The following is a 138,879-nucleotide window of genomic DNA, read 5'->3' on the forward strand; positions in this document are numbered from 1 at the left end:
CGTTCTTACTGCAACTTAAGTCCTGTTCTTCCTGCGGCACTGCAGGCTTCTGAACAGCCCCAGGCCCGGAGGAGCAGCGACGGCGCCCCTTGGTTGAGGCAGGTCGCTGGAAGCCGAACACCCTACTTCGAGAAGTTGATTCAGGGAAGGAGACACAGGGTAACCTGTGTCTCTTTGGACTCGTTAGAGACCACAGGGGTGTACGCTGAGTGTGCCCATGGAAACGGGGGCCCGCTGGGAGTAGCCTTGCTTTCCCATTTGGAAGGCTGCGTGTGCACGCTGCCTTGAAGCTACCGGACGTTCCCTGCTCTTGACCGGCCTGCGAACCCTGTAGGAACGCTTCTGGGGAAAAAATGAGTTTGCTCTGTCTAAACCAGGTGCTTGCATGGCCGCGGCTGGTGGTCAGCCTGACGAGCTCTCGAGCTAAAAGGAGACTCAAGGTGGGAACTAGCCTCCCGTTTAGGTCCTGAGTAGCCGGGCAGAGAGGGAGGCGTGCAGCTGCTTCCATGAGCTCTTAGTCGCTGTTCTGCTTTGTTTTCAAGGAAGTACCCTTCTGAAGACGCCTAGGTCTCTCGGGAGGGCATCATTGTCCCTCCAGGGCCACTGAGTACCTCCGGACCCCTGTGGGCCGGCTGAGCAACATCGAGGCCCGTTGGTCTGTCCGGTGGAGGCCCTCTGCGTGTGCCGAGTGACGGGCAACACACGGCCCGTTCCTTGAGGGGAGCTGCATTTCCAGGGTCCTCGGACAGCCTCAGGACCCCATTGCTGGTGAGTCCGAAGTGCCCAGGAAGTCTTTTGTCGTGGCCCTTGTGTGAGCGGCCATGAGAAAACACTCTGCTCTGACCACTGCGAGGACCTCGCCCCTAAAGGCACCCTGCTCGAGGAGAAAGCCAGCAGCTTACCACGCTGTGGCGCCAAAGGGGCACCCAGCGTGAGCACGTGCCTGGAGGTAAGGCCCTGCTTTCCGTGCAGAAGCGGAGGCGTGCAGCAGTTTCCATGCGGCCGTGGCCCCTGCTCTGCATATCTCTAACTGCAGCACGGTTTTCTGGACACCTAGGAGGCCCGCGCGGGCACCCCGCTCCCGGCGGGAACACTGAGTACCCACAGGACCCCGTGGGTCTGCTGAGCAACCTCCAGGCCAGTAGCCCTGTGGAGGCACTCTGTGCATGCCGAGCGTCGGGAAAGGCGCTGCCCTCTCTTTTGGAGCAGCTTCGTTTCCCATAGCACTCGCCCTCGTTCGGGAGCACCGTTCTGGCACGTCCCACCTGGCGTGCAAGTCTTACGCATGGCCCTAGTCGAGCGGCACTCAGATTAACCCTCGGCTTCACATTCCACCTAGGACCTCCTGCCTGAAGTCACCGCGCCTCCTAGAGAGAAGGTCGGCTTGCGTGCCCACCGCAATCTCAGTTCTGTTCTTCCCGCGGCACTGCAGGCTTTTGGATAGCCACAGGCCCAGAGGCGTAGCCGCGGCGTTCCTTGGTGGAGGCAGTTTCCTTGATGCAGAACACCCGACTTCGAGGAGTTGATCCAGGGAAGGAACCACAGGGTAACCTGTGTCTCTTTGGACTTGTTAGAAACCACAGGGATGTATGCCGAGTGTGCCCATGCAAACGGGGGCCTGCCGGAACTAGGCTTGCTTTCCCGTTTTGAAGGCTGCTTTCACGCTGCCGTGAGGCTACCTGCCGTCCCCTGCTCTTGACAGGCCTGTAAACACTGTGAGACTGCTTCGGGGAAAATGATGACTTTGCTCTGTCTGAGCCAGGTGCTTCCACGGCCGCGGTGGCGGTCCGCCCGACCAGCTCTAGAGCTAAAGGGAACCTCAACGTGAAAACCTGCCTCCAGGTTAGGCCCTTAGCAGCCGTGCAGAAAGGGAGACGTGCAGCTGTTTCCACGCGTTCTTAGTCGCGTATACGCTTTACTTTAAAGGAAGTCCCCTTTTGAGGACTCCTAGGCCTCTCGGGTTATGCATCATTTTCCCTCCAAGTTCACTGAGCACCTGCAGACCCCTGTGGGCCGGCTGAGCAACTTCGAGGCCCACTGGTGGATCCCTCGGAGGCCCTCTGTGCCTGCCGAGTGATGGGCAGCACACTGCACGTCCCTTGAGGAGAGCTACATTTCCAGAGTCCTCGAACAGCCTCAGGACAATATTTCCGGTGAGTCCGAAGGGCCCGGAAGACCTTGTCGTGGCCCCTGTGTGAGCTGCCGTGAGAGAACGCCCTGCTCTGAATGCGTCGAGGCCCTCGTACCTGAAGTCACTCTGCTCGAGGAGAAAGTCAGCGTCTTACCATGCCGTGCCGCTACCGGCAACACCCAGCACGAACACACGCCTGGAGGTAAGGCCCGGATTTGCCGTGCAGAAGCGGAGGCGTGCTGCAGTTTCCGTGAGGCGGTGGCCTCTGCTCGGCGTACCTTGAACGGCCGCACAATTTTCTGGACACCTAGGACGCTAGCGGGGGCACCCTGCTCCCGGCAGGAGCACGGAGTACCCCCGGGCCCACCTGGGTCTGCTAAGCAACATCCAGGCCCGTAGCCCTTTGGGGGCCCCTGTGTGTATGCCGAGCGTAGGGAAACGCACTGCACTCCCGTGTGGAGCAGCTTCATTTCCCCAGCACTCGCCCACGTTCGGGAGCACCGTCCTGGCACGTCCCACCTGGCGTCGAAGCCTTCTTGCGCCTTGCCCTAGTCTGAGCCGCACTCAGAGAAACCCTGGGCCTCGCATTCCATCTAGGACCTCCTGCCTGAAGTCACCGTGCCTCCTAGAGAAAGCCGGCTCGCGTTCTTACTGCAACTTAAGTCCTGTTCTTCCTGCGGCACTGCAGGCTTCTGAACAGCCCCAGGCCCGGAGGAGCAGCGACGGCGCCCCTTGGTTGAGGCAGGTCGCTGGAAGCCGAACACCCTACTTCGAGAAGTTGATTCAGGGAAGGAGACACAGGGTAACCTGTGTCTCTTTGGACTCGTTAGAGACCACAGGGGTGTACGCTGAGTGTGCCCATGGAAACGGGGGCCCGCTGGGAGTAGCCTTGCTTTCCCATTTGGAAGGCTGCGTGTGCACGCTGCCTTGAAGCTACCGGACGTTCCCTGCTCTTGACCGGCCTGCGAACCCTGTAGGAACGCTTCTGGGGAAAAAATGAGTTTGCTCTGTCTAAACCAGGTGCTTCCATGGCCGCGGCTGGTGGTCAGCCTGACGAGCTCTCGAGCTAAAAGGAGACTCAAGGTGGGAACTAGCCTCCCGTTTAGGTCCTGAGTAGCCGGGCAGAGAGGGAGGCGTGCAGCTGCTTCCATGAGCTCTTAGTCGCTGTTCTGCTTTGTTTTCAAGGAAGTACCCTTCTGAAGACGCCTAGGTCTCTCGGGAGGGCATCATTGTCCCTCCAGGGCCACTGAGTACCTCCGGACCCCTGTGGGCCGGCTGAGCAACATCGAGGCCCGTTGGTCTGTCCGGTGGAGGCCCTCTGCGTGTGCCGAGTGACGGGCAACACACGGCCCGTTCCTTGAGGGGAGCTGCATTTCCAGGGTCCTCGGACAGCCTCAGGACCCCATTGCTGGTGAGTCCGAAGTGCCCAGGAAGTCTTTTGTCGTGGCCCTTGTGTGAGCGGCCATGAGAAAACACTCTGCTCTGACCACTGCGAGGACCTCGCCCCTAAAGGCACCCTGCTCGAGGAGAAAGCCAGCAGCTTACCACGCTGTGGCGCCAAAGGGGCACCCAGCGTGAGCACGTGCCTGGAGGTAAGGCCCTGCTTTCCGTGCAGAAGCGGAGGCGTGCAGCAGTTTCCATGCGGCCGTGGCCCCTGCTCTGCATATCTCTAACTGCAGCACGGTTTTCTGGACACCTAGGAGGCCCGCGCGGGCACCCCGCTCCCGGCGGGAACACTGAGTACCCACAGGACCCCGTGGGTCTGCTGAGCAACCTCCAGGCCAGTAGCCCTGTGGAGGCACTCTGTGCATGCCGAGCGTCGGGAAAGGCGCTGCCCTCTCTTTTGGAGCAGCTTCGTTTCCCATAGCACTCGCCCTCGTTCGGGAGCACCGTTCTGGCACGTCCCACCTGGCGTGCAAGTCTTACGCATGGCCCTAGTCGAGCGGCACTCAGATTAACCCTCGGCTTCACATTCCACCTAGGACCTCCTGCCTGAAGTCACCGCGCCTCCTAGAGAGAAGGTCGGCTTGCGTGCCCACCGCAATCTCAGTTCTGTTCTTCCCGCGGCACTGCAGGCTTTTGGATAGCCACAGGCCCAGAGGCGTAGCCGCGGCGTTCCTTGGTGGAGGCAGTTTCCTTGATGCAGAACACCCGACTTCGAGGAGTTGATCCAGGGAAGGAACCACAGGGTAACCTGTGTCTCTTTGGACTTGTTAGAAACCACAGGGATGTATGCCGAGTGTGCCCATGCAAACGGGGGCCTGCCGGAACTAGGCTTGCTTTCCCGTTTTGAAGGCTGCTTTCACGCTGCCGTGAGGCTACCTGCCGTCCCCTGCTCTTGACAGGCCTGTAAACACTGTGAGACTGCTTCGGGGAAAATGATGACTTTGCTCTGTCTGAGCCAGGTGCTTCCACGGCCGCGGTGGCGGTCCGCCCGACCAGCTCTAGAGCTAAAGGGAACCTCAACGTGAAAACCTGCCTCCAGGTTAGGCCCTTAGCAGCCGTGCAGAAAGGGAGACGTGCAGCTGTTTCCACGCGTTCTTAGTCGCGTATACGCTTTACTTTAAAGGAAGTCCCCTTTTGAGGACTCCTAGGCCTCTCGGGTTATGCATCATTTTCCCTCCAAGTTCACTGAGCACCTGCAGACCCCTGTGGGCCGGCTGAGCAACTTCGAGGCCCACTGGTGGATCCCTCGGAGGCCCTCTGTGCCTGCCGAGTGATGGGCAGCACACTGCACGTCCCTTGAGGAGAGCTACATTTCCAGAGTCCTCGAACAGCCTCAGGACAATATTTCCGGTGAGTCCGAAGGGCCCGGAAGACCTTGTCGTGGCCCCTGTGTGAGCTGCCGTGAGAGAACGCCCTGCTCTGAATGCGTCGAGGCCCTCGTACCTGAAGTCACTCTGCTCGAGGAGAAAGTCAGCGTCTTACCATGCCGTGCCGCTACCGGCAACACCCAGCACGAACACACGCCTGGAGGTAAGGCCCGGATTTGCCGTGCAGAAGCGGAGGCGTGCTGCAGTTTCCGTGAGGCGGTGGCCTCTGCTCGGCGTACCTTGAACGGCCGCACAATTTTCTGGACACCTAGGACGCTAGCGGGGGCACCCTGCTCCCGGCAGGAGCACGGAGTACCCCCGGGCCCACCTGGGTCTGCTAAGCAACATCCAGGCCCGTAGCCCTTTGGGGGCCCCTGTGTGTATGCCGAGCGTAGGGAAACGCACTGCACTCCCGTGTGGAGCAGCTTCATTTCCCCAGCACTCGCCCACGTTCGGGAGCACCGTCCTGGCACGTCCCACCTGGCGTCGAAGCCTTCTTGCGCCTTGCCCTAGTCTGAGCCGCACTCAGAGAAACCCTGGGCCTCGCATTCCATCTAGGACCTCCTGCCTGAAGTCACCGTGCCTCCTAGAGAAAGCCGGCTCGCGTTCTTACTGCAACTTAAGTCCTGTTCTTCCTGCGGCACTGCAGGCTTCTGAACAGCCCCAGGCCCGGAGGAGCAGCGACGGCGCCCCTTGGTTGAGGCAGGTCGCTGGAAGCCGAACACCCTACTTCGAGAAGTTGATTCAGGGAAGGAGACACAGGGTAACCTGTGTCTCTTTGGACTCGTTAGAGACCACAGGGGTGTACGCTGAGTGTGCCCATGGAAACGGGGGCCCGCTGGGAGTAGCCTTGCTTTCCCATTTGGAAGGCTGCGTGTGCACGCTGCCTTGAAGCTACCGGACGTTCCCTGCTCTTGACCGGCCTGCGAACCCTGTAGGAACGCTTCTGGGGAAAAAATGAGTTTGCTCTGTCTAAACCAGGTGCTTGCATGGCCGCGGCTGGTGGTCAGCCTGACGAGCTCTCGAGCTAAAAGGAGACTCAAGGTGGGAACTAGCCTCCCGTTTAGGTCCTGAGTAGCCGGGCAGAGAGGGAGGCGTGCAGCTGCTTCCATGAGCTCTTAGTCGCTGTTCTGCTTTGTTTTCAAGGAAGTACCCTTCTGAAGACGCCTAGGTCTCTCGGGAGGGCATCATTGTCCCTCCAGGGCCACTGAGTACCTCCGGACCCCTGTGGGCCGGCTGAGCAACATCGAGGCCCGTTGGTCTGTCCGGTGGAGGCCCTCTGCGTGTGCCGAGTGACGGGCAACACACGGCCCGTTCCTTGAGGGGAGCTGCATTTCCAGGGTCCTCGGACAGCCTCAGGACCCCATTGCTGGTGAGTCCGAAGTGCCCAGGAAGTCTTTTGTCGTGGCCCTTGTGTGAGCGGCCATGAGAAAACACTCTGCTCTGACTACTGCGAGGACCTCGCCCCTAAAGGCACCCTGCTCGAGGAGAAAGCCAGCAGCTTACCACGCTGTGGCGCCAAAGGGGCACCCAGCGTGAGCACGTGCCTGGAGGTAAGGCCCTGCTTTCCGTGCAGAAGCGGAGGCGTGCAGCAGTTTCCATGCGGCCGTGGCCCCTGCTCTGCATATCTCTAACTGCAGCACGGTTTTCTGGACACCTAGGAGGCCCGCGCGGGCACCCCGCTCCCGGCGGGAACACTGAGTACCCACAGGACCCCGTGGGTCTGCTGAGCAACCTCCAGGCCAGTAGCCCTGTGGAGGCACTCTGTGCATGCCGAGCGTCGGGAAAGGCGCTGCCCTCTCTTTTGGAGCAGCTTCGTTTCCCATAGCACTCGCCCTCGTTCGGGAGCACCGTTCTGGCACGTCCCACCTGGCGTGCAAGTCTTACGCATGGCCCTAGTCGAGCGGCACTCAGATTAACCCTCGGCTTCACATTCCACCTAGGACCTCCTGCCTGAAGTCACCGCGCCTCCTAGAGAGAAGGTCGGCTTGCGTGCCCACCGCAATCTCAGTTCTGTTCTTCCCGCGGCACTGCAGGCTTTTGGATAGCCACAGGCCCAGAGGCGTAGCCGCGGCGTTCCTTGGTGGAGGCAGTTTCCTTGATGCAGAACACCCGACTTCGAGGAGTTGATCCAGGGAAGGAACCACAGGGTAACCTGTGTCTCTTTGGACTTGTTAGAAACCACAGGGATGTATGCCGAGTGTGCCCATGCAAACGGGGGCCTGCCGGAACTAGGCTTGCTTTCCCGTTTTGAAGGCTGCTTTCACGCTGCCGTGAGGCTACCTGCCGTCCCCTGCTCTTGACAGGCCTGTAAACACTGTGAGACTGCTTCGGGGAAAATGATGACTTTGCTCTGTCTGAGCCAGGTGCTTCCACGGCCGCGGTGGCGGTCCGCCCGACCAGCTCTAGAGCTAAAGGGAACCTCAACGTGAAAACCTGCCTCCAGGTTAGGCCCTTAGCAGCCGTGCAGAAAGGGAGACGTGCAGCTGTTTCCACGCGTTCTTAGTCGCGTATACGCTTTACTTTAAAGGAAGTCCCCTTTTGAGGACTCCTAGGCCTCTCGGGTTATGCATCATTTTCCCTCCAAGTTCACTGAGCACCTGCAGACCCCTGTGGGCCGGCTGAGCAACTTCGAGGCCCACTGGTGGATCCCTCGGAGGCCCTCTGTGCCTGCCGAGTGATGGGCAGCACACTGCACGTCCCTTGAGGAGAGCTACATTTCCAGAGTCCTCGAACAGCCTCAGGACAATATTTCCGGTGAGTCCGAAGGGCCCGGAAGACCTTGTCGTGGCCCCTGTGTGAGCTGCCGTGAGAGAACGCCCTGCTCTGAATGCGTCGAGGCCCTCGTACCTGAAGTCACTCTGCTCGAGGAGAAAGTCAGCGTCTTACCATGCCGTGCCGCTACCGGCAACACCCAGCACGAACACACGCCTGGAGGTAAGGCCCGGATTTGCCGTGCAGAAGCGGAGGCGTGCTGCAGTTTCCGTGAGGCGGTGGCCTCTGCTCGGCGTACCTTGAACGGCCGCACAATTTTCTGGACACCTAGGACGCTAGCGGGGGCACCCTGCTCCCGGCAGGAGCACGGAGTACCCCCGGGCCCACCTGGGTCTGCTAAGCAACATCCAGGCCCGTAGCCCTTTGGGGCCCCTGTGTGTATGCCGAGCGTAGGGAAACGCACTGCACTCCCGTGTGGAGCAGCTTCATTTCCCCAGCACTCGCCCACGTTCGGGAGCACCGTCCTGGCACGTCCCACCTGGCGTCGAAGCCTTCTTGCGCCTTGCCCTAGTCTGAGCCGCACTCAGAGAAACCCTGGGCCTCGCATTCCATCTAGGACCTCCTGCCTGAAGTCACCGTGCCTCCTAGAGAAAGCCGGCTCGCGTTCTTACTGCAACTTAAGTCCTGTTCTTCCTGCGGCACTGCAGGCTTCTGAACAGCCCCAGGCCCGGAGGAGCAGCGACGGCGCCCCTTGGTTGAGGCAGGTCGCTGGAAGCCGAAAACCCTACTTCGAGAAGTTGATTCAGGGAAGGAGACACAGGGTAACCTGTGTCTCTTTGGACTCGTTAGAGACCACAGGGGTGTACGCTGAGTGTGCCCATGGAAACGGGGGCCCGCTGGGAGTAGCCTTGCTTTCCCATTTGGAAGGCTGCGTGTGCACGCTGCCTTGAAGCTACCGGACGTTCCCTGCTCTTGACCGGCCTGCGAACCCTGTAGGAACGCTTCTGGGGAAAAAATGAGTTTGCTCTGTCTAAACCAGGTGCTTGCATGGCCGCGGCTGGTGGTCAGCCTGACGAGCTCTCGAGCTAAAAGGAGACTCAAGGTGGGAACTAGCCTCCCGTTTAGGTCCTGAGTAGCCGGGCAGAGAGGGAGGCGTGCAGCTGCTTCCATGAGCTCTTAGTCGCTGTTCTGCTTTGTTTTCAAGGAAGTACCCTTCTGAAGACGCCTAGGTCTCTCGGGAGGGCATCATTGTCCCTCCAGGGCCACTGAGTACCTCCGGACCCCTGTGGGCCGGCTGAGCAACATCGAGGCCCGTTGGTCTGTCCGGTGGAGGCCCTCTGCGTGTGCCGAGTGACGGGCAACACACGGCCCGTTCCTTGAGGGGAGCTGCATTTCCAGGGTCCTCGGACAGCCTCAGGACCCCATTGCTGGTGAGTCCGAAGTGCCCAGGAAGTCTTTTGTCGTGGCCCTTGTGTGAGCGGCCATGAGAAAACACTCTGCTCTGACCACTGCGAGGACCTCGCCCCTAAAGGCACCCTGCTCGAGGAGAAAGCCAGCAGCTTACCACGCTGTGGCGCCAAAGGGGCACCCAGCGTGAGCACGTGCCTGGAGGTAAGGCCCTGCTTTCCGTGCAGAAGCGGAGGCGTGCAGCAGTTTCCATGCGGCCGTGGCCCCTGCTCTGCATATCTCTAACTGCAGCACGGTTTTCTGGACACCTAGGAGGCCCGCGCGGGCACCCCGCTCCCGGCGGGAACACTGAGTACCCACAGGACCCCGTGGGTCTGCTGAGCAACCTCCAGGCCAGTAGCCCTGTGGAGGCACTCTGTGCATGCCGAGCGTCGGGAAAGGCGCTGCCCTCTCTTTTGGAGCAGCTTCGTTTCCCATAGCACTCGCCCTCGTTCGGGAGCACCGTTCTGGCACGTCCCACCTGGCGTGCAAGTCTTACGCATGGCCCTAGTCGAGCGGCACTCAGATTAACCCTCGGCTTCACATTCCACCTAGGACCTCCTGCCTGAAGTCACCGCGCCTCCTAGAGAGAAGGTCGGCTTGCGTGCCCACCGCAATCTCAGTTCTGTTCTTCCCGCGGCACTGCAGGCTTTTGGATAGCCACAGGCCCAGAGGCGTAGCCGCGGCGTTCCTTGGTGGAGGCAGTTTCCTTGATGCAGAACACCCGACTTCGAGGAGTTGATCCAGGGAAGGAACCACAGGGTAACCTGTGTCTCTTTGGACTTGTTAGAAACCACAGGGATGTATGCCGAGTGTGCCCATGCAAACGGGGGCCTGCCGGAACTAGGCTTGCTTTCCCGTTTTGAAGGCTGCTTTCACGCTGCCGTGAGGCTACCTGCCGTCCCCTGCTCTTGACAGGCCTGTAAACACTGTGAGACTGCTTCGGGGAAAATGATGACTTTGCTCTGTCTGAGCCAGGTGCTTCCACGGCCGCGGTGGCGGTCCGCCCGACCAGCTCTAGAGCTAAAGGGAACCTCAACGTGAAAACCTGCCTCCAGGTTAGGCCCTTAGCAGCCGTGCAGAAAGGGAGACGTCCAGCTGTTTCCACGCGTTCTTAGTCGCGTATACGCTTTACTTTAAAGGAAGTCCCCTTTTGAGGACTCCTAGGCCTCTCGGGTTATGCATCATTTTCCCTCCAAGTTCACTGAGCACCTGCAGACCCCTGTGGGCCGGCTGAGCAACTTCGAGGCCCACTGGTGGATCCCTCGGAGGCCCTCTGTGCCTGCCGAGTGATGGGCAGCACACTGCACGTCCCTTGAGGAGAGCTACATTTCCAGAGTCCTCGAACAGCCTCAGGACAATATTTCCGGTGAGTCCGAAGGGCCCGGAAGACCTTGTCGTGGCCCCTGTGTGAGCTGCCGTGAGAGAACGCCCTGCTCTGAATGCGTCGAGGCCCTCGTACCTGAAGTCACTCTGCTCGAGGAGAAAGTCAGCGTCTTACCATGCCGTGCCGCTACCGGCAACACCCAGCACGAACACACGCCTGGAGGTAAGGCCCGGATTTGCCGTGCAGAAGCGGAGGCGTGCTGCAGTTTCCGTGAGGCGGTGGCCTCTGCTCGGCGTACCTTGAACGGCCGCACAATTTTCTGGACACCTAGGACGCTAGCGGGGGCACCCTGCTCCCGGCAGGAGCACGGAGTACCCCCGGGCCCACCTGGGTCTGCTAAGCAACATCCAGGCCCGTAGCCCTTTGGGGGCCCCTGTGTGTATGCCGAGCGTAGGGAAACGCACTGCACTCCCGTGTGGAGCAGCTTCATTTCCCCAGCACTCGCCCACGTTCGGGAGCACCGTCCTGGCACGTCCCACCTGGCGTCGAAGCCTTCTTGCGCCTTGCCCTAGTCTGAGCCGCACTCAGAGAAACCCTGGGCCTCGCATTCCATCTAGGACCTCCTGCCTGAAGTCACCGTGCCTCCTAGAGAAAGCCGGCTCGCGTTCTTACTGCAACTTAAGTCCTGTTCTTCCTGCGGCACTGCAGGCTTCTGAACAGCCCCAGGCCCGGAGGAGCAGCGACGGCGCCCCTTGGTTGAGGCAGGTCGCTGGAAGCCGAACACCCTACTTCGAGAAGTTGATTCAGGGAAGGAGACACAGGGTAACCTGTGTCTCTTTGGACTCGTTAGAGACCACAGGGGTGTACGCTGAGTGTGCCCATGGAAACGGGGGCCCGCTGGGAGTAGCCTTGCTTTCCCATTTGGAAGGCTGCGTGTGCACGCTGCCTTGAAGCTACCGGACGTTCCCTGCTCTTGACCGGCCTGCGAACCCTGTAGGAACGCTTCTGGGGAAAAAATGAGTTTGCTCTGTCTAAACCAGGTGCTTGCATGGCCGCGGCTGGTGGTCAGCCTGACGAGCTCTCGAGCTAAAAGGAGACTCAAGGTGGGAACTAGCCTCCCGTTTAGGTCCTGAGTAGCCGGGCAGAGAGGGAGGCGTGCAGCTGCTTCCATGAGCTCTTAGTCGCTGTTCTGCTTTGTTTTCAAGGAAGTACCCTTCTGAAGACGCCTAGGTCTCTCGGGAGGGCATCATTGTCCCTCCAGGGCCACTGAGTACCTCCGGACCCCTGTGGGCCGGCTGAGCAACATCGAGGCCCGTTGGTCTGTCCGGTGGAGGCCCTCTGCGTGTGCCGAGTGACGGGCAACACACGGCCCGTTCCTTGAGGGGAGCTGCATTTCCAGGGTCCTCGGACAGCCTCAGGACCCCATTGCTGGTGAGTCCGAAGTGCCCAGGAAGTCTTTTGTCGTGGCCCTTGTGTGAGCGGCCATGAGAAAACACTCTGCTCTGACCACTGCGAGGACCTCGCCCCTAAAGGCACCCTGCTCGAGGAGAAAGCCAGCAGCTTACCACGCTGTGGCGCCAAAGGGGCACCCAGCGTGAGCACGTGCCTGGAGGTAAGGCCCTGCTTTCCGTGCAGAAGCGGAGGCGTGCAGCAGTTTCCATGCGGCCGTGGCCCCTGCTCTGCATATCTCTAACTGCAGCACGGTTTTCTGGACACCTAGGAGGCCCGCGCGGGCACCCCGCTCCCGGCGGGAACACTGAGTACCCACAGGACCCCGTGGGTCTGCTGAGCAACCTCCAGGCCAGTAGCCCTGTGGAGGCACTCTGTGCATGCCGAGCGTCGGGAAAGGCGCTGCCCTCTCTTTTGGAGCAGCTTCGTTTCCCATAGCACTCGCCCTCGTTCGGGAGCACCGTTCTGGCACGTCCCACCTGGCGTGCAAGTCTTACGCATGGCCCTAGTCGAGCGGCACTCAGATTAACCCTCGGCTTCACATTCCACCTAGGACCTCCTGCCTGAAGTCACCGCGCCTCCTAGAGAGAAGGTCGGCTTGCGTGCCCACCGCAATCTCAGTTCTGTTCTTCCCGCGGCACTGCAGGCTTTTGGATAGCCACAGGCCCAGAGGCGTAGCCGCGGCGTTCCTTGGTGGAGGCAGTTTCCTTGATGCAGAACACCCGACTTCGAGGAGTTGATCCAGGGAAGGAACCACAGGGTAACCTGTGTCTCTTTGGACTTGTTAGAAACCACAGGGATGTATGCCGAGTGTGCCCATGCAAACGGGGGCCTGCCGGAACTAGGCTTGCTTTCCCGTTTTGAAGGCTGCTTTCACGCTGCCGTGAGGCTACCTGCCGTCCCCTGCTCTTGACAGGCCTGTAAACACTGTGAGACTGCTTCGGGGAAAATGATGACTTTGCTCTGTCTGAGCCAGGTGCTTCCACGGCCGCGGTGGCGGTCCGCCCGACCAGCTCTAGAGCTAAAGGGAACCTCAACGTGAAAACCTGCCTCCAGGTTAGGCCCTTAGCAGCCGTGCAGAAAGGGAGACGTCCAGCTGTTTCCACGCGTTCTTAGTCGCGTATACGCTTTACTTTAAAGGAAGTCCCCTTTTGAGGACTCCTAGGCCTCTCGGGTTATGCATCATTTTCCCTCCAAGTTCACTGAGCACCTGCAGACCCCTGTGGGCCGGCTGAGCAACTTCGAGGCCCACTGGTGGATCCCTCGGAGGCCCTCTGTGCCTGCCGAGTGATGGGCAGCACACTGCACGTCCCTTGAGGAGAGCTACATTTCCAGAGTCCTCGAACAGCCTCAGGACAATATTTCCGGTGAGTCCGAAGGGCCCGGAAGACCTTGTCGTGGCCCCTGTGTGAGCTGCCGTGAGAGAACGCCCTGCTCTGAATGCGTCGAGGCCCTCGTACCTGAAGTCACTCTGCTCGAGGAGAAAGTCAGCGTCTTACCATGCCGTGCCGCTACCGGCAACACCCAGCACGAACACACGCCTGGAGGTAAGGCCCGGATTTGCCGTGCAGAAGCGGAGGCGTGCTGCAGTTTCCGTGAGGCGGTGGCCTCTGCTCGGCGTACCTTGAACGGCCGCACAATTTTCTGGACACCTAGGACGCTAGCGGGGGCACCCTGCTCCCGGCAGGAGCACGGAGTACCCCCGGGCCCACCTGGGTCTGCTAAGCAACATCCAGGCCCGTAGCCCTTTGGGGGCCCCTGTGTGTATGCCGAGCGTAGGGAAACGCACTGCACTCCCGTGTGGAGCAGCTTCATTTCCCCAGCACTCGCCCACGTTCGGGAGCACCGTCCTGGCACGTCCCACCTGGCGTCGAAGCCTTCTTGCGCCTTGCCCTAGTCTGAGCCGCACTCAGAGAAACCCTGGGCCTCGCATTCCATCTAGGACCTCCTGCCTGAAGTCACCGTGCCTCCTAGAGAAAGCCGGCTCGCGTTCTTACTGCAACTTAAGTCCTGTTCTTCCTGCGGCACTGCAGGCTTCTGAACAGCCCCAGGCCCGGAGGAGCAGCGACGGCGCCCCTTGGTTGAGGCAGGTCGCTGGAAGCCGAACACCCTACTTCGAGAAGTTGATTCAGGGAAGGAGACACAGGGTAACCTGTGTCTCTTTGGACTCGTTAGAGACCACAGGGGTGTACGCTGAGTGTGCCCATGGAAACGGGGGCCCGCTGGGAGTAGCCTTGCTTTCCCATTTGGAAGGCTGCGTGTGCACGCTGCCTTGAAGCTACCGGACGTTCCCTGCTCTTGACCGGCCTGCGAACCCTGTAGGAACGCTTCTGGGGAAAAAATGAGTTTGCTCTGTCTAAACCAGGTGCTTGCATGGCCGCGGCTGGTGGTCAGCCTGACGAGCTCTCGAGCTAAAAGGAGACTCAAGGTGGGAACTAGCCTCCCGTTTAGGTCCTGAGTAGCCGGGCAGAGAGGGAGGCGTGCAGCTGCTTCCATGAGCTCTTAGTCGCTGTTCTGCTTTGTTTTCAAGGAAGTACCCTTCTGAAGACGCCTAGGTCTCTCGGGAGGGCATCATTGTCCCTCCAGGGCCACTGAGTACCTCCGGACCCCTGTGGGCCGGCTGAGCAACATCGAGGCCCGTTGGTCTGTCCGGTGGAGGCCCTCTGCGTGTGCCGAGTGACGGGCAACACACGGCCCGTTCCTTGAGGGGAGCTGCATTTCCAGGGTCCTCGGACAGCCTCAGGACCCCATTGCTGGTGAGTCCGAAGTGCCCAGGAAGTCTTTTGTCGTGGTCCTTGTGTGAGCGGCCATGAGAAAACACTCTGCTCTGACCACTGCGAGGACCTCGCCCCTAAAGGCACCCTGCTCGAGGAGAAAGCCAGCAGCTTACCACGCTGTGGCGCCAAAGGGGCACCCAGCGTGAGCACGTGCCTGGAGGTAAGGCCCTGCTTTCCGTGCAGAAGCGGAGGCGTGCAGCAGTTTCCATGCGGCCGTGGCCCCTGCTCTGCATATCTCTAACTGCAGCACGGTTTTCTGGACACCTAGGAGGCCCGCGCGGGCACCCCGCTCCCGGCGGGAACACTGAGTACCCACAGGACCCCGTGGGTCTGCTGAGCAACCTCCAGGCCAGTAGCCCTGTGGAGGCACTCTGTGCATGCCGAGCGTCGGGAAAGGCGCTGCCCTCTCTTTTGGAGCAGCTTCGTTTCCCATAGCACTCGCCCTCGTTCGGGAGCACCGTTCTGGCACGTCCCACCTGGCGTGCAAGTCTTACGCATGGCCCTAGTCGAGCGGCACTCAGATTAACCCTCGGCTTCACATTCCACCTAGGACCTCCTGCCTGAAGTCACCGCGCCTCCTAGAGAGAAGGTCGGCTTGCGTGCCCACCGCAATCTCAGTTCTGTTCTTCCCGCGGCACTGCAGGCTTTTGGATAGCCACAGGCCCAGAGGCGTAGCCGCGGCGTTCCTTGGTGGAGGCAGTTTCCTTGATGCAGAACACCCGACTTCGAGGAGTTGATCCAGGGAAGGAACCACAGGGTAACCTGTGTCTCTTTGGACTTGTTAGAAACCACAGGGATGTATGCCGAGTGTGCCCATGCAAACGGGGGCCTGCCGGAACTAGGCTTGCTTTCCCGTTTTGAAGGCTGCTTTCACGCTGCCGTGAGGCTACCTGCCGTCCCCTGCTCTTGACAGGCCTGTAAACACTGTGAGACTGCTTCGGGGAAAATGATGACTTTGCTCTGTCTGAGCCAGGTGCTTCCACGGCCGCGGTGGCGGTCCGCCCGACCAGCTCTAGAGCTAAAGGGAACCTCAACGTGAAAACCTGCCTCCAGGTTAGGCCCTTAGCAGCCGTGCAGAAAGGGAGACGTGCAGCTGTTTCCACGCGTTCTTAGTCGCGTATACGCTTTACTTTAAAGGAAGTCCCCTTTTGAGGACTCCTAGGCCTCTCGGGTTATGCATCATTTTCCCTCCAAGTTCACTGAGCACCTGCAGACCCCTGTGGGCCGGCTGAGCAACTTCGAGGCCCACTGGTGGATCCCTCGGAGGCCCTCTGTGCCTGCCGAGTGATGGGCAGCACACTGCACGTCCCTTGAGGAGAGCTACATTTCCAGAGTCCTCGAACAGCCTCAGGACAATATTTCCGGTGAGTCCGAAGGGCCCGGAAGACCTTGTCGTGGCCCCTGTGTGAGCTGCCGTGAGAGAACGCCCTGCTCTGAATGCGTCGAGGCCCTCGTACCTGAAGTCACTCTGCTCGAGGAGAAAGTCAGCGTCTTACCATGCCGTGCCGCTACCGGCAACACCCAGCACGAACACACGCCTGGAGGTAAGGCCCGGATTTGCCGTGCAGAAGCGGAGGCGTGCTGCAGTTTCCGTGAGGCGGTGGCCTCTGCTCGGCGTACCTTGAACGGCCGCACAATTTTCTGGACACCTAGGACGCTAGCGGGGGCACCCTGCTCCCGGCAGGAGCACGGAGTACCCCCGGGCCCACCTGGGTCTGCTAAGCAACATCCAGGCCCGTAGCCCTTTGGGGGCCCCTGTGTGTATGCCGAGCGTAGGGAAACGCACTGCACTCCCGTGTGGAGCAGCTTCATTTCCCCAGCACTCGCCCACGTTCGGGAGCACCGTCCTGGCACGTCCCACCTGGCGTCGAAGCCTTCTTGCGCCTTGCCCTAGTCTGAGCCGCACTCAGAGAAACCCTGGGCCTCGCATTCCATCTAGGACCTCCTGCCTGAAGTCACCGTGCCTCCTAGAGAAAGCCGGCTCGCGTTCTTACTGCAACTTAAGTCCTGTTCTTCCTGCGGCACTGCAGGCTTCTGAACAGCCCCAGGCCCGGAGGAGCAGCGACGGCGCCCCTTGGTTGAGGCAGGTCGCTGGAAGCCGAACACCCTACTTCGAGAAGTTGATTCAGGGAAGGAGACACAGGGTAACCTGTGTCTCTTTGGACTCGTTAGAGACCACAGGGGTGTACGCTGAGTGTGCCCATGGAAACGGGGGCCCGCTGGGAGTAGCCTTGCTTTCCCATTTGGAAGGCTGCGTGTGCACGCTGCCTTGAAGCTACCGGACGTTCCCTGCTCTTGACCGGCCTGCGAACCCTGTAGGAACGCTTCTGGGGAAAAAATGAGTTTGCTCTGTCTAAACCAGGTGCTTGCATGGCCGCGGCTGGTGGTCAGCCTGACGAGCTCTCGAGCTAAAAGGAGACTCAAGGTGGGAACTAGCCTCCCGTTTAGGTCCTGAGTAGCCGGGCAGAGAGGGAGGCGTGCAGCTGCTTCCATGAGCTCTTAGTCGCTGTTCTGCTTTGTTTTCAAGGAAGTACCCTTCTGAAGACGCCTAGGTCTCTCGGGAGGGCATCATTGTCCCTCCAGGGCCACTGAGTACCTCCGGACCCCTGTGGGCCGGCTGAGCAACATCGAGGCCCGTTGGTCTGTCCGGTGGAGGCCCTCTGCGTGTGCCGAGTGACGGGCAACACACGGCCCGTTCCTTGAGGGGAGCTGCATTTCCAGGGTCCTCGGACAGCCTCAGGACCCCATTGCTGGTGAGTCCGAAGTGCCCAGGAAGTCTTTTGTCGTGGCCCTTGTGTGAGCGGCCATGAGAAAACACTCTGCTCTGACCACTGCGAGGACCTCGCCCCTAAAGGCACCCTGCTCGAGGAGAAAGCCAGCAGCTTACCACGCTGTGGCGCCAAAGGGGCACCCAGCGTGAGCACGTGCCTGGAGGTAAGGCCCTGCTTTCCGTGCAGAAGCGGAGGCGTGCAGCAGTTTCCATGCGGCCGTGGCCCCTGCTCTGCATATCTCTAACTGCAGCACGGTTTTCTGGACACCTAGGAGGCCCGCGCGGGCACCCCGCTCCCGGCGGGAACACTGAGTACCCACAGGACCCCGTGGGTCTGCTGAGCAACCTCCAGGCCAGTAGCCCTGTGGAGGCACTCTGTGCATGCCGAGCGTCGGGAAAGGCGCTGCCCTCTCTTTTGGAGCAGCTTCGTTTCCCATAGCACTCGCCCTCGTTCGGGAGCACCGTTCTGGCACGTCCCACCTGGCGTGCAAGTCTTACGCATGGCCCTAGTCGAGCGGCACTCAGATTAACCCTCGGCTTCACATTCCACCTAGGACCTCCTGCCTGAAGTCACCGCGCCTCCTAGAGAGAAGGTCGGCTTGCGTGCCCACCGCAATCTCAGTTCTGTTCTTCCCGCGGCACTGCAGGCTTTTGGATAGCCACAGGCCCAGAGGCGTAGCCGCGGCGTTCCTTGGTGGAGGCAGTTTCCTTGATGCAGAACACCCGACTTCGAGGAGTTGATCCAGGGAAGGAACCACAGGGTAACCTGTGTCTCTTTGGACTTGTTAGAAACCACAGGGATGTATGCCGAGTGTGCCCATGCAAACGGGGGCCTGCCGGAACTAGGCTTGCTTTCCCGTTTTGAAGGCTGCTTTCACGCTGCCGTGAGGCTACCTGCCGTCCCCTGCTCTTGACAGGCCTGTAAACACTGTGAGACTGCTTCGGGGAAAATGATGACTTTGCTCTGTCTGAGCCAGGTGCTTCCACGGCCGCGGTGGCGGTCCGCCCGACCAGCTCTAGAGCTAAAGGGAACCTCAACGTGAAAACCTGCCTCCAGGTTAGGCCCTTAGCAGCCGTGCAGAAAGGGAGACGTGCAGCTGTTTCCACGCGTTCTTAGTCGCGTATACGCTTTACTTTAAAGGAAGTCCCCTTTTGAGGACTCCTAGGCCTCTCGGGTTATGCATCATTTTCCCTCCAAGTTCACTGAGCACCTGCAGACCCCTGTGGGCCGGCTGAGCAACTTCGAGGCCCACTGGTGGATCCCTCGGAGGCCCTCTGTGCCTGCCGAGTGATGGGCAGCACACTGCACGTCCCTTGAGGAGAGCTACATTTCCAGAGTCCTCGAACAGCCTCAGGACAATATTTCCGGTGAGTCCGAAGGGCCCGGAAGACCTTGTCGTGGCCCCTGTGTGAGCTGCCGTGAGAGAACGCCCTGCTCTGAATGCGTCGAGGCCCTCGTACCTGAAGTCACTCTGCTCGAGGAGAAAGTCAGCGTCTTACCATGCCGTGCCGCTACCGGCAACACCCAGCACGAACACACGCCTGGAGGTAAGGCCCGGATTTGCCGTGCAGAAGCGGAGGCGTGCTGCAGTTTCCGTGAGGCGGTGGCCTCTGCTCGGCGTACCTTGAACGGCCGCACAATTTTCTGGACACCTAGGACGCTAGCGGGGGCACCCTGCTCCCGGCAGGAGCACGGAGTACCCCCGGGCCCACCTGGGTCTGCTAAGCAACATCCAGGCCCGTAGCCCTTTGGGGGCCCCTGTGTGTATGCCGAGCGTAGGGAAACGCACTGCACTCCCGTGTGGAGCAGCTTCATTTCCCCAGCACTCGCCCACGTTCGGGAGCACCGTCCTGGCACGTCCCACCTGGCGTCGAAGCCTTCTTGCGCCTTGCCCTAGTCTGAGCCGCACTCAGAGAAACCCTGGGCCTCGCATTCCATCTAGGACCTCCTGCCTGAAGTCACCGTGCCTCCTAGAGAAAGCCGGCTCGCGTTCTTACTGCAACTTAAGTCCTGTTCTTCCTGCGGCACTGCAGGCTTCTGAACAGCCCCAGGCCCGGAGGAGCAGCGACGGCGCCCCTTGGTTGAGGCAGGTCGCTGGAAGCCGAACACCCTACTTCGAGAAGTTGATTCAGGGAAGGAGACACAGGGTAACCTGTGTCTCTTTGGACTCGTTAGAGACCACAGGGGTGTACGCTGAGTGTGCCCATGGAAACGGGGGCCCGCTGGGAGTAGCCTTGCTTTCCCATTTGGAAGGCTGCGTGTGCACGCTGCCTTGAAGCTACCGGACGTTCCCTGCTCTTGACCGGCCTGCGAACCCTGTAGGAACGCTTCTGGGGAAAAAATGAGTTTGCTCTGTCTAAACCAGGTGCTTGCATGGCCGCGGCTGGTGGTCAGCCTGACGAGCTCTCGAGCTAAAAGGAGACTCAAGGTGGGAACTAGCCTCCCGTTTAGGTCCTGAGTAGCCGGGCAGAGAGGGAGGCGTGCAGCTGCTTCCATGAGCTCTTAGTCGCTGTTCTGCTTTGTTTTCAAGGAAGTACCCTTCTGAAGACGCCTAGGTCTCTCGGGAGGGCATCATTGTCCCTCCAGGGCCACTGAGTACCTCCGGACCCCTGTGGGCCGGCTGAGCAACATCGAGGCCCGTTGGTCTGTCCGGTGGAGGCCCTCTGCGTGTGCCGAGTGACGGGCAACACACGGCCCGTTCCTTGAGGGGAGCTGCATTTCCAGGGTCCTCGGACAGCCTCAGGACCCCATTGCTGGTGAGTCCGAAGTGCCCAGGAAGTCTTTTGTCGTGGTCCTTGTGTGAGCGGCCATGAGAAAACACTCTGCTCTGACCACTGCGAGGACCTCGCCCCTAAAGGCACCCTGCTCGAGGAGAAAGCCAGCAGCTTACCACGCTGTGGCGCCAAAGGGGCACCCAGCGTGAGCACGTGCCTGGAGGTAAGGCCCTGCTTTCCGTGCAGAAGCGGAGGCGTGCAGCAGTTTCCATGCGGCCGTGGCCCCTGCTCTGCATATCTCTAACTGCAGCACGGTTTTCTGGACACCTAGGAGGCCCGCGCGGGCACCCCGCTCCCGGCGGGAACACTGAGTACCCACAGGACCCCGTGGGTCTGCTGAGCAACCTCCAGGCCAGTAGCCCTGTGGAGGCACTCTGTGCATGCCGAGCGTCGGGAAAGGCGCTGCCCTCTCTTTTGGAGCAGCTTCGTTTCCCATAGCACTCGCCCTCGTTCGGGAGCACCGTTCTGGCACGTCCCACCTGGCGTGCAAGTCTTACGCATGGCCCTAGTCGAGCGGCACTCAGATTAACCCTCGGCTTCACATTCCACCTAGGACCTCCTGCCTGAAGTCACCGCGCCTCCTAGAGAGAAGGTCGGCTTGCGTGCCCACCGCAATCTCAGTTCTGTTCTTCCCGCGGCACTGCAGGCTTTTGGATAGCCACAGGCCCAGAGGCGTAGCCGCGGCGTTCCTTGGTGGAGGCAGTTTCCTTGATGCAGAACACCCGACTTCGAGGAGTTGATCCAGGGAAGGAACCACAGGGTAACCTGTGTCTCTTTGGACTTGTTAGAAACCACAGGGATGTATGCCGAGTGTGCCCATGCAAACGGGGGCCTGCCGGAACTAGGCTTGCTTTCCCGTTTTGAAGGCTGCTTTCACGCTGCCGTGAGGCTACCTGCCGTCCCCTGCTCTTGACAGGCCTGTAAACACTGTGAGACTGCTTCGGGGAAAATGATGACTTTGCTCTGTCTGAGCCAGGTGCTTCCACGGCCGCGGTGGCGGTCCGCCCGACCAGCTCTAGAGCTAAAGGGAACCTCAACGTGAAAACCTGCCTCCAGGTTAGGCCCTTAGCAGCCGTGCAGAAAGGGAGACGTGCAGCTGTTTCCACGCGTTCTTAGTCGCGTATACGCTTTACTTTAAAGGAAGTCCCCTTTTGAGGACTCCTAGGCCTCTCGGGTTATGCATCATTTTCCCTCCAAGTTCACTGAGCACCTGCAGACCCCTGTGGGCCGGCTGAGCAACTTCGAGGCCCACTGGTGGATCCCTCGGAGGCCCTCTGTGCCTGCCGAGTGATGGGCAGCACACTGCACGTCCCTTGAGGAGAGCTACATTTCCAGAGTCCTCGAACAGCCTCAGGACAATATTTCCGGTGAGTCCGAAGGGCCCGGAAGACCTTGTCGTGGCCCCTGTGTGAGCTGCCGTGAGAGAACGCCCTGCTCTGAATGCGTCGAGGCCCTCGTACCTGAAGTCACTCTGCTCGAGGAGAAAGTCAGCGTCTTACCATGCCGTGCCGCTACCGGCAACACCCAGCACGAACACACGCCTGGAGGTAAGGCCCGGATTTGCCGTGCAGAAGCGGAGGCGTGCTGCAGTTTCCGTGAGGCGGTGGCCTCTGCTCGGCGTACCTTGAACGGCCGCACAATTTTCTGGACACCTAGGACGCTAGCGGGGGCACCCTGCTCCCGGCAGGAGCACGGAGTACCCCCGGGCCCACCTGGGTCTGCTAAGCAACATCCAGGCCCGTAGCCCTTTGGGGGCCCCTGTGTGTATGCCGAGCGTAGGGAAACGCACTGCACTCCCGTGTGGAGCAGCTTCATTTCCCCAGCACTCGCCCACGTTCGGGAGCACCGTCCTGGCACGTCCCACCTGGCGTCGAAGCCTTCTTGCGCCTTGCCCTAGTCTGAGCCGCACTCAGAGAAACCCTGGGCCTCGCATTCCATCTAGGACCTCCTGCCTGAAGTCACCGTGCCTCCTAGAGAAAGCCGGCTCGCGTTCTTACTGCAACTTAAGTCCTGTTCTTCCTGCGGCACTGCAGGCTTCTGAACAGCCCCAGGCCCGGAGGAGCAGCGACGGCGCCCCTTGGTTGAGGCAGGTCGCTGGAAGCCGAACACCCTACTTCGAGAAGTTGATTCAGGGAAGGAGACACAGGGTAACCTGTGTCTCTTTGGACTCGTTAGAGACCACAGGGGTGTACGCTGAGTGTGCCCATGGAAACGGGGGCCCGCTGGGAGTAGCCTTGCTTTCCCATTTGGAAGGCTGCGTGTGCACGCTGCCTTGAAGCTACCGGACGTTCCCTGCTCTTGACCGGCCTGCGAACCCTGTAGGAACGCTTCTGGGGAAAAAATGAGTTTGCTCTGTCTAAACCAGGTGCTTGCATGGCCGCGGCTGGTGGTCAGCCTGACGAGCTCTCGAGCTAAAAGGAGACTCAAGGTGGGAACTAGCCTCCCGTTTAGGTCCTGAGTAGCCGGGCAGAGAGGGAGGCGTGCAGCTGCTTCCATGAGCTCTTAGTCGCTGTTCTGCTTTGTTTTCAAGGAAGTACCCTTCTGAAGACGCCTAGGTCTCTCGGGAGGGCATCATTGTCCCTCCAGGGCCACTGAGTACCTCCGGACCCCTGTGGGCCGGCTGAGCAACATCGAGGCCCGTTGGTCTGTCCGGTGGAGGCCCTCTGCGTGTGCCGAGTGACGGGCAACACACGGCCCGTTCCTTGAGGGGAGCTGCATTTCCAGGGTCCTCGGACAGCCTCAGGACCCCATTGCTGGTGAGTCCGAAGTGCCCAGGAAGTCTTTTGTCGTGGTCCTTGTGTGAGCGGCCATGAGAAAACACTCTGCTCTGACCACTGCGAGGACCTCGCCCCTAAAGGCACCCTGCTCGAGGAGAAAGCCAGCAGCTTACCACGCTGTGGCGCCAAAGGGGCACCCAGCGTGAGCACGTGCCTGGAGGTAAGGCCCTGCTTTCCGTGCAGAAGCGGAGGCGTGCAGCAGTTTCCATGCGGCCGTGGCCCCTGCTCTGCATATCTCTAACTGCAGCACGGTTTTCTGGACACCTAGGAGGCCCGCGCGGGCACCCCGCTCCCGGCGGGAACACTGAGTACCCACAGGACCCCGTGGGTCTGCTGAGCAACCTCCAGGCCAGTAGCCCTGTGGAGGCACTCTGTGCATGCCGAGCGTCGGGAAAGGCGCTGCCCTCTCTTTTGGAGCAGCTTCGTTTCCCATAGCACTCGCCCTCGTTCGGGAGCACCGTTCTGGCACGTCCCACCTGGCGTGCAAGTCTTACGCATGGCCCTAGTCGAGCGGCACTCAGATTAACCCTCGGCTTCACATTCCACCTAGGACCTCCTGCCTGAAGTCACCGCGCCTCCTAGAGAGAAGGTCGGCTTGCGTGCCCACCGCAATCTCAGTTCTGTTCTTCCCGCGGCACTGCAGGCTTTTGGATAGCCACAGGCCCAGAGGCGTAGCCGCGGCGTTCCTTGGTGGAGGCAGTTTCCTTGATGCAGAACACCCGACTTCGAGGAGTTGATCCAGGGAAGGAACCACAGGGTAACCTGTGTCTCTTTGGACTTGTTAGAAACCACAGGGATGTATGCCGAGTGTGCCCATGCAAACGGGGGCCTGCCGGAACTAGGCTTGCTTTCCCGTTTTGAAGGCTGCTTTCACGCTGCCGTGAGGCTACCTGCCGTCCCCTGCTCTTGACAGGCCTGTAAACACTGTGAGACTGCTTCGGGGAAAATGATGACTTTGCTCTGTCTGAGCCAGGTGCTTCCACGGCCGCGGTGGCGGTCCGCCCGACCAGCTCTAGAGCTAAAGGGAACCTCAACGTGAAAACCTGCCTCCAGGTTAGGCCCTTAGCAGCCGTGCAGAAAGGGAGACGTGCAGCTGTTTCCACGCGTTCTTAGTCGCGTATACGCTTTACTTTAAAGGAAGTCCCCTTTTGAGGACTCCTAGGCCTCTCGGGTTATGCATCATTTTCCCTCCAAGTTCACTGAGCACCTGCAGACCCCTGTGGGCCGGCTGAGCAACTTCGAGGCCCACTGGTGGATCCCTCGGAGGCCCTCTGTGCCTGCCGAGTGATGGGCAGCACACTGCACGTCCCTTGAGGAGAGCTACATTTCCAGAGTCCTCGAACAGCCTCAGGACAATATTTCCGGTGAGTCCGAAGGGCCCGGAAGACCTTGTCGTGGCCCCTGTGTGAGCTGCCGTGAGAGAACGCCCTGCTCTGAATGCGTCGAGGCCCTCGTACCTGAAGTCACTCTGCTCGAGGAGAAAGTCAGCGTCTTACCATGCCGTGCCGCTACCGGCAACACCCAGCACGAACACACGCCTGGAGGTAAGGCCCGGATTTGCCGTGCAGAAGCGGAGGCGTGCTGCAGTTTCCGTGAGGCGGTGGCCTCTGCTCGGCGTACCTTGAACGGCCGCACAATTTTCTGGACACCTAGGACGCTAGCGGGGGCACCCTGCTCCCGGCAGGAGCACGGAGTACCCCCGGGCCCACCTGGGTCTGCTAAGCAACATCCAGGCCCGTAGCCCTTTGGGGGCCCCTGTGTGTATGCCGAGCGTAGGGAAACGCACTGCACTCCCGTGTGGAGCAGCTTCATTTCCCCAGCACTCGCCCACGTTCGGGAGCACCGTCCTGGCACGTCCCACCTGGCGTCGAAGCCTTCTTGCGCCTTGCCCTAGTCTGAGCCGCACTCAGAGAAACCCTGGGCCTCGCATTCCATCTAGGACCTCCTGCCTGAAGTCACCGTGCCTCCTAGAGAAAGCCGGCTCGCGTTCTTACTGCAACTTAAGTCCTGTTCTTCCTGCGGCACTGCAGGCTTCTGAACAGCCCCAGGCCCGGAGGAGCAGCGACGGCGCCCCTTGGTTGAGGCAGGTCGCTGGAAGCCGAACACCCTACTTCGAGAAGTTGATTCAGGGAAGGAGACACAGGGTAACCTGTGTCTCTTTGGACTCGTTAGAGACCACAGGGGTGTACGCTGAGTGTGCCCATGGAAACGGGGGCCCGCTGGGAGTAGCCTTGCTTTCCCATTTGGAAGGCTGCGTGTGCACGCTGCCTTGAAGCTACCGGACGTTCCCTGCTCTTGACCGGCCTGCGAACCCTGTAGGAACGCTTCTGGGGAAAAAATGAGTTTGCTCTGTCTAAACCAGGTGCTTGCATGGCCGCGGCTGGTGGTCAGCCTGACGAGCTCTCGAGCTAAAAGGAGACTCAAGGTGGGAACTAGCCTCCCGTTTAGGTCCTGAGTAGCCGGGCAGAGAGGGAGGCGTGCAGCTGCTTCCATGAGCTCTTAGTCGCTGTTCTGCTTTGTTTTCAAGGAAGTACCCTTCTGAAGACGCCTAGGTCTCTCGGGAGGGCATCATTGTCCCTCCAGGGCCACTGAGTACCTCCGGACCCCTGTGGGCCGGCTGAGCAACATCGAGGCCCGTTGGTCTGTCCGGTGGAGGCCCTCTGCGTGTGCCGAGTGACGGGCAACACACGGCCCGTTCCTTGAGGGGAGCTGCATTTCCAGGGTCCTCGGACAGCCTCAGGACCCCATTGCTGGTGAGTCCGAAGTGCCCAGGAAGTCTTTTGTCGTGGTCCTTGTGTGAGCGGCCATGAGAAAACACTCTGCTCTGACCACTGCGAGGACCTCGCCCCTAAAGGCACCCTGCTCGAGGAGAAAGCCAGCAGCTTACCACGCTGTGGCGCCAAAGGGGCACCCAGCGTGAGCACGTGCCTGGAGGTAAGGCCCTGCTTTCCGTGCAGAAGCGGAGGCGTGCAGCAGTTTCCATGCGGCCGTGGCCCCTGCTCTGCATATCTCTAACTGCAGCACGGTTTTCTGGACACCTAGGAGGCCCGCGCGGGCACCCCGCTCCCGGCGGGAACACTGAGTACCCACAGGACCCCGTGGGTCTGCTGAGCAACCTCCAGGCCAGTAGCCCTGTGGAGGCACTCTGTGCATGCCGAGCGTCGGGAAAGGCGCTGCCCTCTCTTTTGGAGCAGCTTCGTTTCCCATAGCACTCGCCCTCGTTCGGGAGCACCGTTCTGGCACGTCCCACCTGGCGTGCAAGTCTTACGCATGGCCCTAGTCGAGCGGCACTCAGATTAACCCTCGGCTTCACATTCCACCTAGGACCTCCTGCCTGAAGTCACCGCGCCTCCTAGAGAGAAGGTCGGCTTGCGTGCCCACCGCAATCTCAGTTCTGTTCTTCCCGCGGCACTGCAGGCTTTTGGATAGCCACAGGCCCAGAGGCGTAGCCGCGGCGTTCCTTGGTGGAGGCAGTTTCCTTGATGCAGAACACCCGACTTCGAGGAGTTGATCCAGGGAAGGAACCACAGGGTAACCTGTGTCTCTTTGGACTTGTTAGAAACCACAGGGATGTATGCCGAGTGTGCCCATGCAAACGGGGGCCTGCCGGAACTAGGCTTGCTTTCCCGTTTTGAAGGCTGCTTTCACGCTGCCGTGAGGCTACCTGCCGTCCCCTGCTCTTGACAGGCCTGTAAACACTGTGAGACTGCTTCGGGGAAAATGATGACTTTGCTCTGTCTGAGCCAGGTGCTTCCACGGCCGCGGTGGCGGTCCGCCCGACCAGCTCTAGAGCTAAAGGGAACCTCAACGTGAAAACCTGCCTCCAGGTTAGGCCCTTAGCAGCCGTGCAGAAAGGGAGACGTGCAGCTGTTTCCACGCGTTCTTAGTCGCGTATACGCTTTACTTTAAAGGAAGTCCCCTTTTGAGGACTCCTAGGCCTCTCGGGTTATGCATCATTTTCCCTCCAAGTTCACTGAGCACCTGCAGACCCCTGTGGGCCGGCTGAGCAACTTCGAGGCCCACTGGTGGATCCCTCGGAGGCCCTCTGTGCCTGCCGAGTGATGGGCAGCACACTGCACGTCCCTTGAGGAGAGCTACATTTCCAGAGTCCTCGAACAGCCTCAGGACAATATTTCCGGTGAGTCCGAAGGGCCCGGAAGACCTTGTCGTGGCCCCTGTGTGAGCTGCCGTGAGAGAACGCCCTGCTCTGAATGCGTCGAGGCCCTCGTACCTGAAGTCACTCTGCTCGAGGAGAAAGTCAGCGTCTTACCATGCCGTGCCGCTACCGGCAACACCCAGCACGAACACACGCCTGGAGGTAAGGCCCGGATTTGCCGTGCAGAAGCGGAGGCGTGCTGCAGTTTCCGTGAGGCGGTGGCCTCTGCTCGGCGTACCTTGAACGGCCGCACAATTTTCTGGACACCTAGGACGCTAGCGGGGGCACCCTGCTCCCGGCAGGAGCACGGAGTACCCCCGGGCCCACCTGGGTCTGCTAAGCAACATCCAGGCCCGTAGCCCTTTGGGGGCCCCTGTGTGTATGCCGAGCGTAGGGAAACGCACTGCACTCCCGTGTGGAGCAGCTTCATTTCCCCAGCACTCGCCCACGTTCGGGAGCACCGTCCTGGCACGTCCCACCTGGCGTCGAAGCCTTCTTGCGCCTTGCCCTAGTCTGAGCCGCACTCAGAGAAACCCTGGGCCTCGCATTCCATCTAGGACCTCCTGCCTGAAGTCACCGTGCCTCCTAGAGAAAGCCGGCTCGCGTTCTTACTGCAACTTAAGTCCTGTTCTTCCTGCGGCACTGCAGGCTTCTGAACAGCCCCAGGCCCGGAGGAGCAGCGACGGCACCCCTTGGTTGAGGCAGGTCGCTGGAAGCCGAACACCCTACTTCGAGAAGTTGATTCAGGGAAGGAGACACAGGGTAACCTGTGTCTCTTTGGACTCGTTAGAGACCACAGGGGTGTACGCTGAGTGTGCCCATGGAAACGGGGGCCCGCTGGGAGTAGCCTTGCTTTCCCATTTGGAAGGCTGCGTGTGCACGCTGCCTTGAAGCTACCGGACGTTCCCTGCTCTTGACCGGCCTGCGAACCCTGTAGGAACGCTTCTGGGGAAAAAATGAGTTTGCTCTGTCTAAACCAGGTGCTTCCATGGCCGCGGCTGGTGGTCAGCCTGACGAGCTCTCGAGCTAAAAGGAGACTCAAGGTGGGAACTAGCCTCCCGTTTAGGTCCTGAGTAGCCGGGCAGAGAGGGAGGCGTGCAGCTGCTTCCATGAGCTCTTAGTCGCTGTTCTGCTTTGTTTTCAAGGAAGTACCCTTCTGAAGACGCCTAGGTCTCTCGGGAGGGCATCATTGTCCCTCCAGGGCCACTGAGTACCTCCGGACCCCTGTGGGCCGGCTGAGCAACATCGAGGCCCGTTGGTCTGTCCGGTGGAGGCCCTCTGCGTGTGCCGAGTGACGGGCAACACACGGCCCGTTCCTTGAGGGGAGCTGCATTTCCAGGGTCCTCGGACAGCCTCAGGACCCCATTGCTGGTGAGTCCGAAGTGCCCAGGAAGTCTTTTGTCGTGGTCCTTGTGTGAGCGGCCATGAGAAAACACTCTGCTCTGACCACTGCGAGGACCTCGCCCCTAAAGGCACCCTGCTCGAGGAGAAAGCCAGCAGCTTACCACGCTGTGGCGCCAAAGGGGCACCCAGCGTGAGCACGTGCCTGGAGGTAAGGCCCTGCTTTCCGTGCAGAAGCGGAGGCGTGCAGCAGTTTCCATGCGGCCGTGGCCCCTGCTCTGCATATCTCTAACTGCAGCACGGTTTTCTGGACACCTAGGAGGCCCGCGCGGGCACCCCGCTCCCGGCGGGAACACTGAGTACCCACAGGACCCCGTGGGTCTGCTGAGCAACCTCCAGGCCAGTAGCCCTGTGGAGGCACTCTGTGCATGCCGAGCGTCGGGAAAGGCGCTGCCCTCTCTTTTGGAGCAGCTTCGTTTCCCATAGCACTCGCCCTCGTTCGGGAGCACCGTTCTGGCACGTCCCACCTGGCGTGCAAGTCTTACGCATGGCCCTAGTCGAGCGGCACTCAGATTAACCCTCGGCTTCACATTCCACCTAGGACCTCCTGCCTGAAGTCACCGCGCCTCCTAGAGAGAAGGTCGGCTTGCGTGCCCACCGCAATCTCAGTTCTGTTCTTCCCGCGGCACTGCAGGCTTTTGGATAGCCACAGGCCCAGAGGCGTAGCCGCGGCGTTCCTTGGTGGAGGCAGTTTCCTTGATGCAGAACACCCGACTTCGAGGAGTTGATCCAGGGAAGGAACCACAGGGTAACCTGTGTCTCTTTGGACTTGTTAGAAACCACAGGGATGTATGCCGAGTGTGCCCATGCAAACGGGGGCCTGCCGGAACTAGGCTTGCTTTCCCGTTTTGAAGGCTGCTTTCACGCTGCCGTGAGGCTACCTGCCGTCCCCTGCTCTTGACAGGCCTGTAAACACTGTGAGACTGCTTCGGGGAAAATGATGACTTTGCTCTGTCTGAGCCAGGTGCTTCCACGGCCGCGGTGGCGGTCCGCCCGACCAGCTCTAGAGCTAAAGGGAACCTCAACGTGAAAACCTGCCTCCAGGTTAGGCCCTTAGCAGCCGTGCAGAAAGGGAGACGTGCAGCTGTTTCCACGCGTTCTTAGTCGCGTATACGCTTTACTTTAAAGGAAGTCCCCTTTTGAGGACTCCTAGGCCTCTCGGGTTATGCATCATTTTCCCTCCAAGTTCACTGAGCACCTGCAGACCCCTGTGGGCCGGCTGAGCAACTTCGAGGCCCACTGGTGGATCCCTCGGAGGCCCTCCGTGCCTGCCGAGTGATGGGCAGCACACTGCACGTCCCTTGAGGAGAGCTACATTTCCAGAGTCCTCGAACAGCCTCAGGACAATATTTCCGGTGAGTCCGAAGGGCCCGGAAGACCTTGTCGTGGCCCCTGTGTGAGCTGCCGTGAGAGAACGCCCTGCTCTGAATGCGTCGAGGCCCTCGTACCTGAAGTCACTCTGCTCGAGGAGAAAGTCAGCGTCTTACCATGCCGTGCCGCTACCGGCAACACCCAGCACGAACACACGCCTGGAGGTAAGGCCCGGATTTGCCGTGCAGAAGCGGAGGCGTGCTGCAGTTTCCGTGAGGCGGTGGCCTCTGCTCGGCGTACCTTGAACGGCCGCACAATTTTCTGGACACCTAGGACGCTAGCGGGGGCACCCTGCTCCCGGCAGGAGCACGGAGTACCCCCGGGCCCACCTGGGTCTGCTAAGCAACATCCAGGCCCGTAGCCCTTTGGGGGCCCCTGTGTGTATGCCGAGCGTAGGGAAACGCACTGCACTCCCGTGTGGAGCAGCTTCATTTCCCCAGCACTCGCCCACGTTCGGGAGCACCGTCCTGGCACGTCCCACCTGGCGTCGAAGCCTTCTTGCGCCTTGCCCTAGTCTGAGCCGCACTCAGAGAAACCCTGGGCCTCGCATTCCATCTAGGACCTCCTGCCTGAAGTCACCGTGCCTCCTAGAGAAAGCCGGCTCGCGTTCTTACTGCAACTTAAGTCCTGTTCTTCCTGCGGCACTGCAGGCTTCTGAACAGCCCCAGGCCCGGAGGAGCAGCGACGGCGCCCCTTGGTTGAGGCAGGTCGCTGGAAGCCGAACACCCTACTTCGAGAAGTTGATTCAGGGAAGGAGACACAGGGTAACCTGTGTCTCTTTGGACTCGTTAGAGACCACAGGGGTGTACGCTGAGTGTGCCCATGGAAACGGGGGCCCGCTGGGAGTAGCCTTGCTTTCCCATTTGGAAGGCTGCGTGTGCACGCTGCCTTGAAGCTACCGGACGTTCCCTGCTCTTGACCGGCCTGCGAACCCTGTAGGAACGCTTCTGGGGAAAAAATGAGTTTGCTCTGTCTAAACCAGGTGCTTGCATGGCCGCGGCTGGTGGTCAGCCTGACGAGCTCTCGAGCTAAAAGGAGACTCAAGGTGGGAACTAGCCTCCCGTTTAGGTCCTGAGTAGCCGGGCAGAGAGGGAGGCGTGCAGCTGCTTCCATGAGCTCTTAGTCGCTGTTCTGCTTTGTTTTCAAGGAAGTACCCTTCTGAAGACGCCTAGGTCTCTCGGGAGGGCATCATTGTCCCTCCAGGGCCACTGAGTACCTCCGGACCCCTGTGGGCCGGCTGAGCAACATCGAGGCCCGTTGGTCTGTCCGGTGGAGGCCCTCTGCGTGTGCCGAGTGACGGGCAACACACGGCCCGTTCCTTGAGGGGAGCTGCATTTCCAGGGTCCTCGGACAGCCTCAGGACCCCATTGCTGGTGAGTCCGAAGTGCCCAGGAAGTCTTTTGTCGTGGCCCTTGTGTGAGCGGCCATGAGAAAACACTCTGCTCTGACCACTGCGAGGACCTCGCCCCTAAAGGCACCCTGCTCGAGGAGAAAGCCAGCAGCTTACCACGCTGTGGCGCCAAAGGGGCACCCAGCGTGAGCACGTGCCTGGAGGTAAGGCCCTGCTTTCCGTGCAGAAGCGGAGGCGTGCAGCAGTTTCCATGCGGCCGTGGCCCCTGCTCTGCATATCTCTAACTGCAGCACGGTTTTCTGGACACCTAGGAGGCCCGCGCGGGCACCCCGCTCCCGGCGGGAACACTGAGTACCCACAGGACCCCGTGGGTCTGCTGAGCAACCTCCAGGCCAGTAGCCCTGTGGAGGCACTCTGTGCATGCCGAGCGTCGGGAAAGGCGCTGCCCTCTCTTTTGGAGCAGCTTCGTTTCCCATAGCACTCGCCCTCGTTCGGGAGCACCGTTCTGGCACGTCCCACCTGGCGTGCAAGTCTTACGCATGGCCCTAGTCGAGCGGCACTCAGATTAACCCTCGGCTTCACATTCCACCTAGGACCTCCTGCCTGAAGTCACCGCGCCTCCTAGAGAGAAGGTCGGCTTGCGTGCCCACCGCAATCTCAGTTCTGTTCTTCCCGCGGCACTGCAGGCTTTTGGATAGCCACAGGCCCAGAGGCGTAGCCGCGGCGTTCCTTGGTGGAGGCAGTTTCCTTGATGCAGAACACCCGACTTCGAGGAGTTGATCCAGGGAAGGAACCACAGGGTAACCTGTGTCTCTTTGGACTTGTTAGAAACCACAGGGATGTATGCCGAGTGTGCCCATGCAAACGGGGGCCTGCCGGAACTAGGCTTGCTTTCCCGTTTTGAAGGCTGCTTTCACGCTGCCGTGAGGCTACCTGCCGTCCCCTGCTCTTGACAGGCCTGTAAACACTGTGAGACTGCTTCGGGGAAAATGATGACTTTGCTCTGTCTGAGCCAGGTGCTTCCACGGCCGCGGTGGCGGTCCGCCCGACCAGCTCTAGAGCTAAAGGGAACCTCAACGTGAAAACCTGCCTCCAGGTTAGGCCCTTAGCAGCCGTGCAGAAAGGGAGACGTGCAGCTGTTTCCACGCGTTCTTAGTCGCGTATACGCTTTACTTTAAAGGAAGTCCCCTTTTGAGGACTCCTAGGCCTCTCGGGTTATGCATCATTTTCCCTCCAAGTTCACTGAGCACCTGCAGACCCCTGTGGGCCGGCTGAGCAACTTCGAGGCCCACTGGTGGATCCCTCGGAGGCCCTCTGTGCCTGCCGAGTGATGGGCAGCACACTGCACGTCCCTTGAGGAGAGCTACATTTCCAGAGTCCTCGAACAGCCTCAGGACAATATTTCCGGTGAGTCCGAAGGGCCCGGAAGACCTTGTCGTGGCCCCTGTGTGAGCTGCCGTGAGAGAACGCCCTGCTCTGAATGCGTCGAGGCCCTCGTACCTGAAGTCACTCTGCTCGAGGAGAAAGTCAGCGTCTTACCATGCCGTGCCGCTACCGGCAACACCCAGCACGAACACACGCCTGGAGGTAAGGCCCGGATTTGCCGTGCAGAAGCGGAGGCGTGCTGCAGTTTCCGTGAGGCGGTGGCCTCTGCTCGGCGTACCTTGAACGGCCGCACAATTTTCTGGACACCTAGGACGCTAGCGGGGGCACCCTGCTCCCGGCAGGAGCACGGAGTACCCCCGGGCCCACCTGGGTCTGCTAAGCAACATCCAGGCCCGTAGCCCTTTGGGGGCCCCTGTGTGTATGCCGAGCGTAGGGAAACGCACTGCACTCCCGTGTGGAGCAGCTTCATTTCCCCAGCACTCGCCCACGTTCGGGAGCACCGTCCTGGCACGTCCCACCTGGCGTCGAAGCCTTCTTGCGCCTTGCCCTAGTCTGAGCCGCACTCAGAGAAACCCTGGGCCTCGCATTCCATCTAGGACCTCCTGCCTGAAGTCACCGTGCCTCCTAGAGAAAGCCGGCTCGCGTTCTTACTGCAACTTAAGTCCTGTTCTTCCTGCGGCACTGCATGCAGGCTTCTGAACAGCCCCAGGCCCGGAGGAGCAGCGACGGCGCCCCTTGGTTGAGGCAGGTCGCTGGAAGCCGAACACCCTACTTCGAGAAGTTGATTCAGGGAAGGAGACACAGGGTAACCTGTGTCTCTTTGGACTCGTTAGAGACCACAGGGGTGTACGCTGAGTGTGCCCATGGAAACGGGGGCCCGCTGGGAGTAGCCTTGCTTTCCCATTTGGAAGGCTGCGTGTGCACGCTGCCTTGAAGCTACCGGACGTTCCCTGCTCTTGACCGGCCTGCGAACCCTGTAGGAACGCTTCTGGGGAAAAAATGAGTTTGCTCTGTCTAAACCAGGTGCTTGCATGGCCGCGGCTGGTGGTCAGCCTGACGAGCTCTCGAGCTAAAAGGAGACTCAAGGTGGGAACTAGCCTCCCGTTTAGGTCCTGAGTAGCCGGGCAGAGAGGGAGGCGTGCAGCTGCTTCCATGAGCTCTTAGTCGCTGTTCTGCTTTGTTTTCAAGGAAGTACCCTTCTGAAGACGCCTAGGTCTCTCGGGAGGGCATCATTGTCCCTCCAGGGCCACTGAGTACCTCCGGACCCCTGTGGGCCGGCTGAGCAACATCGAGGCCCGTTGGTCTGTCCGGTGGAGGCCCTCTGCGTGTGCCGAGTGACGGGCAACACACGGCCCGTTCCTTGAGGGGAGCTGCATTTCCAGGGTCCTCGGACAGCCTCAGGACCCCATTGCTGGTGAGTCCGAAGTGCCCAGGAAGTCTTTTGTCGTGGCCCTTGTGTGAGCGGCCATGAGAAAACACTCTGCTCTGACCACTGCGAGGACCTCGCCCCTAAAGGCACCCTGCTCGAGGAGAAAGCCAGCAGCTTACCACGCTGTGGCGCCAAAGGGGCACCCAGCGTGAGCACGTGCCTGGAGGTAAGGCCCTGCTTTCCGTGCAGAAGCGGAGGCGTGCAGCAGTTTCCATGCGGCCGTGGCCCCTGCTCTGCATATCTCTAACTGCAGCACGGTTTTCTGGACACCTAGGAGGCCCGCGCGGGCACCCCGCTCCCGGCGGGAACACTGAGTACCCACAGGACCCCGTGGGTCTGCTGAGCAACCTCCAGGCCAGTAGCCCTGTGGAGGCACTCTGTGCATGCCGAGCGTCGGGAAAGGCGCTGCCCTCTCTTTTGGAGCAGCTTCGTTTCCCATAGCACTCGCCCTCGTTCGGGAGCACCGTTCTGGCACGTCCCACCTGGCGTGCAAGTCTTACGCATGGCCCTAGTCGAGCGGCACTCAGATTAACCCTCGGCTTCACATTCCACCTAGGACCTCCTGCCTGAAGTCACCGCGCCTCCTAGAGAGAAGGTCGGCTTGCGTGCCCACCGCAATCTCAGTTCTGTTCTTCCCGCGGCACTGCAGGCTTTTGGATAGCCACAGGCCCAGAGGCGTAGCCGCGGCGTTCCTTGGTGGAGGCAGTTTCCTTGATGCAGAACACCCGACTTCGAGGAGTTGATCCAGGGAAGGAACCACAGGGTAACCTGTGTCTCTTTGGACTTGTTAGAAACCACAGGGATGTATGCCGAGTGTGCCCATGCAAACGGGGGCCTGCCGGAACTAGGCTTGCTTTCCCGTTTTGAAGGCTGCTTTCACGCTGCCGTGAGGCTACCTGCCGTCCCCTGCTCTTGACAGGCCTGTAAACACTGTGAGACTGCTTCGGGGAAAATGATGACTTTGCTCTGTCTGAGCCAGGTGCTTCCACGGCCGCGGTGGCGGTCCGCCCGACCAGCTCTAGAGCTAAAGGGAACCTCAACGTGAAAACCTGCCTCCAGGTTAGGCCCTTAGCAGCCGTGCAGAAAGGGAGACGTGCAGCTGTTTCCACGCGTTCTTAGTCGCGTATACGCTTTACTTTAAAGGAAGTCCCCTTTTGAGGACTCCTAGGCCTCTCGGGTTATGCATCATTTTCCCTCCAAGTTCACTGAGCACCTGCAGACCCCTGTGGGCCGGCTTAGCAACTTCGAGGCCCACTGGTGGATCCCTCGGAGGCCCTCTGTGCCTGCCGAGTGATGGGCAGCACACTGCACGTCCCTTGAGGAGAGCTACATTTCCAGAGTCCTCGAACAGCCTCAGGACAATATTTCCGGTGAGTCCGAAGGGCCCGGAAGACCTTGTCGTGGCCCCTGTGTGAGCTGCCGTGAGAGAACGCCCTGCTCTGAATGCGTCGAGGCCCTCGTACCTGAAGTCACTCTGCTCGAGGAGAAAGTCAGCGTCTTACCATGCCGTGCCGCTACCGGCAACACCCAGCACGAACACACGCCTGGAGGTAAGGCCCGGATTTGCCGTGCAGAAGCGGAGGCGTGCTGCAGTTTCCGTGAGGCGGTGGCCTCTGCTCGGCGTACCTTGAACGGCCGCACAATTTTCTGGACACCTAGGACGCTAGCGGGGGCACCCTGCTCCCGGCAGGAGCACGGAGTACCCCCGGGCCCACCTGGGTCTGCTAAGCAACATCCAGGCCCGTAGCCCTTTGGGGGCCCCTGTGTGTATGCCGAGCGTAGGGAAACGCACTGCACTCCCGTGTGGAGCAGCTTCATTTCCCCAGCACTCGCCCACGTTCGGGAGCACCGTCCTGGCACGTCCCACCTGGCGTCGAAGCCTTCTTGCGCCTTGCCCTAGTCTGAGCCGCACTCAGAGAAACCCTGGGCCTCGCATTCCATCTAGGACCTCCTGCCTGAAGTCACCGTGCCTCCTAGAGAAAGCCGGCTCGCGTTCTTACTGCAACTTAAGTCCTGTTCTTCCTGCGGCACTGCATGCAGGCTTCTGAACAGCCCCAGGCCCGGAGGAGCAGCGACGGCGCCCCTTGGTTGAGGCAGGTCGCTGGAAGCCGAACACCCTACTTCGAGAAGTTGATTCAGGGAAGGAGACACAGGGTAACCTGTGTCTCTTTGGACTCGTTAGAGACCACAGGGGTGTACGCTGAGTGTGCCCATGGAAACGGGGGCCCGCTGGGAGTAGCCTTGCTTTCCCATTTGGAAGGCTGCGTGTGCACGCTGCCTTGAAGCTACCGGACGTTCCCTGCTCTTGACCGGCCTGCGAACCCTGTAGGAACGCTTCTGGGGAAAAAATGAGTTTGCTCTGTCTAAACCAGGTGCTTGCATGGCCGCGGCTGGTGGTCAGCCTGACGAGCTCTCGAGCTAAAAGGAGACTCAAGGTGGGAACTAGCCTCCCGTTTAGGTCCTGAGTAGCCGGGCAGAGAGGGAGGCGTGCAGCTGCTTCCATGAGCTCTTAGTCGCTGTTCTGCTTTGTTTTCAAGGAAGTACCCTTCTGAAGACGCCTAGGTCTCTCGGGAGGGCATCATTGTCCCTCCAGGGCCACTGAGTACCTCCGGACCCCTGTGGGCCGGCTGAGCAACATCGAGGCCCGTTGGTCTGTCCGGTGGAGGCCCTCTGCGTGTGCCGAGTGACGGGCAACACACGGCCCGTTCCTTGAGGGGAGCTGCATTTCCAGGGTCCTCGGACAGCCTCAGGACCCCATTGCTGGTGAGTCCGAAGTGCCCAGGAAGTCTTTTGTCGTGGCCCTTGTGTGAGCGGCCATGAGAAAACACTCTGCTCTGACCACTGCGAGGACCTCGCCCCTAAAGGCACCCTGCTCGAGGAGAAAGCCAGCAGCTTACCACGCTGTGGCGCCAAAGGGGCACCCAGCGTGAGCACGTGCCTGGAGGTAAGGCCCTGCTTTCCGTGCAGAAGCGGAGGCGTGCAGCAGTTTCCATGCGGCCGTGGCCCCTGCTCTGCATATCTCTAAATGCAGCACGGTTTTCTGGACACCTAGGAGGCCCGCGCGGGCACCCCGCTCCCGGCGGGAACACTGAGTACCCACAGGACCCCGTGGGTCTGCTGAGCAACCTCCAGGCCAGTAGCCCTGTGGAGGCACTCTGTGCATGCCGAGCGTCGGGAAAGGCGCTGCCCTCTCTTTTGGAGCAGCTTCGTTTCCCATAGCACTCGCCCTCGTTCGGGAGCACCGTTCTGGCACGTCCCACCTGGCGTGCAAGTCTAACGCATGGCCCTAGTCGAGCGGCACTCAGATTAACCCTCGGCTTCACATTCCACCTAGGACCTCCTGCCTGAAGTCACCGCGCCTCCTAGAGAGAAGGTCGGCTTGCGTGCCCACCGCAATCTCAGTTCTGTTCTTCCCGCGGCACTGCAGGCTTTTGGATAGCCACAGGCCCAGAGGCGTAGCCGCGGCGTTCCTTGGTGGAGGCAGTTTCCTTGATGCAGAACACCCGACTTCGAGGAGTTGATCCAGGGAAGGAACCACAGGGTAACCTGTGTCTCTTTGGACTTGTTAGAAACCACAGGGATGTATGCCGAGTGTGCCCATGCAAACGGGGGCCTGCCGGAACTAGGCTTGCTTTCCCGTTTTGAAGGCTGCTTTCACGCTGCCGTGAGGCTACCTGCCGTCCCCTGCTCTTGACAGGCCTGTAAACACTGTGAGACTGCTTCGGGGAAAATGATGACTTTGCTCTGTCTGAGCCAGGTGCTTCCACGGCCGCGGTGGCGGTCCGCCCGACCAGCTCTAGAGCTAAAGGGAACCTCAACGTGAAAACCTGCCTCCAGGTTAGGCCCTTAGCAGCCGTGCAGAAAGGGAGACGTGCAGCTGTTTCCACGCGTTCTTAGTCGCGTATACGCTTTACTTTAAAGGAAGTCCCCTTTTGAGGACTCCTAGGCCTCTCGGGTTATGCATCATTTTCCCTCCAAGTTCACTGAGCACCTGCAGACCCCTGTGGGCCGGCTGAGCAACTTCGAGGCCCACTGGTGGATCCCTCGGAGGCCCTCTGTGCCTGCCGAGTGATGGGCAGCACACTGCACGTCCCTTGAGGAGAGCTACATTTCCAGAGTCCTCGAACAGCCTCAGGACAATATTTCCGGTGAGTCCGAAGGGCCCGGAAGACCTTGTCGTGGCCCCTGTGTGAGCTGCCGTGAGAGAACGCCCTGCTCTGAATGCGTCGAGGCCCTCGTACCTGAAGTCACTCTGCTCGAGGAGAAAGTCAGCGTCTTACCATGCCGTGCCGCTACCGGCAACACCCAGCACGAACACACGCCTGGAGGTAAGGCCCGGATTTGCCGTGCAGAAGCGGAGGCGTGCTGCAGTTTCCGTGAGGCGGTGGCCTCTGCTCGGCGTACCTTGAACGGCCGCACAATTTTCTGGACACCTAGGACGCTAGCGGGGGCACCCTGCTCCCGGCAGGAGCACGGAGTACCCCCGGGCCCACCTGGGTCTGCTAAGCAACATCCAGGCCCGTAGCCCTTTGGGGGCCCCTGTGTGTATGCCGAGCGTAGGGAAACGCACTGCACTCCCGTGTGGAGCAGCTTCATTTCCCCAGCACTCGCCCACGTTCGGGAGCACCGTCCTGGCACGTCCCACCTGGCGTCGAAGCCTTCTTGCGCCTTGCCCTAGTCTGAGCCGCACTCAGAGAAACCCTGGGCCTCGCATTCCATCTAGGACCTCCTGCCTGAAGTCACCGTGCCTCCTAGAGAAAGCCGGCTCGCGTTCTTACTGCAACTTAAGTCCTGTTCTTCCTGCGGCACTGCATGCAGGCTTCTGAACAGCCCCAGGCCCGGAGGAGCAGCGACGGCGCCCCTTGGTTGAGGCAGGTCGCTGGAAGCCGAACACCCTACTTCGAGAAGTTGATTCAGGGAAGGAGACACAGGGTAACCTGTGTCTCTTTGGACTCGTTAGAGACCACAGGGGTGTACGCTGAGTGTGCCCATGGAAACGGGGGCCCGCTGGGAGTAGCCTTGCTTTCCCATTTGGAAGGCTGCGTGTGCACGCTGCCTTGAAGCTACCGGACGTTCCCTGCTCTTGACCGGCCTGCGAACCCTGTAGGAACGCTTCTGGGGAAAAAATGAGTTTGCTCTGTCTAAACCAGGTGCTTGCATGGCCGCGGCTGGTGGTCAGCCTGACGAGCTCTCGAGCTAAAAGGAGACTCAAGGTGGGAACTAGCCTCCCGTTTAGGTCCTGAGTAGCCGGGCAGAGAGGGAGGCGTGCAGCTGCTTCCATGAGCTCTTAGTCGCTGTTCTGCTTTGTTTTCAAGGAAGTACCCTTCTGAAGACGCCTAGGTCTCTCGGGAGGGCATCGTTGTCCCTCCAGGGCCACTGAGTACCTCCGGACCCCTGTGGGCCGGCTGAGCAACATCGAGGCCCGTTGGTCTGTCCGGTGGAGGCCCTCTGCGTGTGCCGAGTGACGGGCAACACACGGCCCGTTCCTTGAGGGGAGCTGCATTTCCAGGGTCCTCGGACAGCCTCAGGACCCCATTGCTGGTGAGTCCGAAGTGCCCAGGAAGTCTTTTGTCGTGGCCCTTGTGTGAGCGGCCATGAGAAAACACTCTGCTCTGACCACTGCGAGGACCTCGCCCCTAAAGGCACCCTGCTCGAGGAGAAAGCCAGCAGCTTACCACGCTGTGGCGCCAAAGGGGCACCCAGCGTGAGCACGTGCCTGGAGGTAAGGCCCTGCTTTCCGTGCAGAAGCGGAGGCGTGCAGCAGTTTCCATGCGGCCGTGGCCCCTGCTCTGCATATCTCTAACTGCAGCACGGTTTTCTGGACACCTAGGAGGCCCGCGCGGGCACCCCGCTCCCGGCGGGAACACTGAGTACCCACAGGACCCCGTGGGTCTGCTGAGCAACCTCCAGGCCAGTAGCCCTGTGGAGGCACTCTGTGCATGCCGAGCGTCGGGAAAGGCGCTGCCCTCTCTTTTGGAGCAGCTTCGTTTCCCATAGCACTCGCCCTCGTTCGGGAGCACCGTTCTGGCACGTCCCACCTGGCGTGCAAGTCTTACGCATGGCCCTAGTCGAGCGGCACTCAGATTAACCCTCGGCTTCACATTCCACCTAGGACCTCCTGCCTGAAGTCACCGCGCCTCCTAGAGAGAAGGTCGGCTTGCGTGCCCACCGCAATCTCAGTTCTGTTCTTCCCGCGGCACTGCAGGCTTTTGGATAGCCACAGGCCCAGAGGCGTAGCCGCGGCGTTCCTTGGTGGAGGCAGTTTCCTTGATGCAGAACACCCGACTTCGAGGAGTTGATCCAGGGAAGGAACCACAGGGTAACCTGTGTCTCTTTGGACTTGTTAGAAACCACAGGGATGTATGCCGAGTGTGCCCATGCAAACGGGGGCCTGCCGGAACTAGGCTTGCTTTCCCGTTTTGAAGGCTGCTTTCACGCTGCCGTGAGGCTACCTGCCGTCCCCTGCTCTTGACAGGCCTGTAAACACTGTGAGACTGCTTCGGGGAAAATGATGACTTTGCTCTGTCTGAGCCAGGTGCTTCCACGGCCGCGGTGGCGGTCCGCCCGACCAGCTCTAGAGCTAAAGGGAACCTCAACGTGAAAACCTGCCTCCAGGTTAGGCCCTTAGCAGCCGTGCAGAAAGGGAGACGTGCAGCTGTTTCCACGCGTTCTTAGTCGCGTATACGCTTTACTTTAAAGGAAGTCCCCTTTTGAGGACTCCTAGGCCTCTCGGGTTATGCATCATTTTCCCTCCAAGTTCACTGAGCACCTGCAGACCCCTGTGGGCCGGCTGAGCAACTTCGAGGCCCACTGGTGGATCCCTCGGAGGCCCTCTGTGCCTGCCGAGTGATGGGCAGCACACTGCACGTCCCTTGAGGAGAGCTACATTTCCAGAGTCCTCGAACAGCCTCAGGACAATATTTCCGGTGAGTCCGAAGGGCCCGGAAGACCTTGTCGTGGCCCCTGTGTGAGCTGCCGTGAGAGAACGCCCTGCTCTGAATGCGTCGAGGCCCTCGTACCTGAAGTCACTCTGCTCGAGGAGAAAGTCAGCGTCTTACCATGCCGTGCCGCTACCGGCAACACCCAGCACGAACACACGCCTGGAGGTAAGGCCCGGATTTGCCGTGCAGAAGCGGAGGCGTGCTGCAGTTTCCGTGAGGCGGTGGCCTCTGCTCGGCGTACCTTGAACGGCCGCACAATTTTCTGGACACCTAGGACGCTAGCGGGGGCACCCTGCTCCCGGCAGGAGCACGGAGTACCCCCGGGCCCACCTGGGTCTGCTAAGCAACATCCAGGCCCGTAGCCCTTTGGGGGCCCCTGTGTGTATGCCGAGCGTAGGGAAACGCACTGCACTCCCGTGTGGAGCAGCTTCATTTCCCCAGCACTCGCCCACGTTCGGGAGCACCGTCCTGGCACGTCCCACCTGGCGTCGAAGCCTTCTTGCGCCTTGCCCTAGTCTGAGCCGCACTCAGAGAAACCCTGGGCCTCGCATTCCATCTAGGACCTCCTGCCTGAAGTCACCGTGCCTCCTAGAGAAAGCCGGCTCGCGTTCTTACTGCAACTTAAGTCCTGTTCTTCCTGCGGCACTGCATGCAGGCTTCTGAACAGCCCCAGGCCCGGAGGAGCAGCGACGGCGCCCCTTGGTTGAGGCAGGTCGCTGGAAGCCGAACACCCTACTTCGAGAAGTTGATTCAGGGAAGGAGACACAGGGTAACCTGTGTCTCTTTGGACTCGTTAGAGACCACAGGGGTGTACGCTGAGTGTGCCCATGGAAACGGGGGCCCGCTGGGAGTAGCCTTGCTTTCCCATTTGGAAGGCTGCGTGTGCACGCTGCCTTGAAGCTACCGGACGTTCCCTGCTCTTGACCGGCCTGCGAACCCTGTAGGAACGCTTCTGGGGAAAAAATGAGTTTGCTCTGTCTAAACCAGGTGCTTCCATGGCCGCGGCTGGTGGTCAGCCTGACAAGCTCTCGAGCTAAAAGGAGACTCAAGGTGGGAACTAGCCTCCCGTTTAGGTCCTGAGTAGCCGGGCAGAGAGGGAGGCGTGCAGCTGCTTCCATGAGCTCTTAGTCGCTGTTCTGCTTTGTTTTCAAGGAAGTACCCTTCTGAAGACGCCTAGGTCTCTCGGGAGGGCATCGTTGTCCCTCCAGGGCCACTGAGTACCTCCGGACCCCTGTGGGCCGGCTGAGCAACATCGAGGCCCGTTGGTCTGTCCGGTGGAGGCCCTCTGCGTGTGCCGAGTGACGGGCAACACACGGCCCGTTCCTTGAGGGGAGCTGCATTTCCAGGGTCCTCGGACAGCCTCAGAACCCCATTGCTGGTGAGTCCGAAGTGCCCAGGAAGTCTTTTGTCGTGGTCCTTGTGTGAGCGGCCATGAGAAAACACTCTGCTCTGACCACTGCGAGGACCTCGCCCCTAAAGGCACCCTGCTCGAGGAGAAAGCCAGCAGCTTACCACGCTGTGGCGCCAAAGGGGCACCCAGCGTGAGCACGTGCCTGGAGGTAAGGCCCTGCTTTCCGTGCAGAAGCGGAGGCGTGCAGCAGTTTCCATGCGGCCGTGGCCCCTGCTCTGCATATCTCTAACTGCAGCACGGTTTTCTGGACACCTAGGAGGCCCGCGCGGGCACCCCGCTCCCGGCGGGAACACTGAGTACCCACAGGACCCCGTGGGTCTGCTGAGCAACCTCCAGGCCAGTAGCCCTGTGGAGGCACTCTGTGCATGCCGAGCGTCGGGAAAGGCGCTGCCCTCTCTTTTGGAGCAGCTTCGTTTCCCATAGCACTCGCCCTCGTTCGGGAGCACCGTTCTGGCACGTCCCACCTGGCGTGCAAGTCTTACGCATGGCCCTAGTCGAGCGGCACTCAGATTAACCCTCGGCTTCACATTCCACCTAGGACCTCCTGCCTGAAGTCACCGCGCCTCCTAGAGAGAAGGTCGGCTTGCGTGCCCACCGCAATCTCAGTTCTGTTCTTCCCGCGGCACTGCAGGCTTTTGGATAGCCACAGGCCCAGAGGCGTAGCCGCGGCGTTCCTTGGTGGAGGCAGTTTCCTTGATGCAGAACACCCGACTTCGAGGAGTTGATCCAGGGAAGGAACCACAGGGTAACCTGTGTCTCTTTGGACTTGTTAGAAACCACAGGGATGTATGCCGAGTGTGCCCATGCAAACGGGGGCCTGCCGGAACTAGGCTTGCTTTCCCGTTTTGAAGGCTGCTTTCACGCTGCCGTGAGGCTACCTGCCGTCCCCTGCTCTTGACAGGCCTGTAAACACTGTGAGACTGCTTCGGGGAAAATGATGACTTTGCTCTGTCTGAGCCAGGTGCTTCCACGGCCGCGGTGGCGGTCCGCCCGACCAGCTCTAGAGCTAAAGGGAACCTCAACGTGAAAACCTGCCTCCAGGTTAGGCCCTTAGCAGCCGTGCAGAAAGGGAGACGTGCAGCTGTTTCCACGCGTTCTTAGTCGCGTATACGCTTTACTTTAAAGGAAGTCCCCTTTTGAGGACTCCTAGGCCTCTCGGGTTATGCATCATTTTCCCTCCAAGTTCACTGAGCACCTGCAGACCCCTGTGGGCCGGCTGAGCAACTTCGAGGCCCACTGGTGGATCCCTCGGAGGCCCTCTGTGCCTGCCGAGTGATGGGCAGCACACTGCACGTCCCTTGAGGAGAGCTACATTTCCAGAGTCCTCGAACAGCCTCAGGACAATATTTCCGGTGAGTCCGAAGGGCCCGGAAGACCTTGTCGTGGCCCCTGTGTGAGCTGCCGTGAGAGAACGCCCTGCTCTGAATGCGTCGAGGCCCTCGTACGTGAAGTCACTCTGCTCGAGGAGAAAGTCAGCGTCTTACCATGCCGTGCCGCTACCGGCAACACCCAGCACGAACACACGCCTGGAGGTAAGGCCCGGATTTGCCGTGCAGAAGCGGAGGCGTGCTGCAGTTTCCGTGAGGCGGTGGCCTCTGCTCGGCGTACCTTGAACGGCCGCACAATTTTCTGGACACCTAGGACGCTAGCAGGGGCACCCTGCTCCCGGCAGGAGCACGGAGTACCCCCGGGCCCACCTGGGTCTGCTAAGCAACATCCAGGCCCGTAGCCCTTTGGGGGCCCCTGTGTGTATGCCGAGCGTAGGGAAACGCACTGCACTCCCGTGTGGAGCAGCTTCATTTCCCCAGCACTCGCCCACGTTCGGGAGCACCGTCCTGGCACGTCCCACCTGGCGTCGAAGCCTTCTTGCGCCTTGCCCTAGTCTGAGCCGCACTCAGAGAAACCCTGGGCCTCGCATTCCATCTAGGACCTCCTGCCTGAAGTCACCGTGCCTCCTAGAGAAAGCCGGCTCGCGTTCTTACTGCAACTTAAGTCCTGTTCTTCCTGCGGCACTGCATGCAGGCTTCTGAACAGCCCCAGGCCCGGAGGAGCAGCGACGGCGCCCCTTGGTTGAGGCAGGTCGCTGGAAGCCGAACACCCTACTTCGAGAAGTTGATTCAGGGAAGGAGACACAGGGTAACCTGTGTCTCTTTGGACTCGTTAGAGACCACAGGGGTGTACGCTGAGTGTGCCCATGGAAACGGGGGCCCGCTGGGAGTAGCCTTGCTTTCCCATTTGGAAGGCTGCGTGTGCACGCTGCCTTGAAGCTACCGGACGTTCCCTGCTCTTGACCGGCCTGCGAACCCTGTAGGAACGCTTCTGGGGAAAAAATGAGTTTGCTCTGTCTAAACCAGGTGCTTCCATGGCCGCGGCTGGTGGTCAGCCTGACAAGCTCTCGAGCTAAAAGGAGACTCAAGGTGGGAACTAGCCTCCCGTTTAGGTCCTGAGTAGCCGGGCAGAGAGGGAGGCGTGCAGCTGCTTCCATGAGCTCTTAGTCGCTGTTCTGCTTTGTTTTCAAGGAAGTACCCTTCTGAAGACGCCTAGGTCTCTCGGGAGGGCATCATTGTCCCTCCAGGGCCACTGAGTACCTCCGGACCCCTGTGGGCCGGCTGAGCAACATCGAGGCCCGTTGGTCTGTCCGGTGGAGGCCCTCTGCGTGTGCCGAGTGACGGGCAACACACGGCCCGTTCCTTGAGGGGAGCTGCATTTCCAGGGTCCTCGGACAGCCTCAGGACCCCATTGCTGGTGAGTCCGAAGTGCCCAGGAAGTCTTTTGTCGTGGCCCTTGTGTGAGCGGCCATGAGAAAACACTCTGCTCTGACCACTGCGAGGACCTCGCCCCTAAAGGCACCCTGCTCGAGGAGAAAGCCAGCAGCTTACCACGCTGTGGCGCCAAAGGGGCACCCAGCGTGAGCACGTGCCTGGAGGTAAGGCCCTGCTTTCCGTGCAGAAGTGGAGGCGTGCAGCAGTTTCCATGCGGCCGTGGCCACTGCTCTGCATATCTCTAACTGCAGCACGGTTTTCTGGACACCTAGGAGGCCCGCGCGGGCACCCCGCTCCCGGCGGGAACACTGAGTACCCACAGGACCCCGTGGGTCTGCTGAGCAACCTCCAGGCCAGTAGCCCTGTGGAGGCACTCTGTGCATGCCGAGCGTCGGGAAAGGCGCTGCCCTCTCTTTTGGAGCAGCTTCGTTTCCCATAGCACTCGCCCTCGTTCGGGAGCACCGTTCTGGCACGTCCCACCTGGCGTGCAAGTCTTACGCATGGCCCTAGTCGAGCGGCACTCAGATTAACCCTCGGCTTCACATTCCACCTAGGACCTCCTGCCTGAAGTCACCGCGCCTCCTAGAGAGAAGGTCGGCTTGCGTGCCCACCGCAATCTCAGTTCTGTTCTTCCCGCGGCACTGCAGGCTTTTGGATAGCCACAGGCCCAGAGGCGTAGCCGCGGCGTTCCTTGGTGGAGGCAGTTTCCTTGATGCAGAACACCCGACTTCGAGGAGTTGATCCAGGGAAGGAACCACAGGGTAACCTGTGTCTCTTTGGACTTGTTAGAAACCACAGGGATGTATGCCGAGTGTGCCCATGCAAACGGGGGCCTGCCGGAACTAGGCTTGCTTTCCCGTTTTGAAGGCTGCTTTCACGCTGCCGTGAGGCTACCTGCCGTCCCCTGCTCTTGACAGGCCTGTAAACACTGTGAGACTGCTTCGGGGAAAATGATGACTTTGCTCTGTCTGAGCCAGGTGCTTCCACGGCCGCGGTGGCGGTCCGCCCGACCAGCTCTAGAGCTAAAGGGAACCTCAACGTGAAAACCTGCCTCCAGGTTAGGCCCTTAGCAGCCGTGCAGAAAGGGAGACGTGCAGCTGTTTCCACGCGTTCTTAGTCGCGTATACGCTTTACTTTAAAGGAAGTCCCCTTTTGAGGACTCCTAGGCCTCTCGGGTTATGCATCATTTTCCCTCCAAGTTCACTGAGCACCTGCAGACCCCTGTGGGCCGGCTGAGCAACTTCGAGGCCCACTGGTGGATCCCTCGGAGGCCCTCTGTGCCTGCCGAGTGATGGGCAGCACACTGCACGTCCCTTGAGGAGAGCTACATTTCCAGAGTCCTCGAACAGCCTCAGGACAATATTTCCGGTGAGTCCGAAGGGCCCGGAAGACCTTGTCGTGGCCCCTGTGTGAGCTGCCGTGAGAGAACGCCCTGCTCTGAATGCGTCGAGGCCCTCGTACCTGAAGTCACTCTGCTCGAGGAGAAAGTCAGCGTCTTACCATGCCGTGCCACTACCGGCAACACCCAGCACGAACACACGCCTGGAGGTAAGGCCCGGATTTGCCGTGCAGAAGCGGAGGCGTGCTGCAGTTTCCGTGAGGCGGTGGCCTCTGCTCGGCGTACCTTGAACGGCCGCACAATTTTCTGGACACCTAGGACGCTAGCGGGGGCACCCTGCTCCCGGCAGGAGCACGGAGTACCCCCGGGCCCACCTGGGTCTGCTAAGCAACATCCAGGCCCGTAGCCCTTTGGGGGCCCCTGTGTGTATGCCGAGCGTAGGGAAACGCACTGCACTCCCGTGTGGAGCAGCTTCATTTCCCCAGCACTCGCCCACGTTCGGGAGCACCGTCCTGGCACGTCCCACCTGGCGTCGAAGCCTTCTTGCGCCTTGCCCTAGTCTGAGCCGCACTCAGAGAAACCCTGGGCCTCGCATTCCATCTAGGACCTCCTGCCTGAAGTCACCGTGCCTCCTAGAGAAAGCCGGCTCGCGTTCTTACTGCAACTTAAGTCCTGTTCTTCCTGCGGCACTGCATGCAGGCTTCTGAACAGCCCCAGGCCCGGAGGAGCAGCGACGGCGCCCCTTGGTTGAGGCAGGTCGCTGGAAGCCGAACACCCTACTTCGAGAAGTTGATTCAGGGAAGGAGACACAGGGTAACCTGTGTCTCTTTGGACTCGTTAGAGACCACAGGGGTGTACGCTGAGTGTGCCCATGGAAACGGGGGCCCGCTGGGAGTAGCCTTGCTTTCCCATTTGGAAGGCTGCGTGTGCACGCTGCCTTGAAGCTACCGGACGTTCCCTGCTCTTGACCGGCCTGCGAACCCTGTAGGAACGCTTCTGGGGAAAAAATGAGTTTGCTCTGTCTAAACCAGGTGCTTCCATGGCCGCGGCTGGTGGTCAGCCTGACAAGCTCTCGAGCTAAAAGGAGACTCAAGGTGGGAACTAGCCTCCCGTTTAGGTCCTGAGTAGCCGGGCAGAGAGGGAGGCGTGCAGCTGCTTCCATGAGCTCTTAGTCGCTGTTCTGCTTTGTTTTCAAGGAAGTACCCTTCTGAAGACGCCTAGGTCTCTCGGGAGGGCATCATTGTCCCTCCAGGGCCACTGAGTACCTCCGGACCCCTGTGGGCCGGCTGAGCAACATCGAGGCCCGTTGGTCTGTCCGGTGGAGGCCCTCTGCGTGTGCCGAGTGACGGGCAACACACGGCCCGTTCCTTGAGGGGAGCTGCATTTCCAGGGTCCTCGGACAGCCTCAGGACCCCATTGCTGGTGAGTCCGAAGTGCCCAGGAAGTCTTTTGTCGTGGCCCTTGTGTGAGCGGCCATGAGAAAACACTCTGCTCTGACCACTGCGAGGACCTCGCCCCTAAAGGCACCCTGCTCGAGGAGAAAGCCAGCAGCTTACCACGCTGTGGCGCCAAAGGGGCACCCAGCGTGAGCACGTGCCTGGAGGTAAGGCCCTGCTTTCCGTGCAGAAGCGGAGGCGTGCAGCAGTTTCCATGCGGCCGTGGCCCCTGCTCTGCATATCTCTAACTGCAGCACGGTTTTCTGGACACCTAGGAGGCCCGCGCGGGCACCCCGCTCCCGGCGGGAACACTGAGTACCCACAGGACCCCGTGGGTCTGCTGAGCAACCTCCAGGCCAGTAGCCCTGTGGAGGCACTCTGTGCATGCCGAGCGTCGGGAAAGGCGCTGCCCTCTCTTTTGGAGCAGCTTCGTTTCCCATAGCACTCGCCCTCGTTCGGGAGCACCGTTCTGGCACGTCCCACCTGGCGTGCAAGTCTTACGCATGGCCCTAGTCGAGCGGCACTCAGATTAACCCTCGGCTTCACATTCCACCTAGGACCTCCTGCCTGAAGTCACCGCGCCTCCTAGAGAGAAGGTCGGCTTGCGTGCCCACCGCAATCTCAGTTCTGTTCTTCCCGCGGCACTGCAGGCTTTTGGATAGCCACAGGCCCAGAGGCGTAGCCGCGGCGTTCCTTGGTGGAGGCAGTTTCCTTGATGCAGAACACCCGACTTCGAGGAGTTGATCCAGGGAAGGAACCACAGGGTAACCTGTGTCTCTTTGGACTTGTTAGAAACCACAGGGATGTATGCCGAGTGTGCCCATGCAAACGGGGGCCTGCCGGAACTAGGCTTGCTTTCCCGTTTTGAAGGCTGCTTTCACGCTGCCGTGAGGCTACCTGCCATCCCCTGCTCTTGACAGGCCTGTAAACACTGTGAGACTGCTTCGGGGAAAATGATGACTTTGCTCTGTCTGAGCCAGGTGCTTCCACGGCCGCGGTGGCGGTCCGCCCGACCAGCTCTAGAGCTAAAGGGAACCTCAACGTGAAAACCTGCCTCCAGGTTAGGCCCTTAGCAGCCGTGCAGAAAGGGAGACGTGCAGCTGTTTCCACGCGTTCTTAGTCGCGTATACGCTTTACTTTAAAGGAAGTCCCCTTTTGAGGACTCCTAGGCCTCTCGGGTTATGCATCATTTTCCCTCCAAGTTCACTGAGCACCTGCAGACCCCTGTGGGCCGGCTGAGCAACTTCGAGGCCCACTGGTGGATCCCTCGGAGGCCCTCTGTGCCTGCCGAGTGATGGGCAGCACACTGCACGTCCCTTGAGGAGAGCTACATTTCCAGAGTCCTCGAACAGCCTCAGGACAATATTTCCGGTGAGTCCGAAGGGCCCGGAAGACCTTGTCGTGGCCCCTGTGTGAGCTGCCGTGAGAGAACGCCCTGCTCTGAATGCGTCGAGGCCCTCGTACCTGAAGTCACTCTGCTCGAGGAGAAAGTCAGCGTCTTACCATGCCGTGCCGCTACCGGCAACACCCAGCACGAACACACGCCTGGAGGTAAGGCCCGGATTTGCCGTGCAGAAGCGGAGGCGTGCTGCAGTTTCCGTGAGGCGGTGGCCTCTGCTCGGCGTACCTTGAACGGCCGCACAATTTTCTGGACACCTAGGACGCTAGCGGGGGCACCCTGCTCCCGGCAGGAGCACGGAGTACCCCCGGGCCCACCTGGGTCTGCTAAGCAACATCCAGGCCCGTAGCCCTTTGGGGGCCCCTGTGTGTATGCCGAGCGTAGGGAAACGCACTGCACTCCCGTGTGGAGCAGCTTCATTTCCCCAGCACTCGCCCACGTTCGGGAGCACCGTCCTGGCACGTCCCACCTGGCGTCGAAGCCTTCTTGCGCCTTGCCCTAGTCTGAGCCGCACTCAGAGAAACCCTGGGCCTCGCATTCCATCTAGGACCTCCTGCCTGAAGTCACCGTGCCTCCTAGAGAAAGCCGGCTCGCGTTCTTACTGCAACTTAAGTCCTGTTCTTCCTGCGGCACTGCAGGCTTCTGAACAGCCCCAGGCCCCGAGGAGCAGCGACGGCGCCCCTTGGTTGAGGCAGGTCGCTGGAAGCCGAACACCCTACTTCGAGAAGTTGATTCAGGGAAGGAGACACAGGGTAACCTGTGTCTCTTTGGACTCGTTAGAGACCACAGGGGTGTACGCTGAGTGTGCCCATGGAAACGGGGGCCCGCTGGGAGTAGCCTTGCTTTCCCATTTGGAAGGCTGCGTGTGCACGCTGCCTTGAAGCTACCGGACGTTCCCTGCTCTTGACCGGCCTGCGAACCCTGTAGGAACGCTTCTGGGGAAAAAATGAGTTTGCTCTGTCTAAACCAGGTGCTTGCATGGCCGCGGCTGGTGGTCAGCCTGACGAGCTCTCGAGCTAAAAGGAGACTCAAGGTGGGAACTAGCCTCCCGTTTAGGTCCTGAGTAGCCGGGCAGAGAGGGAGGCGTGCAGCTGCTTCCATGAGCTCTTAGTCGCTGTTCTGCTTTGTTTTCAAGGAAGTACCCTTCTGAAGACGCCTAGGTCTCTCGGGAGGGCATCATTGTCCCTCCAGGGCCACTGAGTACCTCCGGACCCCTGTGGGCCGGCTGAGCAACATCGAGGCCCGTTGGTCTGTCCGGTGGAGGCCCTCTGCGTGTGCCGAGTGACGGGCAACACACGGCCCGTTCCTTGAGGGGAGCTGCATTTCCAGGGTCCTCGGACAGCCTCAGAACCCCATTGCTGGTGAGTCCGAAGTGCCCAGGAAGTCTTTTGTCGTGGTCCTTGTGTGAGCGGCCATGAGAAAACACTCTGCTCTGACCACTGCGAGGACCTCGCCCCTAAAGGCACCCTGCTCGAGGAGAAAGCCAGCAGCTTACCACGCTGTGGCGCCAAAGGGGCACCCAGCGTGAGCACGTGCCTGGAGGTAAGGCCCTGCTTTCCGTGCAGAAGCGGAGGCGTGCAGCAGTTTCCATGCGGCCGTGGCCCCTGCTCTGCATATCTCTAACTGCAGCACGGTTTTCTGGACACCTAGGAGGCCCGCGCGGGCACCCCGCTCCCGGCGGGAACACTGAGTACCCACAGGACCCCGTGGGTCTGCTGAGCAACCTCCAGGCCAGTAGCCCTGTGGAGGCACTCTGTGCATGCCGAGCGTCGGGAAAGGCGCTGCCCTCTCTTTTGGAGCAGCTTCGTTTCCCATAGCACTCGCCCTCGTTCGGGAGCACCGTTCTGGCACGTCCCACCTGGCGTGCAAGTCTTACGCATGGCCCTAGTCGAGCGGCACTCAGATTAACCCTCGGCTTCACATTCCACCTAGGACCTCCTGCCTGAAGTCACCGCGCCTCCTAGAGAGAAGGTCGGCTTGCGTGCCCACCGCAATCTCAGTTCTGTTCTTCCCGCGGCACTGCAGGCTTTTGGATAGCCACAGGCCCAGAGGCGTAGCCGCGGCGTTCCTTGGTGGAGGCAGTTTCCTTGATGCAGAACACCCGACTTCGAGGAGTTGATCCAGGGAAGGAACCACAGGGTAACCTGTGTCTCTTTGGACTTGTTAGAAACCACAGGGATGTATGCCGAGTGTGCCCATGCAAACGGGGGCCTGCCGGAACTAGGCTTGCTTTCCCGTTTTGAAGGCTGCTTTCACGCTGCCGTGAGGCTACCTGCCGTCCCCTGCTCTTGACAGGCCTGTAAACACTGTGAGACTGCTTCGGGGAAAATGATGACTTTGCTCTGTCTGAGCCAGGTGCTTCCACGGCCGCGGTGGCGGTCCGCCCGACCAGCTCTAGAGCTAAAGGGAACCTCAACGTGAAAACCTGCCTCCAGGTTAGGCCCTTAGCAGCCGTGCAGAAAGGGAGACGTGCAGCTGTTTCCACGCGTTCTTAGTCGCGTATACGCTTTACTTTAAAGGAAGTCCCCTTTTGAGGACTCCTAGGCCTCTCGGGTTATGCATCATTTTCCCTCCAAGTTCACTGAGCACCTGCAGACCCCTGTGGGCCGGCTGAGCAACTTCGAGGCCCACTGGTGGATCCCTCGGAGGCCCTCTGTGCCTGCCGAGTGATGGGCAGCACACTGCACGTCCCTTGAGGAGAGCTACATTTCCAGAGTCCTCGAACAGCCTCAGGACAATATTTCCGGTGAGTCCGAAGGGCCCGGAAGACCTTGTCGTGGCCCCTGTGTGAGCTGCCGTGAGAGAACGCCCTGCTCTGAATGCGTCGAGGCCCTCGTACCTGAAGTCACTCTGCTCGAGGAGAAAGTCAGCGTCTTACCATGCCGTGCCGCTACCGGCAACACCCAGCACGAACACACGCCTGGAGGTAAGGCCCGGATTTGCCGTGCAGAAGCGGAGGCGTGCTGCAGTTTCCGTGAGGCGGTGGCCTCTGCTCGGCGTACCTTGAACGGCCGCACAATTTTCTGGACACCTAGGACGCTAGCGGGGGCACCCTGCTCCCGGCAGGAGCACGGAGTACCCCCGGGCCCACCTGGGTCTGCTAAGCAACATCCAGGCCCGTAGCCCTTTGGGGGCCCCTGTGTGTATGCCGAGCGTAGGGAAACGCACTGCACTCCCGTGTGGAGCAGCTTCATTTCCCCAGCACTCGCCCACGTTCGGGAGCACCGTCCTGGCACGTCCCACCTGGCGTCGAAGCCTTCTTGCGCCTTGCCCTAGTCTGAGCCGCACTCAGAGAAACCCTGGGCCTCGCATTCCATCTAGGACCTCCTGCCTGAAGTCACCGTGCCTCCTAGAGAAAGCCGGCTCGCGTTCTTACTGCAACTTAAGTCCTGTTCTTCCTGCGGCACTGCAGGCTTCTGAACAGCCCCAGGCCCGGAGGAGCAGCGACGGCGCCCCTTGGTTGAGGCAGGTCGCTGGAAGCCGAACACCCTACTTCGAGAAGTTGATTCAGGGAAGGAGACACAGGGTAACCTGTGTCTCTTTGGACTCGTTAGAGACCACAGGGGTGTACGCTGAGTGTGCCCATGGAAACGGGGGCCCGCTGGGAGTAGCCTTGCTTTCCCATTTGGAAGGCTGCGTGTGCACGCTGCCTTGAAGCTACCGGACGTTCCCTGCTCTTGACCGGCCTGCGAACCCTGTAGGAACGCTTCTGGGGAAAAAATGAGTTTGCTCTGTCTAAACCAGGTGCTTGCATGGCCGCGGCTGGTGGTCAGCCTGACGAGCTCTCGAGCTAAAAGGAGACTCAAGGTGGGAACTAGCCTCCCGTTTAGGTCCTGAGTAGCCGGGCAGAGAGGGAGGCGTGCAGCTGCTTCCATGAGCTCTTAGTCGCTGTTCTGCTTTGTTTTCAAGGAAGTACCCTTCTGAAGACGCCTAGGTCTCTCGGGAGGGCATCATTGTCCCTCCAGGGCCACTGAGTACCTCCGGACCCCTGTGGGCCGGCTGAGCAACATCGAGGCCCGTTGGTCTGTCCGGTGGAGGCCCTCTGCGTGTGCCGAGTGACGGGCAACACACGGCCCGTTCCTTGAGGGGAGCTGCATTTCCAGGGTCCTCGGACAGCCTCAGGACCCCATTGCTGGTGAGTCCGAAGTGCCCAGGAAGTCTTTTGTCGTGGCCCTTGTGTGAGCGGCCATGAGAAAACACTCTGCTCTGACCACTGCGAGGACCTCGCCCCTAAAGGCACCCTGCTCGAGGAGAAAGCCAGCAGCTTACCACGCTGTGGCGCCAAAGGGGCACCCAGCGTGAGCACGTGCCTGGAGGTAAGGCCCTGCTTTCCGTGCAGAAGCGGAGGCGTGCAGCAGTTTCCATGCGGCCGTGGCCCCTGCTCTGCATATCTCTAACTGCAGCACGGTTTTCTGGACACCTAGGAGGCCCGCGCGGGCACCCCGCTCCCGGCGGGAACACTGAGTACCCACAGGACCCCGTGGGTCTGCTGAGCAACCTCCAGGCCAGTAGCCCTGTGGAGGCACTCTGTGCATGCCGAGCGTCGGGAAAGGCGCTGCCCTCTCTTTTGGAGCAGCTTCGTTTCCCATAGCACTCGCCCTCGTTCGGGAGCACCGTTCTGGCACGTCCCACCTGGCGTGCAAGTCTTACGCATGGCCCTAGTCGAGCGGCACTCAGATTAACCCTCGGCTTCACATTCCACCTAGGACCTCCTGCCTGAAGTCACCGCGCCTCCTAGAGAGAAGGTCGGCTTGCGTGCCCACCGCAATCTCAGTTCTGTTCTTCCCGCGGCACTGCAGGCTTTTGGATAGCCACAGGCCCAGAGGCGTAGCCGCGGCGTTCCTTGGTGGAGGCAGTTTCCTTGATGCAGAACACCCGACTTCGAGGAGTTGATCCAGGGAAGGAACCACAGGGTAACCTGTGTCTCTTTGGACTTGTTAGAAACCACAGGGATGTATGCCGAGTGTGCCCATGCAAACGGGGGCCTGCCGGAACTAGGCTTGCTTTCCCGTTTTGAAGGCTGCTTTCACGCTGCCGTGAGGCTACCTGCCGTCCCCTGCTCTTGACAGGCCTGTAAACACTGTGAGACTGCTTCGGGGAAAATGATGACTTTGCTCTGTCTGAGCCAGGTGCTTCCACGGCCGCGGTGGCGGTCCGCCCGACCAGCTCTAGAGCTAAAGGGAACCTCAACGTGAAAACCTGCCTCCAGGTTAGGCCCTTAGCAGCCGTGCAGAAAGGGAGACGTGCAGCTGTTTCCACGCGTTCTTAGTCGCGTATACGCTTTACTTTAAAGGAAGTCCCCTTTTGAGGACTCCTAGGCCTCTCGGGTTATGCATCATTTTCCCTCCAAGTTCACTGAGCACCTGCAGACCCCTGTGGGCCGGCTGAGCAACTTCGAGGCCCACTGGTGGATCCCTCGGAGGCCCTCTGTGCCTGCCGAGTGATGGGCAGCACACTGCACGTCCCTTGAGGAGAGCTACATTTCCAGAGTCCTCGAACAGCCTCAGGACAATATTTCCGGTGAGTCCGAAGGGCCCGGAAGACCTTGTCGTGGCCCCTGTGTGAGCTGCCGTGAGAGAACGCCCTGCTCTGAATGCGTCGAGGCCCTCGTACCTGAAGTCACTCTGCTCGAGGAGAAAGTCAGCGTCTTACCATGCCGTGCCGCTACCGGCAACACCCAGCACGAACACACGCCTGGAGGTAAGGCCCGGATTTGCCGTGCAGAAGCGGAGGCGTGCTGCAGTTTCCGTGAGGCGGTGGCCTCTGCTCGGCGTACCTTGAACGGCCGCACAATTTTCTGGACACCTAGGACGCTAGCGGGGGCACCCTGCTCCCGGCAGGAGCACGGAGTACCCCCGGGCCCACCTGGGTCTGCTAAGCAACATCCAGGCCCGTAGCCCTTTGGGGGCCCCTGTGTGTATGCCGAGCGTAGGGAAACGCACTGCACTCCCGTGTGGAGCAGCTTCATTTCCCCAGCACTCGCCCACGTTCGGGAGCACCGTCCTGGCACGTCCCACCTGGCGTCGAAGCCTTCTTGCGCCTTGCCCTAGTCTGAGCCGCACTCAGAGAAACCCTGGGCCTCGCATTCCATCTAGGACCTCCTGCCTGAAGTCACCGTGCCTCCTAGAGAAAGCCGGCTCGCGTTCTTACTGCAACTTAAGTCCTGTTCTTCCTGCGGCACTGCAGGCTTCTGAACAGCCCCAGGCCCGGAGGAGCAGCGACGGCGCCCCTTGGTTGAGGCAGGTCGCTGGAAGCCGAACACCCTACTTCGAGAAGTTGATTCAGGGAAGGAGACACAGGGTAACCTGTGTCTCTTTGGACTCGTTAGAGACCACAGGGGTGTACGCTGAGTGTGCCCATGGAAACGGGGGCCCGCTGGGAGTAGCCTTGCTTTCCCATTTGGAAGGCTGCGTGTGCACGCTGCCTTGAAGCTACCGGACGTTCCCTGCTCTTGACCGGCCTGCGAACCCTGTAGGAACGCTTCTGGGGAAAAAATGAGTTTGCTCTGTCTAAACCAGGTGCTTGCATGGCCGCGGCTGGTGGTCAGCCTGACGAGCTCTCGAGCTAAAAGGAGACTCAAGGTGGGAACTAGCCTCCCGTTTAGGTCCTGAGTAGCCGGGCAGAGAGGGAGGCGTGCAGCTGCTTCCATGAGCTCTTAGTCGCTGTTCTGCTTTGTTTTCAAGGAAGTACCCTTCTGAAGACGCCTAGGTCTCTCGGGAGGGCATCATTGTCCCTCCAGGGCCACTGAGTACCTCCGGACCCCTGTGGGCCGGCTGAGCAACATCGAGGCCCGTTGGTCTGTCCGGTGGAGGCCCTCTGCGTGTGCCGAGTGACGGGCAACACACGGCCCGTTCCTTGAGGGGAGCTGCATTTCCAGGGTCCTCGGACAGCCTCAGAACCCCATTGCTGGTGAGTCCGAAGTGCCCAGGAAGTCTTTTGTCGTGGTCCTTGTGTGAGCGGCCATGAGAAAACACTCTGCTCTGACCACTGCGAGGACCTCGCCCCTAAAGGCACCCTGCTCGAGGAGAAAGCCAGCAGCTTACCACGCTGTGGCGCCAAAGGGGCACCCAGCGTGAGCACGTGCCTGGAGGTAAGGCCCTGCTTTCCGTGCAGAAGCGGAGGCGTGCAGCAGTTTCCATGCGGCCGTGGCCCCTGCTCTGCATATCTCTAACTGCAGCACGGTTTTCTGGACACCTAGGAGGCCCGCGCGGGCACCCCGCTCCCGGCGGGAACACTGAGTACCCACAGGACCCCGTGGGTCTGCTGAGCAACCTCCAGGCCAGTAGCCCTGTGGAGGCACTCTGTGCATGCCGAGCGTCGGGAAAGGCGCTGCCCTCTCTTTTGGAGCAGCTTCGTTTCCCATAGCACTCGCCCTCGTTCGGGAGCACCGTTCTGGCACGTCCCACCTGGCGTGCAAGTCTTACGCATGGCCCTAGTCGAGCGGCACTCAGATTAACCCTCGGCTTCACATTCCACCTAGGACCTCCTGCCTGAAGTCACCGCGCCTCCTAGAGAGAAGGTCGGCTTGCGTGCCCACCGCAATCTCAGTTCTGTTCTTCCCGCGGCACTGCAGGCTTTTGGATAGCCACAGGCCCAGAGGCGTAGCCGCGGCGTTCCTTGGTGGAGGCAGTTTCCTTGATGCAGAACACCCGACTTCGAGGAGTTGATCCAGGGAAGGAACCACAGGGTAACCTGTGTCTCTTTGGACTTGTTAGAAACCACAGGGATGTATGCCGAGTGTGCCCATGCAAACGGGGGCCTGCCGGAACTAGGCTTGCTTTCCCGTTTTGAAGGCTGCTTTCACGCTGCCGTGAGGCTACCTGCCGTCCCCTGCTCTTGACAGGCCTGTAAACACTGTGAGACTGCTTCGGGGAAAATGATGACTTTGCTCTGTCTGAGCCAGGTGCTTCCACGGCCGCGGTGGCGGTCCGCCCGACCAGCTCTAGAGCTAAAGGGAACCTCAACGTGAAAACCTGCCTCCAGGTTAGGCCCTTAGCAGCCGTGCAGAAAGGGAGACGTGCAGCTGTTTCCACGCGTTCTTAGTCGCGTATACGCTTTACTTTAAAGGAAGTCCCCTTTTGAGGACTCCTAGGCCTCTCGGGTTATGCATCATTTTCCCTCCAAGTTCACTGAGCACCTGCAGACCCCTGTGGGCCGGCTGAGCAACTTCGAGGCCCACTGGTGGATCCCTCGGAGGCCCTCTGTGCCTGCCGAGTGATGGGCAGCACACTGCACGTCCCTTGAGGAGAGCTACATTTCCAGAGTCCTCGAACAGCCTCAGGACAATATTTCCGGTGAGTCCGAAGGGCCCGGAAGACCTTGTCGTGGCCCCTGTGTGAGCTGCCGTGAGAGAACGCCCTGCTCTGAATGCGTCGAGGCCCTCGTACCTGAAGTCACTCTGCTCGAGGAGAAAGTCAGCGTCTTACCATGCCGTGCCGCTACCGGCAACACCCAGCACGAACACACGCCTGGAGGTAAGGCCCGGATTTGCCGTGCAGAAGCGGAGGCGTGCTGCAGTTTCCGTGAGGCGGTGGCCTCTGCTCGGCGTACCTTGAACGGCCGCACAATTTTCTGGACACCTAGGACGCTAGCGGGGGCACCCTGCTCCCGGCAGGAGCACGGAGTACCCCCGGGCCCACCTGGGTCTGCTAAGCAACATCCAGGCCCGTAGCCCTTTGGGGGCCCCTGTGTGTATGCCGAGCGTAGGGAAACGCACTGCACTCCCGTGTGGAGCAGCTTCATTTCCCCAGCACTCGCCCACGTTCGGGAGCACCGTCCTGGCACGTCCCACCTGGCGTCGAAGCCTTCTTGCGCCTTGCCCTAGTCTGAGCCGCACTCAGAGAAACCCTGGGCCTCGCATTCCATCTAGGACCTCCTGCCTGAAGTCACCGTGCCTCCTAGAGAAAGCCGGCTCGCGTTCTTACTGCAACTTAAGTCCTGTTCTTCCTGCGGCACTGCATGCAGGCTTCTGAACAGCCCCAGGCCCGGAGGAGCAGCGACGGCGCCCCTTGGTTGAGGCAGGTCGCTGGAAGCCGAACACCCTACTTCGAGAAGTTGATTCAGGGAAGGAGACACAGGGTAACCTGTGTCTCTTTGGACTCGTTAGAGACCACAGGGGTGTACGCTGAGTGTGCCCATGGAAACGGGGGCCCGCTGGGAGTAGCCTTGCTTTCCCATTTGGAAGGCTGCGTGTGCACGCTGCCTTGAAGCTACCGGACGTTCCCTGCTCTTGACCGGCCTGCGAACCCTGTAGGAACGCTTCTGGGGAAAAAATGAGTTTGCTCTGTCTAAACCAGGTGCTTCCATGGCCGCGGCTGGTGGTCAGCCTGACAAGCTCTCGAGCTAAAAGGAGACTCAAGGTGGGAACTAGCCTCCCGTTTAGGTCCTGAGTAGCCGGGCAGAGAGGGAGGCGTGCAGCTGCTTCCATGAGCTCTTAGTCGCTGTTCTGCTTTGTTTTCAAGGAAGTACCCTTCTGAAGACGCCTAGGTCTCTCGGGAGGGCATCATTGTCCCTCCAGGGCCACTGAGTACCTCCGGACCCCTGTGGGCCGGCTGAGCAACATCGAGGCCCGTTGGTCTGTCCGGTGGAGGCCCTCTGCGTGTGCCGAGTGACGGGCAACACACGGCCCGTTCCTTGAGGGGAGCTGCATTTCCAGGGTCCTCGGACAGCCTCAGGACCCCATTGCTGGTGAGTCCGAAGTGCCCAGGAAGTCTTTTGTCGTGGCCCTTGTGTGAGCGGCCATGAGAAAACACTCTGCTCTGACCACTGCGAGGACCTCGCCCCTAAAGGCACCCTGCTCGAGGAGAAAGCCAGCAGCTTACCACGCTGTGGCGCCAAAGGGGCACCCAGCGTGAGCACGTGCCTGGAGGTAAGGCCCTGCTTTCCGTGCAGAAGCGGAGGCGTGCAGCAGTTTCCATGCGGCCGTGGCCCCTGCTCTGCATATCTCTAACTGCAGCACGGTTTTCTGGACACCTAGGAGGCCCGCGCGGGCACCCCGCTCCCGGCGGGAACACTGAGTACCCACAGGACCCCGTGGGTCTGCTGAGCAACCTCCAGGCCAGTAGCCCTGTGGAGGCACTCTGTGCATGCCGAGCGTCGGGAAAGGCGCTGCCCTCTCTTTTGGAGCAGCTTCGTTTCCCATAGCACTCGCCCTCGTTCGGGAGCACCGTTCTGGCACGTCCCACCTGGCGTGCAAGTCTTACGCATGGCCCTAGTCGAGCGGCACTCAGATTAACCCTCGGCTTCACATTCCACCTAGGACCTCCTGCCTGAAGTCACCGCGCCTCCTAGAGAGAAGGTCGGCTTGCGTGCCCACCGCAATCTCAGTTCTGTTCTTCCCGCGGCACTGCAGGCTTTTGGATAGCCACAGGCCCAGAGGCGTAGCCGCGGCGTTCCTTGGTGGAGGCAGTTTCCTTGATGCAGAACACCCGACTTCGAGGAGTTGATCCAGGGAAGGAACCACAGGGTAACCTGTGTCTCTTTGGACTTGTTAGAAACCACAGGGATGTATGCCGAGTGTGCCCATGCAAACGGGGGCCTGCCGGAACTAGGCTTGCTTTCCCGTTTTGAAGGCTGCTTTCACGCTGCCGTGAGGCTACCTGCCATCCCCTGCTCTTGACAGGCCTGTAAACACTGTGAGACTGCTTCGGGGAAAATGATGACTTTGCTCTGTCTGAGCCAGGTGCTTCCACGGCCGCGGTGGCGGTCCGCCCGACCAGCTCTAGAGCTAAAGGGAACCTCAACGTGAAAACCTGCCTCCAGGTTAGGCCCTTAGCAGCCGTGCAGAAAGGGAGACGTGCAGCTGTTTCCACGCGTTCTTAGTCGCGTATACGCTTTACTTTAAAGGAAGTCCCCTTTTGAGGACTCCTAGGCCTCTCGGGTTATGCATCATTTTCCCTCCAAGTTCACTGAGCACCTGCAGACCCCTGTGGGCCGGCTGAGCAACTTCGAGGCCCACTGGTGGATCCCTCGGAGGCCCTCTGTGCCTGCCGAGTGATGGGCAGCACACTGCACGTCCCTTGAGGAGAGCTACATTTCCAGAGTCCTCGAACAGCCTCAGGACAATATTTCCGGTGAGTCCGAAGGGCCCGGAAGACCTTGTCGTGGCCCCTGTGTGAGCTGCCGTGAGAGAACGCCCTGCTCTGAATGCGTCGAGGCCCTCGTACCTGAAGTCACTCTGCTCGAGGAGAAAGTCAGCGTCTTACCATGCCGTGCCGCTACCGGCAACACCCAGCACGAACACACGCCTGGAGGTAAGGCCCGGATTTGCCGTGCAGAAGCGGAGGCGTGCTGCAGTTTCCGTGAGGCGGTGGCCTCTGCTCGGCGTACCTTGAACGGCCGCACAATTTTCTGGACACCTAGGACGCTAGCGGGGGCACCCTGCTCCCGGCAGGAGCACGGAGTACCCCCGGGCCCACCTGGGTCTGCTAAGCAACATCCAGGCCCGTAGCCCTTTGGGGGCCCCTGTGTGTATGCCGAGCGTAGGGAAACGCACTGCACTCCCGTGTGGAGCAGCTTCATTTCCCCAGCACTCGCCCACGTTCGGGAGCACCGTCCTGGCACGTCCCACCTGGCGTCGAAGCCTTCTTGCGCCTTGCCCTAGTCTGAGCCGCACTCAGAGAAACCCTGGGCCTCGCATTCCATCTAGGACCTCCTGCCTGAAGTCACCGTGCCTCCTAGAGAAAGCCGGCTCGCGTTCTTACTGCAACTTAAGTCCTGTTCTTCCTGCGGCACTGCAGGCTTCTGAACAGCCCCAGGCCCCGAGGAGCAGCGACGGCGCCCCTTGGTTGAGGCAGGTCGCTGGAAGCCGAACACCCTACTTCGAGAAGTTGATTCAGGGAAGGAGACACAGGGTAACCTGTGTCTCTTTGGACTCGTTAGAGACCACAGGGGTGTACGCTGAGTGTGCCCATGGAAACGGGGGCCCGCTGGGAGTAGCCTTGCTTTCCCATTTGGAAGGCTGCGTGTGCACGCTGCCTTGAAGCTACCGGACGTTCCCTGCTCTTGACCGGCCTGCGAACCCTGTAGGAACGCTTCTGGGGAAAAAATGAGTTTGCTCTGTCTAAACCAGGTGCTTGCATGGCCGCGGCTGGTGGTCAGCCTGACGAGCTCTCGAGCTAAAAGGAGACTCAAGGTGGGAACTAGCCTCCCGTTTAGGTCCTGAGTAGCCGGGCAGAGAGGGAGGCGTGCAGCTGCTTCCATGAGCTCTTAGTCGCTGTTCTGCTTTGTTTTCAAGGAAGTACCCTTCTGAAGACGCCTAGGTCTCTCGGGAGGGCATCATTGTCCCTCCAGGGCCACTGAGTACCTCCGGACCCCTGTGGGCCGGCTGAGCAACATCGAGGCCCGTTGGTCTGTCCGGTGGAGGCCCTCTGCGTGTGCCGAGTGACGGGCAACACACGGCCCGTTCCTTGAGGGGAGCTGCATTTCCAGGGTCCTCGGACAGCCTCAGAACCCCATTGCTGGTGAGTCCGAAGTGCCCAGGAAGTCTTTTGTCGTGGTCCTTGTGTGAGCGGCCATGAGAAAACACTCTGCTCTGACCACTGCGAGGACCTCGCCCCTAAAGGCACCCTGCTCGAGGAGAAAGCCAGCAGCTTACCACGCTGTGGCGCCAAAGGGGCACCCAGCGTGAGCACGTGCCTGGAGGTAAGGCCCTGCTTTCCGTGCAGAAGCGGAGGCGTGCAGCAGTTTCCATGCGGCCGTGGCCCCTGCTCTGCATATCTCTAACTGCAGCACGGTTTTCTGGACACCTAGGAGGCCCGCGCGGGCACCCCGCTCCCGGCGGGAACACTGAGTACCCACAGGACCCCGTGGGTCTGCTGAGCAACCTCCAGGCCAGTAGCCCTGTGGAGGCACTCTGTGCATGCCGAGCGTCGGGAAAGGCGCTGCCCTCTCTTTTGGAGCAGCTTCGTTTCCCATAGCACTCGCCCTCGTTCGGGAGCACCGTTCTGGCACGTCCCACCTGGCGTGCAAGTCTTACGCATGGCCCTAGTCGAGCGGCACTCAGATTAACCCTCGGCTTCACATTCCACCTAGGACCTCCTGCCTGAAGTCACCGCGCCTCCTAGAGAGAAGGTCGGCTTGCGTGCCCACCGCAATCTCAGTTCTGTTCTTCCCGCGGCACTGCAGGCTTTTGGATAGCCACAGGCCCAGAGGCGTAGCCGCGGCGTTCCTTGGTGGAGGCAGTTTCCTTGATGCAGAACACCCGACTTCGAGGAGTTGATCCAGGGAAGGAACCACAGGGTAACCTGTGTCTCTTTGGACTTGTTAGAAACCACAGGGATGTATGCCGAGTGTGCCCATGCAAACGGGGGCCTGCCGGAACTAGGCTTGCTTTCCCGTTTTGAAGGCTGCTTTCACGCTGCCGTGAGGCTACCTGCCGTCCCCTGCTCTTGACAGGCCTGTAAACACTGTGAGACTGCTTCGGGGAAAATGATGACTTTGCTCTGTCTGAGCCAGGTGCTTCCACGGCCGCGGTGGCGGTCCGCCCGACCAGCTCTAGAGCTAAAGGGAACCTCAACGTGAAAACCTGCCTCCAGGTTAGGCCCTTAGCAGCCGTGCAGAAAGGGAGACGTGCAGCTGTTTCCACGCGTTCTTAGTCGCGTATACGCTTTACTTTAAAGGAAGTCCCCTTTTGAGGACTCCTAGGCCTCTCGGGTTATGCATCATTTTCCCTCCAAGTTCACTGAGCACCTGCAGACCCCTGTGGGCCGGCTGAGCAACTTCGAGGCCCACTGGTGGATCCCTCGGAGGCCCTCTGTGCCTGCCGAGTGATGGGCAGCACACTGCACGTCCCTTGAGGAGAGCTACATTTCCAGAGTCCTCGAACAGCCTCAGGACAATATTTCCGGTGAGTCCGAAGGGCCCGGAAGACCTTGTCGTGGCCCCTGTGTGAGCTGCCGTGAGAGAACGCCCTGCTCTGAATGCGTCGAGGCCCTCGTACCTGAAGTCACTCTGCTCGAGGAGAAAGTCAGCGTCTTACCATGCCGTGCCGCTACCGGCAACACCCAGCACGAACACACGCCTGGAGGTAAGGCCCGGATTTGCCGTGCAGAAGCGGAGGCGTGCTGCAGTTTCCGTGAGGCGGTGGCCTCTGCTCGGCGTACCTTGAACGGCCGCACAATTTTCTGGACACCTAGGACGCTAGCGGGGGCACCCTGCTCCCGGCAGGAGCACGGAGTACCCCCGGGCCCACCTGGGTCTGCTAAGCAACATCCAGGCCCGTAGCCCTTTGGGGGCCCCTGTGTGTATGCCGAGCGTAGGGAAACGCACTGCACTCCCGTGTGGAGCAGCTTCATTTCCCCAGCACTCGCCCACGTTCGGGAGCACCGTCCTGGCACGTCCCACCTGGCGTCGAAGCCTTCTTGCGCCTTGCCCTAGTCTGAGCCGCACTCAGAGAAACCCTGGGCCTCGCATTCCATCTAGGACCTCCTGCCTGAAGTCACCGTGCCTCCTAGAGAAAGCCGGCTCGCGTTCTTACTGCAACTTAAGTCCTGTTCTTCCTGCGGCACTGCAGGCTTCTGAACAGCCCCAGGCCCGGAGGAGCAGCGACGGCGCCCCTTGGTTGAGGCAGGTCGCTGGAAGCCGAACACCCTACTTCGAGAAGTTGATTCAGGGAAGGAGACACAGGGTAACCTGTGTCTCTTTGGACTCGTTAGAGACCACAGGGGTGTACGCTGAGTGTGCCCATGGAAACGGGGGCCCGCTGGGAGTAGCCTTGCTTTCCCATTTGGAAGGCTGCGTGTGCACGCTGCCTTGAAGCTACCGGACGTTCCCTGCTCTTGACCGGCCTGCGAACCCTGTAGGAACGCTTCTGGGGAAAAAATGAGTTTGCTCTGTCTAAACCAGGTGCTTGCATGGCCGCGGCTGGTGGTCAGCCTGACGAGCTCTCGAGCTAAAAGGAGACTCAAGGTGGGAACTAGCCTCCCGTTTAGGTCCTGAGTAGCCGGGCAGAGAGGGAGGCGTGCAGCTGCTTCCATGAGCTCTTAGTCGCTGTTCTGCTTTGTTTTCAAGGAAGTACCCTTCTGAAGACGCCTAGGTCTCTCGGGAGGGCATCATTGTCCCTCCAGGGCCACTGAGTACCTCCGGACCCCTGTGGGCCGGCTGAGCAACATCGAGGCCCGTTGGTCTGTCCGGTGGAGGCCCTCTGCGTGTGCCGAGTGACGGGCAACACACGGCCCGTTCCTTGAGGGGAGCTGCATTTCCAGGGTCCTCGGACAGCCTCAGGACCCCATTGCTGGTGAGTCCGAAGTGCCCAGGAAGTCTTTTGTCGTGGCCCTTGTGTGAGCGGCCATGAGAAAACACTCTGCTCTGACCACTGCGAGGACCTCGCCCCTAAAGGCACCCTGCTCGAGGAGAAAGCCAGCAGCTTACCACGCTGTGGCGCCAAAGGGGCACCCAGCGTGAGCACGTGCCTGGAGGTAAGGCCCTGCTTTCCGTGCAGAAGCGGAGGCGTGCAGCAGTTTCCATGCGGCCGTGGCCCCTGCTCTGCATATCTCTAACTGCAGCACGGTTTTCTGGACACCTAGGAGGCCCGCGCGGGCACCCCGCTCCCGGCGGGAACACTGAGTACCCACAGGACCCCGTGGGTCTGCTGAGCAACCTCCAGGCCAGTAGCCCTGTGGAGGCACTCTGTGCATGCCGAGCGTCGGGAAAGGCGCTGCCCTCTCTTTTGGAGCAGCTTCGTTTCCCATAGCACTCGCCCTCGTTCGGGAGCACCGTTCTGGCACGTCCCACCTGGCGTGCAAGTCTTACGCATGGCCCTAGTCGAGCGGCACTCAGATTAACCCTCGGCTTCACATTCCACCTAGGACCTCCTGCCTGAAGTCACCGCGCCTCCTAGAGAGAAGGTCGGCTTGCGTGCCCACCGCAATCTCAGTTCTGTTCTTCCCGCGGCACTGCAGGCTTTTGGATAGCCACAGGCCCAGAGGCGTAGCCGCGGCGTTCCTTGGTGGAGGCAGTTTCCTTGATGCAGAACACCCGACTTCGAGGAGTTGATCCAGGGAAGGAACCACAGGGTAACCTGTGTCTCTTTGGACTTGTTAGAAACCACAGGGATGTATGCCGAGTGTGCCCATGCAAACGGGGGCCTGCCGGAACTAGGCTTGCTTTCCCGTTTTGAAGGCTGCTTTCACGCTGCCGTGAGGCTACCTGCCGTCCCCTGCTCTTGACAGGCCTGTAAACACTGTGAGACTGCTTCGGGGAAAATGATGACTTTGCTCTGTCTGAGCCAGGTGCTTCCACGGCCGCGGTGGCGGTCCGCCCGACCAGCTCTAGAGCTAAAGGGAACCTCAACGTGAAAACCTGCCTCCAGGTTAGGCCCTTAGCAGCCGTGCAGAAAGGGAGACGTGCAGCTGTTTCCACGCGTTCTTAGTCGCGTATACGCTTTACTTTAAAGGAAGTCCCCTTTTGAGGACTCCTAGGCCTCTCGGGTTATGCATCATTTTCCCTCCAAGTTCACTGAGCACCTGCAGACCCCTGTGGGCCGGCTGAGCAACTTCGAGGCCCACTGGTGGATCCCTCGGAGGCCCTCTGTGCCTGCCGAGTGATGGGCAGCACACTGCACGTCCCTTGAGGAGAGCTACATTTCCAGAGTCCTCGAACAGCCTCAGGACAATATTTCCGGTGAGTCCGAAGGGCCCGGAAGACCTTGTCGTGGCCCCTGTGTGAGCTGCCGTGAGAGAACGCCCTGCTCTGAATGCGTCGAGGCCCTCGTACCTGAAGTCACTCTGCTCGAGGAGAAAGTCAGCGTCTTACCATGCCGTGCCGCTACCGGCAACACCCAGCACGAACACACGCCTGGAGGTAAGGCCCGGATTTGCCGTGCAGAAGCGGAGGCGTGCTGCAGTTTCCGTGAGGCGGTGGCCTCTGCTCGGCGTACCTTGAACGGCCGCACAATTTTCTGGACACCTAGGACGCTAGCGGGGGCACCCTGCTCCCGGCAGGAGCACGGAGTACCCCCGGGCCCACCTGGGTCTGCTAAGCAACATCCAGGCCCGTAGCCCTTTGGGGGCCCCTGTGTGTATGCCGAGCGTAGGGAAACGCACTGCACTCCCGTGTGGAGCAGCTTCATTTCCCCAGCACTCGCCCACGTTCGGGAGCACCGTCCTGGCACGTCCCACCTGGCGTCGAAGCCTTCTTGCGCCTTGCCCTAGTCTGAGCCGCACTCAGAGAAACCCTGGGCCTCGCATTCCATCTAGGACCTCCTGCCTGAAGTCACCGTGCCTCCTAGAGAAAGCCGGCTCGCGTTCTTACTGCAACTTAAGTCCTGTTCTTCCTGCGGCACTGCAGGCTTCTGAACAGCCCCAGGCCCCGAGGAGCAGCGACGGCGCCCCTTGGTTGAGGCAGGTCGCTGGAAGCCGAACACCCTACTTCGAGAAGTTGATTCAGGGAAGGAGACACAGGGTAACCTGTGTCTCTTTGGACTCGTTAGAGACCACAGGGGTGTACGCTGAGTGTGCCCATGGAAACGGGGGCCCGCTGGGAGTAGCCTTGCTTTCCCATTTGGAAGGCTGCGTGTGCACGCTGCCTTGAAGCTACCGGACGTTCCCTGCTCTTGACCGGCCTGCGAACCCTGTAGGAACGCTTCTGGGGAAAAAATGAGTTTGCTCTGTCTAAACCAGGTGCTTGCATGGCCGCGGCTGGTGGTCAGCCTGACGAGCTCTCGAGCTAAAAGGAGACTCAAGGTGGGAACTAGCCTCCCGTTTAGGTCCTGAGTAGCCGGGCAGAGAGGGAGGCGTGCAGCTGCTTCCATGAGCTCTTAGTCGCTGTTCTGCTTTGTTTTCAAGGAAGTACCCTTCTGAAGACGCCTAGGTCTCTCGGGAGGGCATCATTGTCCCTCCAGGGCCACTGAGTACCTCCGGACCCCTGTGGGCCGGCTGAGCAACATCGAGGCCCGTTGGTCTGTCCGGTGGAGGCCCTCTGCGTGTGCCGAGTGACGGGCAACACACGGCCCGTTCCTTGAGGGGAGCTGCATTTCCAGGGTCCTCGGACAGCCTCAGGACCCCATTGCTGGTGAGTCCGAAGTGCCCAGGAAGTCTTTTGTCGTGGCCCTTGTGTGAGCGGCCATGAGAAAACACTCTGCTCTGACCACTGCGAGGACCTCGCCCCTAAAGGCACCCTGCTCGAGGAGAAAGCCAGCAGCTTACCACGCTGTGGCGCCAAAGGGGCACCCAGCGTGAGCACGTGCCTGGAGGTAAGGCCCTGCTTTCCGTGCAGAAGCGGAGGCGTGCAGCAGTTTCCATGCGGCCGTGGCCCCTGCTCTGCATATCTCTAACTGCAGCACGGTTTTCTGGACACCTAGGAGGCCCGCGCGGGCACCCCGCTCCCGGCGGGAACACTGAGTACCCACAGGACCCCGTGGGTCTGCTGAGCAACCTCCAGGCCAGTAGCCCTGTGGAGGCACTCTGTGCATGCCGAGCGTCGGGAAAGGCGCTGCCCTCTCTTTTGGAGCAGCTTCGTTTCCCATAGCACTCGCCCTCGTTCGGGAGCACCGTTCTGGCACGTCCCACCTGGCGTGCAAGTCTTACGCATGGCCCTAGTCGAGCGGCACTCAGATTAACCCTCGGCTTCACATTCCACCTAGGACCTCCTGCCTGAAGTCACCGCGCCTCCTAGAGAGAAGGTCGGCTTGCGTGCCCACCGCAATCTCAGTTCTGTTCTTCCCGCGGCACTGCAGGCTTTTGGATAGCCACAGGCCCAGAGGCGTAGCCGCGGCGTTCCTTGGTGGAGGCAGTTTCCTTGATGCAGAACACCCGACTTCGAGGAGTTGATCCAGGGAAGGAACCACAGGGTAACCTGTGTCTCTTTGGACTTGTTAGAAACCACAGGGATGTATGCCGAGTGTGCCCATGCAAACGGGGGCCTGCCGGAACTAGGCTTGCTTTCCCGTTTTGAAGGCTGCTTTCACGCTGCCGTGAGGCTACCTGCCGTCCCCTGCTCTTGACAGGCCTGTAAACACTGTGAGACTGCTTCGGGGAAAATGATGACTTTGCTCTGTCTGAGCCAGGTGCTTCCACGGCCGCGGTGGCGGTCCGCCCGACCAGCTCTAGAGCTAAAGGGAACCTCAACGTGAAAACCTGCCTCCAGGTTAGGCCCTTAGCAGCCGTGCAGAAAGGGAGACGTGCAGCTGTTTCCACGCGTTCTTAGTCGCGTATACGCTTTACTTTAAAGGAAGTCCCCTTTTGAGGACTCCTAGGCCTCTCGGGTTATGCATCATTTTCCCTCCAAGTTCACTGAGCACCTGCAGACCCCTGTGGGCCGGCTGAGCAACTTCGAGGCCCACTGGTGGATCCCTCGGAGGCCCTCTGTGCCTGCCGAGTGATGGGCAGCACACTGCACGTCCCTTGAGGAGAGCTACATTTCCAGAGTCCTCGAACAGCCTCAGGACAATATTTCCGGTGAGTCCGAAGGGCCCGGAAGACCTTGTCGTGGCCCCTGTGTGAGCTGCCGTGAGAGAACGCCCTGCTCTGAATGCGTCGAGGCCCTCGTACCTGAAGTCACTCTGCTCGAGGAGAAAGTCAGCGTCTTACCATGCCGTGCCGCTACCGGCAACACCCAGCACGAACACACGCCTGGAGGTAAGGCCCGGATTTGCCGTGCAGAAGCGGAGGCGTGCTGCAGTTTCCGTGAGGCGGTGGCCTCTGCTCGGCGTACCTTGAACGGCCGCACAATTTTCTGGACACCTAGGACGCTAGCGGGGGCACCCTGCTCCCGGCAGGAGCACGGAGTACCCCCGGGCCCACCTGGGTCTGCTAAGCAACATCCAGGCCCGTAGCCCTTTGGGGGCCCCTGTGTGTATGCCGAGCGTAGGGAAACGCACTGCACTCCCGTGTGGAGCAGCTTCATTTCCCCAGCACTCGCCCACGTTCGGGAGCACCGTCCTGGCACGTCCCACCTGGCGTCGAAGCCTTCTTGCGCCTTGCCCTAGTCTGAGCCGCACTCAGAGAAACCCTGGGCCTCGCATTCCATCTAGGACCTCCTGCCTGAAGTCACCGTGCCTCCTAGAGAAAGCCGGCTCGCGTTCTTACTGCAACTTAAGTCCTGTTCTTCCTGCGGCACTGCAGGCTTCTGAACAGCCCCAGGCCCGGAGGAGCAGCGACGGCGCCCCTTGGTTGAGGCAGGTCGCTGGAAGCCGAACACCCTACTTCGAGAAGTTGATTCAGGGAAGGAGACACAGGGTAACCTGTGTCTCTTTGGACTCGTTAGAGACCACAGGGGTGTACGCTGAGTGTGCCCATGGAAACGGGGGCCCGCTGGGAGTAGCCTTGCTTTCCCATTTGGAAGGCTGCGTGTGCACGCTGCCTTGAAGCTACCGGACGTTCCCTGCTCTTGACCGGCCTGCGAACCCTGTAGGAACGCTTCTGGGGAAAAAATGAGTTTGCTCTGTCTAAACCAGGTGCTTGCATGGCCGCGGCTGGTGGTCAGCCTGACGAGCTCTCGAGCTAAAAGGAGACTCAAGGTGGGAACTAGCCTCCCGTTTAGGTCCTGAGTAGCCGGGCAGAGAGGGAGGCGTGCAGCTGCTTCCATGAGCTCTTAGTCGCTGTTCTGCTTTGTTTTCAAGGAAGTACCCTTCTGAAGACGCCTAGGTCTCTCGGGAGGGCATCATTGTCCCTCCAGGGCCACTGAGTACCTCCGGACCCCTGTGGGCCGGCTGAGCAACATCGAGGCCCGTTGGTCTGTCCGGTGGAGGCCCTCTGCGTGTGCCGAGTGACGGGCAACACACGGCCCGTTCCTTGAGGGGAGCTGCATTTCCAGGGTCCTCGGACAGCCTCAGGACCCCATTGCTGGTGAGTCCGAAGTGCCCAGGAAGTCTTTTGTCGTGGCCCTTGTGTGAGCGGCCATGAGAAAACACTCTGCTCTGACCACTGCGAGGACCTCGCCCCTAAAGGCACCCTGCTCGAGGAGAAAGCCAGCAGCTTACCACGCTGTGGCGCCAAAGGGGCACCCAGCGTGAGCACGTGCCTGGAGGTAAGGCCCTGCTTTCCGTGCAGAAGCGGAGGCGTGCAGCAGTTTCCATGCGGCCGTGGCCCCTGCTCTGCATATCTCTAACTGCAGCACGGTTTTCTGGACACCTAGGAGGCCCGCGCGGGCACCCCGCTCCCGGCGGGAACACTGAGTACCCACAGGACCCCGTGGGTCTGCTGAGCAACCTCCAGGCCAGTAGCCCTGTGGAGGCACTCTGTGCATGCCGAGCGTCGGGAAAGGCGCTGCCCTCTCTTTTGGAGCAGCTTCGTTTCCCATAGCACTCGCCCTCGTTCGGGAGCACCGTTCTGGCACGTCCCACCTGGCGTGCAAGTCTTGCGCATGGCCCTAGTCGAGCGGCACTCAGATTAACCCTCGGCTTCACATTCCACCTAGGACCTCCTGCCTGAAGTCACCGCGCCTCCTAGAGAGAAGGTCGGCTTGCGTGCCCACCGCAATCTCAGTTCTGTTCTTCCCGCGGCACTGCAGGCTTTTGGATAGCCACAGGCCCAGAGGCGTAGCCGCGGCGTTCCTTGGTGGAGGCAGTTTCCTTGATGCAGAACACCCGACTTCGAGGAGTTGATCCAGGGAAGGAACCACAGGGTAACCTGTGTCTCTTTGGACTTGTTAGAAACCACAGGGATGTATGCCGAGTGTGCCCATGCAAACGGGGGCCTGCCGGAACTAGGCTTGCTTTCCCGTTTTGAAGGCTGCTTTCACGCTGCCGTGAGGCTACCTGCCGTCCCCTGCTCTTGACAGGCCTGTAAACACTGTGAGACTGCTTCGGGGAAAATGATGACTTTGCTCTGTCTGAGCCAGGTGCTTCCACGGCCGCGGTGGCGGTCCGCCCGACCAGCTCTAGAGCTAAAGGGAACCTCAACGTGAAAACCTGCCTCCAGGTTAGGCCCTTAGCAGCCGTGCAGAAAGGGAGACGTGCAGCTGTTTCCACGCGTTCTTAGTCGCGTATACGCTTTACTTTAAAGGAAGTCCCCTTTTGAGGACTCCTAGGCCTCTCGGGTTATGCATCATTTTCCCTCCAAGTTCACTGAGCACCTGCAGACCCCTGTGGGCCGGCTGAGCAACTTCGAGGCCCACTGGTGGATCCCTCGGAGGCCCTCTGTGCCTGCCGAGTGATGGGCAGCACACTGCACGTCCCTTGAGGAGAGCTACATTTCCAGAGTCCTCGAACAGCCTCAGGACAATATTTCCGGTGAGTCCGAAGGGCCCGGAAGACCTTGTCGTGGCCCCTGTGTGAGCTGCCGTGAGAGAACGCCCTGCTCTGAATGCGTCGAGGCCCTCGTACCTGAAGTCACTCTGCTCGAGGAGAAAGTCAGCGTCTTACCATGCCGTGCCGCTACCGGCAACACCCAGCACGAACACACGCCTGGAGGTAAGGCCCGGATTTGCCGTGCAGAAGCGGAGGCGTGCTGCAGTTTCCGTGAGGCGGTGGCCTCTGCTCGGCGTACCTTGAACGGCCGCACAATTTTCTGGACACCTAGGACGCTAGCGGGGGCACCCTGCTCCCGGCAGGAGCACGGAGTACCCCCGGGCCCACCTGGGTCTGCTAAGCAACATCCAGGCCCGTAGCCCTTTGGGGGCCCCTGTGTGTATGCCGAGCGTAGGGAAACGCACTGCACTCCCGTGTGGAGCAGCTTCATTTCCCCAGCACTCGCCCACGTTCGGGAGCACCGTCCTGGCACGTCCCACCTGGCGTCGAAGCCTTCTTGCGCCTTGCCCTAGTCTGAGCCGCACTCAGAGAAACCCTGGGCCTCGCATTCCATCTAGGACCTCCTGCCTGAAGTCACCGTGCCTCCTAGAGAAAGCCGGCTCGCGTTCTTACTGCAACTTAAGTCCTGTTCTTCCTGCGGCACTGCAGGCTTCTGAACAGCCCCAGGCCCGGAGGAGCAGCGACGGCGCCCCTTGGTTGAGGCAGGTCGCTGGAAGCCGAACACCCTACTTCGAGAAGTTGATTCAGGGAAGGAGACACAGGGTAACCTGTGTCTCTTTGGACTCGTTAGAGACCACAGGGGTGTACGCTGAGTGTGCCCATGGAAACGGGGGCCCGCTGGGAGTAGCCTTGCTTTCCCATTTGGAAGGCTGCGTGTGCACGCTGCCTTGAAGCTACCGGACGTTCCCTGCTCTTGACCGGCCTGCGAACCCTGTAGGAACGCTTCTGGGGAAAAAATGAGTTTGCTCTGTCTAAACCAGGTGCTTGCATGGCCGCGGCTGGTGGTCAGCCTGACGAGCTCTCGAGCTAAAAGGAGACTCAAGGTGGGAACTAGCCTCCCGTTTAGGTCCTGAGTAGCCGGGCAGAGAGGGAGGCGTGCAGCTGCTTCCATGAGCTCTTAGTCGCTGTTCTGCTTTGTTTTCAAGGAAGTACCCTTCTGAAGACGCCTAGGTCTCTCGGGAGGGCATCATTGTCCCTCCAGGGCCACTGAGTACCTCCGGACCCCTGTGGGCCGGCTGAGCAACATCGAGGCCCGTTGGTCTGTCCGGTGGAGGCCCTCTGCGTGTGCCGAGTGACGGGCAACACACGGCCCGTTCCTTGAGGGGAGCTGCATTTCCAGGGTCCTCGGACAGCCTCAGGACCCCATTGCTGGTGAGTCCGAAGTGCCCAGGAAGTCTTTTGTCGTGGCCCTTGTGTGAGCGGCCATGAGAAAACACTCTGCTCTGACCACTGCGAGGACCTCGCCCCTAAAGGCACCCTGCTCGAGGAGAAAGCCAGCAGCTTACCACGCTGTGGCGCCAAAGGGGCACCCAGCGTGAGCACGTGCCTGGAGGTAAGGCCCTGCTTTCCGTGCAGAAGCGGAGGCGTGCAGCAGTTTCCATGCGGCCGTGGCCCCTGCTCTGCATATCTCTAACTGCAGCACGGTTTTCTGGACACCTAGGAGGCCCGCGCGGGCACCCCGCTCCCGGCGGGAACACTGAGTACCCACAGGACCCCGTGGGTCTGCTGAGCAACCTCCAGGCCAGTAGCCCTGTGGAGGCACTCTGTGCATGCCGAGCGTCGGGAAAGGCGCTGCCCTCTCTTTTGGAGCAGCTTCGTTTCCCATAGCACTCGCCCTCGTTCGGGAGCACCGTTCTGGCACGTCCCACCTGGCGTGCAAGTCTTACGCATGGCCCTAGTCGAGCGGCACTCAGATTAACCCTCGGCTTCACATTCCACCTAGGACCTCCTGCCTGAAGTCACCGCGCCTCCTAGAGAGAAGGTCGGCTTGCGTGCCCACCGCAATCTCAGTTCTGTTCTTCCCGCGGCACTGCAGGCTTTTGGATAGCCACAGGCCCAGAGGCGTAGCCGCGGCGTTCCTTGGTGGAGGCAGTTTCCTTGATGCAGAACACCCGACTTCGAGGAGTTGATCCAGGGAAGGAACCACAGGGTAACCTGTGTCTCTTTGGACTTGTTAGAAACCACAGGGATGTATGCCGAGTGTGCCCATGCAAACGGGGGCCTGCCGGAACTAGGCTTGCTTTCCCGTTTTGAAGGCTGCTTTCACGCTGCCGTGAGGCTACCTGCCGTCCCCTGCTCTTGACAGGCCTGTAAACACTGTGAGACTGCTTCGGGGAAAATGATGACTTTGCTCTGTCTGAGCCAGGTGCTTCCACGGCCGCGGTGGCGGTCCGCCCGACCAGCTCTAGAGCTAAAGGGAACCTCAACGTGAAAACCTGCCTCCAGGTTAGGCCCTTAGCAGCCGTGCAGAAAGGGAGACGTGCAGCTGTTTCCACGCGTTCTTAGTCGCGTATACGCTTTACTTTAAAGGAAGTCCCCTTTTGAGGACTCCTAGGCCTCTCGGGTTATGCATCATTTTCCCTCCAAGTTCACTGAGCACCTGCAGACCCCTGTGGGCCGGCTGAGCAACTTCGAGGCCCACTGGTGGATCCCTCGGAGGCCCTCTGTGCCTGCCGAGTGATGGGCAGCACACTGCACGTCCCTTGAGGAGAGCTACATTTCCAGAGTCCTCGAACAGCCTCAGGACAATATTTCCGGTGAGTCCGAAGGGCCCGGAAGACCTTGTCGTGGCCCCTGTGTGAGCTGCCGTGAGAGAACGCCCTGCTCTGAATGCGTCGAGGCCCTCGTACCTGAAGTCACTCTGCTCGAGGAGAAAGTCAGCGTCTTACCATGCCGTGCCGCTACCGGCAACACCCAGCACGAACACACGCCTGGAGGTAAGGCCCGGATTTGCCGTGCAGAAGCGGAGGCGTGCTGCAGTTTCCGTGAGGCGGTGGCCTCTGCTCGGCGTACCTTGAACGGCCGCACAATTTTCTGGACACCTAGGACGCTAGCGGGGGCACCCTGCTCCCGGCAGGAGCACGGAGTACCCCCGGGCCCACCTGGGTCTGCTAAGCAACATCCAGGCCCGTAGCCCTTTGGGGGCCCCTGTGTGTATGCCGAGCGTAGGGAAACGCACTGCACTCCCGTGTGGAGCAGCTTCATTTCCCCAGCACTCGCCCACGTTCGGGAGCACCGTCCTGGCACGTCCCACCTGGCGTCGAAGCCTTCTTGCGCCTTGCCCTAGTCTGAGCCGCACTCAGAGAAACCCTGGGCCTCGCATTCCATCTAGGACCTCCTGCCTGAAGTCACCGTGCCTCCTAGAGAAAGCCGGCTCGCGTTCTTACTGCAACTTAAGTCCTGTTCTTCCTGCGGCACTGCAGGCTTCTGAACAGCCCCAGGCCCGGAGGAGCAGCGACGGCGCCCCTTGGTTGAGGCAGGTCGCTGGAAGCCGAACACCCTACTTCGAGAAGTTGATTCAGGGAAGGAGACACAGGGTAACCTGTGTCTCTTTGGACTCGTTAGAGACCACAGGGGTGTACGCTGAGTGTGCCCATGGAAACGGGGGCCCGCTGGGAGTAGCCTTGCTTTCCCATTTGGAAGGCTGCGTGTGCACGCTGCCTTGAAGCTACCGGACGTTCCCTGCTCTTGACCGGCCTGCGAACCCTGTAGGAACGCTTCTGGGGAAAAAATGAGTTTGCTCTGTCTAAACCAGGTGCTTGCATGGCCGCGGCTGGTGGTCAGCCTGACGAGCTCTCGAGCTAAAAGGAGACTCAAGGTGGGAACTAGCCTCCCGTTTAGGTCCTGAGTAGCCGGGCAGAGAGGGAGGCGTGCAGCTGCTTCCATGAGCTCTTAGTCGCTGTTCTGCTTTGTTTTCAAGGAAGTACCCTTCTGAAGACGCCTAGGTCTCTCGGGAGGGCATCATTGTCCCTCCAGGGCCACTGAGTACCTCCGGACCCCTGTGGGCCGGCTGAGCAACATCGAGGCCCGTTGGTCTGTCCGGTGGAGGCCCTCTGCGTGTGCCGAGTGACGGGCAACACACGGCCCGTTCCTTGAGGGGAGCTGCATTTCCAGGGTCCTCGGACAGCCTCAGAACCCCATTGCTGGTGAGTCCGAAGTGCCCAGGAAGTCTTTTGTCGTGGTCCTTGTGTGAGCGGCCATGAGAAAACACTCTGCTCTGACCACTGCGAGGACCTCGCCCCTAAAGGCACCCTGCTCGAGGAGAAAGCCAGCAGCTTACCACGCTGTGGCGCCAAAGGGGCACCCAGCGTGAGCACGTGCCTGGAGGTAAGGCCCTGCTTTCCGTGCAGAAGCGGAGGCGTGCAGCAGTTTCCATGCGGCCGTGGCCCCTGCTCTGCATATCTCTAACTGCAGCACGGTTTTCTGGACACCTAGGAGGCCCGCGCGGGCACCCCGCTCCCGGCGGGAACACTGAGTACCCACAGGACCCCGTGGGTCTGCTGAGCAACCTCCAGGCCAGTAGCCCTGTGGAGGCACTCTGTGCATGCCGAGCGTCGGGAAAGGCGCTGCCCTCTCTTTTGGAGCAGCTTCGTTTCCCATAGCACTCGCCCTCGTTCGGGAGCACCGTTCTGGCACGTCCCACCTGGCGTGCAAGTCTTACGCATGGCCCTAGTCGAGCGGCACTCAGATTAACCCTCGGCTTCACATTCCACCTAGGACCTCCTGCCTGAAGTCACCGCGCCTCCTAGAGAGAAGGTCGGCTTGCGTGCCCACCGCAATCTCAGTTCTGTTCTTCCCGCGGCACTGCAGGCTTTTGGATAGCCACAGGCCCAGAGGCGTAGCCGCGGCGTTCCTTGGTGGAGGCAGTTTCCTTGATGCAGAACACCCGACTTCGAGGAGTTGATCCAGGGAAGGAACCACAGGGTAACCTGTGTCTCTTTGGACTTGTTAGAAACCACAGGGATGTATGCCGAGTGTGCCCATGCAAACGGGGGCCTGCCGGAACTAGGCTTGCTTTCCCGTTTTGAAGGCTGCTTTCACGCTGCCGTGAGGCTACCTGCCGTCCCCTGCTCTTGACAGGCCTGTAAACACTGTGAGACTGCTTCGGGGAAAATGATGACTTTGCTCTGTCTGAGCCAGGTGCTTCCACGGCCGCGGTGGCGGTCCGCCCGACCAGCTCTAGAGCTAAAGGGAACCTCAACGTGAAAACCTGCCTCCAGGTTAGGCCCTTAGCAGCCGTGCAGAAAGGGAGACGTGCAGCTGTTTCCACGCGTTCTTAGTCGCGTATACGCTTTACTTTAAAGGAAGTCCCCTTTTGAGGACTCCTAGGCCTCTCGGGTTATGCATCATTTTCCCTCCAAGTTCACTGAGCACCTGCAGACCCCTGTGGGCCGGCTGAGCAACTTCGAGGCCCACTGGTGGATCCCTCGGAGGCCCTCTGTGCCTGCCGAGTGATGGGCAGCACACTGCACGTCCCTTGAGGAGAGCTACATTTCCAGAGTCCTCGAACAGCCTCAGGACAATATTTCCGGTGAGTCCGAAGGGCCCGGAAGACCTTGTCGTGGCCCCTGTGTGAGCTGCCGTGAGAGAACGCCCTGCTCTGAATGCGTCGAGGCCCTCGTACCTGAAGTCACTCTGCTCGAGGAGAAAGTCAGCGTCTTACCATGCCGTGCCGCTACCGGCAACACCCAGCACGAACACACGCCTGGAGGTAAGGCCCGGATTTGCCGTGCAGAAGCGGAGGCGTGCTGCAGTTTCCGTGAGGCGGTGGCCTCTGCTCGGCGTACCTTGAACGGCCGCACAATTTTCTGGACACCTAGGACGCTAGCGGGGGCACCCTGCTCCCGGCAGGAGCACGGAGTACCCCCGGGCCCACCTGGGTCTGCTAAGCAACATCCAGGCCCGTAGCCCTTTGGGGGCCCCTGTGTGTATGCCGAGCGTAGGGAAACGCACTGCACTCCCGTGTGGAGCAGCTTCATTTCCCCAGCACTCGCCCACGTTCGGGAGCACCGTCCTGGCACGTCCCACCTGGCGTCGAAGCCTTCTTGCGCCTTGCCCTAGTCTGAGCCGCACTCAGAGAAACCCTGGGCCTCGCATTCCATCTAGGACCTCCTGCCTGAAGTCACCGTGCCTCCTAGAGAAAGCCGGCTCGCGTTCTTACTGCAACTTAAGTCCTGTTCTTCCTGCGGCACTGCATGCAGGCTTCTGAACAGCCCCAGGCCCGGAGGAGCAGCGACGGCGCCCCTTGGTTGAGGCAGGTCGCTGGAAGCCGAACACCCTACTTCGAGAAGTTGATTCAGGGAAGGAGACACAGGGTAACCTGTGTCTCTTTGGACTCGTTAGAGACCACAGGGGTGTACGCTGAGTGTGCCCATGGAAACGGGGGCCCGCTGGGAGTAGCCTTGCTTTCCCATTTGGAAGGCTGCGTGTGCACGCTGCCTTGAAGCTACCGGACGTTCCCTGCTCTTGACCGGCCTGCGAACCCTGTAGGAACGCTTCTGGGGAAAAAATGAGTTTGCTCTGTCTAAACCAGGTGCTTGCATGGCCGCGGCTGGTGGTCAGCCTGACGAGCTCTCGAGCTAAAAGGAGACTCAAGGTGGGAACTAGCCTCCCGTTTAGGTCCTGAGTAGCCGGGCAGAGAGGGAGGCGTGCAGCTGCTTCCATGAGCTCTTAGTCGCTGTTCTGCTTTGTTTTCAAGGAAGTACCCTTCTGAAGACGCCTAGGTCTCTCGGGAGGGCATCATTGTCCCTCCAGGGCCACTGAGTACCTCCGGACCCCTGTGGGCCGGCTGAGCAACATCGAGGCCCGTTGGTCTGTCCGGTGGAGGCCCTCTGCGTGTGCCGAGTGACGGGCAACACACGGCCCGTTCCTTGAGGGGAGCTGCATTTCCAGGGTCCTCGGACAGCCTCAGGACCCCATTGCTGGTGAGTCCGAAGTGCCCAGGAAGTCTTTTGTCGTGGCCCTTGTGTGAGCGGCCATGAGAAAACACTCTGCTCTGACCACTGCGAGGACCTCGCCCCTAAAGGCACCCTGCTCGAGGAGAAAGCCAGCAGCTTACCACGCTGTGGCGCCAAAGGGGCACCCAGCGTGAGCACGTGCCTGGAGGTAAGGCCCTGCTTTCCGTGCAGAAGCGGAGGCGTGCAGCAGTTTCCATGCGGCCGTGGCCCCTGCTCTGCATATCTCTAACTGCAGCACGGTTTTCTGGACACCTAGGAGGCCCGCGCGGGCACCCCGCTCCCGGCGGGAACACTGAGTACCCACAGGACCCCGTGGGTCTGCTGAGCAACCTCCAGGCCAGTAGCCCTGTGGAGGCACTCTGTGCATGCCGAGCGTCGGGAAAGGCGCTGCCCTCTCTTTTGGAGCAGCTTCGTTTCCCATAGCACTCGCCCTCGTTCGGGAGCACCGTTCTGGCACGTCCCACCTGGCGTGCAAGTCTTACGCATGGCCCTAGTCGAGCGGCACTCAGATTAACCCTCGGCTTCACATTCCACCTAGGACCTCCTGCCTGAAGTCACCGCGCCTCCTAGAGAGAAGGTCGGCTTGCGTGCCCACCGCAATCTCAGTTCTGTTCTTCCCGCGGCACTGCAGGCTTTTGGATAGCCACAGGCCCAGAGGCGTAGCCGCGGCGTTCCTTGGTGGAGGCAGTTTCCTTGATGCAGAACACCCGACTTCGAGGAGTTGATCCAGGGAAGGAACCACAGGGTAACCTGTGTCTCTTTGGACTTGTTAGAAACCACAGGGATGTATGCCGAGTGTGCCCATGCAAACGGGGGCCTGCCGGAACTAGGCTTGCTTTCCCGTTTTGAAGGCTGCTTTCACGCTGCCGTGAGGCTACCTGCCGTCCCCTGCTCTTGACAGGCCTGTAAACACTGTGAGACTGCTTCGGGGAAAATGATGACTTTGCTCTGTCTGAGCCAGGTGCTTCCACGGCCGCGGTGGCGGTCCGCCCGACCAGCTCTAGAGCTAAAGGGAACCTCAACGTGAAAACCTGCCTCCAGGTTAGGCCCTTAGCAGCCGTGCAGAAAGGGAGACGTGCAGCTGTTTCCACGCGTTCTTAGTCGCGTATACGCTTTACTTTAAAGGAAGTCCCCTTTTGAGGACTCCTAGGCCTCTCGGGTTATGCATCATTTTCCCTCCAAGTTCACTGAGCACCTGCAGACCCCTGTGGGCCGGCTGAGCAACTTCGAGGCCCACTGGTGGATCCCTCGGAGGCCCTCTGTGCCTGCCGAGTGATGGGCAGCACACTGCACGTCCCTTGAGGAGAGCTACATTTCCAGAGTCCTCGAACAGCCTCAGGACAATATTTCCGGTGAGTCCGAAGGGCCCGGAAGACCTTGTCGTGGCCCCTGTGTGAGCTGCCGTGAGAGAACGCCCTGCTCTGAATGCGTCGAGGCCCTCGTACCTGAAGTCACTCTGCTCGAGGAGAAAGTCAGCGTCTTACCATGCCGTGCCGCTACCGGCAACACCCAGCACGAACACACGCCTGGAGGTAAGGCCCGGATTTGCCGTGCAGAAGCGGAGGCGTGCTGCAGTTTCCGTGAGGCGGTGGCCTCTGCTCGGCGTACCTTGAACGGCCGCACAATTTTCTGGACACCTAGGACGCTAGCGGGGGCACCCTGCTCCCGGCAGGAGCACGGAGTACCCCCGGGCCCACCTGGGTCTGCTAAGCAACATCCAGGCCCGTAGCCCTTTGGGGGCCCCTGTGTGTATGCCGAGCGTAGGGAAACGCACTGCACTCCCGTGTGGAGCAGCTTCATTTCCCCAGCACTCGCCCACGTTCGGGAGCACCGTCCTGGCACGTCCCACCTGGCGTCGAAGCCTTCTTGCGCCTTGCCCTAGTCTGAGCCGCACTCAGAGAAACCCTGGGCCTCGCATTCCATCTAGGACCTCCTGCCTGAAGTCACCGTGCCTCCTAGAGAAAGCCGGCTCGCGTTCTTACTGCAACTTAAGTCCTGTTCTTCCTGCGGCACTGCAGGCTTCTGAACAGCCCCAGGTCCGGAGGAGCAGCGACGGCGCCCCTTGGTTGAGGCAGGTCGCTGGAAGCCGAACACCCTACTTCGAGAAGTTGATTCAGGGAAGGAGACACAGGGTAACCTGTGTCTCTTTGGACTCGTTAGAGACCACAGGTGTGTACGCTGAGGGAGGCGTGCAGCTGCTTCCATGAGCTCTTAGTCGCTGTTCTGCTTTGTTTTCAAGGAAGTACCCTTCTGAAGACGCCTAGGTCTCTCGGGAGGGCATCATTGTCCCTCCAGGGCCACTGAGTACCTCCGGACCCCTGTGGGCCGGCTGAGCAACATCGAGGCCCGTTGGTCTGTCCGGTGGAGGCCCTCTGCGTGTGCCGAGTGACGGGCAACACACGGCCCGTTCCTTGAGGGGAGCTGCATTTCCAGGGTCCTCGGACAGCCTCAGAACCCCATTGCTGGTGAGTCCGAAGTGCCCAGGAAGTCTTTTGTCGTGGTCCTTGTGTGAGCGGCCATGAGAAAACACTCTGCTCTGACCACTGCGAGGACCTCGCCCCTAAAGGCACCCTGCTCGAGGAGAAAGCCAGCAGCTTACCACGCTGTGGCGCCAAAGGGGCACCCAGCGTGAGCACGTGCCTGGAGGTAAGGCCCTGCTTTCCGTGCAGAAGCGGAGGCGTGCAGCAGTTTCCATGCGGCCGTGGCCCCTGCTCTGCATATCTCTAACTGCAGCACGGTTTTCTGGACACCTAGGAGGCCCGCGCGGGCACCCCGCTCCCGGCGGGAACACTGAGTACCCACAGGACCCCGTGGGTCTGCTGAGCAACCTCCAGGCCAGTAGCCCTGTGGAGGCACTCTGTGCATGCCGAGCGTCGGGAAAGGCGCTGCCCTCTCTTTTGGAGCAGCTTCGTTTCCCATAGCACTCGCCCTCGTTCGGGAGCACCGTTCTGGCACGTCCCACCTGGCGTGCAAGTCTTACGCATGGCCCTAGTCGAGCGGCACTCAGATTAACCCTCGGCTTCACATTCCACCTAGGACCTCCTGCCTGAAGTCACCGCGCCTCCTAGAGAGAAGGTCGGCTTGCGTGCCCACCGCAATCTCAGTTCTGTTCTTCCCGCGGCACTGCAGGCTTTTGGATAGCCACAGGCCCAGAGGCGTAGCCGCGGCGTTCCTTGGTGGAGGCAGTTTCCTTGATGCAGAACACCCGACTTCGAGGAGTTGATCCAGGGAAGGAACCACAGGGTAACCTGTGTCTCTTTGGACTTGTTAGAAACCACAGGGATGTATGCCGAGTGTGCCCATGCAAACGGGGGCCTGCCGGAACTAGGCTTGCTTTCCCGTTTTGAAGGCTGCTTTCACGCTGCCGTGAGGCTACCTGCCGTCCCCTGCTCTTGACAGGCCTGTAAACACTGTGAGACTGCTTCGGGGAAAATGATGACTTTGCTCTGTCTGAGCCAGGTGCTTCCACGGCCGCGGTGGCGGTCCGCCCGACCAGCTCTAGAGCTAAAGGGAACCTCAACGTGAAAACCTGCCTCCAGGTTAGGCCCTTAGCAGCCGTGCAGAAAGGGAGACGTGCAGCTGTTTCCACGCGTTCTTAGTCGCGTATACGCTTTACTTTAAAGGAAGTCCCCTTTTGAGGACTCCTAGGCCTCTCGGGTTATGCATCATTTTCCCTCCAAGTTCACTGAGCACCTGCAGACCCCTGTGGGCCGGCTGAGCAACTTCGAGGCCCACTGGTGGATCCCTCGGAGGCCCTCTGTGCCTGCCGAGTGATGGGCAGCACACTGCACGTCCCTTGAGGAGAGCTACATTTCCAGAGTCCTCGAACAGCCTCAGGACAATATTTCCGGTGAGTCCGAAGGGCCCGGAAGACCTTGTCGTGGCCCCTGTGTGAGCTGCCGTGAGAGAACGCCCTGCTCTGAATGCGTCGAGGCCCTCGTACCTGAAGTCACTCTGCTCGAGGAGAAAGTCAGCGTCTTACCATGCCGTGCCGCTACCGGCAACACCCAGCACGAACACACGCCTGGAGGTAAGGCCCGGATTTGCCGTGCAGAAGCGGAGGCGTGCTGCAGTTTCCGTGAGGCGGTGGCCTCTGCTCGGCGTACCTTGAACGGCCGCACAATTTTCTGGACACCTAGGACGCTAGCGGGGGCACCCTGCTCCCGGCAGGAGCACGGAGTACCCCCGGGCCCACCTGGGTCTGCTAAGCAACATCCAGGCCCGTAGCCCTTTGGGGGCCCCTGTGTGTATGCCGAGCGTAGGGAAACGCACTGCACTCCCGTGTGGAGCAGCTTCATTTCCCCAGCACTCGCCCACGTTCGGGAGCACCGTCCTGGCACGTCCCACCTGGCGTCGAAGCCTTCTTGCGCCTTGCCCTAGTCTGAGCCGCACTCAGAGAAACCCTGGGCCTCGCATTCCATCTAGGACCTCCTGCCTGAAGTCACCGTGCCTCCTAGAGAAAGCCGGCTCGCGTTCTTACTGCAACTTAAGTCCTGTTCTTCCTGCGGCACTGCAGGCTTCTGAACAGCCCCAGGCCCGGAGGAGCAGCGACGGCGCCCCTTGGTTGAGGCAGGTCGCTGGAAGCCGAACACCCTACTTCGAGAAGTTGATTCAGGGAAGGAGACACAGGGTAACCTGTGTCTCTTTGGACTCGTTAGAGACCACAGGGGTGTACGCTGAGTGTGCCCATGGAAACGGGGGCCCGCTGGGAGTAGCCTTGCTTTCCCATTTGGAAGGCTGCGTGTGCACGCTGCCTTGAAGCTACCGGACGTTCCCTGCTCTTGACCGGCCTGCGAACCCTGTAGGAACGCTTCTGGGGAAAAAATGAGTTTGCTCTGTCTAAACCAGGTGCTTGCATGGCCGCGGCTGGTGGTCAGCCTGACGAGCTCTCGAGCTAAAAGGAGACTCAAGGTGGGAACTAGCCTCCCGTTTAGGTCCTGAGTAGCCGGGCAGAGAGGGAGGCGTGCAGCTGCTTCCATGAGCTCTTAGTCGCTGTTCTGCTTTGTTTTCAAGGAAGTACCCTTCTGAAGACGCCTAGGTCTCTCGGGAGGGCATCATTGTCCCTCCAGGGCCACTGAGTACCTCCGGACCCCTGTGGGCCGGCTGAGCAACATCGAGGCCCGTTGGTCTGTCCGGTGGAGGCCCTCTGCGTGTGCCGAGTGACGGGCAACACACGGCCCGTTCCTTGAGGGGAGCTGCATTTCCAGGGTCCTCGGACAGCCTCAGAACCCCATTGCTGGTGAGTCCGAAGTGCCCAGGAAGTCTTTTGTCGTGGTCCTTGTGTGAGCGGCCATGAGAAAACACTCTGCTCTGACCACTGCGAGGACCTCGCCCCTAAAGGCACCCTGCTCGAGGAGAAAGCCAGCAGCTTACCACGCTGTGGCGCCAAAGGGGCACCCAGCGTGAGCACGTGCCTGGAGGTAAGGCCCTGCTTTCCGTGCAGAAGCGGAGGCGTGCAGCAGTTTCCATGCGGCCGTGGCCCCTGCTCTGCATATCTCTAACTGCAGCACGGTTTTCTGGACACCTAGGAGGCCCGCGCGGGCACCCCGCTCCCGGCGGGAACACTGAGTACCCACAGGACCCCGTGGGTCTGCTGAGCAACCTCCAGGCCAGTAGCCCTGTGGAGGCACTCTGTGCATGCCGAGCGTCGGGAAAGGCGCTGCCCTCTCTTTTGGAGCAGCTTCGTTTCCCATAGCACTCGCCCTCGTTCGGGAGCACCGTTCTGGCACGTCCCACCTGGCGTGCAAGTCTTACGCATGGCCCTAGTCGAGCGGCACTCAGATTAACCCTCGGCTTCACATTCCACCTAGGACCTCCTGCCTGAAGTCACCGCGCCTCCTAGAGAGAAGGTCGGCTTGCGTGCCCACCGCAATCTCAGTTCTGTTCTTCCCGCGGCACTGCAGGCTTTTGGATAGCCACAGGCCCAGAGGCGTAGCCGCGGCGTTCCTTGGTGGAGGCAGTTTCCTTGATGCAGAACACCCGACTTCGAGGAGTTGATCCAGGGAAGGAACCACAGGGTAACCTGTGTCTCTTTGGACTTGTTAGAAACCACAGGGATGTATGCCGAGTGTGCCCATGCAAACGGGGGCCTGCCGGAACTAGGCTTGCTTTCCCGTTTTGAAGGCTGCTTTCACGCTGCCGTGAGGCTACCTGCCGTCCCCTGCTCTTGACAGGCCTGTAAACACTGTGAGACTGCTTCGGGGAAAATGATGACTTTGCTCTGTCTGAGCCAGGTGCTTCCACGGCCGCGGTGGCGGTCCGCCCGACCAGCTCTAGAGCTAAAGGGAACCTCAACGTGAAAACCTGCCTCCAGGTTAGGCCCTTAGCAGCCGTGCAGAAAGGGAGACGTGCAGCTGTTTCCACGCGTTCTTAGTCGCGTATACGCTTTACTTTAAAGGAAGTCCCCTTTTGAGGACTCCTAGGCCTCTCGGGTTATGCATCATTTTCCCTCCAAGTTCACTGAGCACCTGCAGACCCCTGTGGGCCGGCTGAGCAACTTCGAGGCCCACTGGTGGATCCCTCGGAGGCCCTCTGTGCCTGCCGAGTGATGGGCAGCACACTGCACGTCCCTTGAGGAGAGCTACATTTCCAGAGTCCTCGAACAGCCTCAGGACAATATTTCCGGTGAGTCCGAAGGGCCCGGAAGACCTTGTCGTGGCCCCTGTGTGAGCTGCCGTGAGAGAACGCCCTGCTCTGAATGCGTCGAGGCCCTCGTACCTGAAGTCACTCTGCTCGAGGAGAAAGTCAGCGTCTTACCATGCCGTGCCGCTACCGGCAACACCCAGCACGAACACACGCCTGGAGGTAAGGCCCGGATTTGCCGTGCAGAAGCGGAGGCGTGCTGCAGTTTCCGTGAGGCGGTGGCCTCTGCTCGGCGTACCTTGAACGGCCGCACAATTTTCTGGACACCTAGGACGCTAGCGGGGGCACCCTGCTCCCGGCAGGAGCACGGAGTACCCCCGGGCCCACCTGGGTCTGCTAAGCAACATCCAGGCCCGTAGCCCTTTGGGGGCCCCTGTGTGTATGCCGAGCGTAGGGAAACGCACTGCACTCCCGTGTGGAGCAGCTTCATTTCCCCAGCACTCGCCCACGTTCGGGAGCACCGTCCTGGCACGTCCCACCTGGCGTCGAAGCCTTCTTGCGCCTTGCCCTAGTCTGAGCCGCACTCAGAGAAACCCTGGGCCTCGCATTCCATCTAGGACCTCCTGCCTGAAGTCACCGTGCCTCCTAGAGAAAGCCGGCTCGCGTTCTTACTGCAACTTAAGTCCTGTTCTTCCTGCGGCACTGCAGGCTTCTGAACAGCCCCAGGCCCGGAGGAGCAGCGACGGCGCCCCTTGGTTGAGGCAGGTCGCTGGAAGCCGAACACCCTACTTCGAGAAGTTGATTCAGGGAAGGAGACACAGGGTAACCTGTGTCTCTTTGGACTCGTTAGAGACCACAGGGGTGTACGCTGAGTGTGCCCATGGAAACGGGGGCCCGCTGGGAGTAGCCTTGCTTTCCCATTTGGAAGGCTGCGTGTGCACGCTGCCTTGAAGCTACCGGACGTTCCCTGCTCTTGACCGGCCTGCGAACCCTGTAGGAACGCTTCTGGGGAAAAAATGAGTTTGCTCTGTCTAAACCAGGTGCTTGCATGGCCGCGGCTGGTGGTCAGCCTGACGAGCTCTCGAGCTAAAAGGAGACTCAAGGTGGGAACTAGCCTCCCGTTTAGGTCCTGAGTAGCCGGGCAGAGAGGGAGGCGTGCAGCTGCTTCCATGAGCTCTTAGTCGCTGTTCTGCTTTGTTTTCAAGGAAGTACCCTTCTGAAGACGCCTAGGTCTCTCGGGAGGGCATCATTGTCCCTCCAGGGCCACTGAGTACCTCCGGACCCCTGTGGGCCGGCTGAGCAACATCGAGGCCCGTTGGTCTGTCCGGTGGAGGCCCTCTGCGTGTGCCGAGTGACGGGCAACACACGGCCCGTTCCTTGAGGGGAGCTGCATTTCCAGGGTCCTCGGACAGCCTCAGAACCCCATTGCTGGTGAGTCCGAAGTGCCCAGGAAGTCTTTTGTCGTGGTCCTTGTGTGAGCGGCCATGAGAAAACACTCTGCTCTGACCACTGCGAGGACCTCGCCCCTAAAGGCACCCTGCTCGAGGAGAAAGCCAGCAGCTTACCACGCTGTGGCGCCAAAGGGGCACCCAGCGTGAGCACGTGCCTGGAGGTAAGGCCCTGCTTTCCGTGCAGAAGCGGAGGCGTGCAGCAGTTTCCATGCGGCCGTGGCCCCTGCTCTGCATATCTCTAACTGCAGCACGGTTTTCTGGACACCTAGGAGGCCCGCGCGGGCACCCCGCTCCCGGCGGGAACACTGAGTACCCACAGGACCCCGTGGGTCTGCTGAGCAACCTCCAGGCCAGTAGCCCTGTGGAGGCACTCTGTGCATGCCGAGCGTCGGGAAAGGCGCTGCCCTCTCTTTTGGAGCAGCTTCGTTTCCCATAGCACTCGCCCTCGTTCGGGAGCACCGTTCTGGCACGTCCCACCTGGCGTGCAAGTCTTACGCATGGCCCTAGTCGAGCGGCACTCAGATTAACCCTCGGCTTCACATTCCACCTAGGACCTCCTGCCTGAAGTCACCGCGCCTCCTAGAGAGAAGGTCGGCTTGCGTGCCCACCGCAATCTCAGTTCTGTTCTTCCCGCGGCACTGCAGGCTTTTGGATAGCCACAGGCCCAGAGGCGTAGCCGCGGCGTTCCTTGGTGGAGGCAGTTTCCTTGATGCAGAACACCCGACTTCGAGGAGTTGATCCAGGGAAGGAACCACAGGGTAACCTGTGTCTCTTTGGACTTGTTAGAAACCACAGGGATGTATGCCGAGTGTGCCCATGCAAACGGGGGCCTGCCGGAACTAGGCTTGCTTTCCCGTTTTGAAGGCTGCTTTCACGCTGCCGTGAGGCTACCTGCCGTCCCCTGCTCTTGACAGGCCTGTAAACACTGTGAGACTGCTTCGGGGAAAATGATGACTTTGCTCTGTCTGAGCCAGGTGCTTCCACGGCCGCGGTGGCGGTCCGCCCGACCAGCTCTAGAGCTAAAGGGAACCTCAACGTGAAAACCTGCCTCCAGGTTAGGCCCTTAGCAGCCGTGCAGAAAGGGAGACGTGCAGCTGTTTCCACGCGTTCTTAGTCGCGTATACGCTTTACTTTAAAGGAAGTCCCCTTTTGAGGACTCCTAGGCCTCTCGGGTTATGCATCATTTTCCCTCCAAGTTCACTGAGCACCTGCAGACCCCTGTGGGCCGGCTGAGCAACTTCGAGGCCCACTGGTGGATCCCTCGGAGGCCCTCTGTGCCTGCCGAGTGATGGGCAGCACACTGCACGTCCCTTGAGGAGAGCTACATTTCCAGAGTCCTCGAACAGCCTCAGGACAATATTTCCGGTGAGTCCGAAGGGCCCGGAAGACCTTGTCGTGGCCCCTGTGTGAGCTGCCGTGAGAGAACGCCCTGCTCTGAATGCGTCGAGGCCCTCGTACCTGAAGTCACTCTGCTCGAGGAGAAAGTCAGCGTCTTACCATGCCGTGCCGCTACCGGCAACACCCAGCACGAACACACGCCTGGAGGTAAGGCCCGGATTTGCCGTGCAGAAGCGGAGGCGTGCTGCAGTTTCCGTGAGGCGGTGGCCTCTGCTCGGCGTACCTTGAACGGCCGCACAATTTTCTGGACACCTAGGACGCTAGCGGGGGCACCCTGCTCCCGGCAGGAGCACGGAGTACCCCCGGGCCCACCTGGGTCTGCTAAGCAACATCCAGGCCCGTAGCCCTTTGGGGGCCCCTGTGTGTATGCCGAGCGTAGGGAAACGCACTGCACTCCCGTGTGGAGCAGCTTCATTTCCCCAGCACTCGCCCACGTTCGGGAGCACCGTCCTGGCACGTCCCACCTGGCGTCGAAGCCTTCTTGCGCCTTGCCCTAGTCTGAGCCGCACTCAGAGAAACCCTGGGCCTCGCATTCCATCTAGGACCTCCTGCCTGAAGTCACCGTGCCTCCTAGAGAAAGCCGGCTCGCGTTCTTACTGCAACTTAAGTCCTGTTCTTCCTGCGGCACTGCATGCAGGCTTCTGAACAGCCCCAGGCCCGGAGGAGCAGCGACGGCGCCCCTTGGTTGAGGCAGGTCGCTGGAAGCCGAACACCCTACTTCGAGAAGTTGATTCAGGGAAGGAGACACAGGGTAACCTGTGTCTCTTTGGACTCGTTAGAGACCACAGGGGTGTACGCTGAGTGTGCCCATGGAAACGGGGGCCCGCTGGGAGTAGCCTTGCTTTCCCATTTGGAAGGCTGCGTGTGCACGCTGCCTTGAAGCTACCGGACGTTCCCTGCTCTTGACCGGCCTGCGAACCCTGTAGGAACGCTTCTGGGGAAAAAATGAGTTTGCTCTGTCTAAACCAGGTGCTTGCATGGCCGCGGCTGGTGGTCAGCCTGACGAGCTCTCGAGCTAAAAGGAGACTCAAGGTGGGAACTAGCCTCCCGTTTAGGTCCTGAGTAGCCGGGCAGAGAGGGAGGCGTGCAGCTGCTTCCATGAGCTCTTAGTCGCTGTTCTGCTTTGTTTTCAAGGAAGTACCCTTCTGAAGACGCCTAGGTCTCTCGGGAGGGCATCATTGTCCCTCCAGGGCCACTGAGTACCTCCGGACCCCTGTGGGCCGGCTGAGCAACATCGAGGCCCGTTGGTCTGTCCGGTGGAGGCCCTCTGCGTGTGCCGAGTGACGGGCAACACACGGCCCGTTCCTTGAGGGGAGCTGCATTTCCAGGGTCCTCGGACAGCCTCAGGACCCCATTGCTGGTGAGTCCGAAGTGCCCAGGAAGTCTTTTGTCGTGGCCCTTGTGTGAGCGGCCATGAGAAAACACTCTGCTCTGACCACTGCGAGGACCTCGCCCCTAAAGGCACCCTGCTCGAGGAGAAAGCCAGCAGCTTACCACGCTGTGGCGCCAAAGGGGCACCCAGCGTGAGCACGTGCCTGGAGGTAAGGCCCTGCTTTCCGTGCAGAAGCGGAGGCGTGCAGCAGTTTCCATGCGGCCGTGGCCCCTGCTCTGCATATCTCTAACTGCAGCACGGTTTTCTGGACACCTAGGAGGCCCGCGCGGGCACCCCGCTCCCGGCGGGAACACTGAGTACCCACAGGACCCCGTGGGTCTGCTGAGCAACCTCCAGGCCAGTAGCCCTGTGGAGGCACTCTGTGCATGCCGAGCGTCGGGAAAGGCGCTGCCCTCTCTTTTGGAGCAGCTTCGTTTCCCATAGCACTCGCCCTCGTTCGGGAGCACCGTTCTGGCACGTCCCACCTGGCGTGCAAGTCTTACGCATGGCCCTAGTCGAGCGGCACTCAGATTAACCCTCGGCTTCACATTCCACCTAGGACCTCCTGCCTGAAGTCACCGCGCCTCCTAGAGAGAAGGTCGGCTTGCGTGCCCACCGCAATCTCAGTTCTGTTCTTCCCGCGGCACTGCAGGCTTTTGGATAGCCACAGGCCCAGAGGCGTAGCCGCGGCGTTCCTTGGTGGAGGCAGTTTCCTTGATGCAGAACACCCGACTTCGAGGAGTTGATCCAGGGAAGGAACCACAGGGTAACCTGTGTCTCTTTGGACTTGTTAGAAACCACAGGGATGTATGCCGAGTGTGCCCATGCAAACGGGGGCCTGCCGGAACTAGGCTTGCTTTCCCGTTTTGAAGGCTGCTTTCACGCTGCCGTGAGGCTACCTGCCGTCCCCTGCTCTTGACAGGCCTGTAAACACTGTGAGACTGCTTCGGGGAAAATGATGACTTTGCTCTGTCTGAGCCAGGTGCTTCCACGGCCGCGGTGGCGGTCCGCCCGACCAGCTCTAGAGCTAAAGGGAACCTCAACGTGAAAACCTGCCTCCAGGTTAGGCCCTTAGCAGCCGTGCAGAAAGGGAGACGTGCAGCTGTTTCCACGCGTTCTTAGTCGCGTATACGCTTTACTTTAAAGGAAGTCCCCTTTTGAGGACTCCTAGGCCTCTCGGGTTATGCATCATTTTCCCTCCAAGTTCACTGAGCACCTGCAGACCCCTGTGGGCCGGCTGAGCAACTTCGAGGCCCACTGGTGGATCCCTCGGTGGCCCTCTGTGCCTGCCGAGTGATGGGCAGCACACTGCACGTCCCTTGAGGAGAGCTACATTTCCAGAGTCCTCGAACAGCCTCAGGACAATATTTCCGGTGAGTCCGAAGGGCCCGGAAGACCTTGTCGTGGCCCCTGTGTGAGCTGCCGTGAGAGAACGCCCTGCTCTGAATGCGTCGAGGCCCTCGTACCTGAAGTCACTCTGCTCGAGGAGAAAGTCAGCGTCTTACCATGCCGTGCCGCTACCGGCAACACCCAGCACGAACACACGCCTGGAGGTAAGGCCCGGATTTGCCGTGCAGAAGCGGAGGCGTGCTGCAGTTTCCGTGAGGCGGTGGCCTCTGCTCGGCGTACCTTGAACGGCCGCACAATTTTCTGGACACCTAGGACGCTAGCGGGGGCACCCTGCTCCCGGCAGGAGCACGGAGTACCCCCGGGCCCACCTGGGTCTGCTAAGCAACATCCAGGCCCGTAGCCCTTTGGGGGCCCCTGTGTGTATGCCGAGCGTAGGGAAACGCACTGCACTCCCGTGTGGAGCAGCTTCATTTCCCCAGCACTCGCCCACGTTCGGGAGCACCGTCCTGGCACGTCCCACCTGGCGTCGAAGCCTTCTTGCGCCTTGCCCTAGTCTGAGCCGCACTCAGAGAAACCCTGGGCCTCGCATTCCATCTAGGACCTCCTGCCTGAAGTCACCGTGCCTCCTAGAGAAAGCCGGCTCGCGTTCTTACTGCAACTTAAGTCCTGTTCTTCCTGCGGCACTGCAGGCTTCTGAACAGCCCCAGGTCCGGAGGAGCAGCGACGGCGCCCCTTGGTTGAGGCAGGTCGCTGGAAGCCGAACACCCTACTTCGAGAAGTTGATTCAGGGAAGGAGACACAGGGTAACCTGTGTCTCTTTGGACTCGTTAGAGACCACAGGGGTGTACGCTGAGGGAGGCGTGCAGCTGCTTCCATGAGCTCTTAGTCGCTGTTCTGCTTTGTTTTCAAGGAAGTACCCTTCTGAAGACGCCTAGGTCTCTCGGGAGGGCATCATTGTCCCTCCAGGGCCACTGAGTACCTCCGGACCCCTGTGGGCCGGCTGAGCAACATCGAGGCCCGTTGGTCTGTCCGGTGGAGGCCCTCTGCGTGTGCCGAGTGACGGGCAACACACGGCCCGTTCCTTGAGGGGAGCTGCATTTCCAGGGTCCTCGGACAGCCTCAGGACCCCATTGCTGGTGAGTCCGAAGTGCCCAGGAAGTCTTTTGTCGTGGCCCTTGTGTGAGCGGCCATGAGAAAACACTCTGCTCTGACCACTGCGAGGACCTCGCCCCTAAAGGCACCCTGCTCGAGGAGAAAGCCAGCAGCTTACCACGCTGTGGCGCCAAAGGGGCACCCAGCGTGAGCACGTGCCTGGAGGTAAGGCCCTGCTTTCCGTGCAGAAGCGGAGGCGTGCAGCAGTTTCCATGCGGCCGTGGCCCCTGCTCTGCATATCTCTAACTGCAGCACGGTTTTCTGGACACCTAGGAGGCCCGCGCGGGCACCCCGCTCCCGGCGGGAACACTGAGTACCCACAGGACCCCGTGGGTCTGCTGAGCAACCTCCAGGCCAGTAGCCCTGTGGAGGCACTCTGTGCATGCCGAGCGTCGGGAAAGGCGCTGCCCTCTCTTTTGGAGCAGCTTCGTTTCCCATAGCACTCGCCCTCGTTCGGGAGCACCGTTCTGGCACGTCCCACCTGGCGTGCAAGTCTTACGCATGGCCCTAGTCGAGCGGCACTCAGATTAACCCTCGGCTTCACATTCCACCTAGGACCTCCTGCCTGAAGTCACCGCGCCTCCTAGAGAGAAGGTCGGCTTGCGTGCCCACCGCAATCTCAGTTCTGTTCTTCCCGCGGCACTGCAGGCTTTTGGATAGCCACAGGCCCAGAGGCGTAGCCGCGGCGTTCCTTGGTGGAGGCAGTTTCCTTGATGCAGAACACCCGACTTCGAGGAGTTGATCCAGGGAAGGAACCACAGGGTAACCTGTGTCTCTTTGGACTTGTTAGAAACCACAGGGATGTATGCCGAGTGTGCCCATGCAAACGGGGGCCTGCCGGAACTAGGCTTGCTTTCCCGTTTTGAAGGCTGCTTTCACGCTGCCGTGAGGCTACCTGCCGTCCCCTGCTCTTGACAGGCCTGTAAACACTGTGAGACTGCTTCGGGGAAAATGATGACTTTGCTCTGTCTGAGCCAGGTGCTTCCACGGCCGCGGTGGCGGTCCGCCCGACCAGCTCTAGAGCTAAAGGGAACCTCAACGTGAAAACCTGCCTCCAGGTTAGGCCCTTAGCAGCCGTGCAGAAAGGGAGACGTGCAGCTGTTTCCACGCGTTCTTAGTCGCGTATACGCTTTACTTTAAAGGAAGTCCCCTTTTGAGGACTCCTAGGCCTCTCGGGTTATGCATCATTTTCCCTCCAAGTTCACTGAGCACCTGCAGACCCCTGTGGGCCGGCTGAGCAACTTCGAGGCCCACTGGTGGATCCCTCGGAGGCCCTCTGTGCCTGCCAAGTGATGGGCAGCACACTGCACGTCCCTTGAGGAGAGCTACATTTCCAGAGTCCTCGAACAGCCTCAGGACAATATTTCCGGTGAGTCCGAAGGGCCCGGAAGACCTTGTCGTGGCCCCTGTGTGAGCTGCCGTGAGAGAACGCCCTGCTCTGAATGCGTCGAGGCCCTCGTACCTGAAGTCACTCTGCTCGAGGAGAAAGTCAGCGTCTTACCATGCCGTGCCGCTACCGGCAACACCCAGCACGAACACACGCCTGGAGGTAAGGCCCGGATTTGCCGTGCAGAAGCGGAGGCGTGCTGCAGTTTCCGTGAGGCGGTGGCCTCTGCTCGGCGTACCTTGAACGGCCGCACAATTTTCTGGACACCTAGGACGCTAGCGGGGGCACCCTGCTCCCGGCAGGAGCACGGAGTACCCCCGGGCCCACCTGGGTCTGCTAAGCAACATCCAGGCCCGTAGCCCTTTGGGGGCCCCTGTGTGTATGCCGAGCGTAGGGAAACGCACTGCACTCCCGTGTGGAGCAGCTTCATTTCCCCAGCACTCGCCCACGTTCGGGAGCACCGTCCTGGCACGTCCCACCTGGCGTCGAAGCCTTCTTGCGCCTTGCCCTAGTCTGAGCCGCACTCAGAGAAACCCTGGGCCTCGCATTCCATCTAGGACCTCCTGCCTGAAGTCACCGTGCCTCCTAGAGAAAGCCGGCTCGCGTTCTTACTGCAACTTAAGTCCTGTTCTTCCTGCGGCACTGCAGGCTTCTGAACAGCCCCAGGTCCGGAGGAGCAGCGACGGCGCCCCTTGGTTGAGGCAGGTCGCTGGAAGCCGAACACCCTACTTCGAGAAGTTGATTCAGGGAAGGAGACACAGGGTAACCTGTGTCTCTTTGGACTCGTTAGAGACCACAGGGGTGTACGCTGAGGGAGGCGTGCAGCTGCTTCCATGAGCTCTTAGTCGCTGTTCTGCTTTGTTTTCAAGGAAGTACCCTTCTGAAGACGCCTAGGTCTCTCGGGAGGGCATCATTGTCCCTCCAGGGCCACTGAGTACCTCCGGACCCCTGTGGGCCGGCTGAGCAACATCGAGGCCCGTTGGTCTGTCCGGTGGAGGCCCTCTGCGTGTGCCGAGTGACGGGCAACACACGGCCCGTTCCTTGAGGGGAGCTGCATTTCCAGGGTCCTCGGACAGCCTCAGGACCCCATTGCTGGTGAGTCCGAAGTGCCCAGGAAGTCTTTTGTCGTGGCCCTTGTGTGAGCGGCCATGAGAAAACACTCTGCTCTGACCACTGCGAGGACCTCGCCCCTAAAGGCACCCTGCTCGAGGAGAAAGCCAGCAGCTTACCACGCTGTGGCGCCAAAGGGGCACCCAGCGTGAGCACGTGCCTGGAGGTAAGGCCCTGCTTTCCGTGCAGAAGCGGAGGCGTGCAGCAGTTTCCATGCGGCCGTGGCCCCTGCTCTGCATATCTCTAACTGCAGCACGGTTTTCTGGACACCTAGGAGGCCCGCGCGGGCACCCCGCTCCCGGCGGGAACACTGAGTACCCACAGGACCCCGTGGGTCTGCTGAGCAACCTCCAGGCCAGTAGCCCTGTGGAGGCACTCTGTGCATGCCGAGCGTCGGGAAAGGCGCTGCCCTCTCTTTTGGAGCAGCTTCGTTTCCCATAGCACTCGCCCTCGTTCGGGAGCACCGTTCTGGCACGTCCCACCTGGCGTGCAAGTCTTACGCATGGCCCTAGTCGAGCGGCACTCAGATTAACCCTCGGCTTCACATTCCACCTAGGACCTCCTGCCTGAAGTCACCGCGCCTCCTAGAGAGAAGGTCGGCTTGCGTGCCCACCGCAATCTCAGTTCTGTTCTTCCCGCGGCACTGCAGGCTTTTGGATAGCCACAGGCCCAGAGGCGTAGCCGCGGCGTTCCTTGGTGGAGGCAGTTTCCTTGATGCAGAACACCCGACTTCGAGGAGTTGATCCAGGGAAGGAACCACAGGGTAACCTGTGTCTCTTTGGACTTGTTAGAAACCACAGGGATGTATGCCGAGTGTGCCCATGCAAACGGGGGCCTGCCGGAACTAGGCTTGCTTTCCCGTTTTGAAGGCTGCTTTCACGCTGCCGTGAGGCTACCTGCCGTCCCCTGCTCTTGACAGGCCTGTAAACACTGTGAGACTGCTTCGGGGAAAATGATGACTTTGCTCTGTCTGAGCCAGGTGCTTCCACGGCCGCGGTGGCGGTCCGCCCGACCAGCTCTAGAGCTAAAGGGAACCTCAACGTGAAAACCTGCCTCCAGGTTAGGCCCTTAGCAGCCGTGCAGAAAGGGAGACGTGCAGCTGTTTCCACGCGTTCTTAGTCGCGTATACGCTTTACTTTAAAGGAAGTCCCCTTTTGAGGACTCCTAGGCCTCTCGGGTTATGCATCATTTTCCCTCCAAGTTCACTGAGCACCTGCAGACCCCTGTGGGCCGGCTGAGCAACTTCGAGGCCCACTGGTGGATCCCTCGGAGGCCCTCTGTGCCTGCCGAGTGATGGGCAGCACACTGCACGTCCCTTGAGGAGAGCTACATTTCCAGAGTCCTCGAACAGCCTCAGGACAATATTTCCGGTGAGTCCGAAGGGCCCGGAAGACCTTGTCGTGGCCCCTGTGTGAGCTGCCGTGAGAGAACGCCCTGCTCTGAATGCGTCGAGGCCCTCGTACCTGAAGTCACTCTGCTCGAGGAGAAAGTCAGCGTCTTACCATGCCGTGCCGCTACCGGCAACACCCAGCACGAACACACGCCTGGAGGTAAGGCCCGGATTTGCCGTGCAGAAGCGGAGGCGTGCTGCAGTTTCCGTGAGGCGGTGGCCTCTGCTCGGCGTACCTTGAACGGCCGCACAATTTTCTGGACACCTAGGACGCTAGCGGGGGCACCCTGCTCCCGGCAGGAGCACGGAGTACCCCCGGGCCCACCTGGGTCTGCTAAGCAACATCCAGGCCCGTAGCCCTTTGGGGGCCCCTGTGTGTATGCCGAGCGTAGGGAAACGCACTGCACTCCCGTGTGGAGCAGCTTCATTTCCCCAGCACTCGCCCACGTTCGGGAGCACCGTCCTGGCACGTCCCACCTGGCGTCGAAGCCTTCTTGCGCCTTGCCCTAGTCTGAGCCGCACTCAGAGAAACCCTGGGCCTCGCATTCCATCTAGGACCTCCTGCCTGAAGTCACCGTGCCTCCTAGAGAAAGCCGGCTCGCGTTCTTACTGCAACTTAAGTCCTGTTCTTCCTGCGGCACTGCAGGCTTCTGAACAGCCCCAGGTCCGGAGGAGCAGCGACGGCGCCCCTTGGTTGAGGCAGGTCGCTGGAAGCCGAACACCCTACTTCGAGAAGTTGATTCAGGGAAGGAGACACAGGGTAACCTGTGTCTCTTTGGACTCGTTAGAGACCACAGGTGTGTACGCTGAGGGAGGCGTGCAGCTGCTTCCATGAGCTCTTAGTCGCTGTTCTGCTTTGTTTTCAAGGAAGTACCCTTCTGAAGACGCCTAGGTCTCTCGGGAGGGCATCATTGTCCCTCCAGGGCCACTGAGTACCTCCGGACCCCTGTGGGCCGGCTGAGCAACATCGAGGCCCGTTGGTCTGTCCGGTGGAGGCCCTCTGCGTGTGCCGAGTGACGGGCAACACACGGCCCGTTCCTTGAGGGGAGCTGCATTTCCAGGGTCCTCGGACAGCCTCAGAACCCCATTGCTGGTGAGTCCGAAGTGCCCAGGAAGTCTTTTGTCGTGGTCCTTGTGTGAGCGGCCATGAGAAAACACTCTGCTCTGACCACTGCGAGGACCTCGCCCCTAAAGGCACCCTGCTCGAGGAGAAAGCCAGCAGCTTACCACGCTGTGGCGCCAAAGGGGCACCCAGCGTGAGCACGTGCCTGGAGGTAAGGCCCTGCTTTCCGTGCAGAAGCGGAGGCGTGCAGCAGTTTCCATGCGGCCGTGGCCCCTGCTCTGCATATCTCTAACTGCAGCACGGTTTTCTGGACACCTAGGAGGCCCGCGCGGGCACCCCGCTCCCGGCGGGAACACTGAGTACCCACAGGACCCCGTGGGTCTGCTGAGCAACCTCCAGGCCAGTAGCCCTGTGGAGGCACTCTGTGCATGCCGAGCGTCGGGAAAGGCGCTGCCCTCTCTTTTGGAGCAGCTTCGTTTCCCATAGCACTCGCCCTCGTTCGGGAGCACCGTTCTGGCACGTCCCACCTGGCGTGCAAGTCTTACGCATGGCCCTAGTCGAGCGGCACTCAGATTAACCCTCGGCTTCACATTCCACCTAGGACCTCCTGCCTGAAGTCACCGCGCCTCCTAGAGAGAAGGTCGGCTTGCGTGCCCACCGCAATCTCAGTTCTGTTCTTCCCGCGGCACTGCAGGCTTTTGGATAGCCACAGGCCCAGAGGCGTAGCCGCGGCGTTCCTTGGTGGAGGCAGTTTCCTTGATGCAGAACACCCGACTTCGAGGAGTTGATCCAGGGAAGGAACCACAGGGTAACCTGTGTCTCTTTGGACTTGTTAGAAACCACAGGGATGTATGCCGAGTGTGCCCATGCAAACGGGGGCCTGCCGGAACTAGGCTTGCTTTCCCGTTTTGAAGGCTGCTTTCACGCTGCCGTGAGGCTACCTGCCGTCCCCTGCTCTTGACAGGCCTGTAAACACTGTGAGACTGCTTCGGGGAAAATGATGACTTTGCTCTGTCTGAGCCAGGTGCTTCCACGGCCGCGGTGGCGGTCCGCCCGACCAGCTCTAGAGCTAAAGGGAACCTCAACGTGAAAACCTGCCTCCAGGTTAGGCCCTTAGCAGCCGTGCAGAAAGGGAGACGTGCAGCTGTTTCCACGCGTTCTTAGTCGCGTATACGCTTTACTTTAAAGGAAGTCCCCTTTTGAGGACTCCTAGGCCTCTCGGGTTATGCATCATTTTCCCTCCAAGTTCACTGAGCACCTGCAGACCCCTGTGGGCCGGCTGAGCAACTTCGAGGCCCACTGGTGGATCCCTCGGAGGCCCTCTGTGCCTGCCGAGTGATGGGCAGCACACTGCACGTCCCTTGAGGAGAGCTACATTTCCAGAGTCCTCGAACAGCCTCAGGACAATATTTCCGGTGAGTCCGAAGGGCCCGGAAGACCTTGTCGTGGCCCCTGTGTGAGCTGCCGTGAGAGAACGCCCTGCTCTGAATGCGTCGAGGCCCTCGTACCTGAAGTCACTCTGCTCGAGGAGAAAGTCAGCGTCTTACCATGCCGTGCCGCTACCGGCAACACCCAGCACGAACACACGCCTGGAGGTAAGGCCCGGATTTGCCGTGCAGAAGCGGAGGCGTGCTGCAGTTTCCGTGAGGCGGTGGCCTCTGCTCGGCGTACCTTGAACGGCCGCACAATTTTCTGGACACCTAGGACGCTAGCGGGGGCACCCTGCTCCCGGCAGGAGCACGGAGTACCCCCGGGCCCACCTGGGTCTGCTAAGCAACATCCAGGCCCGTAGCCCTTTGGGGGCCCCTGTGTGTATGCCGAGCGTAGGGAAACGCACTGCACTCCCGTGTGGAGCAGCTTCATTTCCCCAGCACTCGCCCACGTTCGGGAGCACCGTCCTGGCACGTCCCACCTGGCGTCGAAGCCTTCTTGCGCCTTGCCCTAGTCTGAGCCGCACTCAGAGAAACCCTGGGCCTCGCATTCCATCTAGGACCTCCTGCCTGAAGTCACCGTGCCTCCTAGAGAAAGCCGGCTCGCGTTCTTACTGCAACTTAAGTCCTGTTCTTCCTGCGGCACTGCAGGCTTCTGAACAGCCCCAGGCCCGGAGGAGCAGCGACGGCGCCCCTTGGTTGAGGCAGGTCGCTGGAAGCCGAACACCCTACTTCGAGAAGTTGATTCAGGGAAGGAGACACAGGGTAACCTGTGTCTCTTTGGACTCGTTAGAGACCACAGGGGTGTACGCTGAGTGTGCCCATGGAAACGGGGGCCCGCTGGGAGTAGCCTTGCTTTCCCATTTGGAAGGCTGCGTGTGCACGCTGCCTTGAAGCTACCGGACGTTCCCTGCTCTTGACCGGCCTGCGAACCCTGTAGGAACGCTTCTGGGGAAAAAATGAGTTTGCTCTGTCTAAACCAGGTGCTTGCATGGCCGCGGCTGGTGGTCAGCCTGACGAGCTCTCGAGCTAAAAGGAGACTCAAGGTGGGAACTAGCCTCCCGTTTAGGTCCTGAGTAGCCGGGCAGAGAGGGAGGCGTGCAGCTGCTTCCATGAGCTCTTAGTCGCTGTTCTGCTTTGTTTTCAAGGAAGTACCCTTCTGAAGACGCCTAGGTCTCTCGGGAGGGCATCATTGTCCCTCCAGGGCCACTGAGTACCTCCGGACCCCTGTGGGCCGGCTGAGCAACATCGAGGCCCGTTGGTCTGTCCGGTGGAGGCCCTCTGCGTGTGCCGAGTGACGGGCAACACACGGCCCGTTCCTTGAGGGGAGCTGCATTTCCAGGGTCCTCGGACAGCCTCAGAACCCCATTGCTGGTGAGTCCGAAGTGCCCAGGAAGTCTTTTGTCGTGGTCCTTGTGTGAGCGGCCATGAGAAAACACTCTGCTCTGACCACTGCGAGGACCTCGCCCCTAAAGGCACCCTGCTCGAGGAGAAAGCCAGCAGCTTACCACGCTGTGGCGCCAAAGGGGCACCCAGCGTGAGCACGTGCCTGGAGGTAAGGCCCTGCTTTCCGTGCAGAAGCGGAGGCGTGCAGCAGTTTCCATGCGGCCGTGGCCCCTGCTCTGCATATCTCTAACTGCAGCACGGTTTTCTGGACACCTAGGAGGCCCGCGCGGGCACCCCGCTCCCGGCGGGAACACTGAGTACCCACAGGACCCCGTGGGTCTGCTGAGCAACCTCCAGGCCAGTAGCCCTGTGGAGGCACTCTGTGCATGCCGAGCGTCGGGAAAGGCGCTGCCCTCTCTTTTGGAGCAGCTTCGTTTCCCATAGCACTCGCCCTCGTTCGGGAGCACCGTTCTGGCACGTCCCACCTGGCGTGCAAGTCTTACGCATGGCCCTAGTCGAGCGGCACTCAGATTAACCCTCGGCTTCACATTCCACCTAGGACCTCCTGCCTGAAGTCACCGCGCCTCCTAGAGAGAAGGTCGGCTTGCGTGCCCACCGCAATCTCAGTTCTGTTCTTCCCGCGGCACTGCAGGCTTTTGGATAGCCACAGGCCCAGAGGCGTAGCCGCGGCGTTCCTTGGTGGAGGCAGTTTCCTTGATGCAGAACACCCGACTTCGAGGAGTTGATCCAGGGAAGGAACCACAGGGTAACCTGTGTCTCTTTGGACTTGTTAGAAACCACAGGGATGTATGCCGAGTGTGCCCATGCAAACGGGGGCCTGCCGGAACTAGGCTTGCTTTCCCGTTTTGAAGGCTGCTTTCACGCTGCCGTGAGGCTACCTGCCGTCCCCTGCTCTTGACAGGCCTGTAAACACTGTGAGACTGCTTCGGGGAAAATGATGACTTTGCTCTGTCTGAGCCAGGTGCTTCCACGGCCGCGGTGGCGGTCCGCCCGACCAGCTCTAGAGCTAAAGGGAACCTCAACGTGAAAACCTGCCTCCAGGTTAGGCCCTTAGCAGCCGTGCAGAAAGGGAGACGTGCAGCTGTTTCCACGCGTTCTTAGTCGCGTATACGCTTTACTTTAAAGGAAGTCCCCTTTTGAGGACTCCTAGGCCTCTCGGGTTATGCATCATTTTCCCTCCAAGTTCACTGAGCACCTGCAGACCCCTGTGGGCCGGCTGAGCAACTTCGAGGCCCACTGGTGGATCCCTCGGAGGCCCTCTGTGCCTGCCGAGTGATGGGCAGCACACTGCACGTCCCTTGAGGAGAGCTACATTTCCAGAGTCCTCGAACAGCCTCAGGACAATATTTCCGGTGAGTCCGAAGGGCCCGGAAGACCTTGTCGTGGCCCCTGTGTGAGCTGCCGTGAGAGAACGCCCTGCTCTGAATGCGTCGAGGCCCTCGTACCTGAAGTCACTCTGCTCGAGGAGAAAGTCAGCGTCTTACCATGCCGTGCCGCTACCGGCAACACCCAGCACGAACACACGCCTGGAGGTAAGGCCCGGATTTGCCGTGCAGAAGCGGAGGCGTGCTGCAGTTTCCGTGAGGCGGTGGCCTCTGCTCGGCGTACCTTGAACGGCCGCACAATTTTCTGGACACCTAGGACGCTAGCGGGGGCACCCTGCTCCCGGCAGGAGCACGGAGTACCCCCGGGCCCACCTGGGTCTGCTAAGCAACATCCAGGCCCGTAGCCCTTTGGGGGCCCCTGTGTGTATGCCGAGCGTAGGGAAACGCACTGCACTCCCGTGTGGAGCAGCTTCATTTCCCCAGCACTCGCCCACGTTCGGGAGCACCGTCCTGGCACGTCCCACCTGGCGTCGAAGCCTTCTTGCGCCTTGCCCTAGTCTGAGCCGCACTCAGAGAAACCCTGGGCCTCGCATTCCATCTAGGACCTCCTGCCTGAAGTCACCGTGCCTCCTAGAGAAAGCCGGCTCGCGTTCTTACTGCAACTTAAGTCCTGTTCTTCCTGCGGCACTGCAGGCTTCTGAACAGCCCCAGGCCCGGAGGAGCAGCGACGGCGCCCCTTGGTTGAGGCAGGTCGCTGGAAGCCGAACACCCTACTTCGAGAAGTTGATTCAGGGAAGGAGACACAGGGTAACCTGTGTCTCTTTGGACTCGTTAGAGACCACAGGGGTGTACGCTGAGTGTGCCCATGGAAACGGGGGCCCGCTGGGAGTAGCCTTGCTTTCCCATTTGGAAGGCTGCGTGTGCACGCTGCCTTGAAGCTACCGGACGTTCCCTGCTCTTGACCGGCCTGCGAACCCTGTAGGAACGCTTCTGGGGAAAAAATGAGTTTGCTCTGTCTAAACCAGGTGCTTGCATGGCCGCGGCTGGTGGTCAGCCTGACGAGCTCTCGAGCTAAAAGGAGACTCAAGGTGGGAACTAGCCTCCCGTTTAGGTCCTGAGTAGCCGGGCAGAGAGGGAGGCGTGCAGCTGCTTCCATGAGCTCTTAGTCGCTGTTCTGCTTTGTTTTCAAGGAAGTACCCTTCTGAAGACGCCTAGGTCTCTCGGGAGGGCATCATTGTCCCTCCAGGGCCACTGAGTACCTCCGGACCCCTGTGGGCCGGCTGAGCAACATCGAGGCCCGTTGGTCTGTCCGGTGGAGGCCCTCTGCGTGTGCCGAGTGACGGGCAACACACGGCCCGTTCCTTGAGGGGAGCTGCATTTCCAGGGTCCTCGGACAGCCTCAGAACCCCATTGCTGGTGAGTCCGAAGTGCCCAGGAAGTCTTTTGTCGTGGTCCTTGTGTGAGCGGCCATGAGAAAACACTCTGCTCTGACCACTGCGAGGACCTCGCCCCTAAAGGCACCCTGCTCGAGGAGAAAGCCAGCAGCTTACCACGCTGTGGCGCCAAAGGGGCACCCAGCGTGAGCACGTGCCTGGAGGTAAGGCCCTGCTTTCCGTGCAGAAGCGGAGGCGTGCAGCAGTTTCCATGCGGCCGTGGCCCCTGCTCTGCATATCTCTAACTGCAGCACGGTTTTCTGGACACCTAGGAGGCCCGCGCGGGCACCCCGCTCCCGGCGGGAACACTGAGTACCCACAGGACCCCGTGGGTCTGCTGAGCAACCTCCAGGCCAGTAGCCCTGTGGAGGCACTCTGTGCATGCCGAGCGTCGGGAAAGGCGCTGCCCTCTCTTTTGGAGCAGCTTCGTTTCCCATAGCACTCGCCCTCGTTCGGGAGCACCGTTCTGGCACGTCCCACCTGGCGTGCAAGTCTTACGCATGGCCCTAGTCGAGCGGCACTCAGATTAACCCTCGGCTTCACATTCCACCTAGGACCTCCTGCCTGAAGTCACCGCGCCTCCTAGAGAGAAGGTCGGCTTGCGTGCCCACCGCAATCTCAGTTCTGTTCTTCCCGCGGCACTGCAGGCTTTTGGATAGCCACAGGCCCAGAGGCGTAGCCGCGGCGTTCCTTGGTGGAGGCAGTTTCCTTGATGCAGAACACCCGACTTCGAGGAGTTGATCCAGGGAAGGAACCACAGGGTAACCTGTGTCTCTTTGGACTTGTTAGAAACCACAGGGATGTATGCCGAGTGTGCCCATGCAAACGGGGGCCTGCCGGAACTAGGCTTGCTTTCCCGTTTTGAAGGCTGCTTTCACGCTGCCGTGAGGCTACCTGCCGTCCCCTGCTCTTGACAGGCCTGTAAACACTGTGAGACTGCTTCGGGGAAAATGATGACTTTGCTCTGTCTGAGCCAGGTGCTTCCACGGCCGCGGTGGCGGTCCGCCCGACCAGCTCTAGAGCTAAAGGGAACCTCAACGTGAAAACCTGCCTCCAGGTTAGGCCCTTAGCAGCCGTGCAGAAAGGGAGACGTGCAGCTGTTTCCACGCGTTCTTAGTCGCGTATACGCTTTACTTTAAAGGAAGTCCCCTTTTGAGGACTCCTAGGCCTCTCGGGTTATGCATCATTTTCCCTCCAAGTTCACTGAGCACCTGCAGACCCCTGTGGGCCGGCTGAGCAACTTCGAGGCCCACTGGTGGATCCCTCGGAGGCCCTCTGTGCCTGCCGAGTGATGGGCAGCACACTGCACGTCCCTTGAGGAGAGCTACATTTCCAGAGTCCTCGAACAGCCTCAGGACAATATTTCCGGTGAGTCCGAAGGGCCCGGAAGACCTTGTCGTGGCCCCTGTGTGAGCTGCCGTGAGAGAACGCCCTGCTCTGAATGCGTCGAGGCCCTCGTACCTGAAGTCACTCTGCTCGAGGAGAAAGTCAGCGTCTTACCATGCCGTGCCGCTACCGGCAACACCCAGCACGAACACACGCCTGGAGGTAAGGCCCGGATTTGCCGTGCAGAAGCGGAGGCGTGCTGCAGTTTCCGTGAGGCGGTGGCCTCTGCTCGGCGTACCTTGAACGGCCGCACAATTTTCTGGACACCTAGGACGCTAGCGGGGGCACCCTGCTCCCGGCAGGAGCACGGAGTACCCCCGGGCCCACCTGGGTCTGCTAAGCAACATCCAGGCCCGTAGCCCTTTGGGGGCCCCTGTGTGTATGCCGAGCGTAGGGAAACGCACTGCACTCCCGTGTGGAGCAGCTTCATTTCCCCAGCACTCGCCCACGTTCGGGAGCACCGTCCTGGCACGTCCCACCTGGCGTCGAAGCCTTCTTGCGCCTTGCCCTAGTCTGAGCCGCACTCAGAGAAACCCTGGGCCTCGCATTCCATCTAGGACCTCCTGCCTGAAGTCACCGTGCCTCCTAGAGAAAGCCGGCTCGCGTTCTTACTGCAACTTAAGTCCTGTTCTTCCTGCGGCACTGCATGCAGGCTTCTGAACAGCCCCAGGCCCGGAGGAGCAGCGACGGCGCCCCTTGGTTGAGGCAGGTCGCTGGAAGCCGAACACCCTACTTCGAGAAGTTGATTCAGGGAAGGAGACACAGGGTAACCTGTGTCTCTTTGGACTCGTTAGAGACCACAGGGGTGTACGCTGAGTGTGCCCATGGAAACGGGGGCCCGCTGGGAGTAGCCTTGCTTTCCCATTTGGAAGGCTGCGTGTGCACGCTGCCTTGAAGCTACCGGACGTTCCCTGCTCTTGACCGGCCTGCGAACCCTGTAGGAACGCTTCTGGGGAAAAAATGAGTTTGCTCTGTCTAAACCAGGTGCTTGCATGGCCGCGGCTGGTGGTCAGCCTGACGAGCTCTCGAGCTAAAAGGAGACTCAAGGTGGGAACTAGCCTCCCGTTTAGGTCCTGAGTAGCCGGGCAGAGAGGGAGGCGTGCAGCTGCTTCCATGAGCTCTTAGTCGCTGTTCTGCTTTGTTTTCAAGGAAGTACCCTTCTGAAGACGCCTAGGTCTCTCGGGAGGGCATCATTGTCCCTCCAGGGCCACTGAGTACCTCCGGACCCCTGTGGGCCGGCTGAGCAACATCGAGGCCCGTTGGTCTGTCCGGTGGAGGCCCTCTGCGTGTGCCGAGTGACGGGCAACACACGGCCCGTTCCTTGAGGGGAGCTGCATTTCCAGGGTCCTCGGACAGCCTCAGGACCCCATTGCTGGTGAGTCCGAAGTGCCCAGGAAGTCTTTTGTCGTGGCCCTTGTGTGAGCGGCCATGAGAAAACACTCTGCTCTGACCACTGCGAGGACCTCGCCCCTAAAGGCACCCTGCTCGAGGAGAAAGCCAGCAGCTTACCACGCTGTGGCGCCAAAGGGGCACCCAGCGTGAGCACGTGCCTGGAGGTAAGGCCCTGCTTTCCGTGCAGAAGCGGAGGCGTGCAGCAGTTTCCATGCGGCCGTGGCCCCTGCTCTGCATATCTCTAACTGCAGCACGGTTTTCTGGACACCTAGGAGGCCCGCGCGGGCACCCCGCTCCCGGCGGGAACACTGAGTACCCACAGGACCCCGTGGGTCTGCTGAGCAACCTCCAGGCCAGTAGCCCTGTGGAGGCACTCTGTGCATGCCGAGCGTCGGGAAAGGCGCTGCCCTCTCTTTTGGAGCAGCTTCGTTTCCCATAGCACTCGCCCTCGTTCGGGAGCACCGTTCTGGCACGTCCCACCTGGCGTGCAAGTCTTACGCATGGCCCTAGTCGAGCGGCACTCAGATTAACCCTCGGCTTCACATTCCACCTAGGACCTCCTGCCTGAAGTCACCGCGCCTCCTAGAGAGAAGGTCGGCTTGCGTGCCCACCGCAATCTCAGTTCTGTTCTTCCCGCGGCACTGCAGGCTTTTGGATAGCCACAGGCCCAGAGGCGTAGCCGCGGCGTTCCTTGGTGGAGGCAGTTTCCTTGATGCAGAACACCCGACTTCGAGGAGTTGATCCAGGGAAGGAACCACAGGGTAACCTGTGTCTCTTTGGACTTGTTAGAAACCACAGGGATGTATGCCGAGTGTGCCCATGCAAACGGGGGCCTGCCGGAACTAGGCTTGCTTTCCCGTTTTGAAGGCTGCTTTCACGCTGCCGTGAGGCTACCTGCCGTCCCCTGCTCTTGACAGGCCTGTAAACACTGTGAGACTGCTTCGGGGAAAATGATGACTTTGCTCTGTCTGAGCCAGGTGCTTCCACGGCCGCGGTGGCGGTCCGCCCGACCAGCTCTAGAGCTAAAGGGAACCTCAACGTGAAAACCTGCCTCCAGGTTAGGCCCTTAGCAGCCGTGCAGAAAGGGAGACGTGCAGCTGTTTCCACGCGTTCTTAGTCGCGTATACGCTTTACTTTAAAGGAAGTCCCCTTTTGAGGACTCCTAGGCCTCTCGGGTTATGCATCATTTTCCCTCCAAGTTCACTGAGCACCTGCAGACCCCTGTGGGCCGGCTGAGCAACTTCGAGGCCCACTGGTGGATCCCTCGGAGGCCCTCTGTGCCTGCCGAGTGATGGGCAGCACACTGCACGTCCCTTGAGGAGAGCTACATTTCCAGAGTCCTCGAACAGCCTCAGGACAATATTTCCGGTGAGTCCGAAGGGCCCGGAAGACCTTGTCGTGGCCCCTGTGTGAGCTGCCGTGAGAGAACGCCCTGCTCTGAATGCGTCGAGGCCCTCGTACCTGAAGTCACTCTGCTCGAGGAGAAAGTCAGCGTCTTACCATGCCGTGCCGCTACCGGCAACACCCAGCACGAACACACGCCTGGAGGTAAGGCCCGGATTTGCCGTGCAGAAGCGGAGGCGTGCTGCAGTTTCCGTGAGGCGGTGGCCTCTGCTCGGCGTACCTTGAACGGCCGCACAATTTTCTGGACACCTAGGACGCTAGCGGGGGCACCCTGCTCCCGGCAGGAGCACGGAGTACCCCCGGGCCCACCTGGGTCTGCTAAGCAACATCCAGGCCCGTAGCCCTTTGGGGGCCCCTGTGTGTATGCCGAGCGTAGGGAAACGCACTGCACTCCCGTGTGGAGCAGCTTCATTTCCCCAGCACTCGCCCACGTTCGGGAGCACCGTCCTGGCACGTCCCACCTGGCGTCGAAGCCTTCTTGCGCCTTGCCCTAGTCTGAGCCGCACTCAGAGAAACCCTGGGCCTCGCATTCCATCTAGGACCTCCTGCCTGAAGTCACCGTGCCTCCTAGAGAAAGCCGGCTCGCGTTCTTACTGCAACTTAAGTCCTGTTCTTCCTGCGGCACTGCAGGCTTCTGAACAGCCCCAGGTCCGGAGGAGCAGCGACGGCGCCCCTTGGTTGAGGCAGGTCGCTGGAAGCCGAACACCCTACTTCGAGAAGTTGATTCAGGGAAGGAGACACAGGGTAACCTGTGTCTCTTTGGACTCGTTAGAGACCACAGGGGTGTACGCTGAGGGAGGCGTGCAGCTGCTTCCATGAGCTCTTAGTCGCTGTTCTGCTTTGTTTTCAAGGAAGTACCCTTCTGAAGACGCCTAGGTCTCTCGGGAGGGCATCATTGTCCCTCCAGGGCCACTGAGTACCTCCGGACCCCTGTGGGCCGGCTGAGCAACATCGAGGCCCGTTGGTCTGTCCGGTGGAGGCCCTCTGCGTGTGCCGAGTGACGGGCAACACACGGCCCGTTCCTTGAGGGGAGCTGCATTTCCAGGGTCCTCGGACAGCCTCAGGACCCCATTGCTGGTGAGTCCGAAGTGCCCAGGAAGTCTTTTGTCGTGGCCCTTGTGTGAGCGGCCATGAGAAAACACTCTGCTCTGACCACTGCGAGGACCTCGCCCCTAAAGGCACCCTGCTCGAGGAGAAAGCCAGCAGCTTACCACGCTGTGGCGCCAAAGGGGCACCCAGCGTGAGCACGTGCCTGGAGGTAAGGCCCTGCTTTCCGTGCAGAAGCGGAGGCGTGCAGCAGTTTCCATGCGGCCGTGGCCCCTGCTCTGCATATCTCTAACTGCAGCACGGTTTTCTGGACACCTAGGAGGCCCGCGCGGGCACCCCGCTCCCGGCGGGAACACTGAGTACCCACAGGACCCCGTGGGTCTGCTGAGCAACCTCCAGGCCAGTAGCCCTGTGGAGGCACTCTGTGCATGCCGAGCGTCGGGAAAGGCGCTGCCCTCTCTTTTGGAGCAGCTTCGTTTCCCATAGCACTCGCCCTCGTTCGGGAGCACCGTTCTGGCACGTCCCACCTGGCGTGCAAGTCTTACGCATGGCCCTAGTCGAGCGGCACTCAGATTAACCCTCGGCTTCACATTCCACCTAGGACCTCCTGCCTGAAGTCACCGCGCCTCCTAGAGAGAAGGTCGGCTTGCGTGCCCACCGCAATCTCAGTTCTGTTCTTCCCGCGGCACTGCAGGCTTTTGGATAGCCACAGGCCCAGAGGCGTAGCCGCGGCGTTCCTTGGTGGAGGCAGTTTCCTTGATGCAGAACACCCGACTTCGAGGAGTTGATCCAGGGAAGGAACCACAGGGTAACCTGTGTCTCTTTGGACTTGTTAGAAACCACAGGGATGTATGCCGAGTGTGCCCATGCAAACGGGGGCCTGCCGGAACTAGGCTTGCTTTCCCGTTTTGAAGGCTGCTTTCACGCTGCCGTGAGGCTACCTGCCGTCCCCTGCTCTTGACAGGCCTGTAAACACTGTGAGACTGCTTCGGGGAAAATGATGACTTTGCTCTGTCTGAGCCAGGTGCTTCCACGGCCGCGGTGGCGGTCCGCCCGACCAGCTCTAGAGCTAAAGGGAACCTCAACGTGAAAACCTGCCTCCAGGTTAGGCCCTTAGCAGCCGTGCAGAAAGGGAGACGTGCAGCTGTTTCCACGCGTTCTTAGTCGCGTATACGCTTTACTTTAAAGGAAGTCCCCTTTTGAGGACTCCTAGGCCTCTCGGGTTATGCATCATTTTCCCTCCAAGTTCACTGAGCACCTGCAGACCCCTGTGGGCCGGCTGAGCAACTTCGAGGCCCACTGGTGGATCCCTCGGAGGCCCTCTGTGCCTGCCGAGTGATGGGCAGCACACTGCACGTCCCTTGAGGAGAGCTACATTTCCAGAGTCCTCGAACAGCCTCAGGACAATATTTCCGGTGAGTCCGAAGGGCCCGGAAGACCTTGTCGTGGCCCCTGTGTGAGCTGCCGTGAGAGAACGCCCTGCTCTGAATGCGTCGAGGCCCTCGTACCTGAAGTCACTCTGCTCGAGGAGAAAGTCAGCGTCTTACCATGCCGTGCCGCTACCGGCAACACCCAGCACGAACACACGCCTGGAGGTAAGGCCCGGATTTGCCGTGCAGAAGCGGAGGCGTGCTGCAGTTTCCGTGAGGCGGTGGCCTCTGCTCGGCGTACCTTGAACGGCCGCACAATTTTCTGGACACCTAGGACGCTAGCGGGGGCACCCTGCTCCCGGCAGGAGCACGGAGTACCCCCGGGCCCACCTGGGTCTGCTAAGCAACATCCAGGCCCGTAGCCCTTTGGGGGCCCCTGTGTGTATGCCGAGCGTAGGGAAACGCACTGCACTCCCGTGTGGAGCAGCTTCATTTCCCCAGCACTCGCCCACGTTCGGGAGCACCGTCCTGGCACGTCCCACCTGGCGTCGAAGCCTTCTTGCGCCTTGCCCTAGTCTGAGCCGCACTCAGAGAAACCCTGGGCCTCGCATTCCATCTAGGACCTCCTGCCTGAAGTCACCGTGCCTCCTAGAGAAAGCCGGCTCGCGTTCTTACTGCAACTTAAGTCCTGTTCTTCCTGCGGCACTGCAGGCTTCTGAACAGCCCCAGGTCCGGAGGAGCAGCGACGGCGCCCCTTGGTTGAGGCAGGTCGCTGGAAGCCGAACACCCTACTTCGAGAAGTTGATTCAGGGAAGGAGACACAGGGTAACCTGTGTCTCTTTGGACTCGTTAGAGACCACAGGGGTGTACGCTGAGGGAGGCGTGCAGCTGCTTCCATGAGCTCTTAGTCGCTGTTCTGCTTTGTTTTCAAGGAAGTACCCTTCTGAAGACGCCTAGGTCTCTCGGGAGGGCATCATTGTCCCTCCAGGGCCACTGAGTACCTCCGGACCCCTGTGGGCCGGCTGAGCAACATCGAGGCCCGTTGGTCTGTCCGGTGGAGGCCCTCTGCGTGTGCCGAGTGACGGGCAACACACGGCCCGTTCCTTGAGGGGAGCTGCATTTCCAGGGTCCTCGGACAGCCTCAGGACCCCATTGCTGGTGAGTCCGAAGTGCCCAGGAAGTCTTTTGTCGTGGCCCTTGTGTGAGCGGCCATGAGAAAACACTCTGCTCTGACCACTGCGAGGACCTCGCCCCTAAAGGCACCCTGCTCGAGGAGAAAGCCAGCAGCTTACCACGCTGTGGCGCCAAAGGGGCACCCAGCGTGAGCACGTGCCTGGAGGTAAGGCCCTGCTTTCCGTGCAGAAGCGGAGGCGTGCAGCAGTTTCCATGCGGCCGTGGCCCCTGCTCTGCATATCTCTAACTGCAGCACGGTTTTCTGGACACCTAGGAGGCCCGCGCGGGCACCCCGCTCCCGGCGGGAACACTGAGTACCCACAGGACCCCGTGGGTCTGCTGAGCAACCTCCAGGCCAGTAGCCCTGTGGAGGCACTCTGTGCATGCCGAGCGTCGGGAAAGGCGCTGCCCTCTCTTTTGGAGCAGCTTCGTTTCCCATAGCACTCGCCCTCGTTCGGGAGCACCGTTCTGGCACGTCCCACCTGGCGTGCAAGTCTTACGCATGGCCCTAGTCGAGCGGCACTCAGATTAACCCTCGGCTTCACATTCCACCTAGGACCTCCTGCCTGAAGTCACCGCGCCTCCTAGAGAGAAGGTCGGCTTGCGTGCCCACCGCAATCTCAGTTCTGTTCTTCCCGCGGCACTGCAGGCTTTTGGATAGCCACAGGCCCAGAGGCGTAGCCGCGGCGTTCCTTGGTGGAGGCAGTTTCCTTGATGCAGAACACCCGACTTCGAGGAGTTGATCCAGGGAAGGAACCACAGGGTAACCTGTGTCTCTTTGGACTTGTTAGAAACCACAGGGATGTATGCCGAGTGTGCCCATGCAAACGGGGGCCTGCCGGAACTAGGCTTGCTTTCCCGTTTTGAAGGCTGCTTTCACGCTGCCGTGAGGCTACCTGCCGTCCCCTGCTCTTGACAGGCCTGTAAACACTGTGAGACTGCTTCGGGGAAAATGATGACTTTGCTCTGTCTGAGCCAGGTGCTTCCACGGCCGCGGTGGCGGTCCGCCCGACCAGCTCTAGAGCTAAAGGGAACCTCAACGTGAAAACCTGCCTCCAGGTTAGGCCCTTAGCAGCCGTGCAGAAAGGGAGACGTGCAGCTGTTTCCACGCGTTCTTAGTCGCGTATACGCTTTACTTTAAAGGAAGTCCCCTTTTGAGGACTCCTAGGCCTCTCGGGTTATGCATCATTTTCCCTCCAAGTTCACTGAGCACCTGCAGACCCCTGTGGGCCGGCTGAGCAACTTCGAGGCCCACTGGTGGATCCCTCGGAGGCCCTCTGTGCCTGCCGAGTGATGGGCAGCACACTGCACGTCCCTTGAGGAGAGCTACATTTCCAGAGTCCTCGAACAGCCTCAGGACAATATTTCCGGTGAGTCCGAAGGGCCCGGAAGACCTTGTCGTGGCCCCTGTGTGAGCTGCCGTGAGAGAACGCCCTGCTCTGAATGCGTCGAGGCCCTCGTACCTGAAGTCACTCTGCTCGAGGAGAAGGTCAGCGTCTTACCATGCCGTGCCGCTACCGGCAACACCCAGCACGAACACACGCCTGGAGGTAAGGCCCGGATTTGCCGTGCAGAAGCGGAGGCGTGCTGCAGTTTCCGTGAGGCGGTGGCCTCTGCTCGGCGTACCTTGAACGGCCGCACAATTTTCTGGACACCTAGGACGCTAGCGGGGGCACCCTGCTCCCGGCAGGAGCACGGAGTACCCCCGGGCCCACCTGGGTCTGCTAAGCAACATCCAGGCCCGTAGCCCTTTGGGGGCCCCTGTGTGTATGCCGAGCGTAGGGAAACGCACTGCACTCCCGTGTGGAGCAGCTTCATTTCCCCAGCACTCGCCCACGTTCGGGAGCACCGTCCTGGCACGTCCCACCTGGCGTCGAAGCCTTCTTGCGCCTTGCCCTAGTCTGAGCCGCACTCAGAGAAACCCTGGGCCTCGCATTCCATCTAGGACCTCCTGCCTGAAGTCACCGTGCCTCCTAGAGAAAGCCGGCTCGCGTTCTTACTGCAACTTAAGTCCTGTTCTTCCTGCGGCACTGCAGGCTTCTGAACAGCCCCAGGCCCGGAGGAGCAGCGACGGCGCCCCTTGGTTGAGGCAGGTCGCTGGAAGCCGAACACCCTACTTCGAGAAGTTGATTCAGGGAAGGAGACACAGGGTAACCTGTGTCTCTTTGGACTCGTTAGAGACCACAGGGGTGTACGCTGAGTGTGCCCATGGAAACGGGGGCCCGCTGGGAGTAGCCTTGCTTTCCCATTTGGAAGGCTGCGTGTGCACGCTGCCTTGAAGCTACCGGACGTTCCCTGCTCTTGACCGGCCTGCGAACCCTGTAGGAACGCTTCTGGGGAAAAAATGAGTTTGCTCTGTCTAAACCAGGTGCTTGCATGGCCGCGGCTGGTGGTCAGCCTGACGAGCTCTCGAGCTAAAAGGAGACTCAAGGTGGGAACTAGCCTCCCGTTTAGGTCCTGAGTAGCCGGGCAGAGAGGGAGGCGTGCAGCTGCTTCCATGAGCTCTTAGTCGCTGTTCTGCTTTGTTTTCAAGGAAGTACCCTTCTGAAGACGCCTAGGTCTCTCGGGAGGGCATCATTGTCCCTCCAGGGCCACTGAGTACCTCCGGACCCCTGTGGGCCGGCTGAGCAACATCGAGGCCCGTTGGTCTGTCCGGTGGAGGCCCTCTGCGTGTGCCGAGTGACGGGCAACACACGGCCCGTTCCTTGAGGGGAGCTGCATTTCCAGGGTCCTCGGACAGCCTCAGAACCCCATTGCTGGTGAGTCCGAAGTGCCCAGGAAGTCTTTTGTCGTGGTCCTTGTGTGAGCGGCCATGAGAAAACACTCTGCTCTGACCACTGCGAGGACCTCGCCCCTAAAGGCACCCTGCTCGAGGAGAAAGCCAGCAGCTTACCACGCTGTGGCGCCAAAGGGGCACCCAGCATGAGCACGTGCCTGGAGGTAAGGCCCTGCTTTCCGTGCAGAAGCGGAGGCGTGCAGCAGTTTCCATGCGGCCGTGGCCCCTGCTCTGCATATCTCTAACTGCAGCACGGTTTTCTGGACACCTAGGAGGCCCGCGCGGGCACCCCGCTCCCGGCGGGAACACTGAGTACCCACAGGACCCCGTGGGTCTGCTGAGCAACCTCCAGGCCAGTAGCCCTGTGGAGGCACTCTGTGCATGCCGAGCGTCGGGAAAGGCGCTGCCCTCTCTTTTGGAGCAGCTTCGTTTCCCATAGCACTCGCCCTCGTTCGGGAGCACCGTTCTGGCACGTCCCACCTGGCGTGCAAGTCTTACGCATGGCCCTAGTCGAGCGGCACTCAGATTAACCCTCGGCTTCACATTCCACCTAGGACCTCCTGCCTGAAGTCACCGCGCCTCCTAGAGAGAAGGTCGGCTTGCGTGCCCACCGCAATCTCAGTTCTGTTCTTCCCGCGGCACTGCAGGCTTTTGGATAGCCACAGGCCCAGAGGCGTAGCCGCGGCGTTCCTTGGTGGAGGCAGTTTCCTTGATGCAGAACACCCGACTTCGAGGAGTTGATCCAGGGAAGGAACCACAGGGTAACCTGTGTCTCTTTGGACTTGTTAGAAACCACAGGGATGTATGCCGAGTGTGCCCATGCAAACGGGGGCCTGCCGGAACTAGGCTTGCTTTCCCGTTTTGAAGGCTGCTTTCACGCTGCCGTGAGGCTACCTGCCGTCCCCTGCTCTTGACAGGCCTGTAAACACTGTGAGACTGCTTCGGGGAAAATGATGACTTTGCTCTGTCTGAGCCAGGTGCTTCCACGGCCGCGGTGGCGGTCCGCCCGACCAGCTCTAGAGCTAAAGGGAACCTCAACGTGAAAACCTGCCTCCAGGTTAGGCCCTTAGCAGCCGTGCAGAAAGGGAGACGTGCAGCTGTTTCCACGCGTTCTTAGTCGCGTATACGCTTTACTTTAAAGGAAGTCCCCTTTTGAGGACTCCTAGGCCTCTCGGGTTATGCATCATTTTCCCTCCAAGTTCACTGAGCACCTGCAGACCCCTGTGGGCCGGCTGAGCAACTTCGAGGCCCACTGGTGGATCCCTCGGAGGCCCTCTGTGCCTGCCGAGTGATGGGCAGCACACTGCACGTCCCTTGAGGAGAGCTACATTTCCAGAGTCCTCGAACAGCCTCAGGACAATATTTCCGGTGAGTCCGAAGGGCCCGGAAGACCTTGTCGTGGCCCCTGTGTGAGCTGCCGTGAGAGAACGCCCTGCTCTGAATGCGTCGAGGCCCTCGTACCTGAAGTCACTCTGCTCGAGGAGAAAGTCAGCGTCTTACCATGCCGTGCCGCTACCGGCAACACCCAGCACGAACACACGCCTGGAGGTAAGGCCCGGATTTGCCGTGCAGAAGCGGAGGCGTGCTGCAGTTTCCGTGAGGCGGTGGCCTCTGCTCGGCGTACCTTGAACGGCCGCACAATTTTCTGGACACCTAGGACGCTAGCGGGGGCACCCTGCTCCCGGCAGGAGCACGGAGTACCCCCGGGCCCACCTGGGTCTGCTAAGCAACATCCAGGCCCGTAGCCCTTTGGGGGCCCCTGTGTGTATGCCGAGCGTAGGGAAACGCACTGCACTCCCGTGTGGAGCAGCTTCATTTCCCCAGCACTCGCCCACGTTCGGGAGCACCGTCCTGGCACGTCCCACCTGGCGTCGAAGCCTTCTTGCGCCTTGCCCTAGTCTGAGCCGCACTCAGAGAAACCCTGGGCCTCGCATTCCATCTAGGACCTCCTGCCTGAAGTCACCGTGCCTCCTAGAGAAAGCCGGCTCGCGTTCTTACTGCAACTTAAGTCCTGTTCTTCCTGCGGCACTGCAGGCTTCTGAACAGCCCCAGGTCCGGAGGAGCAGCGACGGCGCCCCTTGGTTGAGGCAGGTCGCTGGAAGCCGAACACCCTACTTCGAGAAGTTGATTCAGGGAAGGAGACACAGGGTAACCTGTGTCTCTTTGGACTCGTTAGAGACCACAGGGGTGTACGCTGAGGGAGGCGTGCAGCTGCTTCCATGAGCTCTTAGTCGCTGTTCTGCTTTGTTTTCAAGGAAGTACCCTTCTGAAGACGCCTAGGTCTCTCGGGAGGGCATCATTGTCCCTCCAGGGCCACTGAGTACCTCCGGACCCCTGTGGGCCGGCTGAGCAACATCGAGGCCCGTTGGTCTGTCCGGTGGAGGCCCTCTGCGTGTGCCGAGTGACGGGCAACACACGGCCCGTTCCTTGAGGGGAGCTGCATTTCCAGGGTCCTCGGACAGCCTCAGGACCCCATTGCTGGTGAGTCCGAAGTGCCCAGGAAGTCTTTTGTCGTGGCCCTTGTGTGAGCGGCCATGAGAAAACACTCTGCTCTGACCACTGCGAGGACCTCGCCCCTAAAGGCACCCTGCTCGAGGAGAAAGCCAGCAGCTTACCACGCTGTGGCGCCAAAGGGGCACCCAGCGTGAGCACGTGCCTGGAGGTAAGGCCCTGCTTTCCGTGCAGAAGCGGAGGCGTGCAGCAGTTTCCATGCGGCCGTGGCCCCTGCTCTGCATATCTCTAACTGCAGCACGGTTTTCTGGACACCTAGGAGGCCCGCGCGGGCACCCCGCTCCCGGCGGGAACACTGAGTACCCACAGGACCCCGTGGGTCTGCTGAGCAACCTCCAGGCCAGTAGCCCTGTGGAGGCACTCTGTGCATGCCGAGCGTCGGGAAAGGCGCTGCCCTCTCTTTTGGAGCAGCTTCGTTTCCCATAGCACTCGCCCTCGTTCGGGAGCACCGTTCTGGCACGTCCCACCTGGCGTGCAAGTCTTACGCATGGCCCTAGTCGAGCGGCACTCAGATTAACCCTCGGCTTCACATTCCACCTAGGACCTCCTGCCTGAAGTCACCGCGCCTCCTAGAGAGAAGGTCGGCTTGCGTGCCCACCGCAATCTCAGTTCTGTTCTTCCCGCGGCACTGCAGGCTTTTGGATAGCCACAGGCCCAGAGGCGTAGCCGCGGCGTTCCTTGGTGGAGGCAGTTTCCTTGATGCAGAACACCCGACTTCGAGGAGTTGATCCAGGGAAGGAACCACAGGGTAACCTGTGTCTCTTTGGACTTGTTAGAAACCACAGGGATGTATGCCGAGTGTGCCCATGCAAACGGGGGCCTGCCGGAACTAGGCTTGCTTTCCCGTTTTGAAGGCTGCTTTCACGCTGCCGTGAGGCTACCTGCCGTCCCCTGCTCTTGACAGGCCTGTAAACACTGTGAGACTGCTTCGGGGAAAATGATGACTTTGCTCTGTCTGAGCCAGGTGCTTCCACGGCCGCGGTGGCGGTCCGCCCGACCAGCTCTAGAGCTAAAGGGAACCTCAACGTGAAAACCTGCCTCCAGGTTAGGCCCTTAGCAGCCGTGCAGAAAGGGAGACGTGCAGCTGTTTCCACGCGTTCTTAGTCGCGTATACGCTTTACTTTAAAGGAAGTCCCCTTTTGAGGACTCCTAGGCCTCTCGGGTTATGCATCATTTTCCCTCCAAGTTCACTGAGCACCTGCAGACCCCTGTGGGCCGGCTGAGCAACTTCGAGGCCCACTGGTGGATCCCTCGGAGGCCCTCTGTGCCTGCCGAGTGATGGGCAGCACACTGCACGTCCCTTGAGGAGAGCTACATTTCCAGAGTCCTCGAACAGCCTCAGGACAATATTTCCGGTGAGTCCGAAGGGCCCGGAAGACCTTGTCGTGGCCCCTGTGTGAGCTGCCGTGAGAGAACGCCCTGCTCTGAATGCGTCGAGGCCCTCGTACCTGAAGTCACTCTGCTCGAGGAGAAAGTCAGCGTCTTACCATGCCGTGCCGCTACCGGCAACACCCAGCACGAACACACGCCTGGAGGTAAGGCCCGGATTTGCCGTGCAGAAGCGGAGGCGTGCTGCAGTTTCCGTGAGGCGGTGGCCTCTGCTCGGCGTACCTTGAACGGCCGCACAATTTTCTGGACACCTAGGACGCTAGCGGGGGCACCCTGCTCCCGGCAGGAGCACGGAGTACCCCCGGGCCCACCTGGGTCTGCTAAGCAACATCCAGGCCCGTAGCCCTTTGGGGGCCCCTGTGTGTATGCCGAGCGTAGGGAAACGCACTGCACTCCCGTGTGGAGCAGCTTCATTTCCCCAGCACTCGCCCACGTTCGGGAGCACCGTCCTGGCACGTCCCACCTGGCGTCGAAGCCTTCTTGCGCCTTGCCCTAGTCTGAGCCGCACTCAGAGAAACCCTGGGCCTCGCATTCCATCTAGGACCTCCTGCCTGAAGTCACCGTGCCTCCTAGAGAAAGCCGGCTCGCGTTCTTACTGCAACTTAAGTCCTGTTCTTCCTGCGGCACTGCATGCAGGCTTCTGAACAGCCCCAGGCCCGGAGGAGCAGCGACGGCGCCCCTTGGTTGAGGCAGGTCGCTGGAAGCCGAACACCCTACTTCGAGAAGTTGATTCAGGGAAGGAGACACAGGGTAACCTGTGTCTCTTTGGACTCGTTAGAGACCACAGGGGTGTACGCTGAGTGTGCCCATGGAAACGGGGGCCCGCTGGGAGTAGCCTTGCTTTCCCATTTGGAAGGCTGCGTGTGCACGCTGCCTTGAAGCTACCGGACGTTCCCTGCTCTTGACCGGCCTGCGAACCCTGTAGGAACGCTTCTGGGGAAAAAATGAGTTTGCTCTGTCTAAACCAGGTGCTTGCATGGCCGCGGCTGGTGGTCAGCCTGACGAGCTCTCGAGCTAAAAGGAGACTCAAGGTGGGAACTAGCCTCCCGTTTAGGTCCTGAGTAGCCGGGCAGAGAGGGAGGCGTGCAGCTGCTTCCATGAGCTCTTAGTCGCTGTTCTGCTTTGTTTTCAAGGAAGTACCCTTCTGAAGACGCCTAGGTCTCTCGGGAGGGCATCATTGTCCCTCCAGGGCCACTGAGTACCTCCGGACCCCTGTGGGCCGGCTGAGCAACATCGAGGCCCGTTGGTCTGTCCGGTGGAGGCCCTCTGCGTGTGCCGAGTGACGGGCAACACACGGCCCGTTCCTTGAGGGGAGCTGCATTTCCAGGGTCCTCGGACAGCCTCAGGACCCCATTGCTGGTGAGTCCGAAGTGCCCAGGAAGTCTTTTGTCGTGGCCCTTGTGTGAGCGGCCATGAGAAAACACTCTGCTCTGACCACTGCGAGGACCTCGCCCCTAAAGGCACCCTGCTCGAGGAGAAAGCCAGCAGCTTACCACGCTGTGGCGCCAAAGGGGCACCCAGCGTGAGCACGTGCCTGGAGGTAAGGCCCTGCTTTCCGTGCAGAAGCGGAGGCGTGCAGCAGTTTCCATGCGGCCGTGGCCCCTGCTCTGCATATCTCTAACTGCAGCACGGTTTTCTGGACACCTAGGAGGCCCGCGCGGGCACCCCGCTCCCGGCGGGAACACTGAGTACCCACAGGACCCCGTGGGTCTGCTGAGCAACCTCCAGGCCAGTAGCCCTGTGGAGGCACTCTGTGCATGCCGAGCGTCGGGAAAGGCGCTGCCCTCTCTTTTGGAGCAGCTTCGTTTCCCATAGCACTCGCCCTCGTTCGGGAGCACCGTTCTGGCACGTCCCACCTGGCGTGCAAGTCTTACGCATGGCCCTAGTCGAGCGGCACTCAGATTAACCCTCGGCTTCACATTCCACCTAGGACCTCCTGCCTGAAGTCACCGCGCCTCCTAGAGAGAAGGTCGGCTTGCGTGCCCACCGCAATCTCAGTTCTGTTCTTCCCGCGGCACTGCAGGCTTTTGGATAGCCACAGGCCCAGAGGCGTAGCCGCGGCGTTCCTTGGTGGAGGCAGTTTCCTTGATGCAGAACACCCGACTTCGAGGAGTTGATCCAGGGAAGGAACCACAGGGTAACCTGTGTCTCTTTGGACTTGTTAGAAACCACAGGGATGTATGCCGAGTGTGCCCATGCAAACGGGGGCCTGCCGGAACTAGGCTTGCTTTCCCGTTTTGAAGGCTGCTTTCACGCTGCCGTGAGGCTACCTGCCGTCCCCTGCTCTTGACAGGCCTGTAAACACTGTGAGACTGCTTCGGGGAAAATGATGACTTTGCTCTGTCTGAGCCAGGTGCTTCCACGGCCGCGGTGGCGGTCCGCCCGACCAGCTCTAGAGCTAAAGGGAACCTCAACGTGAAAACCTGCCTCCAGGTTAGGCCCTTAGCAGCCGTGCAGAAAGGGAGACGTGCAGCTGTTTCCACGCGTTCTTAGTCGCGTATACGCTTTACTTTAAAGGAAGTCCCCTTTTGAGGACTCCTAGGCCTCTCGGGTTATGCATCATTTTCCCTCCAAGTTCACTGAGCACCTGCAGACCCCTGTGGGCCGGCTGAGCAACTTCGAGGCCCACTGGTGGATCCCTCGGAGGCCCTCTGTGCCTGCCGAGTGATGGGCAGCACACTGCACGTCCCTTGAGGAGAGCTACATTTCCAGAGTCCTCGAACAGCCTCAGGACAATATTTCCGGTGAGTCCGAAGGGCCCGGAAGACCTTGTCGTGGCCCCTGTGTGAGCTGCCGTGAGAGAACGCCCTGCTCTGAATGCGTCGAGGCCCTCGTACCTGAAGTCACTCTGCTCGAGGAGAAAGTCAGCGTCTTACCATGCCGTGCCGCTACCGGCAACACCCAGCACGAACACACGCCTGGAGGTAAGGCCCGGATTTGCCGTGCAGAAGCGGAGGCGTGCTGCAGTTTCCGTGAGGCGGTGGCCTCTGCTCGGCGTACCTTGAACGGCCGCACAATTTTCTGGACACCTAGGACGCTAGCGGGGGCACCCTGCTCCCGGCAGGAGCACGGAGTACCCCCGGGCCCACCTGGGTCTGCTAAGCAACATCCAGGCCCGTAGCCCTTTGGGGGCCCCTGTGTGTATGCCGAGCGTAGGGAAACGCACTGCACTCCCGTGTGGAGCAGCTTCATTTCCCCAGCACTCGCCCACGTTCGGGAGCACCGTCCTGGCACGTCCCACCTGGCGTCGAAGCCTTCTTGCGCCTTGCCCTAGTCTGAGCCGCACTCAGAGAAACCCTGGGCCTCGCATTCCATCTAGGACCTCCTGCCTGAAGTCACCGTGCCTCCTAGAGAAAGCCGGCTCGCGTTCTTACTGCAACTTAAGTCCTGTTCTTCCTGCGGCACTGCATGCAGGCTTCTGAACAGCCCCAGGCCCGGAGGAGCAGCGACGGCGCCCCTTGGTTGAGGCAGGTCGCTGGAAGCCGAACACCCTACTTCGAGAAGTTGATTCAGGGAAGGAGACACAGGGTAACCTGTGTCTCTTTGGACTCGTTAGAGACCACAGGGGTGTACGCTGAGTGTGCCCATGGAAACGGGGGCCCGCTGGGAGTAGCCTTGCTTTCCCATTTGGAAGGCTGCGTGTGCACGCTGCCTTGAAGCTACCGGACGTTCCCTGCTCTTGACCGGCCTGCGAACCCTGTAGGAACGCTTCTGGGGAAAAAATGAGTTTGCTCTGTCTAAACCAGGTGCTTGCATGGCCGCGGCTGGTGGTCAGCCTGACGAGCTCTCGAGCTAAAAGGAGACTCAAGGTGGGAACTAGCCTCCCGTTTAGGTCCTGAGTAGCCGGGCAGAGAGGGAGGCGTGCAGCTGCTTCCATGAGCTCTTAGTCGCTGTTCTGCTTTGTTTTCAAGGAAGTACCCTTCTGAAGACGCCTAGGTCTCTCGGGAGGGCATCATTGTCCCTCCAGGGCCACTGAGTACCTCCGGACCCCTGTGGGCCGGCTGAGCAACATCGAGGCCCGTTGGTCTGTCCGGTGGAGGCCCTCTGCGTGTGCCGAGTGACGGGCAACACACGGCCCGTTCCTTGAGGGGAGCTGCATTTCCAGGGTCCTCGGACAGCCTCAGGACCCCATTGCTGGTGAGTCCGAAGTGCCCAGGAAGTCTTTTGTCGTGGCCCTTGTGTGAGCGGCCATGAGAAAACACTCTGCTCTGACCACTGCGAGGACCTCGCCCCTAAAGGCACCCTGCTCGAGGAGAAAGCCAGCAGCTTACCACGCTGTGGCGCCAAAGGGGCACCCAGCGTGAGCACGTGCCTGGAGGTAAGGCCCTGCTTTCCGTGCAGAAGCGGAGGCGTGCAGCAGTTTCCATGCGGCCGTGGCCCCTGCTCTGCATATCTCTAACTGCAGCACGGCTTTCTGGACACCTAGGAGGCCCGCGCGGGCACCCCGCTCCCGGCGGGAACACTGAGTACCCACAGGACCCCGTGGGTCTGCTGAGCAACCTCCAGGCCAGTAGCCCTGTGGAGGCACTCTGTGCATGCCGAGCGTCGGGAAAGGCGCTGCCCTCTCTTTTGGAGCAGCTTCGTTTCCCATAGCACTCGCCCTCGTTCGGGAGCACCGTTCTGGCACGTCCCACCTGGCGTGCAAGTCTTACGCATGGCCCTAGTCGAGCGGCACTCAGATTAACCCTCGGCTTCACATTCCACCTAGGACCTCCTGCCTGAAGTCACCGCGCCTCCTAGAGAGAAGGTCGGCTTGCGTGCCCACCGCAATCTCAGTTCTGTTCTTCCCGCGGCACTGCAGGCTTTTGGATAGCCACAGGCCCAGAGGCGTAGCCGCGGCGTTCCTTGGTGGAGGCAGTTTCCTTGATGCAGAACACCCGACTTCGAGGAGTTGATCCAGGGAAGGAACCACAGGGTAACCTGTGTCTCTTTGGACTTGTTAGAAACCACAGGGATGTATGCCGAGTGTGCCCATGCAAACGGGGGCCTGCCGGAACTAGGCTTGCTTTCCCGTTTTGAAGGCTGCTTTCACGCTGCCGTGAGGCTACCTGCCGTCCCCTGCTCTTGACAGGCCTGTAAACACTGTGAGACTGCTTCGGGGAAAATGATGACTTTGCTCTGTCTGAGCCAGGTGCTTCCACGGCCGCGGTGGCGGTCCGCCCGACCAGCTCTAGAGCTAAAGGGAACCTCAACGTGAAAACCTGCCTCCAGGTTAGGCCCTTAGCAGCCGTGCAGAAAGGGAGACGTGCAGCTGTTTCCACGCGTTCTTAGTCGCGTATACGCTTTACTTTAAAGGAAGTCCCCTTTTGAGGACTCCTAGGCCTCTCGGGTTATGCATCATTTTCCCTCCAAGTTCACTGAGCACCTGCAGACCCCTGTGGGCCGGCTGAGCAACTTCGAGGCCCACTGGTGGATCCCTCGGAGGCCCTCTGTGCCTGCCGAGTGATGGGCAGCACACTGCACGTCCCTTGAGGAGAGCTACATTTCCAGAGTCCTCGAACAGCCTCAGGACAATATTTCCGGTGAGTCCGAAGGGCCCGGAAGACCTTGTCGTGGCCCCTGTGTGAGCTGCCGTGAGAGAACGCCCTGCTCTGAATGCGTCGAGGCCCTCGTACCTGAAGTCACTCTGCTCGAGGAGAAAGTCAGCGTCTTACCATGCCGTGCCGCTACCGGCAACACCCAGCACGAACACACGCCTGGAGGTAAGGCCCGGATTTGCCGTGCAGAAGCGGAGGCGTGCTGCAGTTTCCGTGAGGCGGTGGCCTCTGCTCGGCGTACCTTGAACGGCCGCACAATTTTCTGGACACCTAGGACGCTAGCGGGGGCACCCTGCTCCCGGCAGGAGCACGGAGTACCCCCGGGCCCACCTGGGTCTGCTAAGCAACATCCAGGCCCGTAGCCCTTTGGGGGCCCCTGTGTGTATGCCGAGCGTAGGGAAACGCACTGCACTCCCGTGTGGAGCAGCTTCATTTCCCCAGCACTCGCCCACGTTCGGGAGCACCGTCCTGGCACGTCCCACCTGGCGTCGAAGCCTTCTTGCGCCTTGCCCTAGTCTGAGCCGCACTCAGAGAAACCCTGGGCCTCGCATTCCATCTAGGACCTCCTGCCTGAAGTCACCGTGCCTCCTAGAGAAAGCCGGCTCGCGTTCTTACTGCAACTTAAGTCCTGTTCTTCCTGCGGCACTGCATGCAGGCTTCTGAACAGCCCCAGGCCCGGAGGAGCAGCGACGGCGCCCCTTGGTTGAGGCAGGTCGCTGGAAGCCGAACACCCTACTTCGAGAAGTTGATTCAGGGAAGGAGACACAGGGTAACCTGTGTCTCTTTGGACTCGTTAGAGACCACAGGGGTGTACGCTGAGTGTGCCCATGGAAACGGGGGCCCGCTGGGAGTAGCCTTGCTTTCCCATTTGGAAGGCTGCGTGTGCACGCTGCCTTGAAGCTACCGGACGTTCCCTGCTCTTGACCGGCCTGCGAACCCTGTAGGAACGCTTCTGGGGAAAAAATGAGTTTGCTCTGTCTAAACCAGGTGCTTGCATGGCCGCGGCTGGTGGTCAGCCTGACGAGCTCTCGAGCTAAAAGGAGACTCAAGGTGGGAACTAGCCTCCCGTTTAGGTCCTGAGTAGCCGGGCAGAGAGGGAGGCGTGCAGCTGCTTCCATGAGCTCTTAGTCGCTGTTCTGCTTTGTTTTCAAGGAAGTACCCTTCTGAAGACGCCTAGGTCTCTCGGGAGGGCATCATTGTCCCTCCAGGGCCACTGAGTACCTCCGGACCCCTGTGGGCCGGCTGAGCAACATCGAGGCCCATTGGTCTGTCCGGTGGAGGCCCTCTGCGTGTGCCGAGTGACGGGCAACACACGGCCCGTTCCTTGAGGGGAGCTGCATTTCCAGGGTCCTCGGACAGCCTCAGGACCCCATTGCTGGTGAGTCCGAAGTGCCCAGGAAGTCTTTTGTCGTGGCCCTTGTGTGAGCGGCCATGAGAAAACACTCTGCTCTGACCACTGCGAGGACCTCGCCCCTAAAGGCACCCTGCTCGAGGAGAAAGCCAGCAGCTTACCACGCTGTGGCGCCAAAGGGGCACCCAGCGTGAGCACGTGCCTGGAGGTAAGGCCCTGCTTTCCGTGCAGAAGCGGAGGCGTGCAGCAGTTTCCATGCGGCCGTGGCCCCTGCTCTGCATATCTCTAACTGCAGCACGGTTTTCTGGACACCTAGGAGGCCCGCGCGGGCACCCCGCTCCCGGCGGGAACACTGAGTACCCACAGGACCCCGTGGGTCTGCTGAGCAACCTCCAGGCCAGTAGCCCTGTGGAGGCACTCTGTGCATGCCGAGCGTCGGGAAAGGCGCTGCCCTCTCTTTTGGAGCAGCTTCGTTTCCCATAGCACTCGCCCTCGTTCGGGAGCACCGTTCTGGCACGTCCCACCTGGCGTGCAAGTCTTACGCATGGCCCTAGTCGAGCGGCACTCAGATTAACCCTCGGCTTCACATTCCACCTAGGACCTCCTGCCTGAAGTCACCGCGCCTCCTAGAGAGAAGGTCGGCTTGCGTGCCCACCGCAATCTCAGTTCTGTTCTTCCCGCGGCACTGCAGGCTTTTGGATAGCCACAGGCCCAGAGGCGTAGCCGCGGCGTTCCTTGGTGGAGGCAGTTTCCTTGATGCAGAACACCCGACTTCGAGGAGTTGATCCAGGGAAGGAACCACAGGGTAACCTGTGTCTCTTTGGACTTGTTAGAAACCACAGGGATGTATGCCGAGTGTGCCCATGCAAACGGGGGCCTGCCGGAACTAGGCTTGCTTTCCCGTTTTGAAGGCTGCTTTCACGCTGCCGTGAGGCTACCTGCCGTCCCCTGCTCTTGACAGGCCTGTAAACACTGTGAGACTGCTTCGGGGAAAATGATGACTTTGCTCTGTCTGAGCCAGGTGCTTCCACGGCCGCGGTGGCGGTCCGCCCGACCAGCTCTAGAGCTAAAGGGAACCTCAACGTGAAAACCTGCCTCCAGGTTAGGCCCTTAGCAGCCGTGCAGAAAGGGAGACGTGCAGCTGTTTCCACGCGTTCTTAGTCGCGTATACGCTTTACTTTAAAGGAAGTCCCCTTTTGAGGACTCCTAGGCCTCTCGGGTTATGCATCATTTTCCCTCCAAGTTCACTGAGCACCTGCAGACCCCTGTGGGCCGGCTGAGCAACTTCGAGGCCCACTGGTGGATCCCTCGGAGGCCCTCTGTGCCTGCCGAGTGATGGGCAGCACACTGCACGTCCCTTGAGGAGAGCTACATTTCCAGAGTCCTCGAACAGCCTCAGGACAATATTTCCGGTGAGTCCGAAGGGCCCGGAAGACCTTGTCGTGGCCCCTGTGTGAGCTGCCGTGAGAGAACGCCCTGCTCTGAATGCGTCGAGGCCCTCGTACCTGAAGTCACTCTGCTCGAGGAGAAAGTCAGCGTCTTACCATGCCGTGCCGCTACCGGCAACACCCAGCACGAACACACGCCTGGAGGTAAGGCCCGGATTTGCCGTGCAGAAGCGGAGGCGTGCTGCAGTTTCCGTGAGGCGGTGGCCTCTGCTCGGCGTACCTTGAACGGCCGCACAATTTTCTGGACACCTAGGACGCTAGCGGGGGCACCCTGCTCCCGGCAGGAGCACGGAGTACCCCCGGGCCCACCTGGGTCTGCTAAGCAACATCCAGGCCCGTAGCCCTTTGGGGGCCCCTGTGTGTATGCCGAGCGTAGGGAAACGCACTGCACTCCCGTGTGGAGCAGCTTCATTTCCCCAGCACTCGCCCACGTTCGGGAGCACCGTCCTGGCACGTCCCACCTGGCGTCGAAGCCTTCTTGCGCCTTGCCCTAGTCTGAGCCGCACTCAGAGAAACCCTGGGCCTCGCATTCCATCTAGGACCTCCTGCCTGAAGTCACCGTGCCTCCTAGAGAAAGCCGGCTCGCGTTCTTACTGCAACTTAAGTCCTGTTCTTCCTGCGGCACTGCATGCAGGCTTCTGAACAGCCCCAGGCCCGGAGGAGCAGCGACGGCGCCCCTTGGTTGAGGCAGGTCGCTGGAAGCCGAACACCCTACTTCGAGAAGTTGATTCAGGGAAGGAGACACAGGGTAACCTGTGTCTCTTTGGACTCGTTAGAGACCACAGGGGTGTACGCTGAGTGTGCCCATGGAAACGGGGGCCCGCTGGGAGTAGCCTTGCTTTCCCATTTGGAAGGCTGCGTGTGCACGCTGCCTTGAAGCTACCGGACGTTCCCTGCTCTTGACCGGCCTGCGAACCCTGTAGGAACGCTTCTGGGGAAAAAATGAGTTTGCTCTGTCTAAACCAGGTGCTTGCATGGCCGCGGCTGGTGGTCAGCCTGACGAGCTCTCGAGCTAAAAGGAGACTCAAGGTGGGAACTAGCCTCCCGTTTAGGTCCTGAGTAGCCGGGCAGAGAGGGAGGCGTGCAGCTGCTTCCATGAGCTCTTAGTCGCTGTTCTGCTTTGTTTTCAAGGAAGTACCCTTCTGAAGACGCCTAGGTCTCTCGGGAGGGCATCATTGTCCCTCCAGGGCCACTGAGTACCTCCGGACCCCTGTGGGCCGGCTGAGCAACATCGAGGCCCGTTGGTCTGTCCGGTGGAGGCCCTCTGCGTGTGCCGAGTGACGGGCAACACACGGCCCGTTCCTTGAGGGGAGCTGCATTTCCAGGGTCCTCGGACAGCCTCAGGACCCCATTGCTGGTGAGTCCGAAGTGCCCAGGAAGTCTTTTGTCGTGGCCCTTGTGTGAGCGGCCATGAGAAAACACTCTGCTCTGACCACTGCGAGGACCTCGCCCCTAAAGGCACCCTGCTCGAGGAGAAAGCCAGCAGCTTACCACGCTGTGGCGCCAAAGGGGCACCCAGCGTGAGCACGTGCCTGGAGGTAAGGCCCTGCTTTCCGTGCAGAAGCGGAGGCGTGCAGCAGTTTCCATGCGGCCGTGGCCCCTGCTCTGCATATCTCTAACTGCAGCACGGTTTTCTGGACACCTAGGAGGCCCGCGCGGGCACCCCGCTCCCGGCGGGAACACTGAGTACCCACAGGACCCCGTGGGTCTGCTGAGCAACCTCCAGGCCAGTAGCCCTGTGGAGGCACTCTGTGCATGCCGAGCGTCGGGAAAGGCGCTGCCCTCTCTTTTGGAGCAGCTTCGTTTCCCATAGCACTCGCCCTCGTTCGGGAGCACCGTTCTGGCACGTCCCACCTGGCGTGCAAGTCTTACGCATGGCCCTAGTCGAGCGGCACTCAGATTAACCCTCGGCTTCACATTCCACCTAGGACCTCCTGCCTGAAGTCACCGCGCCTCCTAGAGAGAAGGTCGGCTTGCGTGCCCACCGCAATCTCAGTTCTGTTCTTCCCGCGGCACTGCAGGCTTTTGGATAGCCACAGGCCCAGAGGCGTAGCCGCGGCGTTCCTTGGTGGAGGCAGTTTCCTTGATGCAGAACACCCGACTTCGAGGAGTTGATCCAGGGAAGGAACCACAGGGTAACCTGTGTCTCTTTGGACTTGTTAGAAACCACAGGGATGTATGCCGAGTGTGCCCATGCAAACGGGGGCCTGCCGGAACTAGGCTTGCTTTCCCGTTTTGAAGGCTGCTTTCACGCTGCCGTGAGGCTACCTGCCGTCCCCTGCTCTTGACAGGCCTGTAAACACTGTGAGACTGCTTCGGGGAAAATGATGACTTTGCTCTGTCTGAGCCAGGTGCTTCCACGGCCGCGGTGGCGGTCCGCCCGACCAGCTCTAGAGCTAAAGGGAACCTCAACGTGAAAACCTGCCTCCAGGTTAGGCCCTTAGCAGCCGTGCAGAAAGGGAGACGTGCAGCTGTTTCCACGCGTTCTTAGTCGCGTATACGCTTTACTTTAAAGGAAGTCCCCTTTTGAGGACTCCTAGGCCTCTCGGGTTATGCATCATTTTCCCTCCAAGTTCACTGAGCACCTGCAGACCCCTGTGGGCCGGCTGAGCAACTTCGAGGCCCACTGGTGGATCCCTCGGAGGCCCTCTGTGCCTGCCGAGTGATGGGCAGCACACTGCACGTCCCTTGAGGAGAGCTACATTTCCAGAGTCCTCGAACAGCCTCAGGACAATATTTCCGGTGAGTCCGAAGGGCCCGGAAGACCTTGTCGTGGCCCCTGTGTGAGCTGCCGTGAGAGAACGCCCTGCTCTGAATGCGTCGAGGCCCTCGTACCTGAAGTCACTCTGCTCGAGGAGAAAGTCAGCGTCTTACCATGCCGTGCCGCTACCGGCAACACCCAGCACGAACACACGCCTGGAGGTAAGGCCCGGATTTGCCGTGCAGAAGCGGAGGCGTGCTGCAGTTTCCGTGAGGCGGTGGCCTCTGCTCGGCGTACCTTGAACGGCCGCACAATTTTCTGGACACCTAGGACGCTAGCGGGGGCACCCTGCTCCCGGCAGGAGCACGGAGTACCCCCGGGCCCACCTGGGTCTGCTAAGCAACATCCAGGCCCGTAGCCCTTTGGGGGCCCCTGTGTGTATGCCGAGCGTAGGGAAACGCACTGCACTCCCGTGTGGAGCAGCTTCATTTCCCCAGCACTCGCCCACGTTCGGGAGCACCGTCCTGGCACGTCCCACCTGGCGTCGAAGCCTTCTTGCGCCTTGCCCTAGTCTGAGCCGCACTCAGAGAAACCCTGGGCCTCGCATTCCATCTAGGACCTCCTGCCTGAAGTCACCGTGCCTCCTAGAGAAAGCCGGCTCGCGTTCTTACTGCAACTTAAGTCCTGTTCTTCCTGCGGCACTGCATGCAGGCTTCTGAACAGCCCCAGGCCCGGAGGAGCAGCGACGGCGCCCCTTGGTTGAGGCAGGTCGCTGGAAGCCGAACACCCTACTTCGAGAAGTTGATTCAGGGAAGGAGACACAGGGTAACCTGTGTCTCTTTGGACTCGTTAGAGACCACAGGGGTGTACGCTGAGTGTGCCCATGGAAACGGGGGCCCGCTGGGAGTAGCCTTGCTTTCCCATTTGGAAGGCTGCGTGTGCACGCTGCCTTGAAGCTACCGGACGTTCCCTGCTCTTGACCGGCCTGCGAACCCTGTAGGAACGCTTCTGGGGAAAAAATGAGTTTGCTCTGTCTAAACCAGGTGCTTGCATGGCCGCGGCTGGTGGTCAGCCTGACGAGCTCTCGAGCTAAAAGGAGACTCAAGGTGGGAACTAGCCTCCCGTTTAGGTCCTGAGTAGCCGGGCAGAGAGGGAGGCGTGCAGCTGCTTCCATGAGCTCTTAGTCGCTGTTCTGCTTTGTTTTCAAGGAAGTACCCTTCTGAAGACGCCTAGGTCTCTCGGGAGGGCATCATTGTCCCTCCAGGGCCACTGAGTACCTCCGGACCCCTGTGGGCCGGCTGAGCAACATCGAGGCCCGTTGGTCTGTCCGGTGGAGGCCCTCTGCGTGTGCCGAGTGACGGGCAACACACGGCCCGTTCCTTGAGGGGAGCTGCATTTCCAGGGTCCTCGGACAGCCTCAGGACCCCATTGCTGGTGAGTCCGAAGTGCCCAGGAAGTCTTTTGTCGTGGCCCTTGTGTGAGCGGCCATGAGAAAACACTCTGCTCTGACCACTGCGAGGACCTCGCCCCTAAAGGCACCCTGCTCGAGGAGAAAGCCAGCAGCTTACCACGCTGTGGCGCCAAAGGGGCACCCAGCGTGAGCACGTGCCTGGAGGTAAGGCCCTGCTTTCCGTGCAGAAGCGGAGGCGTGCAGCAGTTTCCATGCGGCCGTGGCCCCTGCTCTGCATATCTCTAACTGCAGCACGGCTTTCTGGACACCTAGGAGGCCCGCGCGGGCACCCCGCTCCCGGCGGGAACACTGAGTACCCACAGGACCCCGTGGGTCTGCTGAGCAACCTCCAGGCCAGTAGCCCTGTGGAGGCACTCTGTGCATGCCGAGCGTCGGGAAAGGCGCTGCCCTCTCTTTTGGAGCAGCTTCGTTTCCCATAGCACTCGCCCTCGTTCGGGAGCACCGTTCTGGCACGTCCCACCTGGCGTGCAAGTCTTACGCATGGCCCTAGTCGAGCGGCACTCAGATTAACCCTCGGCTTCACATTCCACCTAGGACCTCCTGCCTGAAGTCACCGCGCCTCCTAGAGAGAAGGTCGGCTTGCGTGCCCACCGCAATCTCAGTTCTGTTCTTCCCGCGGCACTGCAGGCTTTTGGATAGCCACAGGCCCAGAGGCGTAGCCGCGGCGTTCCTTGGTGGAGGCAGTTTCCTTGATGCAGAACACCCGACTTCGAGGAGTTGATCCAGGGAAGGAACCACAGGGTAACCTGTGTCTCTTTGGACTTGTTAGAAACCACAGGGATGTATGCCGAGTGTGCCCATGCAAACGGGGGCCTGCCGGAACTAGGCTTGCTTTCCCGTTTTGAAGGCTGCTTTCACGCTGCCGTGAGGCTACCTGCCGTCCCCTGCTCTTGACAGGCCTGTAAACACTGTGAGACTGCTTCGGGGAAAATGATGACTTTGCTCTGTCTGAGCCAGGTGCTTCCACGGCCGCGGTGGCGGTCCGCCCGACCAGCTCTAGAGCTAAAGGGAACCTCAACGTGAAAACCTGCCTCCAGGTTAGGCCCTTAGCAGCCGTGCAGAAAGGGAGACGTGCAGCTGTTTCCACGCGTTCTTAGTCGCGTATACGCTTTACTTTAAAGGAAGTCCCCTTTTGAGGACTCCTAGGCCTCTCGGGTTATGCATCATTTTCCCTCCAAGTTCACTGAGCACCTGCAGACCCCTGTGGGCCGGCTGAGCAACTTCGAGGCCCACTGGTGGATCCCTCGGAGGCCCTCTGTGCCTGCCGAGTGATGGGCAGCACACTGCACGTCCCTTGAGGAGAGCTACATTTCCAGAGTCCTCGAACAGCCTCAGGACAATATTTCCGGTGAGTCCGAAGGGCCCGGAAGACCTTGTCGTGGCCCCTGTGTGAGCTGCCGTGAGAGAACGCCCTGCTCTGAATGCGTCGAGGCCCTCGTACCTGAAGTCACTCTGCTCGAGGAGAAAGTCAGCGTCTTACCATGCCGTGCCGCTACCGGCAACACCCAGCACGAACACACGCCTGGAGGTAAGGCCCGGATTTGCCGTGCAGAAGCGGAGGCGTGCTGCAGTTTCCGTGAGGCGGTGGCCTCTGCTCGGCGTACCTTGAACGGCCGCACAATTTTCTGGACACCTAGGACGCTAGCGGGGGCACCCTGCTCCCGGCAGGAGCACGGAGTACCCCCGGGCCCACCTGGGTCTGCTAAGCAACATCCAGGCCCGTAGCCCTTTGGGGGCCCCTGTGTGTATGCCGAGCGTAGGGAAACGCACTGCACTCCCGTGTGGAGCAGCTTCATTTCCCCAGCACTCGCCCACGTTCGGGAGCACCGTCCTGGCACGTCCCACCTGGCGTCGAAGCCTTCTTGCGCCTTGCCCTAGTCTGAGCCGCACTCAGAGAAACCCTGGGCCTCGCATTCCATCTAGGACCTCCTGCCTGAAGTCACCGTGCCTCCTAGAGAAAGCCGGCTCGCGTTCTTACTGCAACTTAAGTCCTGTTCTTCCTGCGGCACTGCATGCAGGCTTCTGAACAGCCCCAGGCCCGGAGGAGCAGCGACGGCGCCCCTTGGTTGAGGCAGGTCGCTGGAAGCCGAACACCCTACTTCGAGAAGTTGATTCAGGGAAGGAGACACAGGGTAACCTGTGTCTCTTTGGACTCGTTAGAGACCACAGGGGTGTACGCTGAGTGTGCCCATGGAAACGGGGGCCCGCTGGGAGTAGCCTTGCTTTCCCATTTGGAAGGCTGCGTGTGCACGCTGCCTTGAAGCTACCGGACGTTCCCTGCTCTTGACCGGCCTGCGAACCCTGTAGGAACGCTTCTGGGGAAAAAATGAGTTTGCTCTGTCTAAACCAGGTGCTTGCATGGCCGCGGCTGGTGGTCAGCCTGACGAGCTCTCGAGCTAAAAGGAGACTCAAGGTGGGAACTAGCCTCCCGTTTAGGTCCTGAGTAGCCGGGCAGAGAGGGAGGCGTGCAGCTGCTTCCATGAGCTCTTAGTCGCTGTTCTGCTTTGTTTTCAAGGAAGTACCCTTCTGAAGACGCCTAGGTCTCTCGGGAGGGCATCATTGTCCCTCCAGGGCCACTGAGTACCTCCGGACCCCTGTGGGCCGGCTGAGCAACATCGAGGCCCGTTGGTCTGTCCGGTGGAGGCCCTCTGCGTGTGCCGAGTGACGGGCAACACACGACCCGTTCCTTGAGGGGAGCTGCATTTCCAGGGTCCTCGGACAGCCTCAGGACCCCATTGCTGGTGAGTCCGAAGTGCCCAGGAAGTCTTTTGTCGTGGCCCTTGTGTGAGCGGCCATGAGAAAACACTCTGCTCTGACCACTGCGAGGACCTCGCCCCTAAAGGCACCCTGCTCGAGGAGAAAGCCAGCAGCTTACCACGCTGTGGCGCCAAAGGGGCACCCAGCGTGAGCACGTGCCTGGAGGTAAGGCCCTGCTTTCCGTGCAGAAGCGGAGGCGTGCAGCAGTTTCCATGCGGCCGTGGCCCCTGCTCTGCATATCTCTAACTGCAGCACGGCTTTCTGGACACCTAGGAGGCCCGCGCGGGCACCCCGCTCCCGGCGGGAACACTGAGTACCCACAGGACCCCGTGGGTCTGCTGAGCAACCTCCAGGCCAGTAGCCCTGTGGAGGCACTCTGTGCATGCCGAGCGTCGGGAAAGGCGCTGCCCTCTCTTTTGGAGCAGCTTCGTTTCCCATAGCACTCGCCCTCGTTCGGGAGCACCGTTCTGGCACGTCCCACCTGGCGTGCAAGTCTTACGCATGGCCCTAGTCGAGCGGCACTCAGATTAACCCTCGGCTTCACATTCCACCTAGGACCTCCTGCCTGAAGTCACCGCGCCTCCTAGAGAGAAGGTCGGCTTGCGTGCCCACCGCAATCTCAGTTCTGTTCTTCCCGCGGCACTGCAGGCTTTTGGATAGCCACAGGCCCAGAGGCGTAGCCGCGGCGTTCCTTGGTGGAGGCAGTTTCCTTGATGCAGAACACCCGACTTCGAGGAGTTGATCCAGGGAAGGAACCACAGGGTAACCTGTGTCTCTTTGGACTTGTTAGAAACCACAGGGATGTATGCCGAGTGTGCCCATGCAAACGGGGGCCTGCCGGAACTAGGCTTGCTTTCCCGTTTTGAAGGCTGCTTTCACGCTGCCGTGAGGCTACCTGCCGTCCCCTGCTCTTGACAGGCCTGTAAACACTGTGAGACTGCTTCGGGGAAAATGATGACTTTGCTCTGTCTGAGCCAGGTGCTTCCACGGCCGCGGTGGCGGTCCGCCCGACCAGCTCTAGAGCTAAAGGGAACCTCAACGTGAAAACCTGCCTCCAGGTTAGGCCCTTAGCAGCCGTGCAGAAAGGGAGACGTGCAGCTGTTTCCACGCGTTCTTAGTCGCGTATACGCTTTACTTTAAAGGAAGTCCCCTTTTGAGGACTCCTAGGCCTCTCGGGTTATGCATCATTTTCCCTCCAAGTTCACTGAGCACCTGCAGACCCCTGTGGGCCGGCTGAGCAACTTCGAGGCCCACTGGTGGATCCCTCGGAGGCCCTCTGTGCCTGCCGAGTGATGGGCAGCACACTGCACGTCCCTTGAGGAGAGCTACATTTCCAGAGTCCTCGAACAGCCTCAGGACAATATTTCCGGTGAGTCCGAAGGGCCCGGAAGACCTTGTCGTGGCCCCTGTGTGAGCTGCCGTGAGAGAACGCCCTGCTCTGAATGCGTCGAGGCCCTCGTACCTGAAGTCACTCTGCTCGAGGAGAAAGTCAGCGTCTTACCATGCCGTGCCGCTACCGGCAACACCCAGCACGAACACACGCCTGGAGGTAAGGCCCGGATTTGCCGTGCAGAAGCGGAGGCGTGCTGCAGTTTCCGTGAGGCGGTGGCCTCTGCTCGGCGTACCTTGAACGGCCGCACAATTTTCTGGACACCTAGGACGCTAGCGGGGGCACCCTGCTCCCGGCAGGAGCACGGAGTACCCCCGGGCCCACCTGGGTCTGCTAAGCAACATCCAGGCCCGTAGCCCTTTGGGGGCCCCTGTGTGTATGCCGAGCGTAGGGAAACGCACTGCACTCCCGTGTGGAGCAGCTTCATTTCCCCAGCACTCGCCCACGTTCGGGAGCACCGTCCTGGCACGTCCCACCTGGCGTCGAAGCCTTCTTGCGCCTTGCCCTAGTCTGAGCCGCACTCAGAGAAACCCTGGGCCTCGCATTCCATCTAGGACCTCCTGCCTGAAGTCACCGTGCCTCCTAGAGAAAGCCGGCTCGCGTTCTTACTGCAACTTAAGTCCTGTTCTTCCTGCGGCACTGCATGCAGGCTTCTGAACAGCCCCAGGCCCGGAGGAGCAGCGACGGCGCCCCTTGGTTGAGGCAGGTCGCTGGAAGCCGAACACCCTACTTCGAGAAGTTGATTCAGGGAAGGAGACACAGGGTAACCTGTGTCTCTTTGGACTCGTTAGAGACCACAGGGGTGTACGCTGAGTGTGCCCATGGAAACGGGGGCCCGCTGGGAGTAGCCTTGCTTTCCCATTTGGAAGGCTGCGTGTGCACGCTGCCTTGAAGCTACCGGACGTTCCCTGCTCTTGACCGGCCTGCGAACCCTGTAGGAACGCTTCTGGGGAAAAAATGAGTTTGCTCTGTCTAAACCAGGTGCTTGCATGGCCGCGGCTGGTGGTCAGCCTGACGAGCTCTCGAGCTAAAAGGAGACTCAAGGTGGGAACTAGCCTCCCGTTTAGGTCCTGAGTAGCCGGGCAGAGAGGGAGGCGTGCAGCTGCTTCCATGAGCTCTTAGTCGCTGTTCTGCTTTGTTTTCAAGGAAGTACCCTTCTGAAGACGCCTAGGTCTCTCGGGAGGGCATCATTGTCCCTCCAGGGCCACTGAGTACCTCCGGACCCCTGTGGGCCGGCTGAGCAACATCGAGGCCCGTTGGTCTGTCCGGTGGAGGCCCTCTGCGTGTGCCGAGTGACGGGCAACACACGGCCCGTTCCTTGAGGGGAGCTGCATTTCCAGGGTCCTCGGACAGCCTCAGGACCCCATTGCTGGTGAGTCCGAAGTGCCCAGGAAGTCTTTTGTCGTGGCCCTTGTGTGAGCGGCCATGAGAAAACACTCTGCTCTGACCACTGCGAGGACCTCGCCCCTAAAGGCACCCTGCTCGAGGAGAAAGCCAGCAGCTTACCACGCTGTGGCGCCAAAGGGGCACCCAGCGTGAGCACGTGCCTGGAGGTAAGGCCCTGCTTTCCGTGCAGAAGCGGAGGCGTGCAGCAGTTTCCATGCGGCCGTGGCCCCTGCTCTGCATATCTCTAACTGCAGCACGGCTTTCTGGACACCTAGGAGGCCCGCGCGGGCACCCCGCTCCCGGCGGGAACACTGAGTACCCACAGGACCCCGTGGGTCTGCTGAGCAACCTCCAGGCCAGTAGCCCTGTGGAGGCACTCTGTGCATGCCGAGCGTCGGGAAAGGCGCTGCCCTCTCTTTTGGAGCAGCTTCGTTTCCCATAGCACTCGCCCTCGTTCGGGAGCACCGTTCTGGCACGTCCCACCTGGCGTGCAAGTCTTACGCATGGCCCTAGTCGAGCGGCACTCAGATTAACCCTCGGCTTCACATTCCACCTAGGACCTCCTGCCTGAAGTCACCGCGCCTCCTAGAGAGAAGGTCGGCTTGCGTGCCCACCGCAATCTCAGTTCTGTTCTTCCCGCGGCACTGCAGGCTTTTGGATAGCCACAGGCCCAGAGGCGTAGCCGCGGCGTTCCTTGGTGGAGGCAGTTTCCTTGATGCAGAACACCCGACTTCGAGGAGTTGATCCAGGGAAGGAACCACAGGGTAACCTGTGTCTCTTTGGACTTGTTAGAAACCACAGGGATGTATGCCGAGTGTGCCCATGCAAACGGGGGCCTGCCGGAACTAGGCTTGCTTTCCCGTTTTGAAGGCTGCTTTCACGCTGCCGTGAGGCTACCTGCCGTCCCCTGCTCTTGACAGGCCTGTAAACACTGTGAGACTGCTTCGGGGAAAATGATGACTTTGCTCTGTCTGAGCCAGGTGCTTCCACGGCCGCGGTGGCGGTCCGCCCGACCAGCTCTAGAGCTAAAGGGAACCTCAACGTGAAAACCTGCCTCCAGGTTAGGCCCTTAGCAGCCGTGCAGAAAGGGAGACGTGCAGCTGTTTCCACGCGTTCTTAGTCGCGTATACGCTTTACTTTAAAGGAAGTCCCCTTTTGAGGACTCCTAGGCCTCTCGGGTTATGCATCATTTTCCCTCCAAGTTCACTGAGCACCTGCAGACCCCTGTGGGCCGGCTGAGCAACTTCGAGGCCCACTGGTGGATCCCTCGGAGGCCCTCTGTGCCTGCCGAGTGATGGGCAGCACACTGCACGTCCCTTGAGGAGAGCTACATTTCCAGAGTCCTCGAACAGCCTCAGGACAATATTTCCGGTGAGTCCGAAGGGCCCGGAAGACCTTGTCGTGGCCCCTGTGTGAGCTGCCGTGAGAGAACGCCCTGCTCTGAATGCGTCGAGGCCCTCGTACCTGAAGTCACTCTGCTCGAGGAGAAAGTCAGCGTCTTACCATGCCGTGCCGCTACCGGCAACACCCAGCACGAACACACGCCTGGAGGTAAGGCCCGGATTTGCCGTGCAGAAGCGGAGGCGTGCTGCAGTTTCCGTGAGGCGGTGGCCTCTGCTCGGCGTACCTTGAACGGCCGCACAATTTTCTGGACACCTAGGACGCTAGCGGGGGCACCCTGCTCCCGGCAGGAGCACGGAGTACCCCCGGGCCCACCTGGGTCTGCTAAGCAACATCCAGGCCCGTAGCCCTTTGGGGGCCCCTGTGTGTATGCCGAGCGTAGGGAAACGCACTGCACTCCCGTGTGGAGCAGCTTCATTTCCCCAGCACTCGCCCACGTTCGGGAGCACCGTCCTGGCACGTCCCACCTGGCGTCGAAGCCTTCTTGCGCCTTGCCCTAGTCTGAGCCGCACTCAGAGAAACCCTGGGCCTCGCATTCCATCTAGGACCTCCTGCCTGAAGTCACCGTGCCTCCTAGAGAAAGCCGGCTCGCGTTCTTACTGCAACTTAAGTCCTGTTCTTCCTGCGGCACTGCATGCAGGCTTCTGAACAGCCCCAGGCCCGGAGGAGCAGCGACGGCGCCCCTTGGTTGAGGCAGGTCGCTGGAAGCCGAACACCCTACTTCGAGAAGTTGATTCAGGGAAGGAGACACAGGGTAACCTGTGTCTCTTTGGACTCGTTAGAGACCACAGGGGTGTACGCTGAGTGTGCCCATGGAAACGGGGGCCCGCTGGGAGTAGCCTTGCTTTCCCATTTGGAAGGCTGCGTGTGCACGCTGCCTTGAAGCTACCGGACGTTCCCTGCTCTTGACCGGCCTGCGAACCCTGTAGGAACGCTTCTGGGGAAAAAATGAGTTTGCTCTGTCTAAACCAGGTGCTTGCATGGCCGCGGCTGGTGGTCAGCCTGACGAGCTCTCGAGCTAAAAGGAGACTCAAGGTGGGAACTAGCCTCCCGTTTAGGTCCTGAGTAGCCGGGCAGAGAGGGAGGCGTGCAGCTGCTTCCATGAGCTCTTAGTCGCTGTTCTGCTTTGTTTTCAAGGAAGTACCCTTCTGAAGACGCCTAGGTCTCTCGGGAGGGCATCATTGTCCCTCCAGGGCCACTGAGTACCTCCGGACCCCTGTGGGCCGGCTGAGCAACATCGAGGCCCGTTGGTCTGTCCGGTGGAGGCCCTCTGCGTGTGCCGAGTGACGGGCAACACACGGCCCGTTCCTTGAGGGGAGCTGCATTTCCAGGGTCCTCGGACAGCCTCAGGACCCCATTGCTGGTGAGTCCGAAGTGCCCAGGAAGTCTTTTGTCGTGGCCCTTGTGTGAGCGGCCATGAGAAAACACTCTGCTCTGACCACTGCGAGGACCTCGCCCCTAAAGGCACCCTGCTCGAGGAGAAAGCCAGCAGCTTACCACGCTGTGGCGCCAAAGGGGCACCCAGCGTGAGCACGTGCCTGGAGGTAAGGCCCTGCTTTCCGTGCAGAAGCGGAGGCGTGCAGCAGTTTCCATGCGGCCGTGGCCCCTGCTCTGCATATCTCTAACTGCAGCACGGCTTTCTGGACACCTAGGAGGCCCGCGCGGGCACCCCGCTCCCGGCGGGAACACTGAGTACCCACAGGACCCCGTGGGTCTGCTGAGCAACCTCCAGGCCAGTAGCCCTGTGGAGGCACTCTGTGCATGCCGAGCGTCGGGAAAGGCGCTGCCCTCTCTTTTGGAGCAGCTTCGTTTCCCATAGCACTCGCCCTCGTTCGGGAGCACCGTTCTGGCACGTCCCACCTGGCGTGCAAGTCTTACGCATGGCCCTAGTCGAGCGGCACTCAGATTAACCCTCGGCTTCACATTCCACCTAGGACCTCCTGCCTGAAGTCACCGCGCCTCCTAGAGAGAAGGTCGGCTTGCGTGCCCACCGCAATCTCAGTTCTGTTCTTCCCGCGGCACTGCAGGCTTTTGGATAGCCACAGGCCCAGAGGCGTAGCCGCGGCGTTCCTTGGTGGAGGCAGTTTCCTTGATGCAGAACACCCGACTTCGAGGAGTTGATCCAGGGAAGGAACCACAGGGTAACCTGTGTCTCTTTGGACTTGTTAGAAACCACAGGGATGTATGCCGAGTGTGCCCATGCAAACGGGGGCCTGCCGGAACTAGGCTTGCTTTCCCGTTTTGAAGGCTGCTTTCACGCTGCCGTGAGGCTACCTGCCGTCCCCTGCTCTTGACAGGCCTGTAAACACTGTGAGACTGCTTCGGGGAAAATGATGACTTTGCTCTGTCTGAGCCAGGTGCTTCCACGGCCGCGGTGGCGGTCCGCCCGACCAGCTCTAGAGCTAAAGGGAACCTCAACGTGAAAACCTGCCTCCAGGTTAGGCCCTTAGCAGCCGTGCAGAAAGGGAGACGTGCAGCTGTTTCCACGCGTTCTTAGTCGCGTATACGCTTTACTTTAAAGGAAGTCCCCTTTTGAGGACTCCTAGGCCTCTCGGGTTATGCATCATTTTCCCTCCAAGTTCACTGAGCACCTGCAGACCCCTGTGGGCCGGCTGAGCAACTTCGAGGCCCACTG

The sequence above is a fragment of the Delphinapterus leucas genome, unplaced genomic scaffold (assembly GCF_059928025.1).
Source record: "Delphinapterus leucas isolate spDelLeu-1000000601 "Yukka" unplaced genomic scaffold, BTC_Dleu_Yukka2 spDelLeu_asBTCV2_sq53, whole genome shotgun sequence".
Lineage (NCBI taxonomy): Eukaryota > Metazoa > Chordata > Mammalia > Artiodactyla > Monodontidae > Delphinapterus > Delphinapterus leucas.